General features: G+C 41.7%; 3 protein-coding genes and 1 pseudogene across 4 annotated transcripts; 2 read left to right on the top strand and 2 right to left on the bottom strand.

Annotated features, from left to right (window-relative positions):
- The first annotated feature begins 35570 nt into the window (after positions 1 to 35570).
- LOC122672123 lies at positions 35571 to 50951 on the top strand. Its single transcript, XM_043869620.1, has 5 exons — positions 35571 to 36068; positions 42821 to 43330; positions 43536 to 43587; positions 46444 to 46955; positions 50399 to 50951. Exons 1-5 carry the CDS (start codon positions 35646 to 35648, stop codon positions 50915 to 50917), a joined length of 2016 nt encoding a protein of 671 aa, XP_043725555.1. The 5' UTR covers positions 35571 to 35645; the 3' UTR covers positions 50918 to 50951.
- Positions 50952 to 52509: 1558 nt separating this feature from the next.
- On the bottom strand, positions 52510 to 70889 carry LOC122670734 (dynein light chain 1, cytoplasmic-like). 2 transcript variants are annotated; one of them, XM_043867707.1, is made up of 3 exons: positions 70863 to 70889; positions 53124 to 53295; positions 52510 to 52982 (listed from the first exon to the last, which is right to left on the bottom strand). In XM_043867707.1, exons 2-3 carry the CDS (start codon positions 53259 to 53261, stop codon positions 52815 to 52817), a joined length of 306 nt encoding a protein of 101 aa, XP_043723642.1. In that variant the 5' UTR covers positions 53262 to 53295; positions 70863 to 70889; the 3' UTR covers positions 52510 to 52814. The 2 variants fall into 2 exon arrangements, with proteins under 2 accessions (XP_043723642.1, XP_043723643.1); XM_043867708.1 differs by lacking the exon at positions 70863 to 70889 and having other exon boundaries at positions 53124 to 53316.
- Positions 70890 to 73723: 2834 nt separating this feature from the next.
- Positions 73724 to 112504, bottom strand: LOC122672628 (la protein 1-like). The gene is made up of 10 exons (XM_043870086.1): positions 112360 to 112504; positions 112180 to 112258; positions 111925 to 112074; positions 109136 to 109278; positions 96951 to 97099; positions 83053 to 83154; positions 82492 to 82939; positions 75152 to 75299; positions 74262 to 74340; positions 73724 to 73950 (listed from the first exon to the last, which is right to left on the bottom strand). Exons 1-10 carry the CDS (start codon positions 112408 to 112410, stop codon positions 73836 to 73838), a joined length of 1464 nt encoding a protein of 487 aa, XP_043726021.1. The 5' UTR covers positions 112411 to 112504; the 3' UTR covers positions 73724 to 73835.
- Positions 112505 to 125502: 12998 nt separating this feature from the next.
- On the top strand, positions 125503 to 126401 carry LOC122672122 (annotated as a pseudogene).
- Positions 126402 to 144179: the final 17778 nt, after the last annotated feature.

Below are 144179 nucleotides of genomic sequence, written 5' to 3'. Positions count from 1 at the left end.
TCGGCCAAAGGAGGATGTTTGCTCTTGAGAGGTCGGCCGGATCAATGAGAACCGGTCTTACGACTTGGCTGCCGATCTATGAGGGTCGGTCTTTGAGGTCGGCCAGGTCTATGAGGACCGGTCTTATGACTTAGCTGCTGACCTATGAGGGTCAGTCTTTGAGGTCGGCCAGGTCTATGAGGACCGACCTTACGACTTGGCTGCCGACCTATGAGGGCCGGTCTTTGAGGTCGGCCAGGTCTATGAGGACCGGTCTTACGACTTGGATGCCGACCTATGAGGGTCGGTCTTTGAGGTCGGCCAGGTCTATGAGGACCGGTCTTACGACTTGGCTGCCGACCTATGAGGGTCGGTCTTTGAGGTCGGTCAGGTTTATGAGAACCGGTCTTACGACTTTGATTTAGGAGCTTGCAAGTACGTTAAGTGGTGGAGAAAGACTTTATTGAATCAAATGTCGGAGCTGAAGCCGAATACAAGCATTCTCAGTTATTGAAAAAACTTCTTCAAATTTTCTGAGTTCCAAGGTCTCGGTACCTTCTTGCCCCCCGGAGTCTGCAAGCGATACGTGCCAGGGCGAATTTGCTTGGAGACTATGTACGGGCTTTCCCAATTTGGTGCTAACTTTCCTTGCTGTCTCGGCTGGGATGCGCTAAGCTTTCTGAGAACAAGGTCCCCTTGACGGAAGTGCCGCTCTTTTACTCTTGAGTCATAGTACTTTGTCATCCTCTGTTGGTATGCCGCGTTCCGGAGTAGGGCATTTTCTCGAACTTCATCGAGGAAGTCAAGGTTGGTTCTCAGTCCATCTTCGTAGGTCTTCTCATCGAAGTTGAGCACTCGATACGATGAGGCCATAATTTCAACTGGGGCGAGGGCTTCGGTCCCATAAGCGAGGCGAAAAGGACTCTCCCCGGTTGGAGTTCTTACTGTCATCCGATATGCCCATAGGACACTTGGGAGTTCTTCCACCCATCTCCCTTTGGCCTCATCTAACCTTCTCTTAATGCCGGCGAGTAATGTTCGGTTGGACACTTCTACTTGTCCATTTGCTTGCGGATGAGCTACTGAGATGGGTCGGAAGTCAATGTAGAAGTGTTCGTAGAACTCTCGAAAGGCCGGGTTGTTGAATTGGGTGCCATTATCAGTGATGAGCACTTTCGGTAGTCCGAATCGATAGATGACCTTGTCCCGGAAGAATTTCTCCATGTTCTCCTCGGTGATGGTGGCAAGGGGCTCAACCTCGACCCACTTGGTGAAGTAATCGATCGCCACTACCACATACTTTCTGTTCCCCGATGCCGGGGTGAAATCACCGAGAATGTCCATTCCCCACTTAGCGAATGGGATTGGGCTCAGCATTGAAGTCAATTTTGTTGCTGGTCGGCTTGGGATTGGTGCGAACAGTTGACACTTCTCGCACGTCTTCACATACCTCATGGCCTCTTCTTGCATTCTTGGCCAATAGAATCCTTGCCGAAGTATCTTGTATGCAAGAGCTCGGCCACCCATGTGACTCCCGCATATTCCCTCATGCACCTCGGCCAATGCATACTCGGCCCCCTTTGGTCCAAGACATCGAAGAAGAGGGGCCGAGATTGCTCTTTTGTAGAGCACTCCGTCGATCATGGCGTACTTGGCAGCTCAGATCTTGACCTTTCTTGCTTCGTCTCGATTCTCCGGGAGCAGGTTATTCTCCAAGTAGTTGACAATGGGGTCCAACCAGGTCGGCCCGTCTTCTTCAATGTGCTTTATACTTTCTTCTTGTAAGGAGGGCTTCTCTAAGATTTCTATGTATACTGACCGGCTCAGATACTGGAGGTCGGCCTCGGCCAACCTGGACAGGGAGTCGGCCGTGGCATTTTCTTTCCTCAGTATTTGAGTCATCTCAAAGTGCTCGAGTTCAGAAATCAGATCTCAGGCTCGGCTCAGGTAAGCTATCATCCTTTCGTCTTTCGCTTCATAGTCTCCGTTGACCTGGTTGACCATGAGTTGGGAGTCTCCTCGCACCGTCAACCGCTTTATGCCCATTGCTTTGCTAACTCGAAGTCCAGCTAGAAGGGCTTCATACTCAGCCTCATTGTTCGAGGCGGGAAACTTGAACCTCAAGGCATATTGGATCAGAAACCCTTCGGGGCTTACCAGTATCAGGCCGGCCCAGCTTCCTCCAGAGTTACTTGAGCCGTCGACATTCATGGTCCAAGTCGGGTCGGCCGTAGCCCCAACCTCTTCGACTGTCTTTTCCTCCCCGACCTCAAGGTCGGGCCCTGTGCATTCGGCGATGAAGTCGGTAAGGGCTTATCCTTTTATCGCCGTCCTTGGACGATAGCTTATATCGTATTCACTTAGCTCAACCGCCCAGGTAATCAGCCGTCCCGCAATGTCGGGTTTGTGCAATACCTTCTTGAGTGGCTAGTCGGTCAGTACCGCGATCGGATGAGCTTGGAAGTACGGCCTTAGTTTCCTTGCGGCCGTAACAAGAGCAAATGCTACTTTCTCGAACCCGGAGTACCTTGTCTCAGCATCGACAAAAACGTGGCTGATGTAGTATATGGGTCTTTGAGTTCGACTCTCTTCCCTGATCAACACCGCACTGACCGCTACAGGGGTAGCAGCTAAGTAGACTTGGAGCTCCTCTTTTGGTTCGGGTTGACTGAGAAGAGGCGGGTTCTCCAAATATTCCTTCAGCTCTTCAAAAGCTTTCTGGCATTCGTCCGACCAAATGAAGTCCTTTGGGTTTCGAATATTCTTAAGGGCCTTAAAGAATGGTAGGCACTTGTCTCCCGATCTCGACATGAATCGTGCCAATGCCACCACTCGTCCGTTTAGCCTCTGTACTTCTCGGATCGTCCTTGGCGGGCTCATCTCTTGGATGGCCCTGATTTTTGTTGGATTGGCCTCGATGCCTCTGACAGAGACCATGAAGCCGAGAAACTTTCCCGAAGTCACGTCGAATGCACATTTGGCGGGGTTCAGCTTCATTTAGGTCTTCCTTAATACGCCAAAGGCTTCTTCTAGGTCGGCCAAGTGGTGTTCAGCCTTCAAACTTTTCACCAACATGTCATCCACGTAGACTTCCATGTTCCTTCCGATCTGCCCACGGAATATATAGTTCACGAGGCGCTGGTATGTCGCTCCGGCGTTCTTCAATCCGAACGGCATGACCTTATAGCAGAAATTTTCTTGGTCTGTTCGGAATGCCGTGTATGACTCGTCCTCCTCATGCATCATGATTTGGTTGTAGCCGAAGTACGCGTCCATGAAACTCAGCATCTCGTGACCTGTCGTGGCGTCGATCAAGAGGTCAATCCGAGGTAGTAGGTACTCATCTTTTGGACAAGCCTTGTTGAGATTGGTGTAGTCGACACACATTCTCCACTTCCCGTTCAGTTTGGGGACTATGACAACGTTAGCCAACCAGGTCGGGAATTTTTCTTCTCGGATGAACCCTGATCGGCGAAGCTTCTCCACCTCTTCTTTGATCGCGGTTTATCGATCAAGTACGTAGTTCCTTCTCTTTTGCCGGATTGGTTTTTAACCCGGATCTACGTGGAGTCGGTGCTCAGCTATATGTTTTGGTATGCCCGTCATGTCGGCAGCCAACCAGGCAAAGACATCGGTGTTCGCCTTCAAGAAAACTCCGATCTGATTCCTTTGATTTTCATTTAGTAAAGATCCGAGCTGGACCACCTTTGCCAGGTCATCTTCGCTGAGATGAAATGGGGTCAGGTCTTCCACGGGTCGTCCTCTCCTCTCGACAAGCTCATCCCGCTGATCCTCGGGGAGATGCTCGATGCACATTGCCATTCCTCGGACATTACCCTTATTTTGCTTGACGAAAGTAGCGTAGCACTCCTGGGCCTTCTTCTGGTTGCCTCGGACCTCGCCGACACCGTTCTCGGTGGGGAACTTCATCTTTAAGTGTGTCGGGGAGATGATGGCTTGGAGAACGGTCAATGAAGGACGGCTGAGTATGGCGTTAAAAGCCACTACCGACCGTACCACCATGAATTTGACTTGAATAGTCGCTTGGCATGGAGCTTGCCCCATCGTGACCAGCAGGTCGATTGAGCCTTTGATGGTTGCGGCAGCTCCCGAGAACCCGTGAAGTGAGGTGCGTTCTGGCTTGAGCGCTTCGTCGCCGAAGCCAAATTGTCGGTACGCTTCTAGTGACATAAGGTCTACGGATGCGCCGATATCAACCAATACACAGTGGACGGGTCTGTTCGCAATTTCTACCTGCACCACTAAGCATCATCATGAGGTAAACTTATACCTTCAAGGTCGGCTTCGGTGAAGGAGATCGTCGCCGCTGGTTTGAGTCTCTTGGTGGGCATCTCGGCCACTCCGATGAACCGCGCGTTTGCCTTAGCCTTTCGAGTAGTCTCTTGCCCGGGCCCCCCGAGGATAGTGCATATGGAAGCCCCCTTGTCACTGCTTGGCCCGGATCCGTCCTCTTTCTTCTCGGCTCGGACTTTATCATCATCTCGTTCGACTCGCCTGTTTTCAGCCCTAGGCTCGGCTCTTCTTTGATCTCGTTCCTCAGGCCGCCGACCTCTACGCTCTTCTTGGCCACCTTTGACATATCGCTTCAAATGGCCCGCTTTTATCAGCTCTTCGATTTTTCTTTTTAGCTAATAACAATCCTCGGTGTCGTGACCGGTGTCCTTGTGGAACTGACAATATTTGTTGGGATTCCGAGATGATCCCGCTTGCATCGGTCGGGGTCGGCGGATGTACCCCCCGTCCTGTATTTGCATCAAGATCTCCTTGCGCGAGGTGTTCAGTGGGGTGTAATCGGGGCTCCGAGCTCGGTCCGACCTGTCAGCTCGACGATCCGTCCTGGGCCGTTTGTCTTCCCTACGGTCTTCTGTTGTAGGCCTTTTCTTGTCAGGCCGGCCTTCGTTTCCCTTCTGGGCCTGGAGGACCTCGGCCATATTTGCAAATTCATTGCATCTTTCTAAGAGCTCGGCCAGGTTGCTGGTCGGCTTCCGGGCCAAGTCCTTGATGAGGTCCATGTCGGCCAATCCATTGCTCATAGCCGTATGGGCCGTGGCCTCATCCAAATCCTTGATATCTAAGGATTCCTTGTTGAAGCGGGAGACGAAAACTCGGATCGATTCGTCGGGCATTTGCTTCACGCTAAGGAGGTTGACCGTTGTCTTCTTGTGTTTCATACTGCTCTGGAAGCGCATGACGAATGCTCGATAGAGTTGAGCAAAACTTTTTATAGAGTTCGGCAACAACCAGGGGAACCATGTGGTCGCCGCACCCTTAAGGGATGTGGGGAAGGCTCGATAAGAAACGATCTCGGTTCCCCCGTACATGGTCATCATCACATTAAAGTAGTTGATGTGATCGGTCGGTCGGGTCGGTCGAACGGGGGAGGTTTGAACCCGTTTGGTAGTGGCGCGGTCATGATCTCGGGAGGATATGGGTGTTGCCCGACCAACGAATAGGGGTCCGGGGTCGCTTGCTTCTTCAACCCCTCCACTTGCTCCACCAAGTCTCGTAGCCGCCTCTCCAGCTCTGTTTCAGGTGCTCGGCCAACTGGCTCCTCGGCCCATTCTGGTCAGCTCGGTCCTCACCATCCTTCCTTGTTCTTCTTTCCTCCTAGAAGTTGGACCCACGGGGGCTCCCCTGCTGTTCTTCTCGGGCAGGCGAGCCTTGACGCCGGGGGTTATGACGAGATCCTTCTCCTCGTCTCGCAGCACGTCGTTCATTCGGTTCTTTCCCTTGTTCTCAGACTATTCTCGGCTGTTCGTCTTCTCTGAGCCGCCCAGAAAATACTGACCTCCTCGCGATCGAGCCGGCTGGTTCGATTTCCTGCCCTGTTCGCAGGCTTTGGCGATGCTCTTGCTCATCCCGCCGAGCGCCTCTACTAGGGCTTGGAGGTGGAGTCTTCTGATGAGACGGGTGTGAGGATGCAGCTCGGCTAGGCTCGGCCCGACGTCGGCCACCATTTTGCTGCAAGTTCCTCTCTGCGCGGACCGGAGCTGGAGGGGGCGCGGCCAGTGGTTGGCCCATCAGCCGGCCTCGGGCCATCTGATTCATGAAGGTGCGCAGCATCTCGTTGGTGTGGAGCATCTGCAACTGCAAGTCCATAACCTGTCGATTATTTGTCGGGGCTTCGGGGTCCAAACTCTCCGGCAAGGGTGGCGGCGCTGGTAGGCCCATCCCGTCCAAGCTTGGCTCAGCCTGTACCCGGCCAGCAGCGGTCGTGGTTAGCACACCTCCCCCATTCCCACCCTTTGGTGGGGGAATGGTGCCCGTGATGGGCTGCGCACCCCCTGCCCGAGGGGGTCTTCTGTTTATCCCCTGCCGAGAGGCTTCGGGGGGCGGTGATCGCCTCGTCTGCCCAACGGGTTGTGGCTCGTCCGTGATGGAAGTCGAGCCATGCTGCCCTGATCTCGTGTGCACCATTATTGTTGCTCTTGAAGTTGGTAGAAACAACGATGCTTGCTGATGTCGTTCCCACAGACGGCGCCAAATCTGTTGCGTGTGAAAACCTCCGATGCTTGGTTCGCCCACGGATGTGCCTGCAAAAACCAAGCGATGAGCACGAGAGAACCGGTGTGGCTCCGGCCTAGGACTCTCCGATGCTCAAGTCAGGTCTCCAATGCAACAGCCTAACTGCGTAGTAAAAAGCCAGATGATCGATGGTGTTCCATACCTGGGTATTTATAGAGTGAGGAGGAGATGAGGCGGTTGGGAGAGTCCTAGTATGGTAGGAGTCCTTCTTTCGGAAGGTTCTCTCGCGTATAGCGGAGTGGAGAGTTATTTTCGAGGTCGGACTCTTATTAAGGTAACAGTCCATGTAGAGTGCGATTCCATGTTGCGCTGGTACCGTGGCTCAATCCTTATCCCATGATTCTCGGGATGTGCTGACGCGGCCCGGAGGTCCCCGGTGGGGTGCTATGGCAGCTTCAGTGGAGGAGGGCTTCGACCTCAGAGGTCGGCCCCGGGGTCGGCCGAGGAGGTCGGCAAGGGAGGTCGGCCCGAGAGGTTGGTCTCGGCCGCAAGCTCGGCCAGGGGTCTACGGCTGACCTGTATGAGCTCGACCTCAGCCATCGGCTAGCTCGTTCGAGTCTGGCTCTGTCAGGTGACTTATCGGAGATGGGGTCGGCCCAGTCTCCTGCTCGGCCCAACTCGGTTCTCGGACTGAGGTCGGGTCGGCTATGTGACAGCCTCTGATAGGAGGGGTGTTTTATGCCTCAGCAGTTCCTCACAGGTTCATCCGATGGCAGGTCAACCACGGGTAGCAAGGTCGGATCAAACTCGAAGCAGCCTGAGTTAAGACCAATCCCATTATTGTCAAGATCAGAGCCGTCCCATTCCATTTTTGAGATAACCAGTCCGTGGCCAGCATCATCCGGATCACCAAGTTCAGTAATTAGAGGTGCAGAAGGGTCCACAGTAGATGGTCCGTCAGTACGGCAAAGAGTACTAGCACAAGTAATGACCCCAGATGGTGGCGACAAGTCCTCCAAGCCCGTAAAATTTAATAAAAGAGGAGTAGTAATAGCATTTTCAAAGTGACCCATATGAGGATCAACAGAAGTCCCCTCCAAATCAGCAGAGTAAGGGCAAATCCCTGAGTAATGGCTAAGCCTGCCACAGATTCCACAAATTTGAAAAGCTTCATACTTAAGGTTCACCGGCAACAAAACCCCCCCTGATATTACGTATTTTAGAGTTGGGACACACCGGTCGCTTCCACTTGACACTAACTTTAAGCCGAGCAACATTACGAGGCAGACAGACAACATTCCGGAGGTACATGTTTAGCACCTTTCCAACACAGGATATCGCTTGCGAGTTTCGGAGGAGTAAGCATCAGTAGGAACGGGGCTAACTTGAACCCATACAACAATGTTTTCACGTTCATTGGCAAAGAAAACATCGTCCAGAGCATGAGGCACCAGATGTATCAAAGTGCTAGCACACCACCAAGGACACATTGAGAGCAGAAGGTCTCGAGCAGCCAGACAAGAAACATGAACTATGAACATGCCTTCTGCGATCCAAGTAATATCTGTAACGCCAATAGGAGCCCATAACCTGGAAAATAGACTGCAGAGTGCATCTTGGGAAGGCTTCGGCATGCCAACAGAGAAGCCAAAAAGCACCGGATGATCTAAAGTATAAAAATTTGAAAGTTTCAGTCCATTCACACCCTTGGCCAGAACCTGATTGAGCGTCCAGTCAGCGTCCAATGACATCTCTTCCACTGGGCGAGGGCGACTAGGCGACTCACTCCACCCCAGACCAAAGTCCAACCGTCTTCGGCTTCGATAGGGCCGTCGAGCATGTTGGCCAGCAGATCTTCGAGGAGCAGAACGAGGGAACATGGAAAGCGACCTAACCAGAACAAAACAAAAGTGGAAACAGACAGAACTGGAAAGGCAAGATCCTGCGCAAAGGATCAAACCAACCGATAAAAACAAAGAAGAAGAGCAACTTAACGAGCAGAGAAGAAAAGCTAGTAGCAAGACTCCGTAACCAGAATCAAGCCGAAAGGGAGCAAAGGACCGCAAGAGAAGCACCCTCAGGCAGTGGGTAGCCAATCAAACGGGAAAAACATAGCCCCAAAGTTATAGAGAAGTAAAAAGAGAGAAAGAGGAAAAGAACAGTCAAGAAAGAGATGAAACATCCTGCAACAGCCAAAGGTCCCAGCGCCATAGCCTTCTCAAGTTCCACGGTCTCCAGCCCCGAAAGAAACCCAACAAGGAAAAAAATAGAAAGAAGTGGGTAGAAAAGGTGGGTAGATACAGCAGAGAGTTAAAAGCAATTAAATAGGATGAATCATGAACGCCTCAACACAGCACCAATCACACACGTCCATGTCCTCTCCTTTTTTTGTTTGGAAATGGTATTGGCATATTGCAGATTTTGCTCTAGCTGTTGTTGGTGTTAAGATAAAAGCTTCTAGTCATGACCTCAGCATCTGCTAATGGCAATATCAAAGGTAGAGTAATAAGTCTTAATTTGTTTTTTTTTCTCTTTTGTTCAGTCCTAGTATTTCTGGACTATGATACTGGAGGACTCGACTCCTGTCCAGCACCCTGCTCGGGCTATATGTGCAGCACTGGACACAGTGAGGCCTGAAAAGACCGCCTCACCCCTGCTCGAGTGCCTTGCCCGAACAAGGGTGAAACGGTCTTTTCATGCCTCACCAAGTTTGGCGCTGCACATGCAGGGTGCTGGACAGAATCCTTTTGGAATACTGAACAACTTTCTTTATTATATTTATATTTTTACTGACATTTAAAAAAAAAAAAAAAAAAAAAAAAAAAAAAAAACTAGACAACGGTCTATAAATTAGCAATCCAGCATAAACTCTGATCGTAACAAACCAACTAACAATTCATAGATACCCATCCATGGCCTACTCTAATACTCATGCTCGTGTTACCGAAAAAAAAAACACTCATGCTCGCACTTTAGCTGTCCTTAATGTTTCGATTAAAGTTGCAATTCTAGGATTAATTGGGAACAAACATGACGTTCATATCGTGACTAAATTATTGAAGTTAGACTGTGTTTGGTATGCATTCTAGGTCGATTTCGCATTCTTGGATTATAAAATTAGTTATTTTTATGGTCAGAGAATGCGAATTTGACCTAAAATGCATTCCAAAAATGCATACCAAACGGCCTAAGTTATTCAATTGATCGCGTTTATTAAAATGGCACCTGTTGAATTGAAATTAGAAGTTTCCAGCTAGTGCGATTGGTAAGGACTAGCCTTATTGTTCCCATGTTTTGCAATTGAGTCCTGCCTTCACCTGGGGGCCGGATTGGGTTCAACCTCGAAAGAGGGGTGAGGGATTCATTCCAATGCCACAACAGGAGTGATACCCAAAAAGCAAAAAAGAGGTTTGTAAACCAGCTACAAGACTAGTTTTTTGCAAAAAGACCTAATTTTTATACACGGACATGTATGTATACGGTTGTGCCTTCAACCGTTGGATGGGGGAGAGAGGGGTAGAAGTGTAATCCGCTCGGTAGTCTCCGGGTTACTATTGTAACCCTCCTAGTTTTTTGCAAAAGGACCTAATTTTTATACACGGACATGTATGTATACGGTTGTGCCTTCAACTGTTGGATGGGGGAGAGAGGGGTAGAAGTGTAATCCGCTCGGTAGTCTCCGGGTTACTATTGTAACCCTCCTACTACCTCACATAAGAGATAAGTTACCCTCAGTCTCGCCTCTTCCCTAGGTCAAAGCTCGACCCCATAGGCCTACTCACTAGCGTTCGTAGTCCTACGGTCCCCTTTACGGTTGAAGGCACGACTGTATAGGCTTAAGAAAAAATAATATATTTTAGCACATAAAACAACTTGTACCTATGGGCTATGGTGAAAGTTTTTCTAGGCCAGCCTGCTTCGAAAGGTTTTCTAAGTGAACCACCTGATCATACAGGAAATGGGGTGTGCGACCTAACGAGATAATACAGGGTAAGAGTACAATATCAAGCCTCCATCTAACCAACATAGTACATCACTCGCAAACAATCTTGAAATACCCCAAACGATCTAATTACACCAGATCTAGCACTCTCGATCCCTCATGATGAGCAACACTAACCCTTTGTATGCAATGTATTCATGACTACATCGATCACAAATACGACAAGTCGCCCAGGCAATGAGTCACAAAACAAAGGTATAATGTCGGATGGTTTTCCCTAAGCCCCTCATGTCAATCTGATTGTTCCCAACAACTTTCCCAATCGTGTCCCGCTGGACCGCATCATCCATGATCCTAAGGAGTACGTCAAAGTAGTGTCATTGGGCGTCCTCTTCATGACATCGTCTCAAGTAATAAGGGTACTATGGAATTAATATAATCCAAGTGGTTCACACAGTGATGAAGCAAGGATCCATTCAGTCACTCTCACTATAGATCGGTATAAGCACATACAGTATGATATGTATGCTATGGCGTAACTCCCACTGAAGAGGGCATGTCACTCTGGAAAAATATAAATGCCATACGGATCTTAGTCTAGTCGCTGCACCAAGCGCATAACCTAAGTTTCTAGCACAGTCACCCTCATGGTTTCTGCCTGAAACCTCACATTCGGCTTTTCATAGGCTACATAGAAGTGTTATATCTTCTATGTTGGACCAGATCAGGTCTCATCTTAGCTCTAACTAACGCACCATGAAGCACAAATGCTCATAGGCTCATCTTGCTCTCTATCTATAAGCGCCAAGACGAGTCACCCGTGTGAGTGGGTCGACTCGATGCCTGGTGACATCTTTACAATAACAAATGAATGTGTACACACACAATCACTCAAACAAATATATCGCATAAATAAACGAAAGAGAGATACAAATAAATATCCATCCATAAAAGTATTCCAAAGTAAAATACATATCAAATCCATCTCAGTCCCAAGTTCCTAACAAGAACAAGGAAAACATCTCTGGCAATGGGCTTCGTCAAAGTATCAGCCAACATATTACCAGCGGAGATATGCTTCAGAGCAACTTCACCTTGTGCGACCATGTCTCGAATGTAATGATATCGTATGTCAATATGCTTGGCTATACCATAAAACTTGGGGTCCTTCGCAAATGCAAGTCATGTCGTGTTGTCACAATATAGAAGCACAGCGTCATCTGAGTGAACAGAAACACTAGGTCTTGACAAGAATCTTCTGAGCCAAACGACCTCCTGGACTGCTGTCGAACATGTGACATACTCTGGCTCCATTGTGGATAGGGTGATGCAGGTCTGTTTCTTGCTACTCCAAGTAACAGCTCCGCCTCCTAGGACAAATGCATACCCTGAAGTGGATTTATGCACGTCTCTATCACTAGCCCAATCAGCATCACTATAGCCTCTCAGTCTCAAGTTTGAACCACTAAAAATGAGCGAGAGGTCTGTAGTCCTACGTAGGTATCGAAGGATCCTCCTTACAGCTTGCCAATGAACTGGTCCTAAGTTACTCTGATAATGGCTAACCATGCCAATAGCAAAGCATATGTCTAGTCGTATGCACATCAACGTATACATCAGACTACCTACTACGGCCGTATAGGGTACTTTAGACATTTGGTTTCTTTCTTCATCAGTCTTAGGGCACTGGTCTAGGCTCAAAGTGCATGCCTTGTCCATTGGAGTGTCTATGGGTTTCGAGTTGTTCATATGGAATCGCTCTAGGACTTTCTTTATGTAAGTCTCTTGAGATAAACTAAGAAATCTCCTAGTGTGGTCCCTTACAATCTTCACGCCCACCACAAAGGTGGCCTCACCCATGTCCTTCATCTCAAAAGCAGAGGACAACCACTCTTTAGTGACGACAATTAATTCAATGTCATTCCCAGCCAGTAAGATGTTATCAACATACAAGGATAGGATAAGAAAACTTTCTTTGGACCATTTAACATACACGTAGTGGTCCTCTTCAATCATTTCAAAACCTATAAAGGTAATGGCATGATAAAATCTAATGTACCACTGCCTGGACAATTGCTTACAACCATAGATGGAACGTTTGAAATGGCATACTTTGCGCTCTTGTCTCTTCACCTAAAAAATCCACGGGTTGAGACATAAAGATATCCCCGTCCAGTTCTCCATTGAGAAAAGTAGTTTTAACATCCATTTGGTAGAGTTCTAAATCCAATTTTATGATAATGGCTAAAATGAGGCATATAGAGGCAATTCTCACCACAAGGGGAGAACGTCTCATCATAGTCTATACCCTCTCTTTGGGTAAATCCCTTTGCCCAAGGCATGCTTTATATTTGTTAATTGAACCATCTACCTTGCGCTTGACCTTCAGGACTCATTTGTTCCCGATGGCTTTACATCCAAGCGGAAGGTCAACTAACTCCCAAACTTGGTACTTACTCATAGAACTCAATTCATCTTCCATAGCAGCTTGTCATATTTCCTTAGCTGAAGAGGAGAGTGCCTCTCTTATTGAGGCTGGCTCATCCTCATCCCTTGGAACACCAACGAGGACGTCCCCCTCAATCTCAAAACGACGATAGGAAATGTGTCCGCATGCACTCCTACGTGCAAAGGGATCTTGACTTTCAGGTTGTGCATTTTCACTAAGTGGCGCACTCCCACTAAGCTGATGATCACTCTCACCCTCTCTGGTGATCTAATGATAAGTTTAATTCCCCACCTTCTCTAAGAGTAGGTGAAACGCTTTCATTAGTCTCTATCTCAAAGAGATTAAGATCTCTACCAGCGTCTCTAATACTAGGAAAATCGGTCTCAAGAAAATCAACATCGCGAGACTCGATTTTGATCATTCCTCCATCTTGATGTTCACCGTACATCACATAACCTTTTGAGCTATCAGAGTATCATATAAAGATATTCTTTTTAGCTCTAGGACCAAGTTTTCCAAACTTATGGGAGGTATTATGAACATATCCAACACATCCCTTTGGTCACATATGCCCCAAAGTGGGCTTTACACTTTTCAACAATTCATAGGGAGTGGAAGGAACTGACTGTGATGGCACACGATTAAGGATGTAGGCAGCAGTCAATAGAGTGTCTCCCAGAAAGATATTGGGAGGTTGGCCTATGCCATTATCGATCTAACCATATCTAAAAGTGTTATATTCCTTCATTCTGCTACACCATTTTGTTGCAGGGTGTAATAGTTAACTGGATTGTGATTCCTTTTTCCTCACACAGTTCTTTAAACTGATCTGACAGATATTCACATCCTCGGTCAGTGCATAGAGTTTTTAAACTCTTATCTTGTTAATTCTCAACCTTTGCTACAAAACGGTTGAACCAATCTAATGCTTCGTAGCGGTGAGCGATCAAGAAGACATAACCATATCGCACATAATTGTCTATGTAGGTAAGGAAATAAGAAGCACCATGATGTGCCTTCACATTCATTGGTCCGCAGATGTTCGAATGGATAAGCTTTAAGGTCTGGGTTGCTCGGATTGCCTTTTCAAAAGGATTCCGATGGGCCTTACCAGCTAAATAGGACTCACATGTCGATAGGTTGATTTTAGCGAGTGGGCCAAGAAGGTCTTCTCTAGCTAACTTGCCATCCTATCTCGACCTATGTGTCCTAGTCTAGCATGCCATGCAATTGATTTTGAATTATTATCAGCATTAATCACAAAAGATGAAGAAGAAACCATAGGATTTACTAAATCTAATTTAATAAAAGCATTCTCAAACTTACATTGTCCAAATAAACCACCATCTAAATGTATCTCAAACAAATCACCATAAAAAATAAATAAATATCCTAAAGTTAAAAGTGCAGTAACTGAAAGTAGATTATGTTGGATTTTCAGTGCATATAGCACATCATGAAGAAGTAAGATGCGCCCAGTGCTTAAGGTGAGCTGATAGGTACCAACTTCTCGAACCGCTTCACTTGTGCCATTTACCATGTAGATACTCTAGGAGCCATCTAGAACCTTCCTATAATCTACAATCCCTCTCGATCACGCGTTATGTGTCTTGTTGCTCCTATATCCACAATCCAATCAGATTGGGTATGGGCAACCAAAACATGCATACACACAAAAGTACTGGGAAAGAGGGATAGAAATGGTACCTTCTTCGCTTTAGTGCAATCACGAAGAAGTGTCCCATCTTCTGACAGTTATAGCACTTAACCTTGGCAATATCTCTTTTTCCACCTTGCTTGCCACGTTTGCGCTTGGCGGATTTGCCTCCACTTGAGTAATAAGGGCTTGTGTTTGGATGGCCTCTAGGCGCTCTGCCTCTAGTTCCAAATTAGCGGTAATGTCATTGAAAGCTTTGACACTGTCGTTGTGTGTGAGAACTATTTTTATTTGGGCCCAGGAATCAGGTAACGTCTTGATGACGGCTTGAACTTGCTGCTCATCGGTAAGGCTTACCCCAGCATCATCTAATTTTCTGATTATGTCTTTCACAACCTTAAGGTGTTCAGTTATGGTGTGCTTAGGGTCCTTACAGTACATCTCAAACTTCAAGGTCATGGCCCACAGCCTTGTAGTTGATGTACCGCCACAGTCTATCTTAACCTGGTCCCACATGGACTTGCCAGTTTTGTATTTCTCATACTGACTGATGAAATCGTCGTGCATCGAGCTTAACATGATAAAGCAAGCACTACGGTCCTTCTTAAACCAAGCTTCATGGGCCTCTTTGTCTTGACGGTGACGAGCGGTAGTAGTCTCATCAGATTTGGCCATCTCAAAAGTCAGGTGTTCAAGGCATTTTTGTTCATTCAGTAAGAATTTAATCTTACGATGCTACATGTCATAGTTGGTTCCATCCAACTTATTACCTTAGTTAAGGTCAGCAACAACGGTCTCAGTGGCCATCACTACAATCTATAAAAAGCAAGGGAGGACATTTAGTACACATTCAAAAATTTTGTTCAAGAAACTTTGATTAAAATTAATGGTTTCTTTGTCCACACGATGAGACCAAAAATTTTGCTAGGCTCATAATCAAATCTCACAAGTGTGTGGATTTAGGAACATATAATTTTAATCGATTTCTAACAAAAGAAAGTCAAGGAGGAAAGGGCATCTCCAATCCACATAATAATGTGTCATATATCGGGTGAGCAAGGATCTCACACAAGAGATCCAATTGGTACTTGAAATGATATATCGAGTCGATACAAGAACATGATACGTAGTGCAGTAACTTCCCTTTACATGGCTTCTCATAATAAAAACTTAAAATTACAACAGTCTCTTTATATTGAAGAATTCTACTATATCACTAATAGGGAACACCACACTTTTCTCTTAACCCATCTTCTTGCCAAAAAGCCTAAACCAAGTTTTTTTTTTTTTTTTTTGTGGCTGGCTGGGCATGGTGGCAGTAGCAGGTCTGCTGCTGTTGTAACCATGTATGCAGCCTTGCCGCACACAGCTATGGCAGCCGCAGGCCCGGCTGTGCGCGCAAGCACAGTGCGGGCATAGGGAAGAGAGAGAGAAAAGAGGTTATGAAATTTATAAAAGCAATCATGATTGCAATCATCACTTTTTTTAAAAAAAAATCATGATTTCAATCATTACTTTTTAAAAAGAAATCATGATTTCAATCATTACTTTTTAGAGGAAAAATGTGCGACTTGATTTTCATATTTCACTATTAATACACATTACTTTTCCATCTTAGCTCTCATCCCAAAGGCTCCATATCTAGTTGCAAGTATGGGAAAGGAAAGGAAGGAAAGGGAACATGAGTTTAAAAAATAAAATGGAAATTTTTGTTATCATGATTGTGTAATTATGTATAACTCTTATTAAAAAATGTGATCATAATTTCAAATGAAATATTTATTTTTCTTTTTTAAAAGCAATGATTGAAAAATATAGATAATTAAAGGGAGAGGGTTGGCCATGCCGCTAATTTTCCTGGAGCTAGCAGATGTACCCAATAGAGAGGGTGAGAAGGAGAGTGGAAGGCTGAGGGTCCATTTCCACTATTCCTAAGATAATCTTTGAGGTTGCTAGGTTTGCTAACTATGCAGGGTTAATTTTGTCCTTTGTTCTAATTTATAATCTCACATATGGATTCCCTTATGCTTACCAGTTCGAATGGCCTTTGTTAATCGGACATGGGCCTTGGCCCGGTCCAAGCCGCCCACAAGGGGCTGGCGGGACCAACCCCCGAGTATAGGAGCCACTTACTCCTACCCCCCTCTTGTACGATTCCTAGTGCGAATCTAAAAGGGGGAGGGCCTCAGGGTTTTTGGCTATAAATAGAAAGCCTCTAACCCTAAGGCCAAATGTATGAGAAACCAAATTCTCCCTCTCTCGTAGTGTTTTGTGTTGTCTTTGGGATTCCATCTCTTCCCAGAGTTTTGCGGTGTGGAGTTCTCTATGGAGAAGCCTAACAAGATATTCGAAGATCGTGAAGTAAATCGTTCGAGTTCGCGAAGCTAATAATCAAACTTGTACGAGATCCTCTTCCACTGCGTTCCCATCTCCGTTCAAGTAACACCCTAATAGATGATGATTTATTTACATTGGCATCAGAGCCATTAGGGTTTAGTTTGCTTTCGATTTGAGACGAGATATTTTTTTTTCGTCATGGTTTCTTAACATCTGCAACCAGTAGCGATGCATGTTACCATCGCACCGCACGTGCACTGCAACTGACTGCCGCTGCTGCACAGAGGCCAACACGCGTGCGTGCTTGTCGTTGTCGTACATGCTGGCCCTTGCACATGCTCGCAGCCCCTACTGCACTGGCACCACGATGACCTACCCCAATAGAAATTAAAAAAAATAAAAAGGAGTAATGGGGTAATGATGTCACGGGGAGAGAGGTGGGTTTTTTGAATCATGATTTGTTTAACCTAAAAAGGTAATGATTGAAATCATTATTTACTTTTGGGAACATATGAAAACTACTTGAGCTAAGGTTTATGTACTTTAAAGTTAAGTTTGGTATGCATTTTTGGAATGCATTTTAGGTTGATTTTGCATTCTCTGATGATAAAATAATTGTTTTTATTTCATTCGAGAATGCAAAATCGATCAAGAATACATAACAAATACATCCTAAATTTCTTCATTTTTAAAATATACAACAGGAAGAGAGAACAGTAGATAGCAAAGGAAAATTGTGTTGCCTTCTTGGTCTTTCCAAGCTTGAATGTCAGTCATGTTGAGTGAGTGAAGCTGTTCCACCAATGTTTTGAAAGCTTCCAATCTGCCATTCTTCACTGCCAAGTGAAGAACTGTTTCTCCCCCAACAGTCAATTCCATAACAGAAATTGGACATGCAGAAATCAGTAAATCCAAAACATCAACTCTTTCATTCTCAATAGCTTCCTCACAATTTTTAAGTGTCCACTTGCAGTAGCCAAATGCAAGGGACTAAATCCATCTTGGTTTAGCTTCTTAGTAAATGAAGGCTTTAGGTTTACCATCTCTACCACGAAATGATGTTGATCAAATGATATGGCGACGTGCAAAGGAGTATCAACGAAAGGGATATGATCATAAACCTCGAGAATAAATGCATCTTGCCTTAGTAATTCATACAAGAATGTACATTCCCTATCTGAGCTGATTTGATCAACCTTTGATCTAGGATTTGCACGAGCAATTCATATAGGCGGTTTCTATCTCCTGCCTTAGCTGCATTGATCAAGCTTTCATCCTGGAGCAGCCTAGTGGAAGCTGCAGATAAGGAGAATCGAGAACGATAGAATTCGTCATGGAGTTAATCAATCGAACAAGTGCTTACAGTTGCAGGGAGGAAACTCTCTTGAGCTCTAGAGACTAAGGTCTCAAATTTTATTCCAATAATCACCAACTCATAAGCATAGCTCTAATTACATATTTAAAGAAAACAAAAACCCTAATCTCAAGTCCTATTGCTAATGATCCTAAGGCCGAGATTTTTTTAGAGACAATAAATTTAATCAAGGTAACCCTTTGCTGATGGGATCCTAGACACAATATTATTAAAAATAAAAAGAAACCAACCTAAGCTTACATTGCTAATAATAAAATACAAAAAACAATCTAAATGAAAGCAATTATTATCATGGTCAGGATGTTGTCCATGTGTCGTTGCCATGTGAGGTTTGAATTACCAATTATCTTTCCAAAGATATATGGCCAGCTGTGAGATGCATTAGAAACTTCCTAAAATCCCAATAGGGACTTTCTTAAAACCAGAATAAGAATGTATCCTTGGCCTGAAATCCAAAGATGTTTAAATCCCATTTGATAGGCTTTCCAAATAAAAAAGGTTCAAATGCACATATCCGCCTAAAATGGACCCCTAAGGTTCTGATAATTTCACATGCACCCGTTGAAAATTCCACGTGCACTTCCTACTTTTCAACCTAGAGCCATTTAAGTCCATGTCGTTAATTTCAAACATTAAATGTTAAAAACTGTTTTTTTATTGGTCAAACTACCATTTATTCTAATCACTCCTGAAATTTAAAAAGACCTTATTGCCCTGACCTATTTGTTCTTAATTTAAAAGACCTTTTTGCCCTGCACTATTTCTTCTATGCTCCTTCTCTGCTCCTTCTGTTCTTTCTTGTATTGTCACCTAGGTTTCCTAATAGCTCAGACAACGAATGCAGTGAAGGAGTTCACCGGCTGTTCTCTTTGTATTGATTCATGATTCTGAGGATTTCAATTTGAGAACCGGTTCAATATCTGATAAGGAGAAGATTTCTGAAACAAAGAAAGATTATTGGTAGAACTTCAAACAGTGGGTCATGAAAAAAACTATACAAATGAAGAATTAATGGGTTAAGAGAGCTGAACCACCCCTTTTTTTGTGTGATCGATAATAACTAAGAAGTCCTACAGATCTATTAATCAGAAAAATAGAGAATATGGGCTTTCAAGTTTCAACCAAAATCTCAATGGCAAAAACAAAACAAAAGAACAAAACCCAGGCAGTCGGTCGTGAAAGGGCCATATGGAAAGGAGCTTTAATGGGAAAACAGAGCCGTAACAGTTTTTATTAATGAGTTTTAAAGGGTGGAAGGAGTTTATAAGATCTCGAGATATGAGAGATCAAGGATTTGAGTCCTCTGTAGCACGACACATCGTGTAGCGCACCATCTGACGGTCTGCAGCACACGGGCATGCAACCCAACATATAGGTGGGTTGTTGGGCCGCGTGCCCATGTGCTGAAGACCGTCGGATGTGCGCTACACGCTATGTCGCGCTACAGAGGAGCCCCACGCTGAAATCAAATATATAAAGCTAAACAAAAATAGGGTAAATTACACATCACCCCTAGGTTTTCAAACAAAACTCAGATCACCCCTTGGTTTTTGAAAAAACTTAAATCACCCCCTCTACAGTAACGGTGTTAGTCTGCTGTTAGTTATTGGTGAGAAATGACTATTTTACCCTTGTACTAAAACATTAGAATTAAATTTACAATTCTACCCTTCCTTCATCTTCAACATTGGTCAAAGGTAGTTTAGGGATTTAAATTTATTTAACTGACTAACATCATCACTTAACAACATAAAACTAACGGTAGGGACTAATTTGTCATATTGGGGTCTAAACCAGGGGGTGATTTGAGTTTTTTCAAAAACTAAGGGTGATCTGAGTTTCCTTGAAAATCATGGGGGGACGTGTGTAGGTACAATGGAGGAAGATCGATCTGCGACCTCTTTCTGGCGTGGTGCACTTGAGTGTGGGAGCAATGCGGGGATTGTAGTTGATGGTGTAAAAAGTCGCCACCTAGATCAGGGTCTAGGACCCACAAATGGTGCCCGTCCTTCAGAGAAGGGCGTTAAATTAACTCCAATGACTCAATGGATGGTCTGCTCCAGATCTCTGGGTAATTGTCAAGTTACGGGTTGGGAAGGTGTTAGGCACCCAGCAACCGCTCGGCCGACAGCCGGTCTTCCTAGACCAAACTCTAATATATACTGTTGTGTTATACGTATTATGCACCTAATTAAACTATTTTATTTTTTTTTTGTATTTTGATTACCTTTGTTGAAATTTATGGACCTAATTAGGCTAGTTAAAATGAATGTTTTAATCCTAAAATACTACTTCTAAGTTAGGTGATTATGTAGAGCCAAAATGGCCAAAATTATGAAAATGCCCCTAGAGGACCAAAATATGTACAAAGGCAAAAAATCACATTTAAATGCTAAAATGATTAAAACATGATTAACAACATGCATGTGAATCATTAAAATATATACAATGCTACAAAGTGGTAAAATTACCATAATGCCCCTATTAAGGCAAAAATACAAATATGCATGAAAATGCAAACTTATACTTAAAACATGCTTATGAAAGTTAAAACATGCCAATAAAGTGTTAGAAACCTTTCTAGGGCCCTAAATAAGATTTGGTCCCAAAATGACCAAAATACCCCTAAGGGCAAGAATGACTTTTTATGCATGGTCACGATTCATGGTGTGCATGTATGGGCATGAAAACATTCTAAAACAGCTTAATACAGAATTTAATGCTTAGAAATATATTTTTTTTTTTCTGATTTTCTTGGATTTTCACAACAAATAGAAAAATGACATCTACGTCCCTAACAGGGTAGGGAACACCTATGAAAATGATCAAACATTCATGTCAGTGATTAATGATCCCATAAAATCAATCCTGATGAAATATGTATCCCATAAATTTTTTATGAGTTTTTATGCATTGATACTATTTTTAATATTTTCTGAAATACTAAAAAGAAGGGAATACAAAGAAAAATACAAAATCTCCACCACAGATCCGAATTGGATCAAACCAGAGCCCACACCCATTAATCAAAACATGATATTTAACATGGTCAGAATGATTTTGTCCAAATCCCCACCCACGGGTTCAGATTTCATAAAATTCTAAAATACTCACAGGGGCAAAACTATCATATAAAACATGATTTAGAGCTCAGAAAAATTAATGGACATCAAACACAGTGGGTAACATCTTCCCTAAAAGTTTCAGAATTTAATCACTCTTGTGATAGTTTTGAAGATTTTTTAACTGAAAACAGCCACTTTTAACTAAAGAAAATCAAAAGAAATACATAAAAATAATTAAAAATATATATAAACTACCCTTGAAGCGTGGCAATGTCTGGGCTCAGTTTACATATCCTTGGATGCCAGGAATTATTTCCGAAAGCCGCTCCAATTGTGATTGCCCCGAATGGCAAGAGTGATGAACAAAGGGTATTTGAGAAATTATTTATGCCTATGGAAGCATGATATGGGGGTTTATATGGTATGGATGAAAATAGGGGATCGTGAAATTCATGAAGGTATTTTTTCTTGAATTTCTCTGGGTTTTTAAACCCTCCACAACACAGCCTATTTATAGGCAACAATGTGTTCGACAAAATGACTGAATGAACCCTGGGCATTTAATACAGGTTGACAAAAAGGGGGTTGGGGCCTGCAAGCTGCGGCCAGGTGCATGGCCATGGGCTGTGCACCTGGGCCTTAGGCTTTGTAGCCTCTGCCGACAGGGCCAGCCAGGTTGGGTCAGGACGGGTCGGGTTAACCCGGTCTGACTCGGTTCAGTCAACTTTTTTTTTTGTTATTTTATATTCCATTTTAAAGGGTCCACATTCAAACATCAATATCTTTTGATTCGAATGGCCGATTTTGACGTGCCACATATCGACGTGAACCTCTTGACATGTACCTTCCATCCGTACGGATGATGGGGTCAGATTTCACCGTAAAATGGCACAGATACCAAGAAAAATACAAAAATGGTTTTTCACACTGATCAAGGTCCAAATGATACCAGAATTACACAAAATTGTACGTGTAAGCACATGACCAAATCAGGTCATCTAAATAATTTTGGGTCCATCGGGTGGCTCGGATACCAAGAACCATGCTAGGGGCAAAACGGTCATTTTCATAAAAGTTATCCAATTTGGCCGAAACTTTACGTGACAGCTTAATATGACCAAATGAGGCCATCCAAAGTATTTCGGACTAAATCGGGTGGTCCAGATACTGAGAAACGTGTCAGGGGCAAGACGGTCATTTTCACAAAAGTTACCCGATTTGGCCGAAACTTTACGTGAAAACTTAATATGACCCAATGAGGTCATCCAAAGTGTTTCGGACCAAATCGGGCTGTCCAGATACTGAGAACCATGCCAGGGGTAAAACAGTCATTTTGACAAAAGGTGTCAAATTGGAGTAAAATTTCACATGTGAGCTTAAAATGGTTAAAGGCTATCCTAAGGATTTGGGTTCTACTTGGGACAGTCTGGTTGCAAAAAATGGGGTAAGGGTAAATTGGTAATTTTCTACCATTTGTTCACCACGCAAGCTAGTCAGGCTTTGATCATCATCGCCGAGTCACACTTCTAAGGTGCCAAAATTCAGCGTCTACAGAATGCCCCCCTTTGACTGAGGGCACGCAGTGTACGAAAGTCAAAGTAATGACTCAAATTTTGGCACAAGGGGAGCAAAAATGAAAGCTTCCCACATCTTGCTCATGAATGTTGGAATTTGAAACCATCGGTAAAGTATGGTGTACGATGAAATACGATAAAATCACAATGGTGTACAATGAAATTCGATGAAATCAAGGTAATTCATCATACGATTAGCTACAACAGAAACATGTAAAGCTTACAGTGCATTGTGACTGATATAGTCTGACGGGGCTCTCCATCTGCTGACAGACGACATAAACAAGATGGTACAGCTGCAAGAGATACATGGATGCAATAGACTAATAATACTATGACAAACAACAATGACAGTGGATGTTGGTTTGATGGTTTTAAAATAGTAATACAAAACAGTGAGTCACTAGGGGGAGAAATACACTTATTTGGGAAAAAAAATGTGTGCGGCTAGTATCGGCACTCCTTGGCAGATTAGACTAGAAGTCAACACGAAGGTTGAAAATGCACTCAATTGGCAAATTTGATGTTGGGTGAAAATGCACTCTATCGGCAAATTCGATGTTGGGTGAAAATGCACTCAATCGGCAAATTCGATATTGGACGAAAAAATGCACTCTATCGGCAAATTCGATGTTGGGTGAAAATGCACTCAATCGGCAAATTCGATGTTGGATGAAAATGCACTCTATCTGCAAATTCGATGTTGGGTGAAAATGCACTCTATCGGCAAATTCAATGTTGGACGAAAATGCACTCTATCGGCAATTCGATGTTGGGTGAAAATGCACTCTATCGGCAAATTCGATGTTGAGTGAAAATGCACTCTATTGGCAAATTCAATGTTGGACGAAAATGCACTCTAATGGAAAATTCGATGTTGGATGAAAATGCACTCAATCGGCAAATTCAAATTTATGAGTCTGGCTTATATGGTCTCACTGCTATTAATTGAAGGAGCTTACGAACTTTGGTGAGTTATTCCCTACAAAACAAAAGCATGCAATTCACAACATATATTCATCCGCACAATCCTAATGCTATGTTCATGCAAAGGAGAGAGAGTCCAAATTTCAAATGAAATTAGTAGTGATGGTGATGATGGATTGTGGTAATGGTTTTTGGATGGTTGGATTGTATGGTGAGTTGGTGGTGATCTTCGGATGGCTGAGATTGATGATTTTCTTTTCTAATGGATGGGTAGATGTGTTTCATCATCTGTATGAACACCTTCCCAAATCATAGACCACCCTTTCTTGATGCCCCCTGGTCTTCTGTGTTGACAAGACATGTTCATTGATGCATGTTACCTTATATCTGTGCTTGTGACTTTTGAAATCAAATCTTCTCTTGCCCCTAGACTTGGCTTGACATCTGACTCAGCTATTATAGAATCATCCAATGATAGCCTGCCGGTTGAATTTGTATCAGTGGACTACTTTTTAATCCAAGAGAGAGAGAGAATCTCTTTTTCTTTTCTCTTCTTCCTTTTTTTTTTTTTTTTCTCTTCTCTTGTTTTACTTGGACTCTACAGTATATCATGTCGGACTACAAATAACTGACGGAGTCTTCAATAGTGTAATCATGCCATTGGATCCGGATAACAATAGAAGATTACAAGGTGGGATGTTCCGGTTGAGATAAAAGACTTATCTTAGCCAGAGGTGATGATGAAGTTGATGGCCAGGTTAGCAGATTTGATGGAGAATATTGGAGAATGACGAGTTTATTAGTGAAAATAGGAAGTGCACAGTGGATGAACATTAAGGTGAGAAAAGAGTTTTGGAAATCTGACAGATTAAGATCAGAAGAGATTTGAACTTTGGGAATGGAAAAAAGCAGGATGATAAAGATGAAATGGGTGATGAATCTTTTTTTTCTTATTTTGACTGAGCTTGTTTTTTTTTCAAGCCGCCCACGTATCCTCCCTTTGAGGAATCAGGTCAAACCGTAGTTCCATCCTGATGATGGTAAGAAACTGAGGTTTGATGGAAAGATGTGATGGGTGGTGTGACCGATCTGAAAAGCTGCCTACGTATCCCAAGTCGGGAATCCGGTCGAACGTAGTTCATGCTTTTATGGTGTCAAAGCCTTGATAATTAAGTTTCATCGTAGTCGGGTGAGCTCAGAGCCATCGATGAAGATCTCACTGCGTTTAGCCTAGGAGGACTTATTAAGTTGTAATGGGGTTTAGGACATGGGTTCTAAGAGATGGTAAAGGCTCAAATATGCCCCCAGGGTCCAACCAGAATTCAATAATTTTTGTCTCAAAAGGTTAATTGAAAATTTGGCAGTTACACCCTCAAAGATTTTGCAATTTTTCCTCTCAAAGGTTTGACTAAAAGGTTTTAAAATTTTGTTCCCCAAAAGTTAGATCGAGAAATTTGGCAATTTGCCCCCGGTTACTTGTAAGATCTTTCTCAACCTTACTCAGACTAATGGATTCCTTTGACTTTTTGATTTTTTTTCTTGCTTTTTTTTTTTTTGAATTTTTTTTATTCTTTTTTTTTTTTGGATTGTCATCCCTTTTTTTAACTCATTTTTTTTCTTTGTCCCTAGCTTGGGTTCTTGAATCTTCTCTGGAGTAGGATTTTTCTTTTCACAATCTAAATCTCAGGGATTCTCCTTTTTCCTTTATTGCTCTCGGCAACATCAAACTTTGATATGAAAATATTTCCAATCAGACCCTGGGAGCGGTTAGGACTAAGTATATCAAGGGTACTTTGGTGATGGGTTAGAGGGTAAGCTAAAATAGGTTTTCCAAATGAGTAGGCTGAGGCCCAAAGTGGTAACTAGTGGATTCCAATGTTTCAGGATTTATTTGGGATAACTAATGGTCAAGAATGGCCTCCCTTAACAGGTTCAATGAAGTGAAATCTCCTTCTAAGCTCCGTGCTCATCGGATGTTTAGAAAGCTCAAGACTTCGACACCATTTTTTCTTTTCATTTTTATCATCACGAAGATCATCTTCAACATTGAGTGAAAGCAAAGAATAAAGAAGAATGTTTATGTCTAAAAGAGATAATTTATTGATAACTGATGGAATAAGCACATCGAGAGGCATTTACAGGAGACTCAACAAAAGGAGAATCTAAAGACCTAAGGGACTCATATCCAGACCTGGTAACGTCTTCAGTGTGCATTCTCTGTCTCCGTGCAGTAGTGTCATAGTGCCATTTGCCATCTCGAAATGTGCAGTAACCAAAAGGTGCCCTTCTAGCCAGAGCTGGGAGCCTGGAATCATTTTAAGTCAGCCAGCAAGACTATTCTCATCAATTTAATGACCGTAGTTTAACACCTTCGGGCGATTCTGCTTCCCTCACTTTGGATGTGTCGGGAGGGGATTGGTCATCACATTAGGCTGTTGTTGTTTGGGATACAATTCAAATGTTCCAGCTTCCAAAAGGTCTTGTATCTTGTGCCGAAGGATCAGACAATCATCAGTAGAGTGCCCAAGTTGTGTGTGGTACACACAATACTTTTCAGGTTTATACCAGTGTGGTGGAGGCTGAGGGACAAACCGAGGCTCTACTGCAGCAATCAGACCTACATTGAGTAGCTTGGTGAAGACATGACTTAATGGCATTCCAAGATCTGTTAATTCTCTCAGTGGCTTCTGTGGTGGAGCCGCCCTCTGTGCATAAGTGGTGGGAGGTGGAGCTGATGACAGAGATATGACTGGAGTAGGAAGCACAAGGTTCACCTCGGGGGCCTTCTTTGGGAAGTTCTTCTTACCCCCACTTGAACTAGGGGCATAACGATCCACCTCTGGAAGCGACCCATGGGATAATTCATCCTCAATTTGTTGCCCAGCTATTATCAATGAGTTGAATGAAGTCAATGGCTGTGGAAACAGATTCTTCTTGAGGTAGGGTTGTGATCCTCTGACGACCATTGCCACTTGTTCTCGCTTAGTGGGGAGATTTGCCATCAGTGCTGCTTTATCGCGGAACCTTATCAAGTAAGCTGTGAAGGTCTCATTGGGCTCTTGCTTTGTTGCCTCGAGATCCCGACGAGTCAGCTAAACATCAGTGTTATAAGAGTACTGGTGGTTGAATGCCTTGATCATATCATTCCAGGTACGAGTCAAGGTTCATGAGCCATTGGAGAGCTGCATCCTTGAGACTCAGCTGGAAGGCCTGTCCCATTTGCTCAGGGGTAAGCTTGTCTATCCTCATCTGCCCAATATATGCTTTGAGATGGGCTCTAGGATCTCCTTTTCCTGCGAATTTCTTGCCCTTGTATTTGAAATTCAAAGGAAACCTCGCTTTAGGAAAGAAACATATTCCTTCCGCATCAATAATTTGATCCTCGATGCCCTTTACACTCTTGAAAGCTAACTCGAGCTTCTCCAACTTCTCATGCATAAGCTTCTCCCTCTTTGTCTCAGGGGTTCTTCAGGTTTTTGGTGTTGCTTGAACACCACATCTTCCTCCTCATCCAACATCATGTGTCGGATGCTTTGTGGGGTACGAGGAACACTCTGCTCATACTCTAGTTGTCTACTAGCTTGAAACTGTGACTAAAACATTGCTGACAAATTGGTCACTACCTCTTGCAATTTGTTCATCTGCTTTTGCAAAGACTCTTCTCCGACAGAGGGATTTTCGGTTGAGCTCATGGTGAACGAAATACCTTGACTAACTGGTGGTGATGATATTCTGACAAGACGGCCGTCCCTCCGGGCCCACAGAGGTTGATTCTGCTGTCGGGAAATGGTGCCTTACAACTAAGAAACACATCTTGATCAGGTTCGACTTAAGGTGAGATGACTCAATGACACAATAGAAGGGATGTTAAGGGATGGACTCACTCCTTTGATAGAACACAAGGCAAGAATCATGCGCAAGACAAAATGACCGAACCATACAAGGGTGGCTTAGGTAAGAACAAACCCTATTTCCAATTTTACGTTGAAACAGTGATCGAGAACCATGTAATGGATGAACTTGGTCTGTCCCTAACATCGAGACAAAGACGTGGTACCTTTATTAGGTTGAAATGTACGTCACACCGGATCGATTGTGTAGGCATCACCCTACGGTACCGACCACGCGTTGTGGATGCATAAGTCAACGCTGATGTAGTTACCAACACTCAAATCTTAACGTTAAAGATGGATCATGTTTGTCCGTTGGTGGGCAAAAACTGAAATGGATGGAACTGGTTAATGGGGAGTTCTAACACAAGTCTCAAACAATTTTACATTTGTGGCATTCCTAATGATTCAGATCTATATCCACTACATGATGGTACATGGTACATGCAAAAGGTAGGCTGATAGGACAGAACAGGCCACCCTTGACAGAACCGATATACCTATTGCTCGTATAAGCGAGTCATGGGTACATGGTTCCTTTGATATACCAGGGGAGTAGATCAGTCGATCTCAGAATGGTCAAACTGGTGCCTTTTTTGAGTATTGAATGTACCCCATAGCACACTAGTGACCACCCTCGCCGGTGATTCTAAACCCATAAAGCACAGTATCAAGGGGTGTGACTTAGCCACGGATTACCCATGACTACACATGGGTTCCAATGACTAAACCGCGTGGTTAAAGTGATTCCATGCGGTGAGTGTGTGCATGAGTGTAGTGCAGAAAGTGGCCATCAATTGAACTCAGAATATCCATAAGGAACATCGTTGTTGCCTAATTTCACTTCGAACACTCTTATGTAGGAAGCTAGTATCATCCGATCTCAGAGTACTTAGTATGATGTGTCTCACCTCCCTGGGGGTAGAGACACAACAGGGAGTACCTCGTCGTTTGATTTCACTCCGAACATGATGCATGATGTAATTAGTACAATTATGATCTATACAAACAAATATGTATAACATCACAAGTATAACAAAGAGTATGGTCAATCAGAAGTCTGACGATCCCCAGTGAAGTCGCCACTGTAGGTACAACGGAGGAAGATCGATCCGCGACCTCTTTCTAGCGTGGTGCACTTGAGTGTGGGAGCAACGCGGGGATTGTAGTTGATGGTGTAGGAAGTCGCCACCTAGATCAGGGTCTAGGACCCACAAATGGTGCCCATCGTTCAGAGAAGGGCGCTAAATTAACTCCAATGACTCAATGGATGGTCTGCTCCAGATCTCTGGGTAAGTGTCAAGTTACGGGCTGGGAAGATGTTAGGCACCCAGCAACCGCCCGGCCGACGGCCAGTCTTCCTAGACCAAACTCTATTGTATACTGTTGTGTTATACGTATTATGCACCTAATTGAACTATTTTTTTTTTGTATTTTGATTATCTTTGTTGAAATTTATGGACCTAATTAGGCTAGTTAAAATGAATGTTTTAATCCTAAAATACTACTTCTAAGTTAGGTGATTATGTAGAGCCAAAATGGCCAAAATTATGAAAATGCCCCTAGAGGACCAAAATATGTACAAAGGCAAGAAATCACATTTAAATGCTGAAATGATTAAAACATGATTAACAGCATGCATGTGAATCATTAAAATATATACAATGCTACAAAGTGGTAAAATTACCAAAATGCCCCTATTAAGGCAAAAATACAAATATGCATGAAAATGCAAACTTATACTTAAAACATGCTTATGAAAGTTAAAACATGCCAATAAAGTGATAGAAACCTTTCCAGGGCCCTAAATATGATTTGATCGCAAAATGACCAAAATACCCCTAAGGGTAAGAATGACTTTTTATGCATGGTCACGATTCATGGTGTGCATGTATGAGCATGAAAACATTCTAAAACAACTTAATACATAATTTAATGCTTAGAAATATATATATTTTTTCTGATTTCCTTGGATTTTCACAACAAATAGAAAAATGACATCTACGTCCCTAACAGGGTAGGGAACACCTATGAAAATGATCAAACATTCATGTCAGTGATTAATGATCCCATAAAATCAATCCTGATGAAATATGTATCTCATAATTTTTTTATGAATTTTTATGCATTGATACTATTTTTAATATTTTCTAAAATGCTAAAAAGAAGGGAAAACAAAGAAAAATACAAAATCTCCATCACAGATCCGAATTGGATCAAACCAGAGCCCAAACCCACTAATTAAAACATGATATTTAACATGGTTAGAATGATTTTGTCCAAATCCCCACCCACGGGTTCAGATTTCATAAAATTCTAAAATACTCACAGGGGCAAAACTATCACATAAAACATGATTTAGAGCTCGGGAAAATTAATGGACATCAACCACAGTGGGTAACACCTTCCCTAAAAGTTTCAGAATTTAATTACTCTTGTGATAGTTTTGAAGATTTTTTAACTGAAAACAGCCTCTTTTAACTAAAGAAAATCAAAAGAAATACATAAAAATAATTAAAAATATATAAAAACTACCCTTGAAGCGTGGCAATGTCTGGTCTCAGTCCTAGTTAGCAAATGCGGATTCGGGAATTATTCGAATAAAGAATTATTCGGAATGATTAGTTTTGTTAATTTAAGATTTCGGTCAAAAAAGCGGACATAATAAAATTCTGATTCGAATTCGGATTCGGGAATTATTCGTTTACCAAAATAAAAGTTGGGCAAAAAATTCGGACGTTATTTTTAATATTTATAGTATCTATTTAACATTATCAATCAATTAACATACCTACATAAATTACAAGTAACATAAAACTGGGAATACAAGCATTTATAATCTACTAATTCCATCATTAGGTAAATTCCTCCTATAGAGAGTACTGTAGTTGTTGTTTTTTTTGTTTTTTTGTTAAAAAAGTCTCTTTCTTACTAACCCCTTTCTTTCTTTAATGTGAATCTTACTATCCCTAACTCCCCACGGCTCCTATACCTATAGTCCAAAGTTCCAAACACATAATCCAAGTGAGAAAGACTCTTTCCGTTTATCTTTATTTTTTTTCCAATTCTTCGATGGATCTTGATTTCGATTTTGGAAGAAAATATTTTTAAAGTAAAATTAAAATCCATCAATAACATTGAGTCACTAAGGCTGAGAAATTAGAAAATACTTACAGAAGCAGACGGAGAAGAGAGACAGTCTCATGATTTCGATTTTGGAAGAAAATATTTTTAAAGTAAAATTAAAATCCATTAATAACATTGAGTCACTAAGGCTGAGAAATTAGAAAATACTTACAGAGGCAGACGGAGAAGAGAGACAGTCTCGCTGGCTGAAATCTGAATAGAGACGGAAAAGAAGAAGATAGCTTCAGATGGAGTGTTCCAATCTCTGAACGAGGCAGCAAATCTATAGATGGGATGTGGGAATATGGGATGGAAGTCACGAAAGTACGAGATAGCTGTTGCAGCCTTGCAGGTAGCAAGGTTGTTGCCTGCAGCGGTGGCCAGAGTCGGAGAAGAAGAAGCACCCCAGAGTCCCAGACGGCAGACTTGGTCGATTCTTTGACTCTTTGTCTCTTTCACAGACACAGAGTCACGGTAAAACTGCAAAAGGGTTAAACTGTTAAAGGGGTGAGGAATACGTAATGGGATTTTTTTTGAGTTTTTTTAATTAACCGAATTATTCAGATACAATTCGGTTCGGCCGAATATAACGCGAGTTTTTAAATAATTCTAATAAGTCGCGACTTTTTCCGATTTGTATTTTTAATTCGAATTCGGCAAGAAATAATCGTATTATTCGGAATAATTCAATTCGACCGAATTATTCTCGAATTAATCGAAGAATTAACTAGGGTCTCAGTTTACATATCCTTGGATGGCCGGAATTATTTCCGAAAGGCACCGAATACTGCTCCAAGTGTGGTTGCCCTGAATGGCAAGAGTGGTGAACAAAGGGTATTTGAGGAATTATTTATGCCTATGGAAGCATGATATGGGGGTTATATGGTATGACTGAAAAGAGGGGATCGTGAAATTCACGAAGGTATTTTTTCTTGAATTTTTCTGGGTCTCTAAACCCTCCAAAACACAGCCTATTTATAGGCAAAAATGTGTTCGACAAAATGATTGAATGAACCCTGGGCATTTAATATAGGTTGACAAAAAAGGGGGTTGGGGCTGGCGGGCTTGACCTGTGCGCACAACGTGCCTGCAGGCTGCGGCCAGGTGCATGGCCATGGGCTGTGCACCTGGGTCTCAGGCTAGGCTGGGCTGCCGACAAGGCCAGCCAGGTTGGGTCAAGACGGGTCGGTCCGGGTCGGGTTTACCCGGTCTGACTCGGTTCAGTCAACTTTTTTTTTGTTATTTTATATTCCATTTTAAAGGGTCTACATTCAAACATCAATATCTTTTGATCCGAATGGCCGATTTTGACGCGCCACATATTGACGCGAACCTCTTGACATGTACCTTCCATCCGTACGGATGATGGGGTCAGATTTCACCGCAAAATGGCACAGATACCGAGAAAAATACAAAAATGTTTTTTCACACCGATCAAGGTCCAAATGATACCAGAATTACACGAAATTTTACGTGTAAGCACAACATGACCAAATCAGGTCATCTAAATAATTTCGGGTCCATCGGGTGGCTCGGACACCAAGAACCATGCTAGGGGCAAAACGGTTATTTTCATAAAAGTTATCCGATTTGGCCGAAACTTTACGTGAAAGCTTAATATGACCAAATGAGGCCATCCAAAGTGTTTCGGACTAAATCGGGTGGGTCCAAATACTGAGAAACGTGCCAGGGGTAAAACGGTCATTTTCACAAAAGTTATCCGATTTGGCCAAAACTTTATGTGAAAGCTTAATATGACCAAATGAGGTCATCAAAAGTGTTTCGAACCAAATCGGGTGGTCCAGATACCAAGAACGATGCCAGGGGTAAAACAGTCATTTTGACAAAAGGTGTCAGATTGGAGTGAAATTTCACATGTGGGCTTAAAATGGTTAAATAAGGCTATCCTAGGGATTTGGGTTCTACTTGGGACAGTCTGGTTGCAAAAATGAGGTAAGGGTAAATTGGTAATTTTCTACCATTTGTTCACCAAGCAAGCTAGTCGGGCTTTGATCATCATCGTCGAGTCACACTTCCAAGGTGCCAAAAATCAGCGTCTACAACGTGTAATTTACCTAAAAAGAGAATGGTAGAGACGAGAAGCTAGAAAGGGAGCAATCACGGTTCCGTATCTGATAAGAAATCAAAAGGGGTTGGGGTGTTGTTGCAAATTGCAATGGGAGTTGATGGAGAGGGGAAGGGTGTTGTGGTAACGAGAGAAGTTGATTTGGGGAAGATTTGGATGGCCTGCTTGATAGCATCTTCAATCTTCTTCTTGTCGATGGGGGATAGCTTGGCTTCGATCGGAGAAGATGAAGGGGCCATCGCTGAGCTTCAAATGTCCAACTAGGGTTGAGGGAGTGTTCGATCGCGGAAGGGAAAAGGAGAAAGGGTGATTTGGGTATTTTGTTTTTTCAATTTCTGTCATTTTTCCTTTTTAACTTAAGGGCATTTTGGTAATTATGCCTTAGAAAAGGTATAATTGTACATTGTCTTCTTCACGTTAGCATTTGATGCCTGAAATTAAAGGAATGGACTCAAATGGCTTTAGATTGAAAAGTACAGGGTGTACGTGGAATTTTCAAGGGATGTGTGTGGATTTTGTCAGAACCTTAGGGGTGTATGAGGAATATTATGTCCATTTTAGGGGGTATGTGTATTTAACCTAATAAAAAATTAAAGCATGTGCAAAACCTGAGATTGGTTGAGGGTGCAAGTCGGGATTCTCTTGTCAAATGGTTTTAGCCTTCTAAAAGGGGTTGTTGGGCTTGAACGGGAAGGCTGAGTTGGCCTTGGCCTTGGGTTGCTGAATTGGTCCAAGTTTATGTGTATGGTTGCGGGCCTTGATGATGTGGCTGAACTTGAGATGCAATGATGGCATGCATCACATCCATTCCAACAATGTACAAGTGGCAACCACCCGCTTCAGGAAATGGAGTGTTAATTGTTTAACCCCTACAAAACAGGCTTATGTGAGAACAAAAGTAAACACTTTATAAATAACCCAAAAAAGAAAATAAAGGTAACACTTTAGCACCAATTCTGGGTTCAGAGTGGAAAAGAAACAACTTTGGCATAATTTCTATTGTATCTGATAGATGCCATAGGGAAAGTAAAGCATGGAGCAATAGCATCTCTCATTGAGCCACACTTTGTCCACCAATTTGTTTTCTCCATTATTCAGACGGCAATCCTCTCGCCTTTGCTCCACCTCAACGTCTCTTTCATTCCCTTACCTTATTCTCCCCCTCTCTCTGACTTTGTGTGTTCCTCCTTGTCCCACCTGTCTACATATGTCTATATCCCACCAGTCTACATCTCTATCCTACACCCAATGCGTTTTGTCACGTCCATGGTGAGAGTAGAAAGTGCATTCACCTTTTTTAATTTTATTTTATTTTTTATAATATAACCCATAATCTATACAATACCTATTTTTTTTAATCCTATAAAGGGCCCATACGTCAACTACAACTACAGTTCGCTGCTTGAATCATGACTAATCCATACAATATTTTTTATTTTATTTTATTTTTGATAATGTAACCCATGATCTTTACAATAATCTTTTTTTTGAGGTTCTATCGTGACAAGGGCCCATAGGTTGGATCCGGATCCTCTCCAACTACTTGGGTGTCTAACTTCTCTCCAATCATCCATCCAATAGTTTGGAGAATTTGAACACGCATCTCAACACTTGGAGATGGTGTTTATGCCCTCCACACCATTAGATGGGTTGGAGAAGAGTTGGATTTGGAGAGGTTCTTTTTCCCCATAGGTAGGGATATTAACAGGTACCCGAAATCCGAATTCGATTTGCATCCGTATTCATTTAGGGGTATCTGAATCTTTATTCGAATTATATAAAAAAAAATTATCCAATCCAAATAGATATCCAACTAATGATACATATGGTTTTTGAAGATTCAACAGGTTCTAAAGAATGAGGAAATGAAAATTATGAGACTAAAATATGGATTGAGAGTAAATCGTAACCGTTGGGGGAGGAAGGTCTGGGATACATAAGTCAAAATGTAAACGGATAGTTGAAAATCCGAATTTGATTCGCATCCATATCCGTTTAGGGATATCTGTATCCGAGCAAGGAATATTTGGATCCGATCTATTTACATCCCTACCTATAGGCTAACTACAACTAGACTACAGCTACAGGAAGGAAAGTGCACACACTAACACAAAGAGAGAGAGAGAGAGAGAGAGAGAGAGAGAGAGATTCCAACCTTAGTTCGTTGTTTCGACTAGCAACACCATACCAACAACACTCACTAGTTATTAGGAAAATAATCCTCTCTAATTCCCTAAATGTGTGAGTGCGACAGTGGAGATGTTGACACTTGACAATTCGGACATCCAACGGTCCAAGCTCATTCACTTCTATTTTTTGTTTTTTTTCCAGTATTATTGTTGGCCTCATAATATAATTTAGAAAACCCTAGTGTACCCCTACCAAGAATCATTGCTTTAGAATCTTGGATATTAGAATTGAGAAAATACATGAGAGCTCCATGTCGAAGATCGTGCATGCCAACCCATGACAATAAATATGCTGATCTGACGGTGTTTAGATGGATATCGTCAATAATTTGATGGGAAGTTATACTATGTCCTTCATTCTATCAGTTCCAATTGAAGAAAAAAAGCGTTGAACTTCCAGCCAACAAAGTGAAAGCGACGCGATATCTTCCCAAAACATTGGGCTAGAGTTCCAGAGTGCGACTGAAGTGCAGTATTCAGACTCGCCATTAACAAGCGAATTGAAGGTAGCAACGAAGAAGGAACTTTTGACTGTCACTTCTTCTTCTTCATATTTGCAAGGATGGAAAGTATCGGTGTCGTGATGATGTACCCCTTTTCGTCATACTTGGAAGAAGAGCTCGACAAGCGATTCAAGCTCTTCAGATGCTGGCAATCCTCCAACCAGAAGGAATTTCTGAAAGAAAATTCGAATTCTATTAGAGCTCTTGTTGGTAACGCTACGGTCGGTGCTGACGCGGAGACCATTGATATCTTGCCCAAATTGGAAATCGTCTCGAACTACAGCGTTGGCTTGGATAAAGTCGATTTGGTCAAGTGCAAGGAGAAGGGTATTAGGGTTACTAACACTCCTGATGTGCTCACTGACGACGTTGCTGATTTAGCTATTGGATTGATTATAGGGACTTTGAGAAAGATTAGCGAGTCTGATCGTTATGTGAGGAGTGGGTTATGGGTCAAAGGGGATTACAGATTAACTACGAAGGTCTGCATTCTTCCAAAATCATTTCCCCCCCTCATTTTTAGTTTGATAGTAATTACTTTGAGCTCTGATGCCTGTGTTTATCTGTATTTAAGTTTCAATTAAATGCCACTAACATCTGGGTATTCGCCATTACTTCCATGGATAAGATAGTGATAAGATGAAAAAAAAAAGATACATACTGATTTTATGAAAATGACAAGCTTTTTTCAATTGTGTATGTCATCTAATGTTAAAGCAGATGAATAGGGTACTAATTATCCACTAAATCCTTATTCTTGTAGAAATGGTGATGCGTACCTGGTTTTTACTGACAGCTAATTGTAAAAAAATTTGTGTGTGTAGCGGGGGGGGGGGGGGGGGACTAGCTAATGACAAGTGGAACTTGGTTGATGGATTGTTGATAAATGGTAAATTTGTCACTTACATATGTACTCTTATGGGTAATACAGATCTCAATTATCCCTTGCTTTTTTCTTATTCCGCATCATAGTTTTTCTCATGATGCCTTTGATGATTATTGCTATTACAAGAAGAAAAAAAAAAAAAGGGGGGTACCCAGTGCACGAGGCTCCCACCACTGCGGGGTCTGGGGATGGTCAGAATGTACGCAGCCTTACCCCTGCTTTCACAAAGGGGTTGTTTCCAGACTCGAACCAGTGACCATTTGGTCACAATGGAGCAACCTTACTGTTGCACCAAGGCCCGCCCTGTTTACTATTACAAGAACAAGGGAATTATTTAAAGCTGCACAAATTATTTTGCAATGAAATCTATGAGCCATTCTATGGGTGATAGTTATTACTGAAACCTTAGGAGACAAATTTTGCTGGTATACTAGTGCATGAAACTTTAATATTTGATCATCGGCTTTTGCCCCCCTTGATGGAAATCTTCAGGTGAAACTTGGACAGCTGATGGAAAAGTACAAGACGTCAAGGAGAAGAAAGAACTTGATATGTTTATTATTGACTTAACTATAGCATAAGACAGGCTATCTAGAGACCTCATCTGTTAAGTCATGTATAAGAAAGGGTCTTAAATTGCTCTGCCATAGCTGGAGATATATATATATATATATATATGGAGACTCTTTCTTAAACAACTGAGGAGGTGCAGTAAATTTCCAGCACTGATCAGCATTGAGCCCATATCTCCTTGTATGCATGAGTGAACTAGGCATAAATAAGAGGAATCTCTATGTTGTGTATTGTTTCTTGATGTGTTTCTATTGACTAGACTAGGGAAGTGGTAATTCCAAGTTGGGGAATATGAAGTGATGCTTTACGATCTATATTCTAACATAAGAAGGTAAAACAAAATATGTGCAAATTTAGCAAACATAGGAGTAAACATGAGAGTAATTAAGTTCAATGAGCTACTGAATAAGGGACATCTCAAAGTTATGTCTCCTGTTACTTCTTGGTTTGATAAACCACGAGGAGGGAAAGATAGAAGACAATACTTCGATTAAATCAAGGTGGATGTAGTTTTGAGGCACTTTTGGACTGCCTCGTGGTAAGCTCACACCTTTAAAACTAAAGGAAAAATTTTGTAGGACAGCCATAAGACCAGTAATGTTTTATGGAGTAAAATTTTAGAGAGAGAAAAACGCATGCATAAAATCAGTTTAGCTTAATTGGGGATGCTGAGACGTTTTAAGACTATTAAAGCTATAATTGACAATGAGCATGAGTTGGAATTTTATTCAGGATTATCATCCAATTCAGTTCGGTGATCAAGATAGGGAGGTCCAAGAAGGTAAAATATTGCTGGATCATCTTAATAATCTTGGAATCCTTAGTCTTTACACCATAGAGGCTTTTTATTGCAACAAAACAGAGCCTACTTCAACCAGGGGGGGGAGGAGAAGAGGAATGGTTGCAATCACAGAGATGCATCTACAGATAGTTGGTGAGAAGCATTTAGTAAGTTGCCTTTTCTTTTATTAATATGTGGCATGCAAAGAGACACATGATATATTGATATCCACATAGATATGGACCTTAGTGAGAGCGATACCAATCTGGTGATAGGAGTTATTATCTCTCTTTTTTTATTTTTATTGTCTATTTTTATCTAATTACAAGAAGTTGTTGATGTTTTTTTTTTTTGTTTTGTTTCTGGAATCCAAGTTGGATTTGGTGTTGGATGAGGACCTAAAATTAGAGGGCTTGGGATGTTCCTGAGAGATTGCTCACTGGCGGCATATGTTTTGAGACTTTCATGGCTTATGGAATGTTTTAATACTCATTATATGTAATGGATTACCAATTACACAGCAATCAATCAGTTGTTGATCATCTTTTGAAGATTTTAATTCCTCGGCTTGTGTGGGTTTTATATATTTTCTCTATATTTTGAAGAAATACCAACTTTCTTCATCACCCACATGACCTTGTGCATTGTCTTCTTGTATTGATTCTCAACTTTTCTTTCCTCGGTCTATTAGTCAATCTTTTCTTTCTCTTATTCACAAGGTTCATAATGCTTCTTCTATTTTGGCCTTCAAGCCCATTTCCCTTAGTGATCTTCTATATAAGTTCATTGCTAAGGTCCGGGCTAATAGGCTTAAGTTTATTATCCCAGACTTGGTTAGTGCAAACCAAATGGCTTTCATTTCTGGTAGAAACATTGTGGACAACTTGCTCTTGAATCGGAGGCTGCTGGGGGATTTGATCGACGGTCTCACACTCCTGCAACTATTTTCAAGCTTGATATCTGTAAGGCATTTGGCTCCATTTGGTGGGAGTAATTCAAAAGTATTATGGATCGTATGGGTTCCCCCTTGTTTCACTTATTGGGTCTTCAGTGTATCTCCTCTCCCATCTGTCTGTTGTGGTCAATGGATTCCCTATAAGCTTCTTTGAACCTAAATTAGGAATCCGCCAAGGTTGTCCTCTCTCCTCCCCCCCTTATATTTTCAATTTCCATGGAGGGGTCGTCTAGGAGTTTAGGGCACATGGTTGCCATCAGCTCTGTGAAGCCTATGGGGAAGTTTAAAGATCTGAAACTTACGCATCTCCTGTTTGCTGTTGATGTGTTGATTTTTTCTTCGGCTTCCACTAGCTCCATGTCCTCTATCATGAGTGTGTTAAGAGGTTTCTTGGACACGTCTGCTTTGATCATTAATCCCCTGAAGTTGGTCATTTATATTGCTGGTCTCCCGGAAGCCAAGAAAGTGAGGATCAGGGGTATCTCAGGATTTTGTTTGGGGTCCCTCCCTATCACTTATCTTGGTCTTCCTCTGATTTCCTCCAAGTTTTCTGTTCATCACTGTTCGCCCATCCATGATAGGCTCCGTAAGAGGCTCCAGCTGTGGAAAAGCAGATTGCTTCCCTATGTGGGCAGATTGGAGCTCATTAGGTCAGTTATGCAGGCTTCCTATCTTTACTGGGCAGGAGGTCTTTGGTATAACTTCGTGTATTATCTCCAAAATTGAATCTTTGATGTGCTCCTTCCTCTGTAAAGGAAATGATTGCTCTAAGTTCCTTCATACCTGTAGCTGAGAATCTGTATATCTCCTTAAAGAGGAAGTAGGGTTAGGCATTAGAAGAGTTAAGGAGGTAAATAATGGTGGCCTTATCAATCTTATTTGGAGGATTGCTCCCAAGAAAGATTCCATTTGGATTAATTGGCTCTACTCTAAACTCCTCAAAAAAGATTCTTCTAGACGGTCAATTGTTCTTTGGACTCCTCTTGGTCCTGGAAAAATATTCTTCTTCTAAGGACCCAAGCTGCTAGTTCCTTTTCTACCTCTATCAATGACGGTAGAGATACTTTCCTTTGGCTGGATAAGTGGCACCCTAAAGGTGTTCTCCATTCCTGCTTCGGTGATAGGATCCGCTACGATGCAGGGTCCTATTGTCTCTCTAGGGTATTGTCCATCCTTAGGATTGGCATCTGGAAGCCGGGTCCTTCGGTTTCGCCTGCTCTAGCTGAAGTTTGGGGTGACCTCCACCTTGTTTCTCGGAAGTCCACTGGTTCTGGCAATCTCCGTTTATGGACGGCAACATCAACGGGTAGGTTTTAATGCAAAAGTCGACCTCGAACCAGGGAAAAACCAGTGAGAGATCGATTGCAGCTAGGATCAACATGATAAGGAACAAATTAAATAACTAAAACTCTCTTCTTCTTTTTTATTGCTATTTTTCTATTACATATGAATGGAGAACATAAAGGAGAAGAAGATAAAGGGGGTAGGGAATGGGCTATCTCAGCCCTGGGCCTCTCACCCACAGCTATCCCAGCTGTTGAACAGGGAATGTTCTCCCATAACCGATGACAAGCATGGCCTCAAAATTCTATTATTCAATTCTGATCCTTCCTTATAACGGGGCCTATTAATAGCTTAGGCCAGCTTAAGGTAGAAAATAGAAACTTCTTAAAATAGAAAGTAGGAATAGAAACTACTAAACCTAGCAACTAGTGACAATGACAACTTATTGAAAATATAAACTAACTAGAATTAGAAACTACTAAACCTAGCAACTAGTGACAATGACAACTTATTGAAAATATAAACTAACTAGAATTAGAAACTACTAGCTTTATATATCAGCCTTCTAAAACAAAAGAAAGGACACTAAAATAGAAACTAAATAAATTAGAAAGTCTTCTAGAAGTCTTCAAAGTTGCATTCAATCTCCACCAGCATGTCCATATCTGCCCCCAAATTACTGTTCACGTGAACAGTAACTCAGGTACTGTTCATGTGAACAGTACTCGGATATCATGTAAACAGTAACTTCTTTTTTTATTCTGTCTTGGTCTCTTATCTTCTTCATGCTTCTCTCTGGGATGGGGCTGTCTTAGGTGATGTTCCATCAAACCAACAAAAACTTGCCACATCATCAGACCAGGCTGCCTCTCACAACCTTACTGTGCTGGTTTTTGGGCTTGTTCCTGCGGGTACATATGGACTTGTGATCTGCATCAGGTTCTCTTTCGCCTTCTCTTGGAACCTAGTGAGAACTGCTAAACCTGTTGTTCCTTGGCAGAAACTGATCTAGGGTAATGGTAACATTCCAAGGTACAGCTTTATTTCTTGGAGGGCTATGAACTTCATCCTTCCTAGTCAAGCTTTTCTCCGCCACATTACGATAATTATCCCCAATTGTTTCTTTTGTTGGAACGCTCTGGAAGATATTGATCATCTCTTTTTCACATGCCCTTTTTCTAAAGCTGTGTGGAAGGGTGTTCATGTGAAGTGCTGGCCTTCTCGCAGGAATGGGCTTGGATTCTCTCCTGTTTTGGGGGAAGTTGGTCTGTGATGTTGTTGGTAGAACTGCCTTCTATGCCGTGATCCATCACATCTGGTGGGAGAGGAATATGAGAATATGGTCCAATTCTTCCGCTCCTATCAGCAGATCCGGAAATGCATAAGCTTTGTAGTCAAGCAGAAAGACCTTACTATCTGCTCCCCCCCCCCCCCCCTCCGTGTATTGAAAATGATAGAAATAAGCATACTCACTTCCTCCTGGGATATCCAGCTCCCCCGCTCCCCAAATCTGGCCCCTAATCCTCCCACCCCAGTCCCCTCCCCCCTCCCCCCTCTCCTAATTTTCTTTTTCCTTTTGTTTGGCTTTGGATGTCTTTGGGGTGTGTGTGTCTTGGTGTGGTTATATTCTTGGTCTCTTTGTTTTTGCTTGTGTGGGGTGAGGCTTGATTAGCCTTTGCTTGGGTTTTGTTGGCTTGATGTTTGTTGCTGGATTTCCAGTCCGATCTCCTTGTATCTCTTTTCTCCCCTTTGGGTTTTATTAAATTATTTATTCACCCAAAAAAAATTGTGTAGGATGTTTTTTGTTTTATATTTTCATTATTTTTGGGTCTAAGAGAACTGACTAGCTTGCTTTATCTTGTCATTTTGGGGGGGGAGTGGGGGGAAGGGAGAATTTGTTCAACCTTCTTTGTCTTCTGTTAGAAATATGTAGGAAATGATTTTATGTACTTTTGGATCAGTCCTTGGTGGTTTAGATCAAAGATTCTACCTTCTTTGTTGAAAAAAAACACATAAATTAACGGGAATGCTGAATCTTCTGTGGAATATGTAGTTGATTGGTTCGCGCAGATGATTGCTTTGAGGATCAGATATTGTTCTACAAGGATGTTGGAAGGTCTTTGTACTGTGTCAAATTTTGAGGGGCTTTGGATGAGGAAATCCAGTGGATTTTCTTCTTAGTTGAAGTGGACAGATAAATATACACTAGGTTTGGATTCGTTTGTAGTACATTGAAGAAAAGTTGCAAGAGGTTTTGTACACATGCTTTTGTGGTGTCCTTTCGAGTGATTAATGCAAACTGTTGAGTAGAGACCAAAGGAGATAATGTGGTTGGGTTGCAAAAGCATAGGATTATGGGAAGCGAGGAAAATAATGCTTGGGCATGGGGTTTCTTGTAAAACTAGCAATGAAGAATAGTGAAGAAAAAAAAAAAGAGAACTTTGGGGGGTGGGGGGGGGTGGAATTCAAAATGATTTAGTAAATTTAATCTAGAAACACTCTACAGAATTGCTCGTGGCATCATGAGCTTTGTAGCTTGATACTAGTTTATAGTTAAAATAAGTTAGTAAAATGAGAACAATGGAAAGAAACATAATGTATCTCATGACAAGTGTTCCCTGCATTCTCTTCCATGGGAAAGATCAATTCATGATTATTTCTTTTACCTGGTTCTTCAGAACTTCCCACAGAATGCCAATTTGATATTAACTTTACTTCCTCTTTGCTCATCACATTTATCTTTTGCCTTTTGCAGTTCAGTGGCAAATCAGTTGGCATTTTGGGGCTGGGCAGGATTGGTACTGCAATTGCAAAAAGAGCTGAGGCATTTAGCTGCCCGATCAGTTACTACTCCAGATCAGAGAAGCCAAATACCAATTACAAGTACTATCCGAGTGTTTTAGAACTTGCGAAGAACTGTCAAATACTTGTAATTGCATGCCCTTTGACAAAAGAAACATACCACATTGTCAACCGTGAAGTGATTGAAGCTGTGGGTCCAAAGGGCATTATTGTGAACATTGGGCGTGGCCCTCACATCAATGAACCAGAGCTTGTGTCAGCACTGATCGAAGGCCGGCTGGGTGGGGCTGGGCTTGATGTATTTGAAAATGAGCCTAATGTACCAGAGCAATTGTTTGGGCTGGACAATGTGGTACTCTTGCCTCACGTGGGAAGTGGAACATTGGAAACCCGCAAGGATATGGCAGATCTTGTGATCGGAAACTTGGAAGCTTACTTTCTGAACAAACCACTGTTAACTCCGGTGGTTTGATTGTGATCAGGAAGTAATGTATATGATTGATTTGAATTCAGACTTCTTGGTGCTCTCTTCTTTGCATAACTCTCATATCTGTAGATTTTTCTTCAAACATTCGTGCAAAGCTGTCACATGACAGAAGTCATAAAGTTGAGAACTCAGCTGGTTTATATCTTTCTTCACTTCTTTTGAATCCTCTGCTGGTGTGCAGGGGGTTAGATCTGAGAATGTTCCCTACCAGTTTACTCTATCCAATCTATCAGGTTTGGATCTTATAAGTATATTTTCTTTGTCTAAGCTGGTCAAGTTGGATTCATTTCAGAATCCTGAGGCTGTTGTCTATACACATTTTGGACTCATTTCATGACTCTCTTCTTTTCTTTTTTCTTTTTTTTGTTTTTTTTGTTTTTTTTTTTGTGGGGGGTGGGGGAGGATTACCAGATTACCAAAAAAAGGGGTTTTCGGTTACCAAATTAACCAAAATAAATGTGTATTTCTGAAATGCCCTAAACAGTGCCTGCTCTATGGCAGCCCCTTACTTGCATACATTTTTTACATTTTTACCCCTGATCATGGCTATAAAAATTGCCTAAGATGTTGTTAATCGTATGAGCATGGGTGTGGTGGATGGCTATAAACGATGTAATTTCTTTTCTCAGTTAATATTTATTCTCTTTTCTCATAAACAAAAATGATGTATATGACATATTCTATTGGGCATTTCAGAAATACACATTTATTTTTGTTATTAGAACCCAGGAGTGAGCAACCTATCTTACGCCAACTAGTTTGTTGGGCTAAGCGAGTAGACAAATTACATATTCTATTGTACCGATCATTACAAAAAGTAATCTTTTTATAATGTAATTCTAATAAAGATAAGATTTAAGTGGAGTTCCAAGACCATTCTTTGTTCCCTGTCTCTTTAAGCAAGTCTCGCAATTTTTGAGACAAATTTTAAACTTTAAAGTCAGTCATGTAATTGGTGAAACTTGATTTTGGTCCATAAAGTAGTTTAGGGGATCTTTGGAGGGCCGTTTTGATCTCGATACGAGCTTGAATGGTCTAAAAAGTGGATACATCGTTGCTAAAGGCCGTGAGTTGTGTTGGGCTTGTCGAGACCTTCGAAACGATATATATATATATTTTGACATATGTTTAGTTCTGGTCCAACTCTGATCGGCTGGTCATTTTGGATTCTAGGGGCATTTCTGTACTTTGCGGTTTAAGGCTTCTCTATATATATTGCTCTTTTCTTTGGAAGGGGTGATGTAGAGGGTTTATAACATTTCAGAGAAAGTGAAAACTTGTTCTGTTGTTCGATCGTGGATATAGCTTCCCATCTTGGGACTGAACCACAGAAATTCTGTGTTGTGTATTGTGTGTGTTGATTTTTCTCTTTCGTATTTCATTTTCTTTTGCAAATCGCCACTTCTAGGCGTTGTTGCTTAACAAGTCTATCCTAAACTTTTTACAGTCCTTGAGCCATTGAAGAGGTCTCTAATTTCTGCCTCAATGGGAATGTTTGTTAGAATATTGTCCAAGGCCACTAAAAACAAAATTATAGTGAATCAAAACACCAAAAGCCCAACTAGATTTGTTCAAAACACTATTAGTATATCCTGCACAAATTAAAATAGGATCAGTCAGATATGGAATATCAAAAGATAAACAAGAGGTAGATCATTACCACGGTGATTGACTGATTGGTTATTTCATTCAATCCCTTGTCCGTGAATGGGGATAAGTTATACTCGGCAATCATCGATGACATTGTTTAAGATTTGCTTCGGATTTGGGGGTATTGCCAACCAGATGACTTGATTCTTGTGTTTCCAGATGAAATAAGTTGTGATAGCTAAAAACCCATTTTCGGGTAGATTTTTCATATCCTAGTGAGTCAAAGAGTTTAAAGAGAAAAAATTTATTGAGGTCACAGGAGTTCTTTCAGTAAGAAACCCTAATGGGCCAACAGCCCATATCCGTTCGGTAAAGTCACAACTCACAAGTGACAAGGATGTGTGAGGCTGATTCTGCATGGAGATTACAAAGGGGCAGCAAGTATTAAAATCAAACCATTTTGCTAAGATGACCCTAATTGGGATTCCATTATGCACCACTATCCAGATAAATACTTTAAATTTGGGGTTGTCTATAATAAGGTTTGGAAAGTAGGGGTAGTTTGAATAATTGTCATAAATACAGGGGATGTCAATGTAATTAAAGCTTAGTAGAGAGGAGGTTCGTGTAATTTATTTTAAAATCTTTTTTTTTTTTTTGGTAAAATAATTTATTTTAAAATCAAACTATGTAAAATATAGCCGGGTGGGAAAGTTCTTACAACTATCCCACTCCCACCATAATCGGAAAAAAATCCTCTCAAATTCCCTAAAAGTGCATTGTCGTGCAGCTCTGGATTGAGAGCTTCATAGGTGGAAGATGTTAAATCCAACGGTATCGAGCTCAAGAAGAAAGGAAAATCTCCCCCCCCCCCCCCCACAAAAAAAGTCAATCAAGCTTGACGCCGTTGGATTTAGCATCTTCCACGTATCGAGCTCTCAGTTTCGAAATGCATTGTGTTGCACTTTTTAGGGAATTGGAGAGAACGGACGAGGCATTAAAATGAAAGTTTCACATGAAAGATCGTGCATTCCATTTCTAATGAAATAAATGGGGTGACGTTCTCTGCTCAAGAGTACATCTGAGTGCAAACTGTGCCCTTGACACATGGGGCAAGACAGGGGCCGGGCCGGGTTTGGGTCTTTAGCGAGGCCGGTGTGATCATTTCACGCACCCCTCTGTGTCTAGTGCACCCTGCGCCCCCAGTGCAGATAAATTTTATCCCTAAATAAATATACTGATCTGACTGTGTTTAGATGGATATCGCCAATCATTTGATGGAAAGAATAATATAATTCCGAAGTAGTGGTCTACTCTATCATCTCCCCTATGTGATGAAATATATAACCGTTGAAGTGCTGAACTCTATCTACCAGCTTACGAAGTGAAAGCGAAGTGATATCTTCCCAAAACATTGGGATAGAGACATCTTTATAGAGTAACAGATTGCGACTTGAGATCTCTCTCTAAGTTCAGTGTTCAGACTAGCCATTAACAAGCGAAGAGAAGTGAAGGAAGCAACGAAGAAGGAACTTTTGGCTGTCACTTCTTCTTCTTCTTCTCCTTCTTCTCCTTCATATTTGCAAGGATGGAAAGTATCGGTGTTGCGTTGATGTACCCCTTTTCGTCATACTTGGAAGAAGAGCTCGACAAGCGATTCAAGCTCTTCAGATGCTGGAAATCCCCCAACCAGAAGCAATTTCTGAAAGAGAATTCGAATTCTATTAGAGCTCTTGTTGGTAACGCTTCGGTCGGTGCCGACGCGGAGACCATTAATATCTTGCCGAAATTGAAGATCGTCTCGAATCACGGCGTTGGCTTGGATAAAGTCGATTTGGTCAAGTGCAAGGAGAAGGGTATTAGGGTTACCAACACTCCTGATGTGCTCACCGACGACGTCGCTGATTTAGCGATTGGATTGATTATAGGGACGTTGAGGAAGATTTGCGAGTCTGATCATTATGTGAGGAGTGGGTTATGGGTCAAAGGGGATTACAAATTAACTACGAAGGTTTGCTTTGTTCCCAAAACCTTCTTTATTTGGTTTTTTTTTTCTTTCTTCCCTCATTTTTAGTTTTATAGTAATTACTTTGAGCTCTGATGCCTCTGTTTGTCTGTATGTTAAGTTTCAATTAAATGCCACTAACATCTAGGTATCCCTTTTACTTCCATGGATAAGATAATGATTAGATGTAAAAAAAACAAGAAAAAGATTACACACTGATTTTATGAAAATGAAAAATGGAACCTAGTTGGAGACTCTTTCTTAAACAATTGAGGAGATGCAGTAAATTTCCAGCACTTCTCAGCATTTAGCTCATATCTCATTGTATGCATGAGTGAACTGTGCATAGATAAGAGGAATCCCTATCTTGTTTATTGTTTCTTGATGTGTTTCTATTGACAAGACTAGGGAAGTGGTAATACCAAGTTGGGACTATGAAGTGATGCTTTAGGATCTATATTCTAACATAAGAAGGTAATACAAATATGTGCAGGTTTGGTAAACATAGGAGTAAACAAGAGAGTAGTTAAGATCAATGAGCTACTGAGTAAGAGACATCTCAAAGTTCTGTTCCCTGTTACTTTTTGGTTTTCTAAACCCCAAGGAGGGAAAGATAGAGGGCAATGCTTCCAATTGGATTAAATCAAGGTGGATGTGGATTAAATCAAGGTGGATGTAGTTTAAAGGAACTTTTGGACTGCCTCATGGTAAGCTCACGCCTTTAAAACTAAAGGAATTTGTAGGATAGCTATAAGACTAGTCATGTTTTATGGAGTAAAATTTTAGAGACAGAAAAACACATGCATAAATTGAGTTTAGCTTAGATGGGGATGCTGAGACATTGTGCGACTATTAAGCCTAGAATTGGGAATGAGCATAAGGTGGAATTTTATTCAGCATTATCATCCAATCCAGTTCAGTGATCAAGATAGGGAGGTCTAAGAAGGTAGAATATTGCTGGATCATCTTAATAATCTTGGAATCCTTAGTCTTTACACTGTTGAGGCTTTTTATTGCAACAAAATAGAGCTCACTTCAACCAAAGGGGGGAGGGGAGGAGAAGAGGAATGGATGAATCACAGGGAGGTATCTTCAGATTGTTGGTGAGAAGCATTTTGCAAGTTGGCTTTTCTTTTATTACTATGTGGCATGCAAAGAGACACGAGTGATATATTGATATCCACATAGATATGGACTTCAGTAAGAGCGACACCAATCTGGTGATTGGAGTTATTATCTCTCCTTTTTAATTTTTTATTGGCTATTTTTACCTAATTACGAGAAGTTATTGGATGATTTTAGTTGTGTCTGGAATCTAAGTTTGATTTGATGTTGGATAGGTCCTAAAATAGAGGGCTTGGGATGTTCCTGAAAGATTGCTCACTGGTGGCATATGTTTTGAGACTTCATGGCCTATGGAATGTTTTAATACTCATATATGTATTGGATCACCAATTACACAGCAATAAACTCAGTTGCTGATCATCTTTTGAAGATTTTAATTCCTCGGCTTGTATGGGTTTTATATATTTTCTCCATATCTTGAAGAAATACCAGCTTCCGTCATTACCCATATAACCTTGTGCGTTGTCTTCTTGTATTCTCAACTGTTCTTTCTTCGGGTTGTGTAGTAGCAATTGCATGTGCGATGTTTTTTCTTTTATATTTTCATTATTTTTGGGTCTAAGTAAACTGACTAGCTTGTTTTATCTTCTTCTTGTTGTTGTTGTTTGGGGGGTGGGGGTAGGAGCCATGGAGGGGAGGCTTAACTTGCCTTCGGTTTGTACACTACATTTGACTGCTGTTACATCATGGACTGTACTTGGATAGCTGTTGGTCCTTGCGATTATATGCCTGCTATAATTTGTTGAACCTTCGTTGTCTTCTGTTAGAATTATGTAGGAAATTATGTTATGTACTTTTGGATCAGTCCTTGGTGGCTTAGATCAAAGGTTCTACCTTCTTTGTTGAACAAAAACACATAAATTAAAGGGAATCCTGATTCTTCTGTGGATTATGATTTTGATTGGTTCCCTGCAAATGATTGCTCTGAGAGGGTCGGATATTATTCTACAATTATGTTGGAAGGTCTTTGTACTCTGTCAAATTTTGAGGGGCTTTCGATGAGGAAATTGTTGGGAAGAGCTGCAGAAAAAACCTTCCCACTTGTGTGAGTCAGAGGAGCAAATAGAAACGAAAATAGAAATGGAACATGTAAACACAAACCAATCAAACACCAGATTTAACGCGGAAAACCCTTCAAGGTGAAGGGAAAAAACCACGGGGCAACTCCAAGAGCAATCTACTCAACAAATAAGGATTACAAGATTACACTTCTCAAGTTTATGCCCAAAACTTGAGATTCGCAACAAGATTGAGAAAGAACAACAAGCACTTGAAGATTTTAAAAGGTTACCTCACACATCAACAAGATGCTTCTCCTTTACATCTTAATAATCCAAAGGAAATATATCTCCAAAGCTTGGAGAAACCAACCGAACACACAAACTGTAGCTTCAGTCAACCGGCTGAACAAGAGTGTAGATGTAGCTCAAAACAGCCTCAAGAATGATCAACAGTGAGAGTAAACCTCCTATAAAAATTGTGCACTTCTTTTCCAAGAACAAACTTCTTCTTAGCTTCTCAACCAAGCTAAACTATTCCTCTTCTCTAACCTTGTCACTTTCTTTCTCCTTAGAGAACCCACTAACTCTCTCTTAGAAGAAAACCCCGCTACACTTTTTTTCCTAAGCTACTCTTCGTATGACTACAAAGACCACTAAACCAAGGTAGTGTTTGTCAACTCATATGGCACTTTGACTTCATATGGGTTTGAACCCAACAAAACTTCACATGGGGCTGGACCAACATGGCCCATCATCCAACAGAAATCAGATGGATGTTCTTCTTAATTAAAGTGGACAAACATTTATACACTAGGTTTGGATTCGATTGTAGTACATTGAAGAAAAGTTGTAAGAGTTTTCGTACACATGCTTTTGTGGTGTCCTTTTGAGTGATTAATGCAAACTGTTCAGTGTAGACCAAAGGAGATTAGGTGGTTGGGTAGCAAAATAGTAGGGTTATGGGAAGCGAGGCAAATAATGCTTGGTCATGTGATTTCTTGTAAAACTATCAATAAAAAATAGTGGGAGAAAAAAAAAAGAACTTTGTTTGTGGGTGGGGGGGGGAATGATTTAATGTCGTAGCATCTAAGCTATTTTAGCTTGATACTAGTTTATAGTTAATAAAAGAAATTAAAAGAAGAACCATGGAAAGAAACAAATAATGTATCTCATGACTAGTGTTCCCTGCATTTTCCTCCATGGGAAAGAGTTCAGTTCACAGTTATTTCTTTAACCTGGTCCTTCAAAACTTCCACAGAATCCCAATTTGATATTGAATTTACTTCCTCTTTGCTCTTCACATTTATCTTTCGGATTTCGCAGTTCAGTGGCAAATCAGTTGGAATTTTGGGGCTGGGTAGGATTGGTTCTGCAATTGCAAAAAGAGCTGAGGCATTTGACTGCCCGATCAGTTACTACTCCAGATCAGAGAAGCCTAATACCAATTACAAGTACCATCCAAGTGTTTTGGAACTGGCAAAGAACTGTCAAATACTTGTAATTGCATGCCCTTTGACAAAAGAAACATACCATATTGTCAACCGTGAAGTGATTGAAGCTGTGGGTCCAAAGGGCATTATTGTGAACATTGGGCGTGGCCCTCACATCGATGAACCAGAGCTTGTGTCAGCACTGATCGAAGGCCGGCTGGGTGGGGCTGGGCTTGATGTATTTGAAAATGAGCCTCATGTACCAGAGCAATTGTTTGGGCTTGACAATGTGGTACTCTTGCCTCACGTGGGAACTCAAACATTTGAAACCCGCAAAGATATGGCAGATATTGTGATCAGAAACTTGGAAGCTTACTTTCTGAACAGACCACTGTTAACTCCGGTGGTTTGATTGTGATCAGGAAGTATGTATATAATTGCTTGTAAGCTTCTTTGCATAGTTCTCAATTCTGTAGATTTTTCATTAAACATTTGCACAACGCTATCGCATGATAGAAGTCATAAAGTTGAGAACTCAGCTGATGGACACCATATTAAACTGGGTTTTGGTTGGAATGATTGTCCATTGATCAGAAGAGTCACCAAAAGCAAATTATGCTTATCCAATATGGATTTTGCGTGAATTTTTGACAATGTTGCAACTTTTTTTTTTGTTTTTGGTAAGAGGTGCAAAAAAAAATTTACAGATTTTGGTAAATCTTTGTTTCTTCTTCCTGATTCCAATTTTTATGATTTCAACCGATTCTAAACCAATTTAAAAAAAAAAAATTTGAACTCTTGTCCAATTTTATGTACTTGAATTTTTTTAAATCGGAAATGGAAGAAGTTGATCCCATGTCCCATTTTGCATACTTCAAATGAAATTGATTCAGTTTTATTGGGTTGTCGTGGCAAAATACTAAGAATGAAATTGATTCAGTTTGGTTTGAATTCAGGAGGAGATTCTAAGATTTCAAGAGACAAAAGGGCATCTAGTTACAAAGGTACAGAGAGAGTGAGGGATTGAGAGAGAAAGACAGAGAGAGCGAGAGAGAAATACAGAGAGAGCGAGAGAGCGAGAGAGAAAGACAGGAGAGATTCGGTACCTGGTGAGGTCGTCAATGGATCTAGCACAATGCCAATATCGCCGTTGGGGTTTTCTTCTCAGAGCCTGTGAAGAGGACGAAGCCTTCTTGTGTTTAATGAAAACTCAAAATGAGTGGTGAAAATATCGGGCATAGTTTATCAAACTTGTGCCCAGGAACGACGGAACATGTCCTACATGTTCTGTCAAAAGTCTTCAAGAGATCATAAATTTTGATTTATCCTCCCAAGAACATATTCTATGGAACACTGTTTATCAAACACTTTTTAGGAGGTTTTCCGTTTCTCAAAACAGAAAAACAACAGAAAATGTTTCTCGTAAGGTTATCAAATGGGCTCTTAATCAATCAAAGTGAGAATTCAACGCTAGCACAGTGGGATCAGGCTCCTCTCTGGTGAGCCCAGCGTCCAGGGAGTGCCCAGTGAGGCATCCAATGGTGTTGGGCTGCTGGATGCATGGGGATGTGTGCCTATGTGGGGCCCAACATGTATCCCGATGTGCCCAGCAGCCCAGCGTTGTTGGATGCTACACAGGGCCCGCAGGAGAAGAGCCGAATCCAGCATAGTGTGGGACTTTCTTCCTAACTTTGACTTGAAAGTAACAACAGAAGAAATTGGGATAATGTTTTATGTTCTGGGAGCATAATGTGACATATCTGCCCCTTATTGTGAGAAAAGAGAGATTAGATTGTAAAAATAAGGAGTGAGAGAGAGAGAGAGAGAGAGATTTGTGACCCTGACAAGAAGATAGAGACATTATAACCACTAGTTGCATCAAATCAGTATTAGTTGCTAATAATTTGCCACATTGTATCACTGCAGTCACGTCCATTCATTTGATTGTAAAAAAAGTCGAGAGAGAGAGAGAGAGACAGAGATGTGTGCCCCTGACAAAGAAGATAGAGATATTATAACCACTACTTGCATCATATCAGTATTTACATAAAAAAAAAACAAAGGATCTCTAAAAATGTTCTGCTTTAAAGTCTCAGAACTTCTAAGCAAAAGATGCAGAGGAATCCAAAGAGCCCAACTAGGTGTTTTAGGATTTTTCCTTTTATCTTCTCTTGCGCTCTCACTCTCTTTTCTTCTTCCCTTACCCTTTCTCCTTCTCCATGGGGATACAATCATTTACACCAGAAAACAAAGTATGAAGAAACAGAAAGGGAGGACTACAGTGATTGGAGAATTTTATTTAAAGTTTGTTAATATACAGGAGAAGGATGAGGAGGACCAGAGAACCCTTTGAAAATGAGGAAATTGAGGGTTTCCAATGTAAAATAGATGAAATTCCCTTGTGAATGAGTAAAGAAACAACCGAAATTGGAACCCACAACGCATTGCCATCCAGGTCCATATATCATGTCGAATTCCTAATCAAAATCAATCCACAGCTTCATCAGAGAAACCAAAGCATAATGGAGAAGAGAAGGAAAAAAAAACAGAAGGAATATTTCTTTGCCACCATTTGGTAAACAGATGGTGATGGAATCATGGAATACAGAATGTGTTACCTTTTTAATGTGGGCAGCTATGGATTTGCAGTCAAAGACATCATAGAGATCGAGGGCTCGATAAGCAGAAGTCATGGCTCGGATCTGCATCTTCACTGGCATATCTGTGTCCTCTATCAATGCTTTGCCCTCCAACATCTTCTCCCTAAAAAATTCACGAACAAGAGAGACTCAACAGCAAAAATGAAGGAAGGAGAAAGAGAGAGACCCTCGCTTGGATTCAAACCAACAAAGGGATTCTGGTCCTTCTGGTTATCTCTCTCTTCTTCTCCTTCCAGAAGCTACGAGGAAAGCGTACAACCCAAGGCTTTAAGTAGACAACCGAAGTTTTATCTCTCTTTTCCAAATGTAAAGGAACCCCTGAATGAGTTTTAATGGTGCTGAGAACCTTTGCGCTGGTTGGTGCACATAATAGTAATGCTAACTTCCCCTCGGGCGGTCAAGTCCTCCTCTCTCTCTCTCCTGTCCTCTCCTCACCTCTCCTTTGATAACAATGGTAAGGCGGCAAATAAGTCAATCCAAGGCGGCAAATAAGTCAAGGATTGATTGAATTGTTGACTTCAAATAAAGAGAGTGTCAATGACACCTATATTGTTTACCCCCAAAAAAATGACAACTATATTGCTTTATTTAGAATGGGAAAAAGAAATTTGTTCGGGAGTGTGCCCCGTGCACTGATGTAGAGAGGGAAGTGAAATGACCGTCCCACGCCTCATGAAAGGTGAAGATGTCACCCTTGTAGATGTTTTTACTCATTCTCCTAATGTCCTACGCATTCACAGAGGGCACCAAGGGCCATTTTGACTGAAAATGTGTTCCCATTTAGAATTTAGCAACTTCTTTTAAGGAGAGAAGTTCTCTATGGGAGAGTGTACCATCCACGCCTAGACACAGAGGAGGAAAAATGACTGCCTTGCCCCCCATGAAAGGCAGAAATCTCACCCTCATGATACCAATGCGTGCATACTCATTGGCCCCCACACACACAGAGGGCACGCTTCTCCACAGAGAATGTCGATCGTTCTTTTAATTACTCTTCGTCTTATTCCTAAAAATTCTTAGTCCAAAAATAAAATTACAAATTATTTAAAACCTTAAAGGATATCAATACAAAATTCCCTAAAATAAATGTACTAAAAATAAACCCTTTATTTACGAGGCCAAATACCGTACACATAAGGTAAACCCTACCAATGGTCTCTCATAAGGTAATTTCCCCCATGTGACTTGTGTGCATGGGTGTTAGTGAGGTTTCTTTAGGATGTTTTGCCGTCCATTTCTCACTCATGTTGAGGACTATTTTGGATGGTTATTAAAGGCCTCTTTGGTATCACTTTTCATTTTAATTTTCTGACACAAACGTTTTCACAAGTGTTTGGTACAATTTATGGACCCTATTTCTATTTACAAAACATCAAAATAATAGAAAAACCATAATAGAGTTGAAACCTTATTATAGATTATGGCCAAAATCTATTTTTCCTTCATTTTTTTTTTGTTTTTTAATGAGCATGTACTCATATCACCCAAATATGAGAGGTAAAATAGACATTTGGTTTTAATTTTAGAAAACTCCTTTCTTCTTCTTCTACTACTTCCTCCTGCTGCAACCTACCCCACACCACCTCCACCTCATCCTACCCCATTCCCTCCACCCCCATCTTGTCTGGCAGCCAACCAGCCTACCATCCATTATCGCCCCTGCACCTGCAACCCCAAACCACCTACCAGCCATTATCGCCCCTGCTCGGTTGCACCTACAGTTGATCCTAGCGTCATATTTGTGAACTATCCAGACAATACTAGATTGGGTTGCGATCTCTGCCGTTTAATACTCTTCTTGTTGGCAAAACTACGGTTCATGGGAACATTATGGTTCACCATGGCAAACCAATATACTGAAAAATTAGGGTTTTGCACGCCCTGGGTTATCACATGGTGTCCCATGGGTGCCCCATTTTAATTTTAGGGTTTTCCATGGTTGCCCATGGGAACCCTGGTGCATCCCTGTTAGGGTTTCTCCTTCCTTGTTGTGTCTCATGCAATTATAGAACACAATAGGGACGGAGAAAAGCATCTCTAATCCATCACATGGCAAGAGGAATCCATCCCATACTCGAATGCGCAGTGGAAATAAATCGATTCGAGTTTCTTTCACATCCCATAAATATTAAATAATTAAAAACTGAAATAATCAATCAAGAATTGCTAACCTGGTGAGCCTCAAGTGTTGCTCCTCAAATAAACAATGGTTCTTCCTCCAGTGAGCGCTCCAAGTAAACAAATCTGAACCTCCAATGGCGCTACCAAGGTTCTTCAAGCCAATCATAGATGCTCTCAAATTCTTCAGCATAGATCTGGGTTTCTAAAACCCTGACTCTCAAACACAGATGAGAGAAACTAGAAGAAGAAGGAGAGAGATCACAAAAGGGAGAGAGAGTGACCAAAACGCAGGAGAGGGGGTCAGGCTGAAAACACAGAGCACACCCCCTCTGCGTTTTTTTGGTCCCCTATTTATAGGCATAGGGTTTTCTAAAAATATTTTTAACCCTGAATGGATTAGAATTAATCCCAGTGAGAGTCTGTCTCTCTCTCTCTTTGTTTGGTAGTTCTGTTTAAACTCAAAGTGCTTCTAAAAGGGAAAGAAGCAGAATCTAATAGGGAAAGTATTAATTAGTTACTTTATTTAATATTTATGGATAATTACAATTAGCACCATATCCATTAATTAAATAAAAAATCAATTAAAATAGCAAATTCCAAATAACTCCCTATATGATAACAATTTATCATATACAACCCCCCCACTAATCAATACCATCATTATGGAATCTAGGGCATGTACACAAGTACTGCCAAACCCCAATCCATAGTACATGTCCATATAAAGTGTTTGTGCATCTGATCGGGTCCCGCAAAACTCGATAAAATACTTTGTTCAAATAATTATATATAATCTATCATTTTATGTAAAATAGATTTTTGCAAAACCATTTCCAAAACGGCACTGGTCCAGATTCTGATCCGACCATACACAGACAGTCTCAATCTTGGTGTTCCCCAATTGGGCAGTGGTGGCCATGTTGGATAACTCCTTCACTCACAAAGTGTTCACGCATTCCCAGAACACCGGCTTTAACTCGCTTGAGTCTCAGTCATTGATGAACCAAAGAATGCGATCACACTTTGCAACGACAGGGTTCCCTCAGGCAAAGGGTGTCGGTGACACATGTTTTTCCCTTCCTACATCTGGCAGTAATACATGAGGGAATCGACAAAGTAGATTCTTCGCCAATGCACACATCAAACATGTGAGCACTCGCATTCGTACCCTGACATCACATGTCTAGGCATACCCAATGCAATGACCATATGATAAGGGTGCCCAGCCCAAACCCTAGTCGTGACTACCATTTTAAGTAAAACTTACGAACACATAATGCTCAAAAAGTTTATATCGTATGTGGTAATATCAAACTAAAATGTATAAAAGTTCAATACAAAGGTGAACCGGGTTTGATGGACACACACTTGTCCAACAATCTCCCATTTGTACATCAAAGTCAATTCCCCATACATTTTAAACCCATGCCCTCCATGTGTTTCTCAAACACTCCTGGAGACAAACCCTTTGTCATGGCATCAGACACATTTTCAGTTGTGTCCACTTTGGAGATACTCACATCGTCCTGCTGGATAATCTCTCTGATGAGGTGATACTTTCGCTGCACGTGCTTGTTCCTCTGATGAGCCCTAAGCTCCTTAGCTTGTGCAATGGCCCCTCTGTTGTCACATAACAGGGGAATGGGGCCCTTGACAAGGTCAGGGACTACCTCCAAATCTGATAGGAATTTCCACAGCCAAACACCTTCTTTTGCTGCATTGCAAGCTGCAAGGTGTTCTGCTTTGGTAGTAGAATCGATTGTAGACTTCTGTTTCGCACTCCGCTACACAATGGCACCTCCATCCATTAGATATACCATCCCGGACGTGGATTTTCTGTCATCCTTGTCAGTTTGAAAATCCAAATTTGTGTATCCCAATACTGACAGCTGATCAGATCTAAAAACCAAGAAATATTCCTTAGTCCTTCTCAGGTACAATGTCCGTCTGAGATTGAGAACATTGAGATCTAGAAAGACTGACTCCATGTCGGAAGGGAACACTTCCCCTCTTGGAGTTCTCCATGCTAAATCTGGCCAGGACTTTGTCTATATAGGTAGCCTGTGACAAGCCTAGCATCCTTCTCTGGCGATCTCTCACGAGTTTGATCCCAAGGATATAGCTAGCTTCACCAAGGTCTTTCATAAAAAACGTTGTGGATAACCACTGTTTTACTAATGAAAGAAAAACTACATCGTTACCAATCAGTAATATGTCATCTACATATAAAATAAGAAAACATACTGCCCTCCCACTGATCTTCTTATAAACGCATGGTTCATCCATGTTTTGATCAAAACCAAACGATTTGATTGATTGATCAAACCTGATGTTCTAGCCCCTGGAAGCCTGCTTCAGCCCATAAATGGACCTCTGTAATTTGCACACCTTTCTTTCTTCCTCCAAGGAAGAGAACCCCTCTTGCTGTTTTATGTAGATTTCCTCTTGAAGGAACCCATTTAGAAATACAGTCTGCACATCCATCTGCCAGATCTCATAATCAAAGTGTGCAGCGATGGCCAATAAAATCCTGATGGATTTCATCATCACCACTGGTGAAAAGGTTTCCTCATCGTCTATACCCTCTTTCTGGGTATAGCCCTTTGCCACCAGTCTCGCTTTGAATCTTTCGACCTTTTCATTTGCGCCCTTCTTCCTCTTGAAAATCCATTTACATCTAATCGGCTTAACGCCAAGTGGTGGATCGACTAGAGTCCAGACCTTGTTGGAATGCATCGAATCGATTTCAGAGCGCATTGCCTCCAGCCACCTAGTGACATCAACATCCTTAAGAGCCTCAGAGTATGTCATCGGATCATCATCCGATTCAACCAATACCATGTGAAACTCTTCCACTGTTTCCTCTTCGGTTAGAAGAGTAAGCCTGGTGGGTGGTCTAATAGTCCTCCCACCGTGTCGAAGTTCTTCAGGTGTTGGTATTTTAGCGGGTATGTCAATTGGTCTCACTTCTGGAAGTGAAGTTTCTGAGCCATCCGATAGCTCTTTAATGACTACTGGTTCGAACCTCTGGGTCAGCATTTCTTCCTCCAGAAATGTGACGTGTTTACTTACAATGACCTTTTGGTTAACCGGGTCATAGAAATAATAGCCTATCATGCCTTTGGGGTAGCCTAAGAAATAGCATCTTGAAGTCCTGGATTCCAACTTGTTTGTCTGTTGTTTTTGCACATGTGCTATACAATCCCATACCCTAAGGTGTTGAATACTGGGTTTGCGCCCTTTCCACAACTCAAAGGGTGTCTTGGCTTCAGACTTGGATGGAACCCTATTCAAGATATAAATTACCGTCTCTAAAACGTATCCCCAGAAAGAGAGAGGCAGCTCACTATAAGTGAGCATCATCCGGACCATATCCAATAGGGTCCGATTGCGTCGTTCGGATACACCATTTTGTTGTGGTGTGCCTGGATTAGTTAGTTGACTAACTATCACCTGTGATATGAGATATTCTTTAAATTTATCCGATAGATACTCCCCTCCATGATCTGATCGTAAGGACTTGACACGTTTATCGAGCTATCTTTCGATCTCGGCTTGAAATTCTTTGAATTTATCAAAGGCTTCAGATTTCATACGCATCAAGTATATGTAACCATATTTAGAGTAATCATCGGTGAATGTGATAAAGTACTCATACCCATACCTTGCTTGTATGTTCATGGGTCCACACACGTCAGTGTGTATCAACTCCAACAGATCTGTGGCTCTAGCACCTTTATTGCTAAAGGGTTTCTTGGTCATTTTACCCTGAAGTCATGACTCACATGTGGGGAATGGTTCCACCCTCAAACTCTTTAAGGGACCATCCCTCACCAATCTACTGATTCGGTCTAAATTAATGTGACCTAATCTTAGATGCCACAGGTATGTTGAGTTCATTGGAGCTGCTTTCCATTTCAACTCAACATTTGAAACAACATTCATTCTAATAGGACAATCTAGAAAGTACAAACCACTTTGCATATATCCGGATGCCACAAAGGAATTATTAAAATGAATAATTAATTTAGAATTAAAGGAGAAATTATATCCGTCCAAAACAAGTTTTGAAACTGAAATAATCTTCCTCTTAAAAGAGGATACATAATAGCAATCCTTTAAAACTAAACTAGCAGAATTAAAATTCAATACAAAAGTTCCCACAGCTATCGCCATGGTTTCAGCTCTAGTGAAGACGCACCTCATTTCTTTTCAAGTTCCTTGTCTCCTTGAACCCCTGCAAATCATTACAAATGTGAACAGTGGAACCACTATCCACCAACCAAGAATTGATCGGTTCAAAAGACAAATTAGACTCATAAAGAATGTAAACATCACATGTACCTTCTTTAGCAGCCTCTATTTCATCTGACTTCTTATCTTTCAAAGTCGCCAAGTAAGCACGACAGTTCCTTTTCCAGTGACCCTCCTTCTTGCAATAGAAGCACTTGCCTTTGCCTTTATTGTTAGACTTCCCACCCTTGGTTTTCAGGGTCTTACCCTTACTTCCTTTTTTTCTTCTTCTTCCCATTTGAAGAAGGCTTTGCCTCAGTTGCATTGACCTCAGCCTTGTCCTTTTTCAAGGACGCTTCCGCCTCTACCAATGCGTTAGCAAGCTCGGTGAGCTCTCTCTCCTTGTCAGACATCTTGTAGGACATCTTAAATGTTGCATAGGCAGGGGTGAGTGATGCTAAGATCACATCGGTCTTATATTGCAGGCTGAAATCAGTCCCCATGGATTTCAGTTTTTCAAACAGATTGATCATTTTCATTACATGATTCATCACTGGAGTGCCCTGGGACATTTTAGTGTTGTGGATTTGACTCACCACATCAGAATGAGCATGTGTCAACTGTCTGTTGAACAATTAAACAAGCTTATCCATCTTACCCCCAGCAGTGCGTATCATTGACCGAGTCCAGAACTGACTTTTCCTATGATCCTAGCATATAAAGTGATGCCTTGGAATCCCTCATGAGAAAATCATGTATCTCTTCATTTGCCTCAAAATCATTTGGGTCGGGTTGAGGACAAACTTGTTCATCTAGAATTGTGTACAGTCCTTCAGCAATTAGGAGTAACTTAATGCTCCAGTACCAATCGATATAGTTTGTATCATTAAGTTTGTATTTACTAATGAATGTCAAAAGGTCGGAATTAACGGCAGCCATCATATAATTATCTACACATGCACAAGTAAAAACCACATGCTAATTAACAACCATTGAAAAAGAATTGAGCACACATACATCAATGGTCTTTCATGATTGGATTTCCCTCATAACCCAAAAGATGAATTGGATACCTACAACCCTTGTATGCATAACTTACCCTGTCAGGAGTCATTATACACATCGTGGTAGTGTGGACTAAGCTGTCCGCCTCATGGGCTTCCAATATTTTCGATCACGTGGGTGTCATGTCCAAATCCTGTCGGCTGACATACACCTAAGTCATGTACTTACCTATTGCATTAGTTAGAATCATGAAATCATGAAAGATGGCCCACTGTCGCAGTGCCCTCTCACTATCCATACCCTAACGCATCTAGATAGAGGTAAATATAAATAAATGTGTGATAGAGGTCCTGGCAATGTCCTGTCGGCTTATGCGGGGTCATGTCACATACTTTCTACATTTATCTTCAATAGGAGGCCATGGACATGTCTACCGATTAAGACTAGTCCATATCATACATGTATTATGAATAAAGAGAGATTAATTAACTCTCACATATCATGGACAGATTTAAACAATCATAATTAATCAACATTAATTAAAAGTGATTATGGGATGGCGGCATTTTTATCAGAAGCAATTAAAGAACCCTCCCAATAAAAATAAACTAATTACTTGGGTGCATCAACCATGCCATGGATGTCACGCCTCGATCATCTCCTCCGCCCGATCACGTCTTCAAAGTAGGTGATTTAGATCTCCATAAGCTTTGAGCACCACATGTGGATCACCATCAACATGTCCTGGGAGTCCTAGCTCCTCTAAAATTATAATGGAAACCTAGGAAAAATCTATATATTTTCCTTCCATAATAATAAAGAAACCCCGCATGGAGAAACCAACCCACCATTTGGGCTGCCCATGGGGTGGAGTACATTTGTTTATAACAAAAAAGATAGGGAGAGAGAGAGAAAGAGAGAGAAGCATCACATCTACCCATAACCCCATGTATCACATACATAAACAATCCATTCATTTTATTAGAATGTCATTCCCATAATCACATCATAACACAATTTCATGCATGGGCATTAAAACAAGTAAACCAAAAATTAACATGGATTTCTTCAATTATTGAACCACCACATCACATGTGATAACATGCATCCAAGCCCATAAAATTAAAATCACAATTTTAATTGTAAGTGGGTGGAGGGAAGGATCCATTCACCCATCTTCTTCCTCTAAAAAACAAAACAAAATAAAAATTCTATTTTGAAAAATACCTTCTTTTTTTTTTTCTTTTTTTTAAGTCTTGAATAATGGATTTTAAACCCTATGATGGAATAAAAATAAAATTCCATCATCTTACATGGACAAGGTTGTTACAACAACCATAACCACTCATGTGCACATGACAAGGTTGTTATATGAATAACTACCTTGTAACCACCCATGTGCATATGGGAAGGTTGTTACAACCATTATAAGCCATGTGCAAAAACATCCATCGATATTCTACCATGGATATAAAAAGATTGCATCTCATATACAATAATTACATCCAATTAATTATATGATATCCATGGGTGAGAAAGGTGGCTCTGATACCACACTGTTGGCAAAATTACGATCCATGGGATCATTATGGTTCACCATGGCAAACCAATATAGTGAAAAATTAGGATTTTGCACGCCCTGGGTTATCCCATGGTGTCCCATGGGTGCCCCATTTTAATTTTAGGGTTTCCCATGGTTGTCCATGGGAACCCTGGTGCATCCCTGTTAGGGTTTTTCCTTCCCTATTGTGTCTCATGCAATTATAGAACACAATAGGGACAGAGAAAAGCATCTCTAATCCATCACATGGCAAGAGGTATCCATCCCATACTCGAATGCGCAGCAGAAATAAATCTATTTGAGTTTCTTTCGCATCCCATAAATATTAAATAATTAAAAACTGAAGGAATCAATCAAGAATTGCTAACCTGATGAGCCTCAAGTGTTGCTCCTCCAATAGACAATGGTTCTTCCTCCAGTGAGCGCTCCAAGTAAACAGATCTGAACCTCCAATGGCGCTACCAAGGTTCTTCAAGCCAATCCCAGATGTTCTCAAATTCTTCAGCACAGCTCTGGGTTTTTAAAACCCTGACTTTCAAACACAGATGAGAGAAACTAGAAGAAGAATGAGAGAGATCACAAGAGGGAGAGAGAGTCACCAAAACGCAAGAGAGGGGGTCAGGCTGAAAACGCAGATCACACCCCCTCTGCATTTTTTTGGTCCCCTATTTATAGGCATAGGGTTTTCTGAAAACCTTTTTAACCCTGAATGGATTAGAATTAATCCCAGTGAGAGTCTGTCTCTCTCTCTCTTTGTTTGGCAGTTCTGTTTAAACTCAAAGTGCTTCGAAAAGGGAAAGAAGCAGAATCTAATAGGGAAAGTATTAATTAGTTACTTTATTTAATATTTATAGATAATTATAATTAGCACCATATCCATTAATTAAATAAAAAATCAATTAAAATAGCAAATTCCAAATAACTCCCTATATGATAACAATTTATCATATACAACCCCCCCACTAATCAACACCATCATTATGGAATCTAGGGCATGTACACAAGTACTGCCAAACCCCAATCCATAGTACATGTCCATATAAAGTGTCTGTGCATTTGATCGTGTCCCGCAAAACTCGATAAAACACTTTGTTCAAATAATTATATATAATCTATCATTTTATGTAAAATAGATTTTTGCAAAACCATTTCCAAAATGGCATTGGATCCAGATTCTGATCCGACCATACACAGACAGTCTCAATCTTGGTGTTCCCCAATCGGGCAGTGGTGACCATGTTGGATAACTCCTTCACTCACAAAGTGTTTACGCATTCCCAGAACACCAGCTTTGACTCGCTTGAGTCTCAGTCATTGATGAACCAAAAAATGCGATCACACTTTGCAGCGACAGGGTTCCCTCAGGCAAAGGGTGTCGGTGACACATGTCTATCCCTTCCTACATCTGGCAGTAATACATGAGGGAATCGACAAAGTAGATTCTTCGCCAATGCACACATCAAACATGTGAGCATTCGCATTCGTACCCTGACATCACATGTCTAGGCATACCCAATGCGACGATCATATGATAAGGGTGCCCAGCCCAAATCCTAGTCGTGACTACCATTTTAAGTAAAACTTACGAACACTTAATGCTCAAAAAGTTTATATCGCATGTGATAATATCAAACTAAAATGTATAAAAGTTCAATACAAAGGTGATCCAGGTTGAACCGGACCGAACTGGGTTTGATGGACACATACTTGTCCAAAAATTCTTTGGGTTGAATATTGTAAGAGGTAAGGGGAATTAATAGAAAGAACTAAGAACAAAACACTAAAAGATTGTTGCTTCTTCTTTTTACTGTTCTTTCTTGAGCATTTCCTTTCTGAATCTATTGGTGTTTAATTTTGTGATGACTTTCTTCTTATTTTTGTTTGATTTTGTGGTCCATATGTTTCAGCGGATGGGAAGTGGTGCTACATCGTGTCTGGGTCGTAGGAAAACCCACGACGAGGTGAGATTTATTAAAAAGGAGACTGGTGGGAGCATGCCTTTCCTTTAGTTCTGCTTAGGTAATTTATTATTACAGGTCGGAGTTGCAGCAATAGATGCCTCTTTTTTCTTGCCTTTCTCTCTGATTATTTTCATTCACTTTTCGTGGCTGTTTTTTTCTGGGTTTGGCTGTGGAGTTGGGGATTTTTCTTATTTTACAAAGGTTGCAAAGTTTGATTTGGGGAGAGATGAAGTTTATGGTGGCTATGGCTGTGATTTGATCAAAGGATAAAAGGAGAAAATCAGACAGGGTTTGGCTATGGCAGTCTTCATTTTCCCCTGCTCAAAGGAGATCAACTCATGATGTTTCAAATTTGAGAAACAAGATGGGTGATGGGAGAATTTCTTCACCTACCACTAAAATATATAAAAATTATTTATACATAGTAGTTACCAAATTCATTTTTCATTCTATAATCTATTGTGTTTAATAGTTACCTAACAATTTTTCTTTTTTTTATCAAAATGGTTTTTAGTAATGATTTTTTTTAAATAGGCCAAATTGAAAATGAAAAATGATACCAAAAAGAGCCTAAGATGCATAGTAGTTGAAGACAAAACATTCTAACCCCAATGTATATGTTAATCCAAACCCACATTTAATGAATTGGAGAAGGACAAAAACATCATTCCCAAAAAAGGGAGAAAAAAAGGTATTTGAAAAGTGAAATATAGGGATATAAAAGAGTTTTCAAAAATAATTTGAAAGTGAAATATCATTATGTCCTTGTCAAAAGTTACCATTATCATGTACATTTTTCAACCATACATGTGAAATGACATTATTACTCTTGTTAGGAAAGAAAAAAGAGTAAAATTATAAATTATTTAAAACCTTAAAAGATGTAAATAAAAAAAAAACCATAATGACGGTCTCTCGTAAGGTACTTTCCCCCATAAGGTAGTTTCCCCCACGTGACTAGTGTGCATGCATGTTGGTGAGGTTTCTTTTGGTTGTTCTACCGTCCATTTCTCACTCATAATGAAGACTATTTTGGATGGTTACTGAGATGCATAGTAGTTGAAGATATAAAAGATTCCAATCCAAGTGTATATGTTGATGCAGTCCCACAGTTAAGGAATTGGGGAGAGAAAGACAAAATACCATTTCCATAAAAGGGGGGGTGGTTTTCGAAAATAATTTGGAAATGAAATATCATTATTGTCATCATCAAAAGTTATCATTGTCATGTACATTTTTCAACCATACATGTGAAATGACATTTTTACTCTTGTTAGAAAAAAAAATTATGTATGCTAAAAAAAAAAAGTATAATTTCAAATTGTTTAAAACCTTGAAGGATATCAAAAAGAAAAAACCTAACAACAGTCTCTCGTAAGGTAGTCCCCTCCCCCTAAAATCCCCAAGGGTGGACGGCTTTCCCCCTTTGTTTTTCCAATCCTTTTGGGATATTATATCTGTGGATCTATACTCCTTTGTGTCGACTTTTTCCTCTACAGGTACCCTTCCACCAAGTTCAAATGACACTCTTATTTGCCTCATCCAAAAGAAAGGCAATCCTAAAGCAGTTGAGGATTTTCATCCTATCAGCATCTGTAGGGTGGCTATTAAGGTCATTACAAAGATCCTCGCTACCCGGCTGTAGCCCCTCCTCCCTGAGCTCATTTCTCCGGCTCAGTCGGCTTTCATACCGGGGCGGCTTATATCCGACAATATATACATAGCTCATGAAACTTTCCACTTCATCAAGAAGAAGAAAAAGGGGAAGAAGTTCTTCATTGCTGCTAAATTGGATATGAAACGTGAGTTTGATAGACTTGAATGGCCATTTATCAACCGCCTCCTAACTCAGATGGGCTTCTGCAACAAGTTTGTCAAGATGGTAATGACCTGTATCACCACAGTGAAGTACTCTATCCTCATAAACGGCGTGGAGCGTTGTGTTGTGACGCCAGGACGAGGCATCAGGCAAGGTGACCCTCTGCACCGGGTCTTTTCATCATTTGCTCTCACGGCCTTAGCAACATTATCCATATGGCAGACTCGGAAGCCACTATCAAAGGGATTAAAATCAAGAATAGGTCCCCCCCTCTCTCCCATCTTTTATTCGTCGACGACTGTGTTTTGTTCTCGGAGGTGAAGCTCCAAGCTATGCACAAATTGAAGGAATGTATGGACATCTTTTGTCGAGCCAGCGGACAAGCTATCAATGCCACAAAATCTACTCTTTGTTTTAGTCCTAACACCCCCCCCCCCCCCCCGTGTGAAGAGGTGGTTCTCCAGAATCTTTAAAATACCTTATGGAGATGGAGCTTCCAAGTATCTTGGGCTCCCAATTGATTTTGGCATTTCAAAAGTTGAGCTTTTCCACAGTATCAACGACAACATGTCCAAGAAAATTCATGGCTGATCCCAACAGTACCTCTCCCATTCCGGCAGAGAAGTTCTCCTCAAAGCTGTAGCTCTCCCATCTTTGAACTTTGTTGCTTCTCACTTCAGTATCCCTCAATCTATCAACAATAAGGTCAAGTCTGCAGTGACTCGCTTCTTTTGGGGAGGAAATGAGGAGAGCAGCAAAACCCATTGGCTCTCATGGAGCCGTCTCTCCCAATCCAAGGACAATGGGGGCATAGGGCTTAGGGACCCCAATCGGCACAACAAAGCCCTTCTTTCCAAGGTAGCTTGGCGATTATTCTCTGATCCTAACTCTTCTTGGGCAGTGTTTATGAAGTCTATTTATTTCCCAAATGTGGACTTCATGAATGCTAACATTGGTAGCGCCCCTTCCTGGCCTTGGAGGAGCACCATCCATGGTAGAGAAGTGCTCAAAGCTGGGTTAATTTGGAGAATAGGCATCGGCTGTAAGGTGAATATCTGGAGGGAAAACTGGGTTCCTACCCTCCCAGGATTTAAAATTCAATCTTGCAAAGCCGAGGACTGTGACATAAATTCTGTTGCAGACTTAATTCACCAAGACTCTAGAACATGGAAGGAGCAAATCATCAACAGATGGTTCAACATCGAAGAGAGGAAAGCTATTAAGAGCATCCACTTGAGCCTCTTCCCCAAGGAAGATTATCAACTTTGGGGCGCATCCAAGGATGACTGTTTTTCAGTTAAATCGTCTTATCATCTACAATGCAACATTGCAACTTATGCCACCACCAACAAGCCCTCTACCTCTCATCAAAGTAATTGGACCTTGACCCCAACGGCCGTGTGGAAGGAAATCTGGCAATGTCACTCTCTCCCCAAAATTCAGTCCTTCCTTTGGAGAGCTTGCTCAGGGGGTCTTGCTACAAAGGAAGAGCTTATCCAAAGAAAGGTGCCTATTGATCCTCTTTGCATGTGTTGTGGCCAAGCTAATGAGTCCATCGATCACATCCTGTTCCACTGTGAGTTCACAAAAGCCGTATAGTATGGCAGCCCATTGGTATTCAAAGTGCCAACTTCCCCTGCTCTTACAATTACTAAATGGATTGAGGGCTGGTCGGATTTCAGTTCCTTAAAGAAGCAGCTTGCCTGCGAGTCTAAAAGCCTATGCTCCTTTCTTGCCTGGTCCCTCTAGAAAGCTAGAAACAATCATACTTTTGCAAAGAAGAAATGGTCTCCAGTGGATGTGATTATTGAAGCCACTAAACCTCTCAAGGAATTCTGGGAATAGAAATCTAAGCATTCCACTCACTCCACCCACCAACCACCAAACCTCCCTCGATGGTCAGCTCCTCATCACCCGCATGTCAAACTAAATGTTGATGCTTTATGGCAGAAAGATAAGAACCAATGTGGATTGGACTTCGTCATCAAAGATCACAGAGGATTAGCGCTTCTGGCTAAATCGGAGAATACTCACTTTCAAGCGATTCTGGAAGGAGAAGCCATGGCTCTTCGTTTAGGCATGCTGGAGGTTATCGCCAACTGCCATGATTTCATCACCATTGAATCTGACTGCAAGGATCTTGTGAAGTACATAAACACTTCAGCAACAGCTCCTCTGGGCTCTCAGCCTATTATTTCTGATATTTTGTACCAGTCCTCCTCCTTCCTAGAATGTAATTTCTCTCATATTTCTGGGGAATCCAACTCTGTTGCGGATTCCTTAGCTGGGAGGGCCCTGTCATCGACAGGACCAATGGTTTGGCCAATTTCACTCTGTGGCTTTCGGAGGTGTACCCTCTGAACCCCACGTGTCCCCCCCGCTTTGAATAGAATGCCTTCATACCAACAAAAAAAAAGGTAGTCCCCCCCCCCCCCCATGTGACTTGTGTGCTTGAGTGTTGGTGAGGTTTATTTTGGATGTTCTACCGTCCATTTCTCACTCATTAGGAAGACTGTTTTGGATGGTTACTGAAATGCATAGTAGTTGAAGATATAAAGGATTTCATCTCAATGTATATTTTGATGCGGTCCCAAAATTAAGGAATTGGAGAGAAATGGACAAAACATCATTTCCAAAATCGGGAGAAAAGAGTATTAGAAAGTGAAATATAGGGGTATAAAAGAGTTTTCAAAAATAATTTGAAAGTGAAATATCATTACATCATTATCAAAAGCTATCATTATCATGTACATTTTTAACCATACATGTGAAATGACACTATTACTCTTGTTAGAAAAAAAAATTGGGTATGCTATAAAGGGGGGGGGGGGGAAGTAAATTTACAAATTATTAAAACCTTAGAGGATGTCAATAAAAAAAACCCTAACTACCCTCTGTGTATGGGTATTGGTGAGGTTTCTTTTGGATGTTCTACCATCCATTTCTCATTCATGATGTAGACTGTTTTGGGTGGTTACTGAGATGCATAGTAGTTGAAATTATTCCCAAAAAAGGGAGGGAAAGGTATTGAACTGATGTGGATTTAATTAGCCACACCATTACAGCATTGTCATACTTTTATTTATGGGTCGACATTCTCTATGGGAAGCATGGCCCTTGCACGCGCATGGCGGGCAATGAGACCACGTGCTTTGGTGTCATGGGGGCGGGATTTCTACCTTTCATGAGGGGTAAGGCGGTCAGTTTGCCCCTCGTGTTTGGACGTGGGCAGTACACTCCTCCATAGAGAACTTTTCTCCTTTATTTATTTTTTGTTTTTTTTTTGGGAGAGGGTTCGCTATGTACGGGGCCAGGGGAGCATGTGTAGAAGAATCAACAGAGACAAATTTCCACCTTTCATGGGGTAGGGCGGTCATTTCACGATCGTCTAGGCGCAAGTGCCACGTCGCTTTTCGGGATTCTTTTTCCCTTTGATTCATAATCGTAGATGAAAGTATCTATAAATAATAGGGGAAATATCATCCCCCTCCCTTCTAAGTTTTCTTAATATCAACTTAACACCCAAGTTTTGAAAAATGATTATGCCCTCCTCTACTTGTTAAAGATTCTATCAACCGTACCATAACTATTAAAAAACGCCATTAAGTGATGATGTGGGCATGTCCAATTTTTCTAAAACCCCAAATTACCCTTAATATAATTTAATTCCAATTTTACCCTTTCCATTCCAATAACCCCTCTTTCTTCTTTTTCCCCCCAAAACCCCTTTTTCTCCTCTTCATCTCTACTTTTCTTCCTCCTCTTCTTCTTCCGCCAGCACCACCAGCCACCACTGCTGCCTCCTCATTCTTTCTATGTACTTTTTTCTTCATCAAACAAATATAGAAGATTCTGATGCTCACTCTTTCACACCCTCTCGGCCTCTTGTAGTCTCTCCCTCCTCTCCAGTTCCAAATCCTTATCCCTGATAATGAAATTCCCAGAATCCAAGAGCTGGGCAACTGGGTTCTCTACCTTGGATGCATTCGTGGCCACACCACAGTTTCCGATCGATTTAGAAGGACAATTCACATCTCCATTGATCTTCAAAACACCAGATGCGTCTGTAATCGAAACATCTCTGTTTGCAACCCAAACAACGGTTTCAACGGAGATTTTCTTGTGCCAAATCCCCACATATCTGTTGTCAGAATTGGTGGGACTGAAAAAAAGCAATTCAAATGTTCCACCGGAAGAAACTATGCTTTGCCCATCTCTGACTGATTGATTTAGAGTTATACTGTCCCTGCAATGGGACTTTAGGAAGAACAACCCAGCAATGCGAAGCACGAGACAAGGCAAAGATGCAGGCCACCGACATACCTCATATTTTTAGTTTCTTTCTTATTGTTTTTTTCGTTCTTTTCCCTCCTTGAATTCGACCTGCCTCTTCTCTCGGGTAATCGGCGCACTCGTCGCCCAACGGTTGTAGAAGCTCCTAGAGGTAACGTCTCCTTCCCTCTTTGTCATTGAGGTTTTCCTTTTAATGACACAGATCGGAGCTCAGGAAACCGTCATATTGTAATTCCCGGACTCACGGCATAATAATTACCGATGAAGATCCGACACCTGCACCACCGTTCAATCTCATACCAAGACTTGCAGACAAGAGAAATGGCATTTCAGTCCTTATAGGAATGAATAAATGAAAAAACATGCTCTAGAACCTCTTCAAGAAATGAATACGACATTGATACTTGGTTTACCAGACCTTCAACTGCTTCTAAAACTTACTATCAGATAATTAGCTCCGAGAACAGCTTTTTAATTTCACTGGCTAGAAGAGAAGTAGATCTGAGAAACCAAAGCAAATGTCTCAAAGCAGACATGAAGATTCCCTAAAAATACGATTACAGATCATCAGCTCAGCTCAGCTCAAAATTTGGATTCCTGGTTCCGCCAGAGAACGAAAACTTAGATCAGAGACTCCATTAACGAGCTCAACCTCAGATCGCTCAACTGAGTTACACGAGAGAGAGAGAGAGAGAGAGAGAGAGAGAGAGAGAGAGAGAGAGAGAGACCAGCAAAGACATCGTGAGGGCGGCGGTGGTGCATACAGCCATGGTGGTGACCATGGCTACTGGAAGAAGAAAGAAGAAGAAAGAATTGAGGGTAGAGACGAGGGTAGTATCGTCTTTTCATATGTAGTTTTAATAGAGTTAATCACTTAGGGTACGAATGATAGAATCTTTAAAAAGTATGGGTAGGAGAGGGCATTATCATTTTTCAAAAATTAGGTATTAAGTTGATATTAAGAAAATTTAGCGGGGAGGGAATGATATTTCTCCTAAATAATATTATAAAAAAAAAATATTGCTTGATCCCGTGACTCATGCGCCAACATAGGAACACATGAAATTAAAATCAGGACACCAAACAACACCAAACCGAGGATCAAGCAATGTTAAAGCAAGAAATTCATCTCCACACACCGCGCTCCCAAAATCAGTGCCAATTCATAACCTGCACTGTTGCCAAAACCCATAGCCCTTTTTGAGCCTTTAATATCAAAAGAGGAATGAACTTTCCACCTGGCCTGTTTGTTGCCTGTTGGGTTGGTTTTTGGCTCAGAGTTAAAATTGGGTTGGAATCGGCTGTTTCAACTTAGAACCGTTAGATGTTGGAACCCGATTATGGTTCTTCATTTTCTGAGTCCAACAATTATAGACTCGGAATGAAAAGCCTAAAACTAAGGGTGTCAATTTGGGATCGGAACCGAGAACCGTCTTCATATCATCCCGCTAAAATCCAGTATCGGACCGTCCCATTGGTAAATGGGACGGTACTGGTATCTGATTTTGGTACCGAATGATAAATGGGATGGGACAGTTCTGAGACGGGATTCCCAATGATACCACTACCGAAATACCAATTAGGTATCGGATGGTACCGAAACTACTAGTACCATTTAAAAAGAAAAAGTATATAAGATCTTTTAAAAAAAAAAAAGGTATAAGAATTACGACTCATTAGGGTTTCACTAATTGCTTTTTGAATACGAAGAGGAAGAACAGGTCAATAGTCGTAGCTTGAAGTCTCTCCTCACAGAATCTGTTACAGTGCTACTCCCTCCTCCCTTGACCAACTACATCTACCAGGTTCTTTCTTTTTGCACTTCGTACTTCGTACCATATTACCATGTGACATGTGTGATAAATAGAGTTTTGTTTGGAAAAATCAAAAAGAAAATACAACGGAATTCTTCCATTTTGTAAGACTTCTCTAGATTTAAAAAAATGAGAAACTTATTATATGTGATCTTAAGAAGTCTGAAGAAGTAAAACTATATTTTCTTAATTTAAGTTGCTTTACAAAAAACAATAGACAGCTTAGATTTCATGATAGTGAAAAAATTCCGCAACACTAATAAACTCGCCTTGTTAGAAAAAATTAAACTTCTCCCTTTTTCTACAGTGCCTAGAACTGTTAAAGAACCGGTACCGTCCCATCCCGCTAGTAATCGGGACTGAGATCTAGGTTTGGTCCCGTTAACTAAATGGGACGGTACTGGGATTGACACTTTTGGTACCGGTACCGGTACCGTCCCGTCCCAAATACCGGGAACCATCCCAATTGAAACCCTTACCTAAAACCAACAAATAAAATCTTATGCTAACACCCTTGAATCAACTTCCTTTAATTTTTGCTACAGGTAAGGAAACTACTATGCAGACTAGCTTGCTAATTTTGTACAATCTCAAAATATTGTTTTTTGTATTGATTCCCTCCCCCATTCCCTGCAATATCTTATTTCTAAGGATGCTAATATCTTATTTCTAAGGATGCTAATTCTTTTTCTAATGCCCGACTCAATTACTCCTGGAAACTAATCCTTTTCAATTCCCTATAAAAATGTGCAGTGCAGCAGTTTGGGATGACGATGTCGACACCTGAGACATCCAACAGTACCGAACTCGAAAAGAAAGAAAAATACACCTGAAGCAATTCACTTCGTTTCCAGACCTTTAATGCTTTACGACTCTTTACGCAAACCATGGCGTGAATTAAGGTTTTGTGATTTGAAAAGATACTCATCAGAGCAACAACCAGACGAAAGAGACTCTAGTCCAATGGGAACAGAACAGAGCACACACCTCAGAACAGACCAAAGGCCCATTAACCATTTGACCTCATATAGGCAGGTCCATGGTGACAGAGAACGACTTGTTACTATGTTAGAGCGACTAGAATGTGAATGAAACGAGCTTCTTCTACCCTAGATTATGACAAGACCAATACAGTAATATATTAGAATTTGCCTTTGAGGTGTCGCCTACTGACTAGGTCCCTCAATTATCAGATTTCCAATTTTTCTTTAGGAAATAACAAAGCTACTCTGTCCTACAACATAAACATCAGCGACAAAATGCACTTGCAGCAATTTACTTCCTTTCAAAGTTACATTTCAGATCTATGTAACCTTCGTGCTTATGGAAATGGCAGTTAAGACAAAGGTGGGCAGAAATATTGAACAAAAAATATAGGCTATCAAGTGGGGAAAAAATCCTCTGCAATGCCTAAATCTTGCTGTGGCTTGCAATTCGGGCCTGAGAGCTCGACACATGTAAGATGTGACATGCAACGATGCCAAGCTCGAGAAGAAAGAAAAAAAATTAAAAGAAAAAAAAAACTAGATCAGTCAAGCTTGCACCATTGGATGAAGCATCTTCCACGTGTCGAGCTCTCAGGCGCAAGATGAAGGAATTGCAGAGGATTTTAATCCCAACCAAGTGACTTGGAACCAGAGTTTGTGGTTTTGGTGTAGAAGAGATATAAAGATACAAGAGCAGATTGGATTAATTATCAAGTAATGACATATATTGACGGATAAGAAAAAGAAACTTATAATATTACGAAGATCAGAATAGAACTTACGCTGATACAAAGTAATTAAGGCCATAATATTTAAGCTTGTACAAGGCCGCCATGCATTCTCATGAAAAATCGATGCATCTTTTGACAAGAACTACTCAAGCAGCAGCTACTTTCTGAGCTTTATTAGGTCGGCTAACAGTTGAATCATTTTCTTTGGAGCGGGAATGTTTACCTCCAAAATGCCTCCCACCTTTGTTGAATCTACCTCCCCTGCAAGCGATAAATTTGTCACTTAGAATTCCACAAATTGATGGAATCAGAGACTTAATCAATTCCTTCCAACCTCACCTCACATCCTAAGCAAAACATGCAGACACTAAACATGTGTTCTCAAGCACGCTTATGCATCTTTATTGTAGCAAAGATTTCAGGAGGGAAAAGCTACTAAAAAATCTAAGATACATAAGAAGGGGGTGGGGGGGGGGGGGAGAGAGAGAATCCCTCAATGTACTGTCTACTGCACATTTGAGCCAGATTCGTATGTAGTTAATGTGGGCCAAAGGCAAAAATGTGATGCATACCTTCCTCGATTCCCTCTATTTCCCCGAAACCTATCCTTGTTACCACGGAGTAGGCTCCAGTATTCCTTTTCAGCCTCACCTGATAGCACAACAAACAGAATAACATAATGAGTAAAAGAAAAACTTCGGGTGTCAAGTCTTGAATTCAGCTTACATTCGCATTTGCAAGAGAATATAAACCAAGGAAAAGTGCCTCAGTGGTACCTTTTGTGAGCCATGTCATCTCAATGGCACAGTTGCACAACTAAAATAATTAGCTTGTTTTTTATTAATTGGTAGTGCTTATGTTTATTTATTCTTTTCTATTATTCTTTTAGCAGTACAAGGGAGATCATCCATCAAGTTTTGCCAAAGGAATGCGTCACAAAGACATGAATCTCAAGCTTCTTATTCGTATCGGCTGGCCGGGATCAGTAAACCCACCCTGAGGTGTCAAAACACAACCCTGGCCCAGCCCTGCCCTCTTTGAAAAAACTTGGGCAGGTAGGATAGAGCTGGAGCCACCCAATGTGCAGCCTAAGCAAAGTAGATTTTGGTAAGACTTTGTGTTCCTATATAAAACAAATACAACACAACAATACAACATGACCTCACAATAGCTTAAGTAGAAAATGATTAATGTAGATCTTCTATACAGAAATCAGTGCACTGGTCTCACAGGTTATGATATAAATATATAATTTTTCTATTAATCCTTGAATATACCAATTATAAGGATATTATTTGATAAAAATATTCCCCAAATCCACAACAGGACTAACCAATCCCACTTTTAAGATATCCAACTACAATTTCATATTCACATACTAGTACTGAAAAACAAAGTTTGAAAGAAAGAACTCGGCTGGAACAACTTCCAATAACACGCAAAAAGAGATTGCTGTATATACCAGTTACAGGTTCTAACATAGCAATGTAGTTCTTCACAATCAGACCGCCTTCCTCAATGAGCACAGCAGCAGCACGAGCTTTTTGAGCTTCTTCTGGCTCTTCAAAACGAATGTACCCCGAATCTTCTCCAATTCTGTAATCAACAAACTTCACCCATAGGGGGAGGTAAAAGCAGAGGAGTAACACTGTTAGCATCTTATATGGAAGGTAGGTAATCGAGACTCCAAAAACACAGCTCTCAAAAACATTACAAAGCAAAAGAGTTGCAACATCGAAGGCAACAAGATTTTCTAGGTATCCTGGTCAAATACAACAATTTCGGTTTCCACTTCACATTGAATATAAGCTAATGGAAGATTTTGGTGCACAAAATATACAACATAACAGTACATATAATAAAACAATGTAAGTAGGAAGAGCCTACAAATCCACCAAGGCAACAGATCAATCAAAAAGGCTAGTGACCCCCGTACAAAGATTTTCTAGATCCCTAACCTAGCAAACTCACTAGCCAAAGATATTAGCTGATTACATTAACCTGCAGAAAGAGAAATTAAACAAAATATTCAAGGATCCAGCTTTTTTTTCATTATCCTTTTTCATTCTTTTTTTTTTTTTTGGGGGGGGGGTGGTGGTGGGGGTTGGGAAAGATGGTGTAGTTTAAGTTTAAGAAAAAGATACGAGGTACCAATTTGTAGAACCATGTCTAACTACCGCCACTGTTGGAATGAAAAAAAAAATGAGATTCAAAACAGCTACCTCTTTATGACTAAAGAATTTTTTTTAGAAAAGAGAATATCAAGGCAGTTAAAATAAGGACTGAATTTTTTCTTAACCCGTGTAGAAGAGAAATCTCTTCCCCATTAGTGATATGACTATGCGATTGGACTCTTGGGGTCATCATTATCCTTCCACCGAAGTCAAAGGTACCCCTCCCTAATGCAATCCGATGGTACCAATGGGAGTTGATGTGGAGATTCCCTCTTTTCATTGAGTACAGAAAAACTCTTTTGTCCTTAAATACCTTGATATAGTTCCGTCTGCAGCCAGTAAGTTCTGCCATGATTACCATAAAAATCCTCAATTTCACAGCAGCCTACGTGTTTAGCTGTAATTTCACCCTAGGTAAATCCAAATGGTAAACATCCTTGATAACCTATCATCTAAAATCAACATGTCTATGTTCCTTTCTTTATCAACAGGTAGTGGTTTTTTTTTTTTTTTTTTGGGGTAAGCTTCAATTCCTTTAAGCCCTTTTCTGGGACCATAGTGCATCAATTTCCAGAGAACAGCTACCACACTATATTAGTTCAATATTAAGTAAGTCCCTAATTCTTTAAAAGAGACACCGGGCACTCTTAGGTTGAACCTGGAAGTGAAACAACTGAAAAGATTGATACTGACTTTAGGATGACACATGAGAACTTAAGAAGAGCAGCAACTACCATGACTAATGGAGCTGGTAAAAATGATCTGATTTCAACAGGTATCAGATAGCGATGCAACCAATGGAACATTTCATTCCAATGAAAACAAAGAGCTTCCAATTCGTTAGTAGATACCATTGCTAGAGATGGGGAGGGGGGAAATAGAACAACATAGCCTTATCCCAACTAAATGGGGTCGGTCACATGGATCCTTGCTCTCCAATTAGTTCTATTCAAGTCATACCTGATACGAGGCCTAAGCTATGCATGTCTTTACTCACCACTTCTCCAATGGTTAGGCCTACCCCTGGGCCCTGGCTCTTTTAGTACCTTCAATAAGAATCAAATAACTCATCGTACTGGAGCACCGCAAGGCCTTCGTTGAACATGGTTGTGCCACCTCAAACGACTCTCACGTAGCTTATCATGAATAGGAGCTACTCCCAACTCAGCTCTAATATGGTCATTCCTTACTTTATCCTTCCTAGTCTTGCCACACATCCATCTCAACATCCTCATTTCTGCTACACTTAGTTATCTATATAACAAAATGAACTGCCCAACATTTCGCACCATACATCATAGCCGTTCGAATGAAAGTCCTATAAAATTTTCCTTTAAGCTTTAAAGGGATACGCCGATAACACAACACTCCGGACGCACCTCTAATGTAAGACTAGAACCTGAATAGGTATAATCCCAGGCAGGATCAAAAAGAAAATCTCCAAAGAACAAGAAAGAGAGCAACGGAAACAAAATCATATGAGGGAACCAAGAGAACAATGGGAACTCAAATGAGGGAACAATTTCCTTGGTTGAAGTAACAAATAAAAAAAACCACAAATTTGTAACCTGTTCAAGCAGCAATAATCTTGATGTAATAATCTTCAAGAAATCGATGAGACAATCAGATGAAAGAAATCCCAGCAGCTTGTAGCACTCTTAAACTCAATTAAGATTTGGAATCAAGAACCAATGGAAGGGGATGGGGGACGTGTATGGCTATCTCAGCCTGGGCATCTCACCCAACCTATCTCAGGATTTTTGGAAAGGCTAAAGCCAATATTTCATTAATCAAATTCATGTACCATGCTGGCCTCCCTGACAAACTTATATAGAAGACTCCAAAATAGACTTAAACAGTAAAAAGGAAAAGCCAAACCCTATCCTTAACTAATAAGGTAACCTAAATTGACTAAGTGAAATAATAAAGAAAACAAATTCAAAATAGGACTCTAACTAAACTAAGGAAGTAAATCCCGTTTTCCTATTTTCTACCCAGATTTTAGGCTCATTAAATTGGCCAATTACAAAATCAAAGTCCCAATACATATAGGACCCAACCCAAAGCTTATTTCCACTAAAATAAGCTCTAAGTGAATTATCTACATCAACCTCTCCACGTCATCCATCCTATTTTAATCCCCTAGGCAACATCATCCTCTATATCAGCTTCTTTATTTACGATGGAGCCTAGGTATCTAAAATAATCACTTTGTGGAATCCCCCTCTCATCAATATTCACCACCTCACTAACTGTCCTAGTGTGGCTAAAGTTACACACCATATATTCAGTCTTTGTTCTACTTATTTGAAGGTCAAGGATCCATGTCGCAGACCCCATTTAGCTGAGATTCTCCTGACGAGCTGGGCTATGCCTCTTGCCTCTTACTATCTTTCATCTTCATCGTCCATTTTTCTATTTATTGCTCATCTTCCATATGTCCTTTCCCTTTTTCATCTCTTATCTCTTCCCATATTTGCTTTCATTTTTTACTTATTTTTTTATGTTAAAACTCTGTTTTCCATACTTTGTTTTATTTGGATCCATGTGGCTGACCCCATTAAGTTGGGATAAGGCTGAGTTTGTTGTTGTTGTTCTTCTTCTTCTTCTTCTACTTATTTGAAGACCTTTTGATTCCAAGGTTGATCTTCATAATTCCAAATTGGCGTTAATCCCTGCTAGTCTCATCCACCAAACAATATCATCAGTAAAAAGCATACAACAAGGAACCTCATATTGTATGCCTCTAGTTAAATCATCCATAAAAAGAGTGGCCCAGTGAATGAGCCTTATCTGGTTAAATAACATCTATGATAATCAAAAAAGTATAAGGTCTTAAGGCTAAGGTTGATCCTTGATGTAACCCCATTGTAATTGGGAATTACCTTGACCCCCCAAGGTTCTTACACTAGTCACCACACCACCATACATACCTTTAATTTTGTCCACATATTTACATGGCACCCTCTTCTTCTCTATAATATGCCAAATTAACTCTCTAGGGACTCTGTCGTAGACTTTTCTAGGTCAATAAAGACCATATGGAGATCCTTCTTACCCTCTCTATATATTTCCACGAGTCTCTAAAGTAACAAAATAGCTTCCATCGTGGATCTTCCTGGCATAAAACCAAATTGGTTCTCCGAAAGAGTAATTTTGTTTATCGTGTGGGTTTCAATAACCCTCTCCCATCACTTCATCATATGGCTCATTAGTTTTATGCCTTTATAGCTATTGCAGCTCTGATCACCCTTATTTTTGTAAATTGGACCACAATGCTTCTCCATTCATCTGGCAATTTCTTTGTGCTCATTATCTTGTTAAATAGCTTGGTTAGCCAAGATAAACTACAAATTCATAAACTCTTCCACACTTCTATTGGGACCCCGTCTGGGCCTTGAGCCTTGCCTATCCTAATCTTTTTTAATGCTTCTTTTACTTCAGACACCCTAATTTTGCATATACATCTACGTCATGTGGTGTTAAGCTAAGTAAGCAACCTTCCGGAGCCCTATAACTCAAGGAATCTTCATTAATTAGGTTGTTGAAATGTTTTTCCATCTCTCCTTAATGTCCTCGTCCCTTATTAGTACTTTACCATCATCATCTTTAATACATCTAACATGGTCCAGATCTCTACTCATCCATACTCTCATTTTAGCTATCTTATAGATAGATTTTTCCCCTTCCTTTGTGTTGAGATTATTATAAAGATCTTCATATTTCTTTGCCCTCTTTCTCCATAATGTTCTTAGCTTTGGTTCTGGAAAATTTATACCTTCTTAGATCTTCTACCTATTTAGTTCTTTGGCAAGTCTTAAAACTATCTTTCTTAGTCTTAATGGCTGCTTGAACCTCATCATCCCACCAACATGTCTCCCTAGGGGCATGACGTTTAACTTTTGATTCCCCTGTATCTCTTTAGCAACCTTCTTACAAGCCGTCATCTTGTTCCACATTGTATTAGTGTCTCCCTCTAAGTCCCAATTTCCTTGTTTGACCACTTTATGAATAGTGAGGTGAAGAGTTGAGTCAGTATTTTGGTTTTCTTTCTGGTTATGTACTCTGTACAGTGATCTATTGTATATGCTACTCTTGCCCATGGGGCATAGGCTAATAATATCTTCTAATGCATCTATTGGAAAAAAATAAAAATAAAAAAGTAGCGAATAGATAATGGCCTTGCATGAAGTATAGGTACCGAAAAAAAGGTCAGTTGGGGGGGGTGGGGGGGCACGGGGGAAGGATGGTTACATAATAAACCTCTGGTTCTTTGGAAACCATTTTCTTACAACTCAATTCAAACCCAGCATTATTCCAACTAAATGGGTCAGCTACATGGATCTTGTTTCTCCAATCAGCTCTACTTAAAGACATACTTTTTACTAGTGTTAAGTTATGCACGTCTTCCCTCACCACTTGTAAACCATTCTCTTAAGATATACATAATAATAAACTTCTGTTCTTTGTACACCATTCTATTAAGATTAAGCCAAAGAGAGCCTGATAACATGTTGACAAAAAAACCCCAAACTGAGGGTTCAGTCAGTAGATAGAACAACTTTGCCTTTACCACGTCACATTAGAGGTGAACAATCAGATGTGTTCTCTGATCACCAGTTCACCATGATGAGACTAGTCCTTGTTTTAGTAAACTCAGCTATGAATATGCATTAAGGAATGAATATGTACTAACAATGAAGCATCAAAAAGCTGTAGCAGGAAGAGCACAAAGCAACACTGTTTCCTTGAAGACCTTAGCTAGAAGAATAAGGACCATGTATAACCTCAAGAGAAGCTTATGCTTTTTCAAAAAAAAAGAGTGTTCTGAAAAAGAGGTACAAAGAACCATACTTGGAGTATAAACCAGCAATCATTGGAAAAAGCTGAAGAATAAGCAAATGCTCCAAGCTCACGGTGGTGGATGCATGTAAAAGACTTGTTAACAGTAACATCAGTGTTACACATGGAATACTGATGTTCAACTGAGCCAAAACCCGATTGAAATTAGTTTCCCAACCAAGAGTCAGGATTTTGCAGCATCTTGAAATGCCCAAGCACGCATAAACAATTGAAATTGATTGCATCTCATGGTGCAATTTATCCAGGTCATACTGACAACCATATTTAGAGGGGGGGGGGGAAGAGAGAGAGAGAGAGAATCTGCAAATTCACCTGCAGTAAAAATTCACTCAAACCAGGAATACTCACATAACCAACAAGTGGAACGAACTAAATACAAGAAACAGAAGGGAGCTACTGGTGATTGCTCCCAAAACTATAAATCATACATCAGAATATGCAAAAGAGTGGGCTTCCATTCAACTGCAATCTCATAATCATGACAGACCTGCAACAGACCAGGCTGACGGTCAACCTGCTGCACCTATAATCAAGTCCAGGCCATAAGGGGGTAACATTAATTTTTTGGATCTCTCTAAGACTCACAGAAGCAAGAACTCAATTGGTTGACGGTTCTATAAAAAAAATAACATCAAAGATATGGACCTTACGTGTACCCTTACCCAAACATTTCATGGTAAAATATTTTCTTTCAAAAGTTTAACTATTAGCTAATTCCCTTATTTTATATAAGCCATGTTGTTTCTCCCTTATAAGAGTATAATTGGCTTCAATTTTTACAAAAGCAAAGTTCATTTTGTTGAATTTATACCACTTATGTGGTGTTCAATGGCTTCATCTTCTCCATTGCACTCATAAAAAAGGGTGCACCCAGTGCACGTGGCTCCTGCCACTGCAGGGTCTGGGGAGGGTCATAATGTATGCAGCCTTACCCCTGCCTTCACTGAGAGGCTGTTTCCAGACTCGAACCCGTGACCACTTGGTCACAATGGAGCAACCTTAACCATTGCACCAAGACCTGCCCTCATCTCCATTGCATTCATGATTCCATTAAAAGAAATTACTCGTGTTGACTCATACTTTGACGGAAAGTTGTCCTGTGCTCCCTTGAGTTCTCTTACAGATGTGAATCCTGATTCTTGCAGGATGCAGCTATGCTACACACTGACAGTTTTCTCTTTACTTCAATTCTTAATAATTACTGATTTACACATGTATTTTTCTACTATTTGCCAATATCCCCAAACCAATGTCACAAGCCCAAGGAAACTACATCCACATACTCAACAAGGGACCATTATAAACTTTGTATTCTTTCAACAAAAAAGACTATTCACTAAGAGCCCAAGTTGGATCAATTTGGGGTACAAGAATTTCCATCCTTCACCGTCAGCAAAAGACAGAACACTAGTACTCAAGAATCAAGATTACAAATGGCAAAGTTTGAAGAGAATACAAGATAGAGTAGCTAGTTGTTTACCCTAACTGCCGACAACAAAAGAGAAGATAAAAGACCTTGCATAGAGAACAACATATATTAAGACCCACATTCATGTACATTTAATACGTTAGTGGGTAGAAGGGGCAAACAGAAATAGAAAATTAGTAGGTCAGTGGGTAGGGGTGAACAGAAATAGAAAAATTGATTTGGCATCACCAACATAAAATTTTTATTTTACAGTGTCACAAGCATATGGGAAGTTAACCAAACAAAAATAAGAACAAAAGAATAACCAGAACCATCAGGAATTTATCTGTGTAGTACCTTAACGGTGCCAAATCTTTGAAATACATCCTTTAAATCTTCACGCAATACAACATCCATATTATCCTTGTACAAAGCAGCTTTATTTTTATCTCCAACTGTTGCCTTATCTTGGCGCTCTTGACAAGAATCTTCAGGAGATCCTTCCTCACTCTCATGTACAGCTTCTTCAGTCTCCTTTACTTCACACTCTTCCATGGTTTCCTCATCAACTTTTTCTCTTCTAACCTCCTCAGTATTATTGATAGATTCTTTTTTAATATCTTCAACACTTTCTGAGACTACCTTTTCACTCTCTTCAGGAGCATTTACTGCTGAATCTGATTTGTTACCCAACTTGAAAGCATCTCCATTGTTATCTTTTGTCTCTTGAATACCATTTTTTCCTACAGATTCTCCAGTTGACATACTCTTCAATTTAAATGCTACAATTAGACCTTTTGGATAGCTGCAATCATGATGGATAACACAACCAAGACAGACAAAATTAAAATAAGAAAAAAAAAACCTGATATTACATTTACCCACATCAGGAAATGCCCAGGTAGTAGCAAGACTTACTCTGAATTCAAACTTGAAGTGTTTCTACTGTTTGGACCAGTGGAGGAACGAGAACTCTCAAATTCTTCCAGCATTTTTGCTCTTTCAGCATCAAACTCCTTCCTAAATCCCACAAGAAAAAGATAAAATTGTCAGAGAGGGGATTCCCTAATAATACAGGTCTATAAACATGGTTTACTCATATATACTATCAGCAAAAGAATCAAAATCTCCAAAAATCCTAAGATCAAGGGAGTTAAGATTTACGAACAGCTATTGTATAACTGAAACAAATCAGATTCAAAGGGCTAATATCAATTATAAAACAGTAACAGATCTGTTGATATCTCACAGCAACTAATAGGTAATCACAGCAGGAGCTAATGGATCAAATAAACACGGAAGTCAATGGGAAGAGTTCAGAATTATGGGACTCTACTCAACTGACTGCTGATCTGAAAACTAAAACCGTAGGTAAGCTTCAATTGGCCTGCGGTTGATGAATCTGAGATCAAGACTGAAATCTCAGATGTATAAAACAAAAAGAGTTTTAATATATTGGGATACCAAAATAAATAAGGACAGTCTAACTTGAGTATTGATGGAGAAAGAAGAATGAAGAACAAGATGAGTATAGGACTAATTGGCTGCCCTATTTTTCAGCCATTTTAGGATCTCAACTTAAACACATCAGAGAGGAAAGGGAAAGAGAAGCCATTTGCCTCCTCTTATATGAGAATCAAGGACATCCTTTATCATGGAATGGTGTGAATTACCTGTAAGTCATACTACAAAGACCCCCACAGTCACAAGCCTCACTGGCCCACCAGTTACCCAGCGAGTCTATTGCATAAGATCATGCGACCATGAGAGAAAAATCACATAGCTTCGGTAAGTGCTGGGGCTAATCAGAAATGTATAGCTTCCTATAACGCCTAACTATGTCATGACAACTATACAGAACATAACCAGAGAAGTGCATGCTCAATTCAGTAACTTTTTCCAATTGATTAGTATCAAGAAAAAACATTTTTCATTGGCATTAAGGGTAATTTTTATTTTTGTTTTTCTGACACAAATTTACAAGTGTTTGGTATCATTTATGAACCCTGGTTCTACTAGAAAAAAACGTTTTGGGTAAATTTCACGAACACCCCCTCTAAGTAAGCAATATGTCACAGACATGTACAACTGGGGCAAAATATCAACCTCCCCCCTGACGTTAAGCTCAGTTAGCACCCAAAGTGAAAATGTCCGTTTTACCCACTCAGTTATTTAAATAAAAAAAGATAAATAACACCCAGGGTACCTAAAGTACCCTGTGTCGTCGGCATCGCCATCGCCGGCCGCAACCTCCGTGCCTATATCCCCTCTGAGCTAGGCTCCCTTTTCTACCTCCGCCGTCTCAACCTCCACGGCAACCACTTTTATGGCTCCATCCCTGATCAGCTCTTCAATGCCTCTTCCCTCCACAGCATCTTCTTCTACGGCAACAACCTCTCTGGTCCCCTTCATCCTTCCCTCTGCCACCCCCCTCACCTTCAAAACCTCGACCTCTCCCAGAATTCTCTCTCCGGTACCCTCACTAGGGATCTCAGCAACTGTGGCCAGTTGCAGCACTTCATTCTCAACCATATCAAGTTCTCCTGCCACATTCCCAATAGAATTTGGCCCAAACTGTTGAACCTGGTTCAGCGCTCGACCTCTCGTCGAACGGCTTCATCAGATCGATCCCCTTGGACCTCGGCGAGTTGCAGTCATAAAAACAAGGTACTTGACAGGGGTTTGTTCGTAATTATCGACAATCGGTCGGGGGCAAAGTAAAGCAGAAGTTCCGATTCGAGGGGCTGTATTGCAATTATCAGAAGTTATCTTAAAATTCAAGTAGACACCGATCCGAAGGCTGATATCAAGTTCGATTTTTAGAGGCAGATCTGACGGCCCAGAATGATGCCGTGGGGCAGAAGTTCCTCGTACGCGCCTATATCGCGATAAATCCGGAATTGACTTTTCTGTTAGTCGAAAGATTCCATTTGGAAGGCTCTGGAGCGGTCCAACTTCAACTTGAGATATCTTGGGCTCCCGAAATCCAAATTGGACGAAATTTGGGACTATTTTAGGTGATTTTTCGCAAGGAACGCAACAGCGAGGCCTATATAAGCACCCCATGCTCCACGAATTTTTGAAGGATAATATGGGGATGTAATTAATTCTTGAGTGGAATCCTAGTCATCACTATCTCTCTCCTCCAAATCTCCAAGGGTATTATTATAGGAATTTGACTATGAATAGATATCTTGTGGAGAATATTCTCTCATCCTTGGAAGGTTGAAAAGTCAAAGATTGGAGATGCCTTGATCACATTACTTGGAGAAGACTCCTGCAAAGAAAAGGAAGCACAGGAATTAAATTGGAAAGTCTACTTTTTGGAAAATAGCAGATCTATTGGATCAAGCTTTGTACACCTCTTACTTTCTATTTTTTTTCTTTTCCTTGGGATTCAAGCTATTTGTAAAGGAAGGAGAGATGAGAGAATATTATTTTGAGGGAGATTCTCTCCACCCTCCACGGTTTTTAGAAGGAGAAAGCCTCCCAAAACCGTGGAGGCTTCTCTTCTCTCTTCTCCTCTCCTTCCCCTATAAATACCCAAGGCTTTGGGGTGTAAAGTTGTTCAATTCTAGGCTTATTCTAGTTCAATTGCTTAATAAATTTCTTCTTCTTCTCCTTCTAATTTGTGGTTTTCTAGTTCTAGTTTGATTTTATGAGTTTAATTCAATGCTTGTAATGAGTTTATACAAGCTTTAATTCAATTATTGTCTTCAATATGGTTGTAATCTCTTAATTCTAGTTCTAGTTTTAAAGCTTTTTCTAGTCCAAGTCTCTAATTCTTGTGAGAAGACTTGGAGATTTGGAAGAGAAAGCCATGCAAGGTTTATTTAAGTTGTTCAAGCTTCCTCAACTACATCCATTCAATGCCTAATCAATTCATGCACTTTCAAGTTTGATAGAAAGGAGTATTGGTTCAAGTTCTTATTTTTATTTTTATTTTTATTTTCTTCTTCTTCTTAACCTCTTAATTCTTCCATTATTTTTATTTCAATCTCACTCTCATCCCCTTTATTCCCTCCATTCTAATAGGACTTTAATTCTACACTTTTTATTCTCATTCTCTACCTCTCTAATTCTTCCATGCTTGTGGAATTCTTTTTTTTTTTATTATTATCATCATCATGCATTATGTTAAACTTTTAATTTAATTATTTTTGTTTTATTTTCAGATTTGGTAGGAGCATTTTAAGTGTGGTAGGGAAAGCAAGCAATTTCAGTCCGGTTCAAGCACCTTCGGGTTTTACTTCTTTAATCTCTTACCTTTATTTTTCCTTTATTTTTGTGTGGTTGTGGTGTGTGGCTGTGGTTATTTAATCCTTCAATCCATGTTAGTTTTGATAGGTTAGATGGATGTGTGTTAGGATGCCAATTCAATTCGTTAGATGCGTAATTTTGTTAGATGGATGTGTGTTAGGATTCGACTCAGTAAATGCTTGTGAGTTAGGATACGTTAGTTTAATTATCGTTGGTTTAATCCAACACTTTAATTAATTTGGTTCACTTTGTATTGCTTTTAAGTGAGTAAGATAGAATGGCATACATCTCCTTGTGTTCGACCCGTAGATACGACTGATCCGTACGCCTGCGGTTATTATTTCTTGCAAACAAGGTTTTTTGCAAGAAATAAATACCGCAAGCGTACGGATCAATCGTAACTACGGCCTACGGGTCGAACACAAGGAGATGTATGCCACTCTATCTTTACTTAAAAGCAATGCAAAGTGAACCAAATTAAGTAAGGTGTTGGATTAAACTAATGATAATTAAACTAACGAATCCTAACTCACAAGCACCTACCGAATTTACACATCTAACGAATTGAATTGACGTCCTAACACACATTCATCTAACCTATCATAACTAACGCGGATTTGAAGGAATGATTTGCCACAGACATACACCACAACCACACAAAAAAAACAAAGGAAAAATTAATCTAAGAGATTAAAGAAGTAGAACCCGAAAGTGCTTGAACCGAACTGGAATTGCTTGCTTTTCTCTACCACACTTGAAATGCTCCTACCAAATCTGAAAAAAATAAAACAAAACTAATTAAATTAAAAGCTTAACATAATGCATGATGATGATAGTAAATAAAAATAAAATTCCATAAGCATGGAAGAATTAGAGAGGTAGAGAATGAGAATAAAAATAAAAATAGTGGAGAATTAAAGTCCTACTAGAATTGAGAGAATAGGGGGGATGAGAGTGAGATTAAAATAAAAATAATGGAAGAACTAAGAGATTAAGAAGAAGAAAATAAAAATAAAAATTTTGAACCAATACTCCCTTTTACCAAACTTGTGATTGCATGAATTGATTAGGCATTGAATGGATGTAGTTGATGAAGCTTGAAAAACTTGAATGAACCTTGCGTGGCTTCCTCTTCCAACTCTCTAGGTCTTCTCACAAGAATTAGAAACTTAGACTAGAAAGCTTTAAAACTAGAACTAGAATTAAGATATTACAACCATATTAAAGACAATAATTGAAATTAAAACTTGCATAAAATCATTTCAACCATTGAATTAAACTCATCAAATCAAACTAGAAACTAGAAACTAGAAACTAGAAAATCACAAATTAGGAGGAGGAGAAGAAGAAAATTTCATTAAAATCTGAACTAAAACTAGCACTAGAATTACTTCTTTTACAACACTAAAGCATGGGTATTTATAGGAGGAGGAGGAGAAGAGGAGAGGAGAGGAGAGAGCTCCACGGTTTTGGGAGGCTCTCTCCTTCTAAAACCATGGAGGCTTGAAGAGAATCTTCCTAGAAAAAATAATATTCTCTTCTCCTTCCTTACAAGTAGCTTGAATCCCAAGGAAAATAAAAAAAATATGGAAAGTAAGAGAGATACAAAACTTGGCTCCATAAACCTGCTATTTTCTAAAAAGTGGACTTTCCAATTTAATTCTTGTGCTTCCTTTTCTTTGCAGGAGTCTTCTCCAAGTAATGTGATCAAGGCATCTTCAATCCTTGACTTTTCAACCTTCCAAGGATGAGAGAATATTCTCTAAACGATATCTATCCATAGTCAAATTTCAAAAATACCCTTGGAAAGTTGGAGGAGAGAGAGAGTAATGACTAGGATTTCACTCAAAGAATAATTAAATGCCCATGATGTCCTTCAAAAAAAACGTGGAGCATGGGGTGCTTATATAACTGTTGCGTTCCTTGCAAAAAATCACCCAAAATAGACCCAAATTTCGTCCAATTTGGAGTTCGGGAGCCCAAGATATCTCAAGTTGAAGTTAGACTGCTCCAGAGCCTTCCAAATGGAATCTTTCAGCTAACAGAAAAGTCAATTCCGGATTTATCGCGATATAGGCACGTACGCGGAACTTCTGCGCCACGGCATCATTCTCTAAAAATCAGACTTGATATCAACCTTCGGATCGGCGTCTACTTGAATTTTAAGATAACTTCTGATAATTACAATACAGCCCCTTGAATCCGAACTTCCGCTTTACTTTGTCCCTGGCCGATTTTCAATAATTACGAACAAACCCTGTCATAAAAAATGAAAATAGTGACATGCCATTTTCGCATGTCGTTACGGAAACTTCAGTAACTTCTTCGTTTCAACTCGGAATCAAGTGCCGTTTGAACCGTTGCGAAACTAACTTGACGGGCTACGCATCCATACTATTAACACCTCAAAATTATGCTAAGAGGCCCACTGTACTCGCATTCAAATTTGACTGATTGACGTGATTCTTTCAGTGCTCAATCCAAACTTGATTTTCTCGACTCCTGAGCACTTCCGGCTACAGCCAAACACCACTAAACAGCTTAAAAACGGCTCCTTAGCATCATTTGCTCCATTTTCACAAGAATTCACCTAAAACCTGAAAACACAAACAAAAACCTCGAGTAGCTCCGTTCCAAGTATACAAATGCATGCTTATGGCCCTAAGATTTCACACATGAATGTGCTCATCAACGTAATTCCCCATCGTTAACTTGCATATACTTATATGCTTAATGCATTTTCATTCAACTTTCATTAATCTTATTTCAGTTTGGAGCAAACGCAACATTGGCAGTTTCTCTTGCTGTCTGCAAAGCAGGGGCTAGTGTTAAGAAGATACCACTTTTCAAGGTATAAACACTTTCTTCATGTAAACTGTTAGATGTTCTCTTTGTTCTTTATGGTTTTGTTGGATGGTTCTAGGATTGGCCTTCAGTCACTAAGGCACTCAAAATGCATTAGTCAAATAGAATACGAATATAGTTTTGTTGCCAATATGTTCCCTACATCCTTATATATACGCTCAACCTCTCCTTTAATCACTTCTTAAGCCACATCCCTTCCTCTCTAGGGAAATTACCGGCGGCTGTGAGTTTTGAACTTCAGCATAACAATCTCAGCGGCGAGATTCCTCAGTATGGGACTTTTGCCAACCAAGGGCCTACTGCGTTCTTTAACAATCCCTCATTGTGTAGGTTCCCTCTTCAGGATCCATGCCATTCTACTAACTCTCCACAGGCGGCACAGAACACTCCAGGTAGTCGGAATTCAGTACCATCGTCCGATTCCAATATCTAGGGTTTTGATCATACCGGTGTTGGTGTTCTTCCTTCTTCTGTCTTCAGAGCATGGAAGTGGGTCCAACAATGGCGTCGATTGCCTGTACAAGTTCACTGTTCTTGCATCTTCTTCCTTCTGCTCAACGAAATAGTGAAGGGGTGAAAACGATGGATGTGTTGTTTCTTTTTGGGTAAATTGGGGGTTTTACCCTTAAGGGTATTAAGGTAAGTTCATCCCTTATTAAGGGTAATTTGGGTATTATCAAAAAATTAACAGCAACTTAACTGCGGAGTGGACTAAGTTGAAATATAATCATAAAATAAGGGCAGTCTATGATATTTTTTCAAAGTTTGGCATGTCTGTGACATATTGCATACTTAGAGGGGGTGTCCGTGAAATTTACCCAAACGTTTTTAGTCATTTTGCGGCACTTTAATAAGCATGTGCTCATAAACCCCAAAATTGAGGGGTATAAATGTCACTTCCTCCTTCAATTAGAAAGACATGTCCAGACCACCTTCTTCTTCTTCTTCTTCTTCTTCTTCCTGCAACTCCACCCGCCCCTTCTCCTTCTTCCTGCCACTCCAACAGCCCCTCCCCTTCTTATTCCCGCAACCCCATCCGCCCCTACCCTCTGCTGCAACCCGACCCACCACATCCGCTCTTGCCCCTTTGTCTCCCCTCTCCACCCCACCCTCACCCAACCCTGCTTTCCCGTCCCTTCCCTTCCTTGCAACCTCTCCCCAAGCCTCACCCTCCTATGTTCTGCCCCCTACCTCCACCCCACCCTGCAGTCGGAGAAGGAAGCAAGAAAAGACGCTTCTGAAGAGTTTCCTCATCAGTTCAAGACATTAGTTAAAGCTAACGATCTCAAAACGCTCAAGCAATTACAGAACCTAATGTAATCTCTCTAACTCTTTCTCCCTCTCTTTTTCTCTTATATTTCTTTCACCCCCTTGTTGCAACCCAAAATGTGTGTTGCTTTTTGGTGGTCTAGCATTATATATAATTCAACAAAGAGCTACTGTATGTAATTTGTGATGTTGTGGTGTTTGTTAAGGATTGTCGATTAGAGTTTACAGAGTTTCTGGGGGTGTTTTAGTCTTATTTATATTTCTAGTTTATTCTATTGTCTTAAGGGTATTTAGGGGAGTTTACTTGTAATTCATTAATGCTGAAGTTATAAATCAGATTGCCCCCCTCACGATTTACATACACAGAAATCGTGAGGGAGTTTATTTTCTCTCAATCGATCTCTCTCTTCTATTCTCTTCTCCATCTTCTTCTTCTTCTTCCTTGTTCTTCACTGTTGGTCAGACCTAGGGTCTGTTCTGTTACATGGTATCAGAGCCCTAATTCTGATCAACAGGACTTTACCTTGTTGCTGGTTTGAAGGCTTCTCCTTCTTCTTGCTCTCTTGTCGTGGTCTGCAGCAACCAGATGTTGTACATTCCTGCCTGAACCCTAGTCATATCCTAATGAAGGACTAGGGTTATCTGTTTTGCTGAAGAATGATCGTGTCTTTTGTGCCTGGAGCTATTTGAGATTTCTGCTGCATGAAGTAATCGATTTCTCAAAACCCTGTGGAAAATCGAGTTCTTTTTCTCCTGGAATTTCTTCTTCATATTGGCTGCTGGTTTGGGACTTTTATTTCTTATTATTCAGTGGTTCTCTACACCAACAATTGGTTGGTTTTTGGGCTGTTCAGCCCCCTTTCTGCAGTTGTCGATTTTTACCCTAATCTGGGTTTGGACTGAAATCGATTCTTTGGTTTGTCTTCATTATTGTTGGCTGTCCCTGCTCTGTATCTATCCCAGGTATTCTCTGACAATATTATTTGATCTCATGGCTGATTCTAAGCCTCCCACGGACAACTTTACTATTCAGATTACTACAATCAAGTTGCATGGTGCCTCCAACTACCTTCTTTGGTCTCAAGCCTTTGAAGTTTATGTTACTGCTCGCTGGAAGATGTCTTATCTCACTATGACACCGCCAGCCCCTACTGATGACAAATATGATGATTGGAAGGCTGAGAATGCAACACTTCTTTGCTGGCTTTGGAATAGCATGGAACCATCCATAGCCTCTAATGTTATGTTTCATAAAACTACCAAAGGTGTTTGGGAAGAACTCAGGGAAAGTTATTCTCAAGATACCAATCTGTCTCGAATTTATGATCTGTATGAGAAATTTTTCTCCTTCAAGCAAGAAGGAAAGTCTCTTGGCGAATACTACAATTCACTGAAGGGAATGTGGGAAGAACTCAATGTGTACCAGCCTATCTCCACTGATGCCTCTGTAATTAAATCCCAACGATCTTAGTTTTTGGTTGCTAAGTTTCTCTCTGGACTGGATCCTGATCTTCAATCCGTCAAAAGCCAATTATTGGATGGGGAAAAGATTCCATCTATGAATGAAGCATACTGTCGGATCCAGAGAGTTGTTTCTCCTTCGGTGGTGAAGTCTGATCCAACTCCTGTCTCCAAGGATAATTCTGCCCTTTTTATCTCTACTAGAGGACGTGGTCGTGGTGGTAGTACCTCTTCTCGAGGCCGTGGTTCTGGATCTGGTCGTGGTCGTGGGGCTGGTCATGGTAGTCGTGGGGCTGTTTCCAACTCTGCTGGTTCCTCTTCTGGTGATGGTGGCTCTCGATGATGTTCTCATTGTAGTCGTCCCAACCATACTATTGACAAATGTTGGCTGAAACACGGCAAACCACAATGGGCACGTGAGCAATTGGCTAATGCTGCAGTCTCTAATGGAGCGGCTGATCCTGTGCAGCCTCCTGACACTACTCATGGGTCTTCCACTGATGGTGGTAGTTCCTCCAATGACCTGGTTTCTCAACTCTTACAACGAGTGCAGCAACTTGAGGCATCCTCCTCTACATCTACTGCTGTCGTTGCCTACTCAGGTACATCTACTGCATGTTTTGCCTCCTCATCTTCTCCGTTGGTCATTGACTCCGGTGCCTCTTCACACATGACTAGTAAGCCCAATTTATTTTCAACTTTTACACAGTCCGCTATCCCATCTCGGATTTCTATTGCCGATGGGTCTTTTATACCTGTTACTGGTCATGGGGACATCCCCTTATCTTCTGATCTTTCCTTGTCTAATGTCCTTCATGTACCTAAGCGTCCTCTTGATGTTCTCTCTGTTAGTCAATTAACTAAGACTTTGAATTGTTCTATAACCTTTCATCCTTCTCACTGTGTCTTTCAGGATCTTGCAAAAAGGATGACGATTGGTGGAGGACATGAGAAGGGTGGCCTCTATTACTTTGACTTGGCATGTACTTCTATAGCAGCGGTTGCTACTTCTTCTGACAGTTCTCCTTTACATTGGCACTATCGGTTAGGACATCCTTCTTTATCCAAGCTGCGCCTTCTTGTTCCTAGCTGCAAATCTATCTCCCGCATTGAGTGTGAAGCGTGTGAGCTTGGCAAGCATCATCATACTGTTTTTCCTTTGAGTCCAAAGTCTAGGAGTACTTCTTTGTTCCAGTTAGTCCATTCTGATATTTGGGGTCCTTGTAGGATCAATAGTCGGTTAGGTATTTACTATTTTGTTAGTTTTATTGATGATCATTCTCGTATGACATGGTTGTACCTCTTGAAGGATAGATCTGAATTTGTCTCTATTTTCAAACAATTTTATAATGAAATTCGTGTTCAATTTGGTGTTTATTTAAAGATTTTGCGCACTGACAATGCCCTAGAGATAATTCAACGTGAGGTTTCCTCTTTTTGTTCTGATAATGGCATCATTCATCAAACTAGTTGCTCTTACACACCTCAACAAAATGGTGTGGGAGAGCGCAAAACCGCCATTTGTTAGACATTACTAGGTCCTTGATGTTTCATATGAATGTTCCTAAATTGTATTGGGGTGATGCACTTTTAACCGCTTGTTTCTTGATTAATCGTATGCCTTCCTCTGTTCTTAATAATCAAATTCCATTTAATATTGTTTTTCCTGATCGAGCTGTTTTCTCTCTCCCACCTCGTGTCTTTGGTTGCCAATGTTTTGTTCATGTGCTTCGCCCTGGTCTTGATAAACTATCTCCTAGGGCCATCAAGTGTTTGTTTCTTGGTTATTCTCGTACCCAAAAAGGTTATAGGTGTTTTGATCCCATCTCTCGCCAACAGTTTGTTTCCGCTGATGTTACCTTCTTCGAAAACTCTCCTTATTTTGCTGATTCTTCCATTAATGTGGATCTTGTTCTTGATACTGGTGGGGTTGATCGTATTGTGGCTGAACCTGTCCCTCCTCTCCCATTGGCTGCCATTCTTGATCCCACGCAAGTGAAGGTTTATACCCGTCGTACCCAACAGCAGCCGCTGCCACTGCCACCTCCACCTATTGAGGCTGCCTCTCCACCGCCACCAGCTGACTCCTTGCCTGCGGATCCCGTTTTAGACATTGTTGATCTCCCTATCGCAAAAAGGAAAGGTACTCGCACTTGCACTCAGACCCCCCTTTACCCATTGGCCAATTATGTTTCTGTTTCTCATCTCCCACTTCATCATTGTGTTTTTGTTGCTGCTTTACATTCTACTTTTGTTCCCCACTCTTATAAGATTGCCTTATCCCACCCTGGGTGGAAACATGCTATGGATGTGGAGATGGATGCCTTGGTCTCTCGTAAAACTTGGTCATTGGTTGACTTACCGCTTGGTAAGGATCTTGTTAAGTGTCGTTGGGTGTACACGGTTAAGTACAATCCAGATGGCACTGTGGAGCGGCTCAAGGCCCGTTTGGTTGCCAAGGGGTTAACACAGACATATGGGGTCGACTACTTCAAGACCTTCTCCCCTGTTGCGAGGTTGAATTCTGTTCGCATTTTGCTTTCCTTGGCAGTAAATCTTGATTGGCCTCTCTTTCAGATGGATGTGAAGAATGCCTTCTTATATGGTGATCTCTAGGAGGAGGTGTACATGGAGCAACCTCTTGGTTATGTTGCTCAGGGGGACGATAGTGTTCAGGTGTGTCGCCTTCATAAGGCCATTTATGGACTGAAACAGTCTCCCCGTGCGTGGTTTGATAAATTCAGCAGTGTTATGGCTGGTTGTGGGTTCTCTCAGTGCTATTCTGATCACTCTATTTTTGTTAGACGTCAGGGGTCTAACGTGGTCATCTTAGCTGTTTATGTCGATGATATTATTGTTACTGGTAATGACGCTTCTGGGATTGCACAGGTGAAGACATATTTGCATGATAACTTCCAGATCAAGGATTTGGGTAGCCTCAGGTACTTTCTTGGTATTGAGGTTGTTTGTAGTTCTCGAGGTCTTAGCCAGTCCCAGAGGAAGTATGTTCTTGATTTACTTGCTGAGACAGGAATGTTGAGTTGCAAACCTATTGATACTCCTATGAATCCACATGTCAAGTTTGGTACTTCTGGTGACAAGGACTTTAGTGACCCACATCAGTATCGGCGCCTGGTCGGTAAACTTATCTACCTCACTGTTACTCGTCCCGATATCTAATTTGTTGTGGGTGTTGTTAGTCAGTTCATGCAGACACCTAAGCAAGTACATTGGGATGCTGCTTGTCGTATTTTACGCTACCTCAAGGGTGCTCCAGGCAAGGGGCTGGTTTACTGTCGCCATGGTCACACCAGCGTTATTGGTTTCTCTAATGCTGATTGAGCTGGTTCTGATGGCGATAGAAGATCAACTATAGGTTATTGCACTTTCTTTGGAGGTAATTTGGTTACCTGGAAGAGCAAGAAACATACCACTGTTGCTCGTACCAGTGCTGAGGTTGAGTACAGAGCTATGGCTCATACAGCTGCAGAATTGATGTGGGTTCGTTCTTTTGCTCGTGAGCTTGGTTATTCTAGTGATCAGCCCATGGAGATGTACTGTGATAACCAAGCTGCCATTTATATTGCCAACAACCCTGTTTTTCATGAACGGACAAAGCACATTGAAGTTGACTGTCATTTTGTTCGAGATGCTGTTCAAAATAAGCTAATTACTACTCCCTTTGTTCGTTCCCAGTTTCAGCTTGGAGATATGTTTACGAAGGCTTTGTTTCGACCTCAGTTCTTGAGTGGTTGTTCCAAGCTGGAGCTTGGTGATGTCTACGCTCTAGCTTGAGGAGGAGTGTTAAGGATTGTCGATTAGAGTTTACAAGGTTTCTGGGGGTGTTTTAGTCTTATTTATATTTCTAGTTTATTCAATTGTCTTAAGGGTATTTTGGGAAGTTTACTTGTAATTCATTAATGCTGAAGTTATAAATCAGATTGCCCCCCTCACGATTTACATACACAGAAATCGTGAGGGAGTTTATTTTCTCTCAATCGATCTCTCTCTTCTCTTCTCTTCTCCATCTTCTTCTTCTTCTTCCTTGTTCTTCACTGCTGGTCAGACCTAGGGTCTGTTCTGTTACAGTGTTCAATGTGTCGTTTTCTCTGTCTTCGATGCACTGCTAGATTAACTTTTCATGTGGCTTCTTGACTTGCAATAACTTAGGTGTGGTTTGATTGCCACAAACTATAATCATTTGATTTCAATTACCTTCTGAACATAATAAAACAAACGGTGAAAAGGAAAAAAGAAACATGGGTGGATCTGGTTTTAGTGGTTTGCTCTGTTTATTTGTAGGAACTGCAAGTGGGTTTTCTTAGTTTGACTAAATGTTCTAAATGGGCATCCAGGAACCCAAGCATCCCCTTTCTTTTGTTAGCTGGGACACTGCCTTTGATAAGAAAAACACCTGATAGTTCCCCACTCTGTTTCGGTTTTGACTTTTAGATCTGGGAAGCAAGATGGGTGAAGGGGGAACCTCTTCACCCACCACTTAAATGTTATAATAATTATATACACATATGTAAAGTTACCCAACGGTTTCTCATTCTATACTCTATTATATCTAATAGCTACCAAACGGATTTTATTTTTTGACAAGATGAATTTTATTAATGATTTTTATAAAATAGATAATAAACAAAAATAAACATGATACCAAAAAGACCCTACTTGGAGAATCCTTTCCACTGCTATCCAATATATTACGAATTAACAATTCAAGTTCTTATATATGGACAGCAGCACCAGAGACTACCCACCACTCATCAGATCTGAATAGACTAATTTCTTCATAATGCATGTGGGCAACAACAATGGTTTAATATAAGGACTATATATGCCACCAAAAAAAAAGGATACAACAAGAAAAGACCAGCAATTTAATGGCTTCAAACAGTTGAAAGGAAGGACTAATCTTTTGATCATCTAGAGCTAAGATGTACAAGCAAGCTTACTTTGGCTTTAGTTCCAACTCAGCTCCTGCATAAACCAATTTTTTTTTTAAAACATTCTCAGCATCTTCCTCCGTAGAGAACTCAATCAAAGCCGTACCGCAAAAGAACCTCTTGTCTGCAACATGACGAGGCAATCTAACACTATTCACCTGCATTAAGAAAATGTAACAGATTAGGTTCCAAACAGAGTTATTAGAAATGATATAATCGGTAGCAAATAGACATGCAACTGAGAAAATTAATTGTTATGAACTTTTACCAGAGAATGAATATAAGAAACTAAGGGGGTTGACATGATTAAGGGCAGTTGCTATATATCCAGCTTGCTTTAATATTACAGCCAAAAGCCATTGGCCATATTCACTTGAGCAATAAAACTGGTAGAATCATCAAGAATGTTAATATCCTCAAGAATCAATAATTACATAAGCAAAAGAGATAATGAGGTTGACAAAAACTACCAATAGGTACTAGGCTGCAACTCAATAGATAGGACCACAATAGCTACTCAAAAACCAGATTTTAAAGAAATTTAATATTTCTTAATCCAGTGGTTAGATCAGAACCAAACTTGGACTGTATGTTCCCTAAGGAGTGAGGAACAAACCCTCCAAAGATCAGTCCAATCCAAGGGATAGATATGCCCCCAGGTGAGGAGTCCAATTTGCAGCAGGAATGTTCTAAAAACAGGGGTACCACAAGGTTTAGGAACAGCAGCCAATTGAGTTCAAAAAAAAATTACCAGAATCTCCCAACAAACAAGATGATGATTCCCTTAATAACCCACAGAAATCAGCAACAGATTATCAGCGTAAGGAAGCTAATGATGGAAGAGTTCCAGTTTAATGAGAATTAATCAAATAATCTCAGATTCAAAATTTTAAACTGTAGGATAATTTGAACTAACCTGCTATTGATGGCTCTAAAAACAGAATTGAAACTTCAAGCGTATCCATAAAAGAACTGAAGAGTTATAATAAATTGAAAGACTGTAAACAGAATAAGACTATACTTACTTGATCCCAGTAGATTATTGATGGAGAAGAAAGAACGAAGAAGAAGAAGATATGATTAAACATCCCACCTATCCTCAACTGGAATCCCATCAGACAATATTGGTATCCCACCATATAGCACTGCATCTCACAGCCATCTGAGTCTCACAGATAAAAAAGTTGCACAGCCAAATTTATTCCAATAGAAAAATCATGGGCCCAAGGCCTTGCATGATCTTAAATAGAAACCAACGACTTGATTCATAACGGACATAGGATAACTAGCAGCCAGTAGGAAACAGTCTACTTACAAAAGGAATTTAAAATATATATTAAAAAAAAAAACTACCCCCACGCTAGGCTGTAGAAGTAGTCCTAAAACAACTAGAAAACCTAATTAGAAGTCCCATAGTTCTAAATGTCAGCAAAATTTTGCAGCAATATTTTGGTAATTTCAAACTTACCGAGACGAATTGATAGGTGAATCACAGAATCTGCATTGTTTCCATCAAATATTCAGCGAAATCGGACTGTTTCGTGTTGTTTCAGCGAAACAGCATAGTCTAAGTCGCTTAGGATCTGTATGGCAACCATTCTGTTTCAAAAAATTGGTTCCGAATCAGAATCGATTTTTTCTGTTTCTGGATTTTGGAGTAATTCTGTACCAACAAATGCTTTATGGTAAACCTGGTAAAAAATTGTTTCTGCTATTACAGAGAAACAAAAACATGTATGATGGAGCAGAGTTGACAGATGACAATTCAATTAAACCAAAAATATACTGTTCTGCTGGGCTTGACTGACGTTTGAGTTATTCTCAAGCAGAGCAATAGAAATGGAAATCGTTACCTGATATGGCAAAGTCCAGAGCTCAAAATCTAAGGCCAGAAACAGAGAGACGAGGGAGCTTGATTAACTGAGTGGGTTATTGCATAGGGAGCTTGATTAACAGGGGAGATTCCGCATAGAAACCAGAACAGGTTGGATATGAGAGAGAGAGAGAAAGAAAGACGGATACCTCTGAAATGGAGACCGTTGAACTGCAGAGAAGACCACCGCCGCTGAAGGAAGCCTATGGACATTGAGAATGGAGAAGGAGGTCGAAGGTGAAACACACCTCAGTAATGAAGACTGCAAAGCTACTGAGGAGACAGCCACTGCTGAGACCTTCGGAGATAATGGATTCTTCGGACGTTCTTGCCCTAGGTTGAGAATAGAGAAAGGAGGTCGAAGGTGAAGTGGTTGGGAATGACTAGGGTTATGTTTTATGTTTTGATGGTAAATTCCATCAAATGCCCCTCGTAACTTAAGAGCAAGTTGTTTCACAGAGATTTCATAGAACCAATTCTCAGAAGTGAGAAACGTGATTTTGGTGTTTCTCAAAACCATGCCAGAATCTATTATATCACCTGGTCCGTTTCAAAAAATCACAGAAACGGACCGGACAACACATACATAATCTGTTTCAATTCTGCCCCCAAAATCAATTTTTTGAAAAGTTACCATACAAATCCTTAAATACCTCATTTCGCGAGGATTTCAACCAAAACTCGACTTTTTCGCCAGCTTCGAGTCTGAGAAGGATAAAACACCTCCTTGGATAGATTTTTGCCACATCAAACTATTGAAATACACTACTGGGAGTTGCCACTTCACTCCAAAGAGATTGGTTTCTGCATACTGGAGAAGATTTGGCCACATTCAATAGCTACAGGTAATGAACTTTTCCCAAAAACAAATTTTTTACAAAAATACCCAATGGTTGATGAATTTTTTATGTTTCAGACATTGGAGGCTGCTTCTACGACCTTACAATGGTGCAAAATTTTTTTGTGTTTATAAATATTTTTTCTGACTTCAAAAATGGATTTTCCTACAACAAAAATGTGAAAAAAAATTTGGGTTAATATAAACTAGATAGGGCTCATTTGCATATATGTTAGACACCGTTGGCCAATCTACCGCTTGACAGAGTCGAAATTTTTTTTTGGGCGGTAAATACTTTTTATTTTCTAAATTATGAAAAAGTATGTTAAAAATTCAAAAAATTCAAGAAAATAAGGAAAAAGATTTTGTTTTGGTTGGAAAAACAGAGAAAAATTGTGTAAGTAATTTAAGCGTGTTTTGAAGCACATACGAGGCTTATATGTACCATATTTGCTTTTGTTGTATTAGGCCAATATTTTTTGAAAAAAAAATTATGAAATTTTTTAATTAAGAGAAAAATATAAAGGATAGGGGTAAAATAATGAGTAGCTACATAGTCATTCTAGTGGTCTCCGTTGATGCACCTAAATTAATAATGTCCTGTTTTCTTCATGTAATAGTACAGTAATGAAATAATGGCTGTATTCAAAATCTCCCCAATATCTCACTAATTTCGCAAATTTTGAAGCCAACGAGACGAAATAGGAGGCAAAACATAAACCATACACTGTTTCGGGCGAAATTTTGCCATTTTTCGCCTAAATAACACATTGGACCCTTTATAAAAGCAATATGGACCCTTATATAAAGGGTCTTGTATCCTATATGACTTCAAATAGAGCTGATTAGAGAGCACGAATCCATGTAGCCGACCCCATATAGTTAGGAATCTTGGGATAAGGCTATGTTATTGTTGTTGTATAAAAGCATCATTTCACGATTTCTGGTTGAACTCGCTGGTTTTGTTTGTTTCGACCTGGAGAAGGAGAAAACACTGATTTGCATGGATTTTTGCCACATCACCGCCTCAAACCACTGGAAGACACTGTTGGGGGTTACCACATCACTCCAAAGAGATCAGTTGCTGCATACTGGAATTTGGCCACATTCAACAGATTCAGGTAAACAACTTTCTCCCAAAATTATTTTTTCAAAAAAAAAATATGATAAATACCTGGTGCTTGATTAGGGTTAATATAAACTGGATGGGGCTCAATTATATATAATCACTGTTGGCCGATATAAGGCCTCACAGAATCAGAAATTATTTCCTGCAAATTAATAATTATTTTTTTAGTTTCAAATTAGGAAAATTATTTAAAATTTTCAAAAAAAAATAAGGAAAATAAGGAAAAAAATATTCTGTTTTGGTTTGAAAATAAAGGAAAATTATGTTGCTGATTTCAGCATGTTTTGAAGCGCATATGAGCCTTCCTATGTTGTACCATATTTGGTTTTCTTGTACTAGGCCAATATTTTATTGAAAAAAAATTCTGAAAATTATATTTAATTATGAGAAAAATAATTATAAGGGATAGAGGAAAAATTACACAGTTGTTTAAGTGGTCTCAGTTTGATGTTTCACAATTAATAATGGCTTCTTTTCTTTATGCAATAGTAAGGAGGTGAGATAATGGCTGACAGGGAAGGCGACAAGGAGACGATGGGGGAAGATGTAGGGGAGGTGAAAGGGGAGAGAGAGCATGGCTGCATGGCACTCCAATTGATGGTGACAAAAGAAAAACTGAATGCAACTATTGTCACAAGAGGATTATGGGAGGTGGGGCCACATGACTGAAACAACATTCAGCTGGGACTGCCAAAGATGTGGCTACATACCCCATGGTACCTGTGGAGATTGCTAGGACCATAGCTGAAAACATGAGTAGGGAATCGGAGGAAGGCAGAAAGGAAAAGGCGAGGATAGAATTTGAGGAGGCTGTTCATGCAACCCACCCAATACAGGGGGATGATGATACTGATGATGACAGCGATGATCCTGTGTATGTGCCTAATGATGTGCAGACAAAGGCAGAGACTAGGTTTTCGGCGGGCACAGGTGAGGAGCAGGATAGACAGTACCTCTAGGGGAGAAGCTAGTCCGTCTAGAGTAGGTGGTAGTGGTAGTGGAGGAGCTGGTCCGTCTAGGCAGCCTATGTTGCCCTTCAAGAGATCACAAAATACTAGGGCAGCTCCACCTCTTCCAGTGGTCCCACCACAATGGGAACCTGTACTAGACCAAGATCCTGGCATCTATAGGAAAAATGGCAACAAGCAGCATAAACTAAAGGAGTGATATCTTGCCGAAATTTCGGTATTTCGGTGGTTTAGACCTAACCGAAACAGCGAAAGAAAACGAAATTTCGAACCTCGTTGAGGAGATGGTAGCAGGGGAGACATAGCATGGAGGCATGGAGTGCCAATTGATGGTGACAAGAAAAACAAAGTGTAATTATTGTAGAAAGTAGATCATGGGAGGTGGGGTCAAAGGTGTGGCCAAATGCCCAATGGTTCCTGTGGAGATTTCTGAGGTCATAGCTGCACACATGAAGGGAGGGGCTCGGAGGAAGGCAGAAAAGGAGAAGGTGAGGGTGGAATTTGAGGAGGCAGTTCTAGCCACCTAGCCATGAAAAGGGGGACAATGTTGATAGTGATGATGATGACAACCCTATCTATGCGCCTGATGATGTGGAGACTGAGACTGAGACTGAGACAAAGGCTAGGGAATTTCGGCAAGCATAGGCGAGGAGCAAAGCCAGTTTTCAGGAGTAGCAAGATAGATAGAGACAGTCTAGGGGAGGAGATGGTCCGTCTACAGCAGGTGGTAGTGGTAGTGGTAGTGGTAGTGGATCTACATAGCCACAGCTACAGGGGAAGAGGCAGGCTAAATTGCCCCTGAGGAGATCACAAAGTACAAATCCAGCTCCACTTCCAGTACCACCATGACAGAACCCCGTACTACAACAAGATCCCAGCATCTACAGGAAAAAAGGCCACAAGCAGGCTAAATTGGATGGTTGGGGATGTTGTGTCTAAGTGGTTGTTATTCCACAGCATCTCAACACAACACTATGGGGCCCTATTATCAGACTACACTAGATACGGTGGCTAATGTTGGCCCAGGGGTCAAGGGGCACACTGTACATGAGGTGATGAATTTGTATTTGCCCCGGCAAAAACAAGATCTTCAGGAGTATATAGATTGCCTAAAGTGGATGTAGGAAAGCTATGGGGTGACGATCATGTGCAATGGTTGGATTGGTCCCACGAGAAAGTCTACCATCAACTTTATGTTTTTACTGTGATGAGAGGACAGTATTCCTAAAATTTGTGGATGCATCCAAGGAGAAAAAGGATGCAAAATACATTTATAGAATGTCGAAGGATTTGGTCCAAGAGGTGGGTGTGGAGAACGTTGTCCAAGTTGTGACGGACAACGAAAGCAACTTCAAGAAGGCCGGTGAGAAGTTGATGGATAATATAGTAAGTACTAGCTCTGCTGGACACCTTATGCAACCTATTGCATTAACCTTATAATGAAGGACGTGGGGAAGATTAAATTGGTGCAAAGTTTGGTTGAGAGAGCGAGACAAGGGAGCACCTTTGTCTACAACCATGGGTTTGCACTCAACATTCTGAGGGAGAACCGGAGAAGTGTAGTGGAGACTTGGTCAAGCCCACCATCACTAGATTCGCAAAAAACTACATTGCACTGAAGAGCTTTGAGGCGAAGAAGGTAGGTGGGTCTAAGATCTATGTTTGCATCTGAGGAGTAGTTTGCATGGAGGGAGTCGAGTTCCCTTAGTGGAAGGGAGACACAAGCTACCATTTCGTCTGAGGAGTTTTGGACCCAGTGGTCAAGGTGCTAAAGTTGGTGGACTCCGCTTTCAGCTACCATGCCACACTTGAATGCTATCGTGGACATGATGAAGGATCACGTCCACAATTAAATGCCACATGGCAGCAGGGCCTTCCTCAAGATAATTAGGGATCAATGGGAGCATCATCTTATGCATCCACTGCATAACGTTGGTAAGTAATTTTTTTATGTAACAAATTCACATTGCATTTTATAATTTATAGAATATATTATTATACATTAACAATATATGTATGTCAATTTGCAACATACTATCTTAACCCCAAGAATCAATACAGCTATAGAATTGGGATGAATCCGGATCTTATAGAAGCAATGAAGCAAGTGGTTGCCAAGTTGGTGCCCCGTGATACAATCCAATCTATTTGCAACATGGAGGTGAGTTCTATAGTTCATTAGGAAGATAACAAGTAATTACTCCAACGGGTATTGATTGCTAACATAAACAATTTTCAAATGGGTATAGATCAAGAGTTTAAAGGATGCCTTGGGGAGTTTTGGAACGGCCCGGCGCAGTGGCTAGCCGGGCAAATATTGATGCCGGTACGCAATTCAGTATCTTATTCTCTTACTTACATCTATATTAAGACTTGTGAAATGCAAATAACATATCCTTTTGCTGTAGTAATGTAGCTGAACGGTGGGTGTTGTATGGGAATGATGCACAAGAATTGAGGATAGCAACCAAGGTGCTCTCCCAAACATGTTCCGCCTCCAACCGTGAGCGAAATTGAAGTATGTTTTTGCTCATCCACTCCAAGAAGTGAAATTGATTGGGTTCCCAATGTCTAGAAGACTTAGTGCATGTTCACTACAATATGAGGCTGAAGATGCAACACATTCATGGGTATGGAAAACAAGTAACCGATCGAGTCCGCCGGCATTTTTCGAAGTGGAGTCCGAGGATGAGGATCCCCCGGTGGAGTGAGTGAAGGATAGAGGTACACCGGGGACGGATTAGCCTAGGGTAGGCCTTAACCACAGATAACCGGACAAGTGGGTGTTGATGTGGATGGGTACATGGCTACAGAGAGTCACATTCACTCACAGTCATCCCGACCATTCAAGCCTGCACCTGGCAAGGATGATATAAAGTGGTTACACTCGCATACTATCACCGTCTACTCGTGATGGTGCATATGATGGGAGTTCGAGAGCAGTATGACCACGTGCAGGCTACACGAGAGGGCCTCGTCGCCGGTTCCGACCAAATGAGAAGGCTAATTGTATGGACAGCAATAGCTTGTCTAGTACTATTGGAGAATTGAGTATAGGGAATAGTAGAGGAAGTTGTCAAAGCCGAGGAGAGCAACTGGTCGTTTCATTGGCATGGGGAAGCTTACATCTTCATCTGTTCCCAATGCTTTTGAGTATGATGCCCACTCATAGTCATAGACTGGATCTTCCTTTGTGGACGACTTCTTCTCTTACCCAATCCCCCTTCGTACATTATGGCTACACCATCCAATCATAGTGGCTGGTTCTTCACAGTACGATGACCTATACCCTAGGATAGATTACCTCCAGTATATACATGAGGACATTTACATGGTAGCTGTGGAGAACTTTGAGCGTTTCTTCTGGCACACTATATTGTGGTCTACATTTGTAGCAGTAAGAGGAAAATGCACGTTGGCACCATCAGTCCATGAGTGGGCTCAATCCTCTAGTATGTAGGTGAAGACATTTAGAGAATAGCTATGGAGGACTTCGAACGTTTCTTCCGGCACACTATGATGTGGTCTGCTTTTGTCATGCAATCGAAGGAAAATGCACGTCGGCACCATCGCTCCATGAGTGGGCACGATCCTCCACTTCATAGGTCGTGGTATAGACCTTAGGAATTAGGATGGCCTAGGGGGTCCACTTTGTACTCATGTATCACCATACTTACCATGTATTGTTGGGACTTAGGACTTAGGTTTTATCATATATCACCACACTTATCAAGTACTTCGACTATTTCATAATTAATAAAATATTATGTTTCTTCATCATGGTTCATAATTTACTTGTTTTAGTTGCCTTTTGTCTTCTAGCACTAAAAGAATGTGTAGAACATAGTCGACCCAAGATATTGTAGTTCTAGTTTGGTAGAAGACCAACTAGAAGCCAGACAACCAAGATTTAACTTGAACATGTAATTCGGTTAGGTTAAAATAGGTGAAAATTGTGAAATTAGGGTTAGAGTTTGATAGTAGGGTTAAGCCAAATTGATGTAGGGGAGTCTATCAGTGAAGTTTACATTAAATTTTAATGGTGGACAGAGAAATCAAATGAAATTGCAGCAATTTAGGGTTAGGGTTTCGGATGTTTAAAAATGGAATAATGGTGGAATCTAGGGTTTATAAAGGAAATTACAGCAGGAGTTTGGATCGAGTTCTCCTTATGTTGAGAGGAAATTTGATCCAAATATGGGGGTATTTTGATGGCTGGTTTGGTCTGGGCAGAATTTGGGTTATGGGAATGATGTTCATAGATGGAGGGGATGTTAGGGTTTGGTGGTTTAGAGAATTAGAAGAAAGTTAGAGTTGGGATGAATCCAACTCACTGTTGTTGCAGAATTCCCTTGGCAGCAGCTTGTTTGATTGAGAAACTTTAATAAAAATTGAATCTTTAACTAGAACTTGAAAGCAAGGTACTAAAACTCGGAACTCGGTGGGATCTCGGTCCTTGGAAAAACCGAGTCGAGTCGAGATCTCGCCGAGTTGGTGTATTTTTTTTTTTTCCGACTCGAAGGCTCAACTCGGTGGGTTTTAGACCTAGTTTGGATCTAAAACTTGGTATTCAGCCTATTTTAGGCCATTTAAACACAATGACACTATCAAATTTCCCAAAAACAATGTCCAAATATGAGTTTCACTTAGTGGAAAAGCAAGACAGACAGTTACTTATGATAGAAACCAGGACAGACACAAGACAAACACACTTATTTATGTCTAATATCAAAACAAAGTTTTCCAACAAGTCTAAGATTGCTTAAATCTGATTTATATTGAAGGAGTTATGTACCGGTCAAACTTAATTTGGTGTGCGCGAATGCTGTCAAAATGGCTCTGAATGAAAATATTTTTTTGGACATCAAAACAAATGAATATTTTACCGCATTTTGGATTTTTAGCAATGTTTTACCATATTAAGATTTATGGAATTTTTAGATTTGACAAAAACCCCAGCATTAGAAAGTTGAAAATTGCACCTACCGCCGAAAATCCAGTTTTTGTTCTTGAACTGGGGGGTTGACTTTTTTTCCTTTCGTAATTTGATTTTTTAACTATTTTTATTGGATTCAAATAGGGGGTATTTGCTTATTTATGAATAATATCTTAAGTAAATGAAATACAAACACAAAAACATTTACTTAAGTGATGTTAGACATAAATAAGTGTCTGTCTTGTCTGTCTTGGTTTCTGGCATAGATAGGTGTCTGTATACCAAGATTTTCCAGCAAGATCTCGAGATCTGGCACTCATATAAAGGACTTTGGGTCGAGATTCTCGAGATCTCGATCGAGTTGTTGTACTTTTACAACTCATATTCCATCTCGTCTCGGGTCTTCAAAAAACCGAGAATCTCGGCGAGATCTCGCAAGTTCTCGAACTATGCTTGAAAGAGAACTTCAAAAGAACCACCGGAGAGCTTCACACCAAAAGGTGTCAATTGGATCAAACACCAATCCCACCAACGAACCACCTAGGCTTCCCACCGCAAGGTGTCAATAGGATCAAATACCGATCCCACCAGCTTTGATCAAACACAAGACAAAAATCTTCAATGGAGAAGAAGAGCAGCAAAAGCTTTCCATTAATATCATAATTTGTGTTCAATGCTTGCCTCCCCCCTTACAACCTGATTTAAAAGACTAAAAAATAGACTCCTACACTAAAAAGGAAAGGCCTAACTCAATCCTTAACCTACTAGGTAACTTAAACTGACTAGGAAACTGAAATAGACTCAAAACAGAATCCTAATCTAGCCCCACTAAACAATAAGAAGAAAACTACTAAAATCACTTAAATTGAACCATTAGTTGAACCGGTTCAATTTATGGACAAAAACACCAAAATAAAACTAAATATGGAACTAAAACAACTAAGCCCGTATGCAACCTAATTACACATATTTTAGGCTCATAAAAGTGGCCTATTACATATAAAACCCATGGATCAAAGGCCCAACATGTATATAACCCAACCCTAGACTTATTCCTAAGCAAACAAGCCCTATTTGGAAATGAAACTGCATCACAAGGCGTTAGAGAGGGTCCAAAATTAAGGTTATACAAACAAGGCGTCCAAAGCACCCACCTAGGCGCCCAAGTCGACCAAGGCACCTGGACATCGCCTGGGCGTCGGCTAGACAACCATGGTGTAGAATAGACAATATTACACAAGATATATAATAGGGTTCGGCAAATACTGCCAACCAAGGGTGCAAATCCAAACCACCAGTTTGTGTTGACTTTTTGCAATACAAAGGTATACATATATTCATATAGGCTAAAACAAGGTTCCCTACTGAATTATCACCCAATCATGATACCCAGCTAGAAAGAGCATTAGTTGATTTGTAACATAACACATTTCATTCAATGACAACGCAAGTTGATTAGGGGTTTTACATGAGGTCAACAAAACCAGATGTGGTCAAAAATGGATGTACCAAACATTACAACAACAACTCAGCCTTATCCCAACCCGGCTACATGGATCCTAACCCTCCAATCAGCTCTACTCGATGTCACATTTGATACAAGGCCTAAGATATGCATGTCTTTCCTCACCACTTCTCCCAGAGTCAATTTAGGTCTGATCCTAGCACTTATAGCTCCTTCAATATGAAGAGGCTAGCCAAGTTTCCTCAGATCCTCGTCCCCAACTTTTCTGGACCTTCAAAGAGATGCCATACAATTAGTTCAATCAGAAGTCCGCAACAAAAGAGTACTTCAGTCCATGTGGGGAAACAGAGATTTAAGAATCAAAAGAGTAGTCTTTCTTCTGTTTTCAAAATACAGATATTGCACTTTTTCCCTCAAGACTCAGCTTCTTGTACACATCAAGTCTCCTTGTCAATCAGGAGAAACAATTCAAGCCCACCAGACAAGGAGCAGCAGCCTGGGTAAATCCTACGCAGACGAAATTCTCCATTTGATGATAATAAACACAATGGAAATCACCTGCCATTGGCAGTTTTTCACTTGTCACCAAATAAGGCCTTCAGTTACCGAGATAGGATCATATATTGGCCTGAAGCAAAACTAGAGTTTTTTCTGTCCCAGATTGATCTTTCAAACTGAAGCTCCAAGAGAAGCACCTCTCAAAGTATCTAAGGCTTGATTTGAATTCCACAAAGTCTAAATTATATACAAGTATAAAATGTATATATCTCAATGAGACCATGCACCTGAAACAAATTAGAAAAGCAATACCCAACAGAACCTAACTAAAGATAGTAAGATGGATCAGACGATAACCAGCACAAAAAGAAATTTTTTCCAAATAAAACTATCAAGTATTTTTTTCAAATAAAGTTAGAAATATATTACAATGAGATAACGACGCAACTACACAAGATTTCCTGTTTCTGCAAGTAGTAGTCAGTACCTTTCCGCTTTGACCAAAGAAGGATTCCACATCTTCAAGCTTCACATCATACTCAAGAGGTCCCGCAGCAATCGTTCTTATATCTACTTGCTCTATAACCTCTTCTGGTTTCAGAAGTTCAGTGGTCCTTCCAACCTTCTTCCCTATGAAACAAAACAACAAAATATATATTATTTATAAAAGTAGTAGGGGATGGAGAAGTAAAAATATTTACAGAAATATATAAATGCTTGTAATTTGCGTTGCAGCTCCACTCAGAGATTACAATCACAAGTCTATAGCAATCCTGTTGCTGTTTTTCAGTCATCAACGTAAAAACCACAAGAAAACTAAAGCAAATCAAATATATAGCCTATATAATTTCTTTAAGGGAAATTTACGAAACACCCCTTGAAAATGGGTCGAAACTCGGATCACCCCCTGAAATTTGAAAATACTCAGATCACCCCCTCTACACTAACGGTGTTAGTCTGCTGTTAGTTATTGGCGTAAAAAAACTATTTTACCCTTGTACTAAATCATTAGAATCTAATTTACAATACTACCCTTTCCTTCTTCTTCAACCTAAAATACCCCAACCCTCTTTCTCACATAACCTGCAACACTAAAACCAAATCTAATGGGTTTTGGGTTATGGGAATAACAGATATGAAGGTGGTTCGGTGAGCTTTGTTTGGGTTTTCGGTTAGTGGAAATGGAGAATGGGAGTAAGGAAGGGTATAGATTAAGGGGAAAAGTGAATGGAATTCTCGGCATGTCATTTCCGACCGGCCTGCAACTTCCTCAACGTCAACGATACTCTACAGATCTACAGAGTACAGATATCCCTTTCGTTTATTCCTCTGGAAAACGACACCTGGGAAGACACAATTGAAAGAAAGTCTAATAAGAGATTGTTCATCTTTTTCTTTGTCGGCTTTTGTTGATCCATACCTCTCTCTTCTCTCCAATCCTTACGCCTCTTCTCCACCTCTCTCTCGCTCTCTCTCTCTCCCTTACCTCTTCTTCCCTGTTCTAAAATAAAAGCCTCAGTTGTAGTTTTAAAATTACTTTCCCATTAATTTTTTCCTTTTTGTTTCTAAATTTGTTCCAAATCTCCAATGTGCTCATGTGCCAGTTCCACCTCTCCACGTTTTCTCTTCTCTCACTTGAGTGAAAATGAGTGAAATGAGAGTGGAGATCTTCGTCGTTGGCCATGAGAGTTGAAAGGGAAGAAATTGATGAGGGGAAACTGCCGTATTGGTATGATGATGGTGCAATCCATCGTCCCACCTCCACTCCCAACCCCTGTTCTTCATCCCTTTCATCCCAATTCACCTCCGGTTCCATGATTCGCAGCATAATCAATAGAGAAGTGTTGGGCGGTCCTTTTATCTCTCAATCAATCTCTAATAACAGGAAGCATCTGATCGGTTTAATTCCAGATTTAAGGCTTCATTGTATACTCTGTTTTCTGTTTTTTTTTTCAGCATAATAAACCTTCAATTAAACCCAACCCTCTGATCTGTTTGCTGTGAAACTTTTGGAGCATAAAGCCCTACCTAGGGCCTCCACTCGACCTGCTTTTGGGGGCATTCTGATTTCTGGTTAGTGTGCTACTTGGATGAAGATCAGATTGAAATGGAGGAGAGAGGTGGAGGTCAAGGGGATAAAATAAAGGCTAAATTATCAAGCGAAACAGGAGATCAAGGGGAGAGTGGGAAGATTCATAGGCCGGTGCCAGTGCCAGTGCCGGTGCTGGAGGAGAGAGAGGTGGAGTGGTCTGAGCGGAAGGTGTAGGAACGGGGTACAAACCCTAAATCCATTCGGTTTACCCATTTGGGGAAGAAGGAGAGGGGATATTCCCTCTCCGATTCCTTATTTTAATAAAGAAAAAAAAAAATACATATTGGGTTTTTAGATCTAAGGGCAAAATAGAAATTATACTCTTCTATGGGTAGTTTAGGGTTTTCAAAAATTTTAACTAGCTGACTTCATTAGTTGACTAACGGTAGGGTTGAATCTGAGTATTGGGCTCTATTCCAGGGGGTGATCTAAGTATTTTCAAATTTCAGAGGGTGATCCGAGTTTCGACCCATTTTCAGGGGGTGCTTCGTAAATTTTCCTTTCTTTAATTACAGATAAGTCTTCTACCCTCCTTGAATCGCCAAGATAAAAACCTAGTTCCATCTAGAATATAGACAACAACAACTAAGCCTTATCCCAACTAAATGGGGTCGGCTATGTGGATCTTTACAAAGACCAGAGAATAAGAATAATAGAAAAAGGAAAAAAGAAAAGAGCACAACAGCATCAACAGCAACTCAACAACCGCACCTAAATAGGGTCGGCTATATAGTCCGTTGACTCCGTCTAGACTATAGACACCCCAAGCAAACCATATTCAGAGGCTTAATTTTTTGGAAATGATAACAGACGCAAAAAGTTGGGAGTTTTAGTTTTCCTACTCTTTTTTACTTTGTCTGGATCGTAAATGGATCCGTGCTTGACAATTAACATTATGTTTCACAAACTAAAAATAATAACAATAATAATTATCAATTCTGAACGAACAACTAAGGAACTCTGTCTATTCTGCCTACGAAACCTAGAAATATTAGTTTTTTATATATCCAATCATCCGCATGAGGGAAGGACAAACTTTCTACATGAAAGATTTCACCTTTTTTTACCTCCTCCGAAAGGTTCTACAGCTACTAAGCCAACACTTACTAATCCTTTTTCCACCTTCTATTATCCTATCACTTATTGTGAGACTTACAAAAAAACACAACAAATTATATGCTTACCATCTTCAGAAATTTTAAGAGAAGCAGATTTCCTCAGGACTTCGGCGACAGCCTTGACAGCATCTTCGGAGACATTATCCGGCTTCGCATCACCCAGACCGAGATGTGACTTCATCCGAGAGAACGAGCAAATCAACGCCAGATTAACCACTGAAGTTAAAATTAAAGAAAATGGAGACTAAAAGAATAAGAGTAAATAGGATAGAATTAGAAAACTAAGAACAAAGAAAAGGAATCAATTCAACTAAAGGATACTTCCATCTTCGCTCTCGCTAATCAATTTCTTCAGGAAATTATCTCTGGGAAGATTGCTGTCGCTGAAGTAAAACTCCACCTGAGAGGGGAGATTAGAGGAATCGGTTTTAAAATCTAGCCAAACGAGGAAGTCGGGAAACGAAGTTAAAGATTACAAAAAAGAAGAACAAAGATTTTTACCTGGCGAAGGACTTTCTTTGCTGTTTCTTCGTCCAATGAAGCGGTCGCCATTGTTGTACAGCGTCTGGAGGTCGTAACGGTTGCAGACTTGGGAGGAAGACCTTAAAGTTTTAGGGTTTTAGCACTTTTTGTAAGGTCCGACTTCTGAGACTCTCTCGCCGTGGAATTGGTTTAGAGCATGGTTTTAGTGCACGGTATCAGATCCGGTATCGGTCACCTACAAAACCAATACAATACTGGTATAGGAACGGATCGACCTTATCAGACAAATTTACCCCTGAATCATGGTCAAAATGGGTGTTTTGATCATTTTACCCCTTGTCCGTATTGTGTCATCGTTATGGTATCAGTATAGTATTGGATTGATTAGTGGCAAAACCGGTATCGAGCAATACGATACCGGGAGTTTATTTTTTTGTTTTTTTGCTTTTTTGGTGAACTTCTTTGGTAAATTACATATGAAGTATATTCTCTTACATAAACCCTGCTCCAATACCTTCTAGCACATGTAGCATTATTATGAGCTGCATTATTATGAGCTAAGGAAACAAGATGTCTAGATTTCTTACTAATACAAATAGTAGAATATCGTTGTAAGTTGTAACAACAGTGATACATCCAAGATTCATCAGACCAATCAGCGGCTGCCACGCGACACAGAGCGACCCGCTCCAGAACCAAGGAGAACCAACCGGGGGTCCTACCCGGGGGCGGCCAACACCCAGGCGCGGCCTCACCCAGGCACGGCCACACCCAGGCACGGACACTCACCCAGGCGCGGCCTCTCACTCAAGCGCGGTGCACCCAGGCGCAGCCTCTCACCCAGGAGCGGCCTCTCACTCAGGCGCGGCCTACACCCAGGCACGGCCTCTCACCCAGGCACGGCCTGCACCCAGGCGCGGCCTCGTGGACGCAGACGTGATGTACACGGACACCAGGGCCACTCATCTATGATCCAATCGTGTCACTACAGACTCATGTCACCACCAAGACTCTAGGCCACCGCTTAGAAGTCACGTCACCCAGACAGATTCAAGCACCAATGACGTTATCACCACACGCGGGTATCTATCCGCCAAGGATCTTGATACCACCAGGGCACTCCCTCCCGCGGGGAGATGGCCAATCAGGATAAAGCCCCGTTCCCCAGGGCCTCTATCCACTCAACGGCACAATCGCCATCAAACTGGGACTCTCCACACCGCCATACACTACTATAAAAGGCAAGGTACACAACCCTATTGCGGGACATCAAAACTCATATTGAATAATCACTATTCATCTATTTGCTCAGGAGATGGCATCGGAGAGTCCTAGGCCGAAACCACACCGGTTCTCTCTCTGTTGACCCCTTGGTCCACTTGCAGGTGACGGCACTCGCAGGACCGCTCGACGATTTCTTGACGCAACAGATTGGAGCCGTCTGTGGGAACGACGCTAGCCATTACAGCTACTAGCTCGCTTCCTTATTCATTCAATGGCACGAAGGAAGACTACCACCACCAACAACGGAGCAAGGAATGGATCACCACCCCCAGAGTGCTCTCGCCACAGAGCCAATGACCAGGACCATGTCTCTCTGGAGGAAGAGATCCCCCTTAATGACCAGTTTGTGATCGACGAGCCCAACAATGACGAGGTAGACGATGTGGTGGTGGAGGTGATACCTGACCCCAATGCTCCAGCCACTGTAGGTCAGATCAACGACCTGCAACGACAGATCCTCGATGAACAATGACTCTTTCGAGAATACCTGACACAGCGTGCGACGGCTCACGGCAGAAGGACGTCGCCATCAGCAAGGGTGGAGTCCGTACCTCGACAAGAGCCGAACCCTAGGAGATCATCTCCCAGGGGAGTGGGATCAGAGAGACTTGCGCAATGGGCTACCCCCACTCCGCACCGAGGGGAGCCTTCCCAGCGTCCCAGGAGATCAAAAGAGACCTCTCACCACGGTCAGAACGTGGGAGGACGCCAACACCCAGGGTGAGGGCGCCTAGCCCGGAGAGATCGGTCCGGAGGTCTATGTTCGACGGACGACTTGAAGAAGGTCACATACCACGACGAAGCTGGACCTATAGAGAGGAAAACCCCTCACCTTCACGATAGGGTTCATCACGGCATGACCATTCACCATCCCGCCAACACTCAAGGCGGGAGGGGACATCCAGGAGAGAGCGTGAATAGGGTAGCAACGAATGTCCTGCCAGGCGTGAGGGACAGACACGGGACAAGGAGCTCGATCGAAGACTCCGCGACCTGGATGAGAAGCTGAAAGGGTTGAAGAAGTAGACCAAAGGCAAGACACATTCCATACCTGGACAACACCCATTCTCGACAGAGATCATATCAGCCACGCTACCTTCTAGATTTCGACTACCCACCTTTGAACTTTACAGTGGTACCACCGACCCTAATGACCACATCAACTACTTTAATGGCATAATGAAGTTGTATGGTGGGTCGGACGTGGTCTCCTGTCGGGCATTCCCTGCATCCCTCAAGGGAGCAGCCACATCATGGTTCTCCAGGCTACGACCGAGATCTATATGCTCGTTCGTAGAGCTATGTGAACAGTTCGTCACCATCTTCCAAAGCAGTGTCAAGCAGAAGAAGACCACCGTCAATCTATTGAATGTGGTACAGAACCCTGGGGAATCTCTTAGGGAGTACGTTAGCAGGTTCACTAAGGAGTCCCTAGAGGTTTGAGACTTGGACTACCAGACACAACATGCAGCCCTAGCAGGAGGTATCAGGGACCTAGACCTGATCAAGGACCTGGCACGTCATGAGACCAGGACTATGAAAGAGCTCCTGGAGTGGTGCAACGAGTTTGCAAATATGGCCGAGGTACTACAAGCTAGAACGAAGATAATCGATGCCAAGCCGTAGGACAACAAGAGGTCAGCACCTGATGACCGCAAAGAAAGTAAGAGGTCGAGGACAGAGCGTCGATAAGAGAAGGGCGATCGCCCATCGGGGAGGACAGACCGTCGCCCAGAGAGAAGTGAGAGGGCAAGCACCCCTGAGTTCACACCACTGAACACCACCAGGTCCCAGATACTCATGCAGATCCAAGACCGTGACCTACTCCATTGGCCACGACCCATGCTAGCAGGACCAGAGAAGTGAAACCCTAACAAGTACTGTCTCTTCCACAAAGAGAATGGGCGCGACACAGAGGAGTGCTATCAATTGAAGAGAGAGATAGAACAACTTGTAAGAGCAAGAAGCTTGAACAAGTATGTGAAGGGGAGACGTGACAACCGCTCAGGCCAAGGAGATAGAGGTCGTGATGGAGACAGAGTGGAACCGAGACGAGAAGAAAGAAGAACAGATCGAGAGAGAGATCGCCCAGAAGAGCGAAGAGATGCAACAGAACCTAGTGGCACCAAGGGACCTCCTATCCTCACCATACTTGGAGGACCGGGGCAAGACTCCACCAGAAAAGCTAAAGCCCATGCCAGGTTCGTGGGAGTGGCAGAGAAGCCAAGCAAGATAGCCAAGACCGAGGCGGTGATCTCCTTCTCGAATGAAGACCTGAAATGACTAAACTTCCCACATGAGGATGCCCTGGTAGTACAGGTAGAGGTAGCTAACCGACTTGTACACAGGGTACTGATAGACACGAGGGCATCTGTTGACGTACTCTCCTTGGACGCCTATCAACAGTTCGGGTTCGGGGACGATCAGCTTAAACCAGAGCCCACTTATCTCCATAGATTCTTAGGTGTCACCGCCTCCATCAGAGATACCATATAACTACCCGTCACCTTAGGGTTACACCCTCGATAAGTGACTATCATGGTGAATTTCATGGTTGTCAAGTCTGTGGTGTCCTTCAACGGCCTCCTAGGGCGACCATCTCTGATAGCCCTTAGAGGAGTCATATTGCCACTCCACCTGAAGATGAAGTTCCCCACCGAGAATGGGGTAGGCGAAGTCCGAGGAGATCAGAAGAAAGCAAGGGAGTGCTACACCACCTTCATGAAAAAGATCAATGGTAACACCCGCGGAATGGCACTCTGCCTAGAGAATGTGGTCAGTGACCAGAGAGATGAATTGACAGAGAGGAGAGGAAGACCAGTAGAAGACCTCATCCCATGGCCCCTCAGCCGGGACGACCCCTCCAAGGTCGTACAGGTTGGCTCGCTACTAAGTAAGGAACAGAAAGAAGGGCTTGGAAACCTCCTCCAAGCGAACATGGATGTCTTTGCATGGTCGACCTCTGACATATCGGGAATACCACGTTCCATAGCAGAGCACCGACTACATGTTGACCCAACCGGGCAGCCCATTCAACAGAAGCGGCGTAACTTCGCCCTCGACCGACAAGCAGCAATCAAGGAAGAGGTCGAGAAGTTGAGTCAATCAGGGTTCATCAGAAAGGAGAAGTTCCCAACTTGGCTCGCAAATGTGGTCATGGTACCAAAGCCAAGTGGGAAGTGGAGGATGTGTGTCGACTACACCGACCTAAACAAGGCATGCCCAATAGATGAGTACCCACTGCCCAGGATTGACCTACTGATCGACGCCACCGCCGGCCATGAGATGCTGAGTTTCATGGATGCCTACTCCGGGTACAACCAGATCCTCATGCATGAGGGTGATGAGTCCTACACCGCATTCCGGACGGACAAAGAGAACTACTGCTACAACGTCATGCCGTTCGGGTTGAAGAATGCAGGGGCCACCTATCAGAGGATGGTCAGCAAGATGTTCGAGGAGCAGATCGGGCGCAACATGGAGGTATATGTGGATGACATGCTCGTGAAAAGCATCCATGCCAACCAACACTTGACCGACTTAGAGGAAGCATTCACAGTACTGAGGAAGAACTAGATGAAGCTAAACCCTGCAAAGTGCACCTCCGGTGTAACGTCAAGAAAATTCCTGGGGTTCATGGTCTCAGTACGCGGAATAGAAGCCAATCCATCCAAGATCAATGCCATCTAAGAGATGGCACCTCCTCGGACGGTTAAGGAAGTGCAGAGGTTGAATGGAAGGGTCACCGCCCTTTCCAGGTTCGTGTCACGATCAGGTGATAAGTGCTTACCATTCTTCAAAACATTGAAGAACCTCCGAAGCCCTAAAGATTTCACATGGACAGAAGAGTGCCAGAAGGTGTTCGAAGAATTGAAGGAGTACCTAGAGAGCCCACCACTGCTTGGGCGACCAGAACCTAACGAAGAGTTGTAGCTCTACCTGGCCGCCACCCCTGTCGCGGTCAGCGCAGTACTGTTAAAGGAAGAAGATAAAGTTCAGAGGCCTATCTACTACGTCAGCCATGTTCTGATCGATGCAGAGACCAGGTACACTAGGATCGAGAAGGTAGCCTATGCATTGGTAATCGCAGCTAGGAAGCTACGACCATACTTCTAAGCCCATACCATCACGGTCCTCACAGACCTACCTCTGAAGAAGATACTCCACAAGCTAGACGTCTCCGCACGATTAATAGCATGGGTGGTAGAGTTAAGTGAGCATGACATCAGGTTCCAACCAAGAATAGCCATCAAAGGCCAGGCTCTTGCAGATTTTATTGCAGAGTGTACCCTGTCTGAGATCGAACCAGAGATAGGGGAGCTCGAGGAGAAGGATCATGGATCGTGGGACATGTTAGTGGACGGGTCGAGTAACGTGGCGGGAAGCGGCGCTGGCCTCATATTAACCAGCCCTGAAGGATTTCATATCTAATATGCTCTCCGATTCACCTTCCAAGCATCCAATAATGAAGCAGAATACAAAGCACTACTAGCTAGACTCCGGGTGGCCAGAGCCATCCAAGTCACACACCTATCCACCCGGAACAACTCCCAGCTTGTGGTGAATCAGGTGAATGGAGAGTACGAGGCGAAAGATGATAGGATGACATCATATCTAGCACGTGCTCAAGCATTGATCGAGGGTTTTGTGAAGTTCGAGATGGTTCGAGTTCCTAGGGACGAGAACGCCACCGCCGACACCCTATCCAGGCTAGCCAATGAGGAACTCCAAAATTTGGCTAGTACAGTCTATGTTGAGATCCTGCATGAGCCAATGTATAAGGAAAAGTAGGTTAACGAAATCGATGAGGGACCTAGCTGGATGGACCCTCTACTCAACTACCTCCAGAACGACGTCTTACCAGAAGACAAGGCCGAGGCAAGGAAGATCAGGATGAGAGCTGCAAAGTACACCGTCCTAGAAGGGGTATTGTACAAGCGGGGGGCAACAACAGCACTACTCCGGTGCCTAGGACCCAAGGGGGCAGAGTACGCCCTAGCAGAAGTCCATGAGGGGATATGTGGAAGCCACATGGGGGGACAAGCCCTAGCCTACAAAATCCTCCGTCAGGGACTATACTGGCCACGAATGCAAGAGGAGGCCATCCAATATGCCAAGAAATGCGAGCAATGTCAGTTGTTCGCCCCAGTACCCCATCTACCCGCCACCAAGCTGACATCAATCCTCAACCCCATACATTTTGCTATGTGGGGACTGAACAGCTTAGGCAACTTCACCGCAGCACCTGGAAATAGAAAGTACCTGGTCGTCGCAATTAACTACTTCACCAAGTGGGTCGAAGCTAAACCCTTGGCCAAGATAACAGAGACAAAGATGGAGAAGTTCGTCCGCGATGACGTCATCTACAGGTTTGGGGTACCACAGATCCTCGTCTCAGACAACGATAAACAATTCAACAACCCCAAATTCCAAGCATTCTGTCACAGCTATAACATCGACTATCGGCCTGTATCGGTAGCATACCCACAGGCCAATGGTCAGGTGGAGGTCACCAACAGAACACTATTGGAAGGAGTTCAGAAAAGGCTAGAGGGAGCCAAAGGGAAATGGGTCGAAGAGCTACCAAGCGTTCTGTGGGCGTACCGAACTACAGTACAGACACCCACAAGAGAGAGTCCATTCCGCCTAGCATATGGCACTGAAGCATTGGCACCAGTAGAGGTCTGCGCCATGTCCCATAGGGTTCTGCACTTCAACGAACGTACCTATATCGATGGACTACGGGCGAACCTAGACTTTATAGATGAGGTCCGTGAGAGAGCACTACTAAGGAACGTCGCCTACCAACAACGTACTACCAGGTACTATAATGCCAGGGTCAAGGAAAGGCTATTCCACCAGGGAGATCTAGTCCTACGGAGGGCAAGTGCATCATAGCCACAGAAGGCAGGGAAGCTGTCAGCCAACTGGGAAGGACCCTACATAGTCTCCAAGCAGATACGTCCAGGGACCTACAGCTTGAAGACTCCGGGGGGTAAGAAGGTAGACCGTACTTGGAACTCAGAACACCTGAAAAGTATTACCAGTAGAAGCAAACAACTTCATCAATAGTAGCAGTCAAGTAATACCAGTAGTGGTAGTGGTAACAGCAGTAGCAGTAGACGACATCACTGTTTCAAGGGCAATTTGAAAATTTTCATTCAAAATAAAGAGGTGTTTCAGGAATACTTGTCTTCTTCTACCACTCAATCGAATCACTGCCACTACACCAAGGCATTACGCCATCACTGAGGCTTTATGCCTAAGGCGTCATGCCACCATCGAGGCTTTATGCCTAAGGCAACATGCCACCACTGAGGCTTTATGCCTAAGACATCATGCCACCACTGAGGCTTTATGCCTAAGGCGTCATGCCATCACTGAGGCTTTATGCCTAAGGCGCCATGCCACCATCGAGGCTTTATGCCTAAGGCATCATGCCACCACTAAGGCTTTATGCCTAAGGTGTGATGCCACCACTGAGGCTTTATGCCTAAGGCAACATGCCACCACTGAGGCTTTATGCCTAAGGCGTCATGCCACCACTGAGGCTTTATGCCTAAGGCGTCATGCCACCATCGAGGCTTTATGCCACCACTGAGGCTTTATGCCTAAGGCGTTATGCCACCACCGAGGCTTTATGCCTAAGTCATCATGCCACCACCGAGGCTTTATGCCTAAGGCGTCATGCCACCACCGAGGCTTTATGCCTAAGGCGTTATGCCACCACTGGGACTTTATACCTAAGGCGTCATGCCACCACTGAGGCTTTATGCCTAAGTCATCATGCCACCACCGAGGCTTTATGCCTAAGGCGTCATGCCACCACCGAGGCTTTATGCCTAAGGCGTCATGCCACCACTAAGGCTCTACGCCTAAGGCGTTATGCCACCAAGGTTCAATGACCACCCAGGCGCAAGGCCACCAAGATCCGATGACCACCAAGGCGCAACACCACTACCAAAATCCCATGACTATCAAGGGTCATAGGGCACCAATGCGCAATCAACCACCAAGAGACAATGAAATCAAAGAAAAGCAACAGCGATCACATAGAGAAGTCATTACAACTCAAGTTTAAAAAGGAAAAAGTTTAAGACGTCTACAAGATCGGTACGGCCATAGGGTCAAGGGACCACAAAGGGGTGGGTCACCTCTGACCCAGCAGGAGACATCATGTCCACCTCGAGAAGGAGCGCAGTAGCACCCCCCTCAGGCAGGGCAGCCTCCACATATAACCCTGGAACGCTCTCCACCACCGCTACACCAGGAAGCGCCGCAGCAAACTCAGAGAACCCCAAGACAGAGAAGTCATAATCGAGGGTCACCTCCAGGACACAAACAGCTAAGTCCTGGACCACACCCTCATAGGCAGGCTGAAGCTGCGCCTGATACAGCACCGAGAACATCGAGGATGCCTGGAACTCAGCCACAGCTCGCTCGCCTGTAGATGCCAGATCCGCCTCATGACTCCCCCTCAACGAATGAAGCTCCTCCTCCAAGGTAAGAACCATGGCCGAGCACTCGGCCGCACCAGTAAAGGTCACACAAAGCTCCTCAAACACCTCTAGGAGCTTCCCGGACGCCACCGCGAGCTCCTCCGACACCCTCTGCACGTCGGCCTCGGCCCTCTCACGGGCATCGATCTATCCCTGGAGCTCCCTCTCCACATCACGCAGGGTGCGCTGTATCTACACCTCTCGAGAAGCGTGACCCTCCAGTTGAAGCACCGCCTCAGCAACATGGTGGTGGACCTACAAACAGCATGGCAAGCGATAAATACTCTAAGTATAAGTGGAGCCGCGAACATGACAAAACAAAAAGGAATAACTCACCAAAGCCATACCATGGTAGAGAGTCTGGGCCAGACAAGCATCGCTAAGCCTCTACAAGGCCATCCTCGCGGTAGGAAGCCTACCCTTATGCACCCATTCCCGCGACACGCCGGCTCCGGCCAAGGTCGAACCCTCCGGCACGCCCAAGGTAATCACCAGGGACTCATCCATCGCGGGAAGATCAGTGGCAGTACCACCAGAGGAACTCACCCCTTTCCCCTTGGAGAGGGGCAATGCAGAAGACCCGGAAGGGGTGACAGATGGAGGCAGAGGCACAGAGCCTAAAACACCATCATCATCAGGAGAAGTACAGGGAAGGAGGACACGCACACCAGAGCTCGTCACATTGGCGTGTCCTGGACCACCCTTCCACTTCGCCCCAACAGCCACAGGTGCAGAAGGACCACCAACATCTGTCACTCCAGCAGATGGACAACCTTGAGAAGCGGCCTTCCTCCGTAGATTACCACGGAGCAAACTGAAGTCCTGACGCATATCCACTGCATAAACCGCCCAACCAATCAGATGACATATATATTCAAATACAAACATGCCAATCAAGTACAAAAGACAGTGCTCTTACCAGGACTCAGCTTCCAGAGGGACAGGAAGGCCTCCGAGTCCAACTCCTGGACATGGAACGGATCGCGACCCAGGCACAGCTTGAGGGAGTCACCCTCAAAATCACTCAGCTCAAGCCCCTGGTTGACCCTCTTGAGGTCAATGACTTCCCTAACAGTCCATAGTGGGCATCGGGGGACCATGGCAAAAAAGAAGCCATCCCTCCAATACTTCACGTTGCTAGTGATCCCCGTGAGAAGCTCCAAAGAGGCATAAGGCCCCTTGAGCACGCGGCGAGCAAAGTGATAACATCCATGATTCCCTTTCTTTAACAGATAAAAGTGGGAGAACAGGGGAACAGTGGCGGCATGCCCCAGGTGGGTGAAAAAGACATAGAAACCCAAGATCACCCTCCAAGAATTGGGCAACACCTGCCCAGGGGTGAGGTGCCAATGCTCTAACACCAACTCGACAAAGCGAGGGATAGGAAGGCGAAGGCCCTGGAGAAAAAAGGAACGGTAGAGACAGATCTCATCCGCACGGTGAGAGAAGGCATACTCGCCAGGTCCAGGAGTACGTAACACGACCTCAGCTGAAATATGAAACTCCTCACAGAGGGAGATCAAGTCAGAAGGGGACAAGATGCTAGCAACATGACCCAACCTATCAGCAGGACCGACGACTGAGGACGCCACCCCAGAAGGCCTACGATCCCAACTGGGACCAGAGACACTAGAAGGTCCCATACCCCCATCAATAGCACTAGGGGAGGGTATAATGGATGGAGTACCCACAGAAGAAGGCGATCCTGGGGAACGCTCCTCTGAAGATCCAACCCCGACTGAAGCAAGGCCAAGGTCACCCGAAAATGACATGAACGACAAGAGAGGAATGGACTACTTACTCGAGAAAGCGATCTCCCAGACAAGAAGCTGGCAAGAAAAATGAAATGAAGGCCACCTGCAAAGTATAAACAGCAGATCCATCACAGACAAGAAGAAGAAAAGTAGAGAAGCATGAGGGTCCACCACACCCACGCCGCGCCCACCATAGGCGCGGCCTCACACCCACAGGCACAGCCATCCCAGGCGCGGCGCCCACGTCCACAAGCGCTGCCACCCCAGGAGCGGTCCCATGTCCTCAGGGGCGGCCACCCCAGGCGCGGCCTCACACCCACAGGCTGCGGCCACCCAGGCACGGCCTCACACTGGCGCGGTGACCCAGCGGCCACACCCCCGCAGGCGCGGCCACCCAGGCGCAACCTCACGCCCCACAGGCAAGGCGACCCAGGCGCGGCCTCACACCCCACGGGTACGGTGACCCAGGAGAGGCCACCCTAGGCGCTGCCACACCCACAGGCACGACCACCCTAGGTGCGGCCACACCCGCAGGCGCGGCCACCCTAGGTGCGGCTACACCCGCAGGCGCGGCCTCACCTAGGCGCAGCCCTGCATATAAAAAAAAAATAGAAAAAGAAAGAGAAGGGGTTGAACTTACCTCAGGGGGAAGGTGATCGCACGGGGAAGCAGGCACACGACGATGCGGCCACACCACTGGCATGATCAAGTGACAGAGACCACCAGAGGCAAGGCACTCAAGCTAAGCAACACTCAAGCCCTCCAAGTAAACAAGGCACCAAGTGAACACAAAGCAAACACAAGGACCCAAAATCAAACAAAATGGATACTAGTCTAGGTGACCCAAGGACAAGCACATGGTGGGCACCAAAAAGAGGACAAAAGATAAAAGTGCAATGCAAAGGAGAAATTCAAGAAGAGCAAAATGGGAGACAAAAAGTAAGAAAGAGAAATGAGAAGTAAAAAAAGAGAGAGTAAAGGAGAGGAACATATATCTACAAAAAACAAAAGAAGAAAAAGCGTAGGAGGAAAGGTTTGAACCCCCGACCTCTCCTACCTCACTAATAGATTTACAGGCAAGCCTCGTAAAGAAAGTTTATTCGCAGCGGACCCCTCACTATGTAAAGGCATCTACTCTCTTGGACATCCTATCTCAAGAGAGTGGGGGGCAAATGATACATCCAAGATTCACCGGACCAATCAGCGGCTGTCACGCGTCACAGAGCGACCCACTCCAGAACCAAGGAGAACCAAACGGGGGTCCTACCCGGGGGCGGCCAGCACCCAGGCGCGGCTACACCCAGGCACGGCCTCACCCAAGCGCAGCCTGCACCCAGGCGTGGCCCGCACCTAGGCGTGGCCTCACCCAGGCGCGACCACACCTAGGAGCGGCCTACACCCAGGCACGACCTCTTACCCAGGTGCGGCCTCTCACTCAGGAGCGGCCTGCACCCAGGAGCGACCTCTCACCTAGGCGCGGCATCGTGGATGCAGACGTGATGTACACGGACACCGGGGCCACTCGTCTATGACCCAATCATGTCACTACAGACTCATGTCACCACCAGGACTCTAGGCCACCGCTTAGAAGTCACATCACCTAGACGGATTCAAGCACCAATGACGTTATCACCACACACGGGTATCTATCCGCCAAGGATCTTGATACCACCAGGACACTCCCTCCCGCAGGGAGATGGCCAATCAGGATAGAGCCCTATTACCCAGGGCCTCTATCCACTCAATGGCACAATCGCCATCAAACTGGGACTCTCCACACCGCCATACACTACTATAAAAGGTAAGGTACACAACCCCATTGCGGGACATCAAAACTCATATTGAATAATCACTATTCATCTATTTGCTTAGGAGATCTAACTTTGGCATCGGAGAGTCCTAGGCAGGAACCACACTGGTTCTCTCTCTATTAACCCCTTGGTCCACTTGCAGGTGAAGGCACTTGTAGGACCGCTCGACGATTTCTTGACGCAACAAACAGTTAAATATCCCACAAAATATGAAAAAACTCTCAAGACCAATTGGAAATTGGTTCCCATTGAACAAGATCCTCATAATCAATCCAGATGTCGATGCATATGATATGCATATCTATTATTTCTTGCAATTCTTGAAGCAACCCTTGCACTTCGGCTTCTTGTGCATTATTGCGATTCAAAGAGACAAGACAATGGTTTTTGATGCAGTAGTTTTTTCCAATGAGTTGAGGGTAACATTGGTGCTTTAAGACATCAATATCTTGAAACCCAAAGTATTCAAAGTTGCCCCATAAACCTACAGATCTAGATACTTTTGAAGGTCCAAGGTTATACTTAACCAATTCTAGTCACATAGGTTTAAAATATTTCAAATTTTCAACTTTGCTCAGTGCCACCCCTTGAGGTTTGCCAATATTTTAAGGCACACCCACAAAGTATCGAAATATAAACTGCTGCCCATTTTTTAATGGTGATAACCTCTAAAATGCAATTTATTAAATTATCCTCTACATTAAAACATAAAAAACCCAGCCCAAAACTCCTTTCTTACTATTGGACTTCAAATCTGTCAATGGACTAGGGCAGCCAACCTCCATCAACACCATCACCCTCACCGCCGGAGTCATGGCTGCTCTCTTTGTTGCAACAACAACTACAACCTTTTTCCCTTTGCCACCTCTCAACCTATTGTCCTCTCTCTTATTCAGTGCCACCGCTGGGATGATGGTGGTGATGAATAAGATCTAGCCTCTCAACTCGCAGAAGAGCAATGTAACACTGCAAGACTGTTCAAGCAGCTCCATGGGGAGATCCAAACAATCATTGCCATTGGAAAGACCCCTACAAAAAGGGATGTAAAGGATACCATGGAAAAGGTCTCGGCCCTCGACAGGCCTTACCCTCTTCCCTTACTGGCAGCCATGCTTGACAAGTTCCCCACAACAGTAGAGCCCACTGTGTGGTGACCTTCAATGGGCATAATAATAGGGTGGAGAAGAATGGATGGAGTGAGAAATTGGAGGAGGAGATGAGAGAGATTGTTGGGATTTTGAAGAGAAAGGATGTTGAGGAATACAAGAGATTGGGGAAGTTGGTGTTGAAAATAAACAAAATTTTAGTGGTTTCAAGGCCTCTACTAGCAAGTGTTGCGGCAGTGGGCTCTGCCTTTGTGGGGTCATCTCCTTCTCACGAGGGTTTGACCTTGGCGGTGAGTGTTGTTGCAGGAGCACTAGCGAGTGTAGTGAACACGTTGGAGCATGGAGGGCAGGTTGGAATGGTTTTCGAGATGTACAATAATTTTGCTAGCTTCTTTAAACTCTGGGAGGAGTCCGTTGAAGCCACCTTGAACCAAAAAGATTTGGAGAGGAGAGAAAAATGGAGAATCCTTTGAATTGAAGGTGGCTCTAAACTTGGGGAGAATCCTATCTAAGCTTAAGGATCCTGCATCTTATGGTAGCAACAACAACAACAATAGTAGAGATGAAGAGGTCAGCAACGAGTTGTTGGGTTTTGGGCTTCATTAATGTATTTTATCTTTATTGGGCCCATAAGGTAAATATTGATAATTCTCTAGGTTTAAGTCAGGGGTATATCTGACCTTACACATTGTGGGAGTGTAGTTAGGGTCAGGGAGAATATTATATATTCAACCCTAAGGTCCCCACAGCCGTCACTTGTTATTTTGTATTCCTACTCACGGGAGAAAGAGTGAAAAAGGCTGTGGAAGGCTAAAGGGAAGGAAAAGCTTGGGGATCGACTACAACCACCATTAAACAAGGTATGTTATTTATGATTCTCAGTTTATGGTATTCCAAGTCTATATGGGCATGTGTATGATCGATTGGGATTCGCAAATCCCTACAAGTGGCATTAGAGCAAACCCATATAGATCGGGAATCCATGTTTGTGAATGAAAAGGTTCTTTGAAAAATTTTTGGTTTTGGAACGACCTTTTATGGTCACTGTCGGTGGTGTACGACCATCAAAATTTGAAAATTTTAATATAGAGTGGAAGAGGAGGTCGAGGCAGTCACGGCCATGTAAGCCATTTCGCCGAAAACGTCTCCACGCGCCGGCATGCACTGCTGGAAAAAGCGCATGGATCTCACGCGCCTGATTTTCGTTAAAAAAAAAAAGGTTTGGTGAGACGGTGATGGACGATTGATCGCTGGGTAGACTCGGTAGGGTTTTCGAGTCAACCCGATGAGCTGGCGGGTCATGACTCAGTCAAACCCCATCTGACCCAGGTGGACCAGACCAGGCCCAACCTAAATGGGCCAGCCCAAGCCCGACCCAGGTGAGTCAAACCAGACCGACCCATATAGGTCAGCCCAGACCCGATTCAAGGACCGACCCAGATCCTATCCACGAGGTAACCTGACCCGAGAAATACGGGTTGGCCCGGATCCGAGACCCGAACTCAGATTTTGGACAAAAAAAATGAACTGGTTGGTCGGTCCGGTCCTGTTCGAACCGAGCCATAACGGTCCTATCCAACCTGGTTCATATCGGGACTGGTTTGACCGACCGCGCGTGAGGGCGCGTCAGAGGGAGTTTGAGGTCCCCGTTTTTTTCACTGTGCTTTTTTTTTCAAGGGCTACGCATTGGTATGCCTCACTTGCTTCAAATGTGACTTCTGGGACCCACAGTGAGCATTTTCTGTGTTTTTACAACTCTTGAAAGGTGTGTACCTGCATTTTTATTTCTATCATTTATGAGGCATACATTTGCAATAGTGTGACCTAATATAAAGCAGAACAATAGTTTTTCTTTAAGGAATTGTTAGGTATGATAAAGTTCATGTATAGAATTGTTTGAATTTACAAACATCCCATGACTGCATCATGAGTAATTGGGTACTCTAATAAGGTCAGATGGAATCCACCAAAGTGGTAAAATCTGATTTTATTAGAATGCCCAATAACTTAAGGTTTATTCTAAGAGCAGCAAAGATGGTGATGCTCACCCAAAGGTAGCATCATCCAAGACCAAAATAATAGACACACACACATAGGGGGAGACTAGCCTAGGAATAATTGTTTACCCAAAGGTGACAGTTCTTTCATAGGTTGGTGTTGTCCCGCGGTAATTGCAAAGTATTGAGTGGACCAGTACATTTAAAAAAACCCAAAGGTTAGGGATGTAGATTCGGTTGACACTCTCGACTAAGTGCTGGTACATTGTATTGTATAACCAGCAAAGTGTGAAGAGGGCCAATGCATTTCAAAAAAAACCCAAAGGTTAGAAATGTAGTTCCGGTTGATACTCTTCTGTTCTTATAAACTAGTTCAGTAGAAACTAGCATGGACCATAGGTTATAGGGTATTAACAATGCCCAGTACTTAAATTAGCGAAAGGTCTTGATTGTGCATGGAAAACCTTACACATAAGAATTAGTTAAGGTGATAGAACATATACTATACTACACGTGTTTATAAGAAAGTACATTACTATAGGTGATTAGCGGTGGTTTTTCATTTATGGGAACTATAGGGGAATGAGATGATGACCACCACAGTGGCACATCAATTTCCTCTACAGTTCGGCCATGTCAGCAAAGTTGGTAGTGCATGCTTAGGAGAGTTGATGCCCAAGCTAGAGAGGTTAGGCATGCACATGCAAGTATAGGAAGGATTGGCACCCTGGGGCCCTTTATGCCCAAAAGTGAGAGGACTACTGTAGTCACTTTTGGTTTCATGGCAAGTACGGCTTAATGAAAGCTTCTACACATCTTATGCCCAGAGAGGGGAATATATGTTGGGATTATGTTGCTCGTAAATTGTGTGGCTTTCTGCATCAGCTTAACTGTTATGGCGTGTTTGTAACACACCCTAGTTATGCTCCCATGGACAATAGTGCGCGTTTACTTTTTAGTAGTGACTAGAACTGGTGTATGCTACCCTGACTGAGAAAGGTATAGGCAATATGGACCCATGCATTTCAGGATGTATAGGTTAGGAACGTACACCAGATAAAACTCATTGGCTATTACGCTAATTCGTTTTGTTATAAACGACACAGTCTTGACATTGGATAATTATTGAAGTTATGGCTGTGGCAAATGCTAGTTATTGATTTGATATTCTGTTTGACAGGATGCCACCCACCAAAGAAAAGTCGATTGTAGGCAATAATTTCAAGATGCAAAACTGTAATACCTGTACCTTAGATTCTTCCCAGCACACAGGAAACTGCACTCGAGTAGGAAGTAAGAAGACACGCTTGAATGCACGAGCATATAGGGCTATCATGAGGGCACGTGCAGCGGTTTTCAAAGGATCCAAGATGCCGAGACCATTGATAATGAGGGATTGGCCACCAGGGTGCGGACCAATTGAGAAAATCCTCTCTGACGTAGTGGATAAGTCGGACTCACCTTACTATAATCCGAGGTCCCCACCAAGAGATGAGGCCGACTCTGAGGAAGTGGACAGACCAGAATCACCATTCTACACTCCCAGGTCTCGTGACCATTCACCACAGCCCTCAGAAGATGAGTTTTTGTTTCATGATCAAGGGGTGAATAGGAAGTGAAGGTCTTAGTGAGAGATGAGGATATGAAAATATAAAAGCCATATAGGAGCCATTGAGAACTTTTAGACCATTCTGCTCATGATTCTTTTATTGTTTTGTTTTAACTAATACATGTAGTTTTGTTCAAATTCAAGAGAATTTTGTTTTACTTGGATAAGGATACATTTTTAATAAAGTTGGTTGTCCTCATCAGTTGGTTCTTTTATTTGTTTTGATCATATAATTGATGATTGCATGGATTGTTATTCTCTCCCATAGTTTAATCAGTCGCAGAATATACTAGGACTTGCGCAACTAGATAACCTAGCCAGACAGAGGTTAAGACGGGCCTATAGAGGAAGGCATTGTTGATACTTAGCCCTTGAAGTATTAGGGAAGTGTGTTGACTGCATCAAGGGGAAGATGGTAACTTTCGCGTAACTTTCGAAAGAAAATTAGTCCCACAGTGCTTGGAAGTGTCACAAAAGTAGTGGTGATGCCAGTCAACACTTGAGAAGGAAGTAAACCGGAAAAATCCTGAGTTTAGGTTGAGATTTTGGGTATGATATTTTTAAACAATAGCAGGATATTTCGTAAGACCGTAGGGTCATAGATTTGACACTCAGGCTCAGAGAGTAGAATTAATGAGATCACTTGTGCGAAGTCTCTTGAGGATGAGGATATAGTGTCTGCGTTTGTGAGATGGTTGGAAGGGTTTTTAGGATGAAATGGTGTTTGAAAATTAATTAAGTTTCCTCAGGGGTGCAAGGTTGTTGCATCAAAGCTGTTTGTTTTAAAACCAATATTGGCCTTCAGGGGAAGGCAGAACAAGGGAAGGCAGAACACCACAATACAAGACAATACCAAAGTTTTCCACTGAGAAGGAGAGGGTTTGATTACTAGGAAGCCTTTCTATCTTTAGACTCATTATTGTAGCACCCAAACCGTGGAGTCACAGATGTAGGAAAACTGGTAAGCCACCACCAACCTAGTAAGTTGAACTGCAATAATCAGGTAGAGCGAGTTCACATGCGTCAACATAAGTGTTTTGAGGAGGAAAAGGAAGGGCTATCGAATTCATAAGTTGTCGGAATCACTGTAAGGACTAAAATAGGCTGCAGGACAGTGGTTTTGAGGTTTGAGAAGATTATGACTTCGTACGGTTCTGTTAAGTATGAGCAATAGGCAATTGCATCCACCAGAAAACTACTAGGGGTAGGTTCATCTTGTGTGTGCCCTATGTAGATGATATACTGCTAGCCGACGGTGATCTTGACCTATTTTGGGAGACCAAACAGTTTCTTTCTTGCGATCCTGAGTTGAAAGACATAGAAAAGTACACCTAGGTACTTGGTTTTGTGGTAAGTCGTGGTGGAAAGGAAGATTGTCTTGGGTTGCCACAGAGAGCTTATATTAATAGGATCTTATTGAGGTTTGACTTATCCAATGATGTGGGAGGATGCACTTATCCACAAAGGGGACAACTTGAATGAGGAATGGTATTCACAGGAGATTCTTGAGAGTGATTCCATAAAGGACGAGCCTCATGCTCCAGCTGTGGTCAAGTTGATGTATGCACAGGTGTGCACTCATCCTAATATTGCATTCGTAGTTAGCATTCTAGGGAGTTTTTTAGTCTGATGTAGGACTGGGTCTTTGAACTGCAGTTGAGAAGGTGGTGCGGTACTTACTGAGTGCCAGAGATTTTAGGCTAGTCCACAGGAGAGATGACTGACTTGGAGTAGCCGGGTAATCAGATTCAGACTCCAGTGGCTGAACTGATGACATGGAATCGATCTCTGGTGGTGTCAACTTGGTGGTTGGAGGAGTTCTATAGGGAAATGAAAAGGTGTCAATCAGACGGTTATTGCTCTATCCACCATGTAAGAAGCGTGATGGCGATTTTGAGGCGATCGAGCGACCTGTTTGGTTAGACTTTTCACTGCAGAATTAAACGTTGCTGACTCTGTCCCTAAACCCTTGTGGTTGTGGTAAGACAAGAGTTCTGCAGTTATCTACCCAAAGGAACATCAAAAGGCAAACAGCTCAAGGCGTGTAGGGACAAAGTACTTTTCTTGTCAGAGAAGAGATGATTGAATCTTTTTCTATGGTTTCGTTCAACGGGGTTTTCCTCTGAGGTCATGTTTTTAGGAGACTAACTAGTACAGTATGAGCAAAAGTCCCTAGATTCATGGAGGTATAGAACAACATAGTACTTGTCATGTTTGTTTGGGTGATGGCAATGTGATTCCCGCGGTTTAGTAGGAGTCTGTGTTGTTTTGACAATTATGACTATTATGATCATGATATGTCGGTTTAGTGGGAGTTTTTTGCTCCCCTTTTGACTGTTATTTGAGCTCTTTATTTGACCAGTGGTTTCTGTGTTTCCTGCCATCTTGATGCATTTACTGGTTGTGGTTTCTTTGTACATTATTGTATGATATGTCTTATATGTACACAACGACGATGTTTAGCCAAGGTTTTTACGATGGCGGTATTTAGCCAAAGATAACAAAATGGCATTTAGCCATAGCAGTATTTAGCCAAGGATAATGAATTGGCGATTAGCCATCGGCAGTATTTATCCAAGGATAATGAAGTGGCGATTAGCTATAGGCAGTTTAATGCCATAGTTCTTTAAAGTAGGAGGATGCCATACGTAGTTTAAAGCCAAAGTTCTTTGAAGTTGGCTGATAAGCCATGGGCGGTATGCCAAAGTATGGTGTTAACTCCAGTTCGTGGCGGTTTAGGCCAAGTATGAGTTAACGTCAAAGTGTACTACCTGTGAGGATTTTCAAGATAGAGGACCTACAAGGAAATGAGCATTTACTTGCTGATCACTTGTTATGCTCTTGTTTCCTTGTTAATATATATATCCAAAGCGGTTCGAGTTAATAGATCGTTTGTGGCTGTAATGACAGAAAGTTGTATGCCGTATATTGAGGCATATCTTCTGTTGTCGTTCGACACAAGTGGGTATTAATAAGAATCAAAGTAGTTTTGAGTGAAAATGGGGTTCTAGCCAATTCCAATAAAGATATGTGTATTAATTTTGCCCAAGTGGGAGATTGTTGGGTTTTGGGCTTCATTAATGTATTTTATCTTTATTAGGCCCATAAGGTAAATATTGATAATTCACTCTAGGTTTAAGTCAGGGGTATATCTAACCTTACGCATTGTGGGAGTGTGGTTAGGGTCAAGGAGAATATTATATATTCAACCCTAAGGTCCCCACAACCGTCACTTATTATTTTGTATTCCTACTCACAGGAGAAAGAGTGAAAAAGGCTATGGAAGGCTAAAGGGAAGGAAAAGCTTGGGGATCGACTACAGCCGCCATTAAACAAGGTATGTTATTTATGATTCTCAGTTTATGGTGTTCCAAGTCTATATGGGCATGTGTACGATCGATTGGGATTCACAAATCCCTACACGAGTTTGCAAGCAAACTCTTTTGAGTTCTAATATCTCATCTTCTACTGTTCATAATTCCTTTTTTTAATCTTTTCTGTAATTAGCTAATTTGCTAATTAACTAACATCAAATGATCAAATTGTAATTTCTGACCTTTCATTCATTTGAGCTCTTTGGTCGACCGTTTATTCTCCCTCCCTTAAAAACCAAAATGCTCTTCCCTAACTGTATACAAAAGAAACCCGAATATGGCATTTTTACCTGCTTCGCCCTATCCTCTCTTCTTCTTCTTGCAACAGAAGAATCATGGGTACACTCCATACCTCGAAACATGGAACAGTTCGACTGAAGAACACAACAAATGGTGGAGGGATTATTAAGCATGGCAGACCAACATAAAACCCCTAACAATTCCAGGTCCACCACTATAAGAGACGAAAAGGAATCTACATTGTCTACTACTGCCACCATCTCTTAGCTCTATCTTATTGCAAATGCGGAGGCCAACAGAGTGGAGATGCAAACCAATGTCGGAGAGTACCGAGACAACTGGAAGACCCTCCTCCTCACCTCCATCACCACCATCACCCTCACCGCCAGAGTCATGGTTGCTCTCTCTACTGCAACAATATCTACAACCTTTCTCCCTTTTCCACCTCTCAACCTATCGTCCTTTCTCTTATTCTCTACCACCATATTTGGGTTTCTTCTTTGGTCGTTGGAATGAGAATCTGCCTTCAGTTGCATAAAAGATAGCAGAAATGTTCTCTCTGAGGTATCGGTTGAGGAAGAAGAAGACATGTGTTTGGTTCTTTTATTTGAAAGGGTAGAATAGGTAGTCCATAAACTAATAAAGGCAGAGTTGTCTTTTAAAAAAATTTAACCTGCTAACATCAGTACTTAACAATCCTTGACTAGCGACAAGGTCTGTGTGTGTGTGTATAATTTGCATTCTAAAGTAGGGGAGGTAATTGATATTTCAATACTTTGTCGGTGTGCCTTAAAATATTGGCAAACCTCGGGGGGTGGCGTTCATTTTCCCATTACAAAAAATCAACTCCCATTTTTTTTATGCAAGCAATTCTCATTAAGTCACTTCCTTACCATCCTCAAGCACCCTCGACATCAACGATAGACCAATTGTTTGACTGATCAACGTGTCAAAAACTAATGATGTTATACCCGTGCCCCAACCTATACTTATGATACTTGTGTGCGCGTTGTAGCGTAGCATGGGCAGCCCTTCGGAGTCCTAGATGAAGACTTTAACTAGGTAAGCTTTAGACTTAGACTTTGTAACTAAATCTTGCATGATTGGTTCTTGACCATTGTATTAGCTTCTATGTGCATTAATTATACTCTCGCATGCCCTCCTTTCATGTACAAACACCCTGGAGGAAAACCGCATGCCATCCGGAGTCAATTCAATTCTGGTTTGCTATCAATGCACTATAGCCATCTTTGAACCCAATTTCGAGGATCTTCCCTTCTGATTTAGTCAAAGGTTTCTTTATAGAAAATGTATCCCTTTAAGTCTAGTTTCTAACTCATTTTGAATCACATCGTTTCGTTATGTATTGATCGAGTTATGGCTGAAACAGTGGGCTGAGGTCTGTTGCATTTTGCCCCTGTGGATCATGCCTGGGTAGCCTGTGAACAATGTTGCATGATCCGCAGCCACATCATCCGCAGAGGCTAGAAACAGCCTGATTTTATACTTTTGACTTGGGCTTGAGCCCATGGCTTAACCCCAACCTCACCTAAGGTCATTTATGCCCTAATAAACCTAACTAAACCCTAAGACCTATTTGGAAGCCCAAGTGTTTAAAACCTATTTTGGACCTTATTCTTAGCTAAACAATACCAAAACCCTATCCCTCTCCTCATTTCTCTCATTCTAACACCTAAGAGAGGAGAGAAAACGTGGGAGACTGAAATAGAAGGAGGAAGAAAAAGGAAGTAAAGGAAGAGCCCTAACCTCAATTGAAGCCACCTTGGAGCTTCAACCTTCACCTCAGCCAACTTAGGAGCTGCCTTTGGACCTTGGAGCTCACGGGAAGGAAGATTTCCAGCCCAATCTCAGCCTAGATGCTTGCTCCCATGCTATACTAAGTTCACCCCATTGTAAGTAAGCTCAACTATGTGATGTCTAGATTAATCTCATTAGAATTTGATAGGATCCTATCCAATCTTTAGCTTAAGCTTAGGGCTTCATTCTCTACAGTAGATAGAACTTCTATTATGTGGTTTTGATGCCTATTGATGAATTCTCAAATGGCTGATTCCCTGACCCATGACTAAACCACCATGAAACCCCATTGTAAAACCTCCAAATTGGGGATTCTTGATGTTTAGAACCCAATCCCTCTTAGGGAATCTTAATTGAATCAAATACTTATGATTATTAACATCTTAGAAGGCTAATTACACTCCCCAATCGACCCCCTGCAAGTCCCATGGCCTTATGCCAAGGCTAGATTCAATCGAAGCTGTAAAACAGCAAGTCCGAGCCTGCGGATGATGACTATCGTCCGTTGAGGCCAGAACAGTGTTGTAATTGGAATTTGATCTTGGGATTTGTTCCTAGACCTTATCTCACCTATTGTATACCTATGGAATAATTTGTTAGGATAACCTACGGTGGTTGTGAGGGCATACGCATGCACAGAATCCAAGGATACCTTTACAACAATTATGAGTGGATTAGATACTTGGATTTTATGGAGTGTTTGACTTGTAAATGTCATTCATGCATGTGTTATATTTTGTGTGCCTATCATGATTGATCATTATGAATGATGGAATTGAATATATAACTTCATGGAATGCTAGGGTGGGAGTAGATGATTTAGGATGTACAGCATGTCGAATGCTAGATGATTAGGGGCTGGAGATCATGTATATGAACTATTATCATGAATGTGGTTAATGATCATGCGTTGAGATATGAATGCGAATTGTGAATATTGACTATGTATTAAAACATAAACGTGAGATGTGGTTCTATGATGGTTATGCGATGAAATGTGGATGTGAATGATGGTTATATGTTGCATGTGCGATGTTTATATGATGGGATCCAAGTGCCGTAAATGTGCGCCGGACTTGGGATCGCCATGACTTGTACGGGTTTGTGACCAAGCCGACCGTTATTCAGTAACACATCCATCGTACTCTCGCATGTGCATGTGTAAGCTAGAGGGGGCGAGAGAATAGGCGGGCCGACCATGATTTCGGTACTATGGACTCGACCTCTGGCCTATACGTGTGCATGCACCTTTATCTATTTAGATGCATATGGTTAGGATCATACTTCCCAGTGCTACACCCCTTACCAACAGGGGGAAAGGTGTTGGGTAATCGGTGGTGACTTCTGACGGACTGGGGCGCCATTCTCAACAGACCATCGATATTTGGGTGGGAGCTTGGGTTATATCGGGGGCTTGCGGACAACCCGATGAGGGGGTCCAGTCTCGCAGGCTTCCAACCGCAACTCGGGTACCATCACCGGATAGTCATCTATGTGGACTCTGGAGGCCGGGGATGCTACCTAAGGAATGTTGCAGTGGTACTTTACTCCAAAGACTTAGGCATTCTTTACCAAAAAAAAAAAAAGAGACTTAGGCATTATGTTTGTTAGGTGGGAAATAATAAAATGAACTCATTATACATTCCTTGCATGAATGTAAACTAGATTTGATTCACGAATTGTGCTGGTGGTATGGGACGTTGTGGGATTCGTCTATCATATGTGGTTTATGTCCTTACATGATTGTTTGCGTATGCTTGTGTGATCTAATTGCTCACTGGGCCTAGTTGGAAGCTCATCCCTCGAGGGACCTCTCTTTTTAGATATGGCTATAGGTATGATGAGACCGATCAATGGTGATTTTTTTAGTGCGGGCTTGAGGCCACTTGAGTCTTTGACTGGTTTTTTAAGGATGACGTAAGAATATGAGCTTTAACTTGGAATTTATTTACTTGTATTGACAGATTACTAGTTAATGTTTTACAAATTTTAAAGTGATGGAATAAGATGCCACTTATTATATGATATCACATTTTAGCTTTCGCACTCTGATAATATATAAACGTTATATAGCTTCTGCACACACTCTGATTTGATTGGTTATATTGGATCAGTGACCATGGTACTACAAAGTGTAGATCCTTGGGGTTAGTGTGGAATAACGGGGTATTCTAGTCACACGTCTCTAGGTGTAGGAAGCGGGGTGTGACAAATGAACTTACTAGAATCCTGAAAAATCCTTTTATTTTTCTCTTATTTTAAGTGAATAGATAATGGTTCTTCCTTCGATGAGCACTCCAAGTAAACAGATCTAAACCTCCAATGGTGCAGCCAAGGTTCTTCAAGCCAATCCTAGATGCTTTTCAGTTTTTCATGCATAAATCTGGGTTTCCAAAACCCTAACTCTTAAACAAAGTAGGGAGCAAGAAGAAGGAGAAGAAGAGATCACAAGAGAGAGAGAGGGGAACCAAAAATCATCCAAGAGGGGGGGGGCAGCCAAAAACGTGGAGCACTCCCCCCTCCTGGGTTTTTGGTTATTTTATAATGCTAGGGTTTCCAAAACCCTAGATGGGAAAAATCCCGGTGAGAGTCTGACTCTCTCTCTCCTTGTTGGCTTTCTTGTTTAAACTCAAAATGCTTCTAATTGGTGAAGAAGCAGAATCTAATAGGGAATGATATAATTAATTAATTATTTTAATTTATAGATAATTAGAATTAGCATCATATCCATTAATTAAATATGGAACCAATTATTTTAGCAAATTCTAAATAACTTCCTACATGATAATAAATTATCATGTACAACCCCCCCCACTAATCAACACCATCATTATGGAATCTAGAGTATGTACACTTGTACTGCCAAACCCCATTCCATAGTACATGTCCATATAAGAGTGTTTGTGTATCTGATCGGGTCCCGTAAAACTCGATAAAACACTTTAATCAAATAACTATATATAATCTATTATTTTATGTAAAATAGGTTTTGCAAAAACCATTTCCAAAACGGCACTGGATCCAGATTCCGATCCGACCATACACAGACAACTTCAATCTTGGTGTTCCCCAATCGGGCAGTGGTGACCATGTTGAGTAACTCCTTTACTCACAAAGTGTTTGCGCATTCCCAGAACACCGACTTTGACTCACTTGAGCCTCAATCATTGATGAACCAAAGAATGCGGTCACACTTTGCAGTGACAGGGTCCCCTCAGGTACAGGGCGTCGGTGACACACGGCTATCCCTTCCTACATCTGGCAGTAATACATGAGGGAATCGATAAAATAGATTCTTCGCTAATACACACATCGAACATGTGAGTACTCGCATTTGTACCCTAACATCACATGTCTAGGCATACCCAATGCGACGACTATATGATAAGGGTGCCCAGCCCAAAAACCTTAGTCATGACTACCATTTTAAGTAATACTTACGGACACATAATGCTCAAAAAGTTTATATCACATGTGATAATATTAAACCAAAATGTATAAAGGTTCAATACAAAGTAAAACTGGATTGAATCGGACCGAACTGGGTTTGATGGACACATAAATCCAACAATCTCCCACTTGTACATTAAAGCTAATTTCTCATACTTTTTAAACCCATGCCCTCTATGTGTTTTTCAAACACTCCAGGAGGCAAACCCTTTGTCATGGCATCTGACACATTTTTAGTTGTGTCCACTTTGGAGACACTCACGTCGTCTTGCTAGATAATCTCTCTGTTGAGGTGATACTTCCGCTGTACGTGCTTGTTCCTCTGATGAGCCCTAGGCTCCTTAGCTTGTGCAATGGCCCATATGTTGTCATATAACAGGGGAATAGGGCCTTTGACAAGGTCAGGGACAACCTCCAAATCTGATAGGAATTTCTTCAGCCAAAGACTTTCTTTTGCTGCATCGCAAGCTGCAAGGTATTTTGCTTCGGTAGTGGAATCGACTGTAGATTTCTGTTTTACACTCTGCCAAACAATGACACCTCCACCCATTAGATACACCATCCTAGACGTGGATTTTTTATCATCCTTGTCAGTTTGGAAATCTGACTCTGTGTAAACCAGTACTGACAACTGATCAGATCCAAAAATCAAGAAATAATCCTTAGTCCTTCTCAAGTACTTGAGGATATTCTTGACAGCACTTCAATGCTCTCGTCTAGGGTTAGATTGGTAACGACTTACAATACCTACTGCATAGCAAATGTTTGGCCTCGTACACAACATAGCGTACATAATACTCCCCACTGCAGAGGCATAGGGAACCCTCTTCATCTCTTCAATGTCCGTCTGAGACTGAGGACATTGAGATCTTGAAAGACTGACTCCATGTCGGAAAGGGTCACTTCGCCGTGTGGAGTTCTCCATGCTAAATCTAGCTAGGACTTTATCTATATAGTCTGTGATAAGCCTAGCATCCTTTTCTGGGGTTCTATTACGAGTTTGATTCCAAGGATATAGCTAGCTTCACCAAGGTCTTTCATCGAGAAAGCTGTGGATAACTACTGTTTTAATGATGAAAGAAACCCTACATCATTACCCATCAACAATATGTCATCTATGTATAAAACAAGAAAACATACTGCACTCCCACTGATCTTCTTGTAAACGCATGGTTCATCCATGTTTTGATCAAAACCAAAAGATTTGATTGATTGATCAAACCTGATGTTCCAGCTTCTGGAAGCCTGCTTCAGTCCATAGATGGACCTCTGCAATTTGCATATCTTTCTTTCTTCCTCCAAGGAAGAGAACCCTTCTGGCTGTTGCATGTAAATTTCTTCTTAAAGAAATCCATTCAAAAATGTAGTTTGCACATTCATCTACCATATCTCATAATCAAAGTATGCGGCGATAGCCAATAAAGTCCTAATGGACTTCATCATCACCATCGGTGAAAAGGTTTCCTCATAGTCTATACCCTCTTTTTGAGTATAGCCCTTTGCCACCAGTCTCGCTTTAAAATTTTTGACATTTCCATCCACGCTCTTCTTCCTCTTGAAGATCCATTTACATCCAATCGGCTTAACGCTAAGTGGTGGATCGACCAGAGTCCAGACCTTGTTGGAATGCATCGAATTGATTTCAGAGCGCATTGCCTCCACCCACCTAGTGGCATCGACATCCTTCAGAGCCTCAGAGTATGTTATCGGATCATCATCCAATTCAACCGACACCATGTGGAACCCTTCCACTATTTGCTCTTCTTTAATGAGAAAAGTAAACCTGGTGGGTGGTCTAATAGTCCTCCCACTATGTCGAGGTTTTTGAGGTGTTGGTATTTCAGTGGGCATGTCAATTGGTCTCACTTTTGGAAGTGGATTTTTTGAGTTATCCAATAACTCTTTAATGACTACAGGTTCAGACCTCCTGATCAACATTTCTTACTCCAGAAATGTGACGTATTTACTTATAATGACCTTTTGGTTAACCGGGTCATAGAAGTAGTAACCTATCGTGCCCTTAGGATAGCCTAAGAAAAAGCACCTTGAAGTCCTGGATTCCAATTTGTCTGTCTGTTGCTTTCGCACATGTGCTATGTAACTCCATATCCTAAGGTGTTGAATGCTAGGCTTACGCCCTTTCCACAACTCAAAGGGTGTCTTAGCTACAAACTTAGATGGAACCATATTCAAGATATAAATAGTTATTTCTAAAGCATACCCCCAAAAAGAGAGAGGTAGCTCACTATAAGTGAGCATCGTCTGAACCATATCCAATAGAGTCCGATTGCATCGTTCGGATACACCATTTTATTGTGGTGTTCCAGCATTAGTTAATTGATTAACTATCCCTTGCGATATAATATGTTCATTAAATTCATCCGATAGATATTCCCCTCCACGATCTGATCGTAAAGACTTGATTCGTTTATCGAGTTATCTTTCGACTTCGGCTTGGAACTCTTTGAATTTATCAAAGGCTTCCGATTTTCTATGCATCAAGTATATGTAACTATATCTAGAGTAATCATCGATGAAAGTTATGAAATACTCAAATCCATACCTTGCTTGTATATTTATGGGCCCATACACGTCAGTATGTATTAACTCTAACAGATCTGTGGCTCTAGTACCTTTATTGCTAAGGGGTTTCTTGGTCATTTTACCCCGAAGGCATGACTCACAGGTAGGGAATGGTTCCACCCTCAGACACTCTAAGGGCCCATCCCTTACTAATCTACTGATTCGGTCCAAATTAATGTGACCAAATCTTAGATGCCATAAATATGTCGAGGTCACTGGAGCTGCTTTCCGTTTCAAATCAACATTCGAAACAATATTCATTCTAATAGGGTAATCTAGGAAATACAATCCACTTTGTATGTATCCAGATGCCACAAAAGAATTATTAAAATGAATAATCAATTTAGAATTAAAGGAAAAATTATACCCGTCCAAAACGAGTTTTGAAATTGAAATAATCTTTCTCTTAAAAGAAGGTACATAGTAACAATCCTTTAAAACTAAATTAACGGAACTAAAATTCAAAATAAAAGTTCTTACAGCCACCGCCATGGCTTCAGCTAAAGTGTCCATCCGAAGACGCACCTCATTTCTTTCCAGATTCCTTGTCTCCTTGAACCCCTGCAAATCATTGCAAATATGAACAATAGAACCACTATCCACCAACCAAGAATTGGTCGGTTCAAAGGACAAAGTAGACTTATAAAGAATGTAAACATCACATGTACCTTCTTTAGCACCCTCAGTATCATCTGGCTTTTTGTCTTTCACAGTAGCCCGGAATGCACGACAGTTCCGTTTCCAATGACCCTCCTTCTTGCAAAAGAAGCACTTGCCTTTAGCTTTCTTATTGCCAGACTTCCCACCCTTGGGTTTCAGAGCCTTAGCCTTATTTTCCTTTTTCTTCTTCTTTCCATTTGAAGAAGGCTTCACATCAGTAGCATGGACCTCAACCTTATCCTTTTTCAAGGTGGCCTCTGCTTCTACTAGTGCATTAGCAAGCTCGGTGAGCTCCAGTTCCTTATCTGACATCTTGAAGGACATCTTAAAGGATGCATAGGCGGAGGTGAGTGATGCTAAGATCAGATCAGTTTTGTACCGCAGCTCAAATCTGGTCCCCATGGATTCCAGTTTCTCAAATAGATTAATCATTTTCATGACATGGTCCGTCAGTGGAGTCCCCTAGGACATCTTGTAGTTATGGATCTGGCTCACTACATCGGAGTGTGCATATGTCTGCTGTCTGTTGAACAATTCAACAATCTTATCCATTTTACTGCCTAAGGTACGTATATCCTTAACTGAATTCAATACTAACTTCTCCAATGATCCTAGGATATAAAGAGATGCCTTGGAGTTCCTCTTAAGGAAATCCTGCATCTCCTCATATGTCTCAAAATCATTCGGGTCGGGTTGAGGAGGAACTTGTTCATCAAGAACTGTGTAAAGTTCTTCTGCAACTAGGAGCAATTTAATGCTCCAGTACCAATCGACATAATTTGTATCATTTAATTTTTATTCACTAATGAATGTTAACAGGTTGGAATTAACGGCAGCCATTGAGTAATAATCTACACATGCACAAATAACAACACATGCATATTAATAACCATTGATAAAAACTGAGCATACACATCAATGGTCTTTCATGATTTAGATCTCCCTCATGACCCAAAAAATGAATTGGATGCCTACAACCCTTGCATGCATAACTTATCCTGTCGAGAGTCATTACACACACCGTGGTAGTGTGGACTAATCTGTCCGCCTCATGGGCTTCCAATATTTTTGGTCACCTGGGTGTTATGCCCAGATCCTGTCGGCTGACATACACCCAAGTCATGCATTTACCTATTGCATTAGTTAGAATCATGGAATCATGAAAGATGACTCACTGTCGCAGTACCTTCTCACTATCCATATCCTAACGTATCTAGATAGAGGTAAATATAGATAATCATGTGATAACGAGTCTAGCAACGTCATGCCGGTGTATGCGGGGTCATATCACACAATCTCTACATTTACCTTCAATAGGAGGCTATGGACATGTCTACTAACTTAGACTAATCCATATCATACATGTATTATAATCAAAGAGCGATAAAACAACTTTCACATACATATAATGGATGGAATCAAATAAAATAACTAATCGACATTAATTAATAGTGATTATGGGATGACGGCATTTTTATCAGAAGCAATTAAAGAACCCTCCCAATAAAAATAAAACCAATAACTTTCTTTTAATTATGGGTGCATCAATCATGTCATGGATGCCACGCCTCAATCATCTCCTCTGCCCGATCATGTCTTCAAAGTTGGTGACTTGCATCTCCATAAGCTTTGAGCGTCACATGTGGATCATCATCAACATGCCTTGGGGGTCCTAACTCCTCTAAAATTACAATGGAAACCTAGGAAAAATATTCTATACACTTTCCTTTCCATAATAAAGAAATCCCACATGGAGAAACCAACCCACCATTTTGGGCTGCCCATGGGATGGAGTACATTTGTATATAAAAAAAAAGGGGGGAGAGAGAGAAAGAGAGAGAAGCATCACATCCACCCATAATCCCAATGTATCACATACACAAATTGCCATCCATTTAATTAGATAGCTACTCCCATAATCACATCATAATATAACATCATGCATGGGCATCATTAAAGTAAGCAAGCATAACACTGGATTTCTTCAATTATTGAACCACCACATCACATGTGATAACATGTATCCAAGCCCATTGCCAATTAAAATCTCATTTTAATCTCAAGTGGATGGAGAGAAGAATCACTTCACCAATCTTCATCCTCAAAAAATAAAACAAATAAAAATTCTGTTTTGTAAACCCCCCTTTTTTTAAAATTAAAACTAGGAGGGAAACACTGCAGAAAAAATCTGCTCAAAAGCACATGCCCATAAGGGCACAAATCGCAGGCAGCACCCACGGGTTGCGCGCAGCCCGCATTGGGTAGGCCTGCGCGCGCGCGTGGTGCTGTCTGCGGCTTGCTGTAGGCGGCTACCGCGCGCACTAGGCGCATAGGCCGGGCACGCGCAGCTTGTGCGCTGGCTACTGTCCGCACGCCTTACTGGCCACGGGCAAGTGGCATGGGCAGGGGCATTAGTGCGGGATGGTTGGCAGCGTGCACTCCATCCCGACATCCATCATTAAAAAAATTTTAAAGAAATAAAATTTTCCTTCCTTTTTTCATGGATACAATTTTTCAACAATTGGAATAACAAAATCAATCAAATCCATGGTCAATATAACCAACCACATGGGCAAGTTGCTAGATTCTAACAACCTTGTAACTACCCATGTGCACATGAGAAGATTGTTACAACAACCATATAACCACCTAT

The sequence above is a fragment of the Telopea speciosissima genome, chromosome 8 (assembly GCF_018873765.1).
Source record: "Telopea speciosissima isolate NSW1024214 ecotype Mountain lineage chromosome 8, Tspe_v1, whole genome shotgun sequence".
Classification (NCBI taxonomy): domain Eukaryota; kingdom Viridiplantae; phylum Streptophyta; class Magnoliopsida; order Proteales; family Proteaceae; genus Telopea; species Telopea speciosissima.
The sequence above is the reverse complement of the archived record's forward strand: the minus strand, read 5'-3'. Positions and strand labels throughout refer to the sequence as shown.

Excerpts from the sequence above, each read along its gene's own strand:
- LOC122672123 (XM_043869620.1), top strand. The coding sequence starts at position 35,646 with ATGGAAAGTATCGGTGTCGTGATGATGTACCCCTTTTCGTCATACTTG. Across the intron at positions 43,331-43,535 it reads ACAAACCACTGTTAACTCCG|GGGGTTAGATCTGAGAATGT; the intron begins GTGGTTTGATTG and ends GCTGGTGTGCAG. Across the intron at positions 46,956-50,398 it reads ATTACAAATTAACTACGAAG|TTCAGTGGCAAATCAGTTGG; the intron begins GTTTGCTTTGTT and ends CGGATTTCGCAG.
- LOC122670734 (XM_043867707.1), bottom strand. The coding sequence starts at position 53,261 with ATGTTGGAGGGCAAAGCATTGATAGAGGACACAGATATGCCAGTGAAG. Across the intron at positions 52,983-53,123 it reads TAGCTGCCCACATTAAAAAG|GAATTCGACATGATATATGG; the intron begins GTAACACATTCT and ends GATTTTGATTAG.
- LOC122672628 (XM_043870086.1), bottom strand. The coding sequence starts at position 112,410 with ATGGCGACCGCTTCATTGGACGAAGAAACAGCAAAGAAAGTCCTTCGC. Across the intron at positions 112,259-112,359 it reads CAAAGAAAGTCCTTCGCCAG|GTGGAGTTTTACTTCAGCGA; the intron begins GTAAAAATCTTT and ends CTCCCCTCTCAG. Across the intron at positions 97,100-109,135 it reads TCTTTGGTCAAAGCGGAAAG|GTGAATAGTGTTAGATTGCC; the intron begins GTACTGACTACT and ends TTCTTAATGCAG.